Genomic DNA, 136999 nt, shown 5'->3' on the forward strand with positions numbered 1-136999 from the left:
TTTGCAGTAATCTGTCCTCTTGAATAACTTTACTTGGTCCCATTGAACACCATGCAGACTCTGTCTCCACCAATTAAACAATTACAACTGTGTGCTGAATGCAATAAATGGCTAATATAGGGGAGTTGGAACTTTTGTCTGGTTGTTTCAGATATTTTTTGTCCACTTGGGTGAACTCATAGGTTGTGTAAAGGTAATTGAACTTTCACCCCAGATGGTGAAGTAATTATTAATCATAGAAATAATAATGAAAAGAGGATTTCATGGCATAAAGGATAACTGGTTCAGTTAAATTCAATTCAGTTTTATTTGTATAGCACCATTTCACAACACATGAAGTTTTGACGAAAATTCAATCTGGAAAACTCCCTCCTACCTCAGGTGGTCCAATGGCCTCCATGCATCTCTGCCCATCCAATCAGCGTCAAGTCCTCACCTTCTCTCCAGGCAATCATCTCAAAGGCTTCGCTTTAAAGATGCTCATCGGAAAGATCCTCTCGCTCTTCTGCTGAGCTTTGACCCACCTCCTCCCCATCTCCTGTGAGTCTTCTGGACTCACAATAACGTGATCCTTCAGGCCTCCACTCCACCACCAGTCAGTCACCAGTACATGCATTCCAATTAATCCTAACTGTCGAGCAGTGCATCTATGTAGGGAAACCCAGCAGATTGCATCGAGTCAGTGACTTGTAGCATTCACTCCTCCTGGATGAGCATGTAGAGACAGTGGACAGTCACTGGCGTTGACTTTGCAGCAATCCCTCATACTGAGCATGCATGTAGCGACAGTGGAGAGTAAACTGGTGCGCATAACCAATGCATATACTTCATATAAATAACAAAACTTGATATGTCACTAAACAATGTTTCATTTTATTTTTTGGTACAGCAACATCGAGAGACATAAGATAAAAATCACTGTGACGGGATCTTCAGTAAAAGGGATTTTAAAATCAGATTTTCTGCATGTTTATTTTGTTGGTGTAATAGCTGATACCTGGTCCATAAAAGCCTCATTTTTATATTTTAAAGGTTAAATATATTCAAGAACAACCTGACTGGTATATGTTACTAATAATTAGTGGGTACCAGCCAGGTGTCAGCTTTGTTTGCTTGTACTTCTGTAATCACTTGGGATTTTGTGTACACCTTCTTATGTGTTGCCAATTATTTTATGGAGAAATGTCACTGACTTGCTGAATGTTAACAACTTTTCCTCCTGGTTTGACATTTAAGTCATGTTAGTGTCAGATGTTGCTGTTAAATACTGACAAGGTGTCATGTAGACTTTTGACAGCCTTAGACTGCCCTCAGAATACTGGCTGACCATGTACAAATCATTTTGTTATTATGGTGCAATGTCAGGAAATAGAGTCTTGTCTATGAAAGTCTAATATTTGTCCTTCATGCCTATGATAAATGTATTGTGTTGAATTTCTATCGAATACTATTGTTAATTGATTATTCAACCAACTGGATTTTTCTGTTGTCCTAGTAAGGTCAGAATCAAAAAGTCAATCAGCTTGTAGTTATAGATAAAGTAATTCTTCCACTGCAGTTTATATAATTTGTGTTTTAACCTAAAATGTTAACGTTAGTGATAAAATAAATGTGGCTCTAGTTATATAAATCCAGTGGGGTGAGGACTAAAAACTTCCACTGCATTCAGAAGGCATAATACATCAGCCTTCAATTGTATTTTACAAAATTATTTTGATAACTCCCCCTGCGATCTCATAGAGAAAAAACCCTTTAGCATTATCTCTCCACTGTGGATATGATTCCAGCTTTTAAACCGAACGCGAATGGTTTCCTGTAATCTCTCCGTTTGCTGTTAACAGATAAAAATACATGATACTCCACAGCAGCTCAAAGCCACTATATTCTTACTGTCAGTTCATGTACTGGCACGCAATCCCAGATTATGGCTCATGCAGCAGCTGGGATGCAGCAATGAGCCAATCCATCTATTTCTAAAAAAAGTATTTGGAATGTTGTTTTCCTGAAAAATAACGCTTTGTGTTTAGATGAGTAGTGCTTTGAAATGCACCAGACTCCCAGTCTTTATAACAGCAAAGGCACACCTAAACAAACTGATCAGACCAGGTAGTCAGCATTCATGCATTCAACCACATCTGGTGTTGTACAAAGTCGTTCGGTGTGTCATATTTGCCTATGCTGACTTATTGCCTGACTGTGACCTTTATTGCCGTTTTAGTTGATAATATGCTAATTGCATGATGGATTTAGCTCGAACCTGTGCAGAATTTTTCATTTTATAATTAGTGAAGCAAACACAAAAACTTCCCAGTAACCAGTAAGAAGGGATTCTGTTGGTAAATGTATACCCAGAAGGTGTTCCTAAAATCAAAGGCGTCTTGATTCTTAATTAAACCAATAGAACAGAGCAACAGTGACAGCTCTGCGGTGCTCTGCCCCAGTAAAACTCGCCAGACGCTAACATTTCTTTTGAGTAATGATTAATGTATCCAATTTCTGTGATCTGCACTGAGTGGTGTATCAGGGGTAATTAAACGATGATAGTCTACAGAGCACTGACGCCTCTCAAAAAATGACAAGGTCATAATTACATTGAAGCTTGGTTTCCCCTCTGACATAAATCCTAACTGTGTATCAATAACTGAGGAAAATGTATTTACTGGTGAAGCCTAAACTGTGAAAATAACTTATTGCTGTACAAAGGTTTGCTATAAAAAATACATCATGCTTTACTACTTTAGTACATACACTACCATGCTAAAGTATTCATACCCATTGGACTCCTCTACATTTTGTTAAAATTATAACAACAATACTCCATGTATTTTATTTTGATTTTATGGTTGTAAAGTGGAAAGAAAATGGCACAACAAATCTGAAAAGTATGGCGAAAATTTTTTTTCAGGCCTCTTTTCTCTAGTAGCCATAAATAAAATCTTAATCCAACTAATTGCCTTTACAGGATTTCTGCAAGATTGTAAAAACTCCTAAATTAATATACCTTAAGGTTTTAAAACGTTTTAAATACACACTTGCCAAGTCATGACTGCCCACCTAAATTTGACCAGTGGTAACTTGGGAGGAACTGCATAGATCCATGGGGCAGTTGGGAGAATTAGATGAAAGTACAGCTATATGTTGAAAATCTGGAAGTAGTTGCTTTGACCAGATCAGACCAAACATAAACTTTCTGGTCAACAAGCATTTTGCTTGTAGGCCAACACAAAAGTCCAGACCTAAGAGGAGAATTATTGTTCACAAACCCTCTATACCATGTATGCTTTTCCCTTCCACTCCACAATTATGTGACAGTTATAATAACGATAACAACCTATATTAAATCCCAATAAAATACATTAGAATGGGTAGTTGTGAAGTGAGAAAATGTGAAAACGTTCCAGGGATATGAATACCTTTTTAGGGCTTTCATATCCACACAGCGGTGTGCAGGTTGGTGCGTGTTTCCTCTCTGCAGGGTGTGACAAGCAGGCGTGGCCTGCAGCTGCCGCTTATTGAGACTAATCCAGAGGATTTTAAGAGAGAGGCCTACATGTTTTCATGTTTTTTATCTCTCTGGTTCCAGTTCTTACCTGAGTCTGTTGGATCCAGTCCATGTATGGGCTTGACAAACATGACGAAGGCAATCACTTTATTTTTTTGAGCACTTTTGGATCTCAACAAAATTATGCCAGAAAAACAAACGACCTACTTCAAAATATTTACTGTATGCCAGTGTAATTGATCAAAACCAAGAAGGAAAATGAAACCCTGTGTCAAAATAGGACAAATAAAACTACCAGGTTTGTATAAAAGAGATGTATTCACCAATACTAAATGTTCCACTTGTAACATCTCACTGAGAGAATATACAGTACAGACCAAAGGTTTGGACACACCTCATTCAAAGAGTTGTCTTTATTTTCATGACTATGAATATTGTAGCTTCACACTGAAGGCATCAAAACTATGAATTAACACATGTGGAATTATATACTGAACAAAAAAGTGTGAAACAACTGAAAATATGTCTTATATTCTAGGTTCTTCAAAGTAGCCACCTTTTGCTTTGATTACTGCTCCGCACACTCTTGGCATTCTGTTGATGAGCTTCAAGAGGTAGTCACCTGAAATGGTTTTCCAACAGTCTTGAAGGAGTTCCCAGAGATGCTTAGCACTTGTTGGCCCTTTTACCTTCACTCTGCGGTCCAGCTCACCCCAAACGATCTCGATTCGGTTCAGGTCCGGTGACTGTGGAGGGCAGGTCATCTGGGGCAGCACCCCATCACTCTCCTTCTTGGTCAAATAGCCCTTACACAGCCTGGAGGTGTGTTTGGGGTCATTGTCCTGTTGAAAAATAAAAGATGGTCCAACTAAACGCAAACCGGATGGAATAGCATGCCTCTGCAAGATGCTGTGGTTGTCATGCTGGTTCAGTATGCCTTCAATTTTGAATAAATCCCCAACAGTGTCACCAGCAAAGCACCCCCACAACATCACACCTCCTCCTCCATGCTTCATGGTGGGAACCAGGCATGTAGAGTCCATCCGTTCACCTCTTCTGCGCCGCACAAAGACACAGTGGTTGGAACCAAAGATCTCAAACTTGGACTCATCAGACCAAAGCACAGATTTCCTCTGGTCTAATATCCATTCCTTGTGTTCTTTAGCCCAAACAAGTCTCTTCTGCTTGTTGCCTGTCCTCAGCAGTGGTTTCCTAGCAGCTATTTTACCATGAAGGCCTGATTCACACAGTCTGCTCTTAACAGTTGTTCTAGAGATGTGTCTGCTGCTAGAACTCTGTGTGGCATTGACTTGTTCTCTAATCTGAGCTGCTGTTAACCTGCGATTTCTGAGGCTGGTGACTCGGAGGAACTTATCGTCCGCAGCAGAGGTGACTCTTGGTCTTTCTTTCCTGGGGCGGTCCTCTTGTGAGCCAATTTCTTTGTAGCGCTTGATGGTTTTTGCGACTGCACTCGGGGACACTTTCAAAGTTTTCCCAGTTGTTCGGACTGACTGACCTTCATTTCTTAAAGTAATGATGGCCACTCGTTTTTCTTTACTTAGCTGCTTTTTTCTTGCCATAATACAAATTCTAACAGTCTATTCAGTAGGACTATCAGCTGTGTACTGTATCCACCTCCTGCACAACACAACTGATGGTCCCAACCCCATTTATAAGGCTTGAAATCCCACTTATTAAACCTGACAGGGCACACCTGTGAAGTGAAAACCATTTCAGGTGACTACCTCTTGAAGCTCATCAACAGAATGCCAAGAGTGTGCGTAGCAGTAATCAAAGCAAAAGGTGGCTACTTTGAAGAACCTAGAATATAAGACATATTTTCAGTTGTTTCACACTTTTTTGTTCAGTATATAATTCCACATGTGTTAATTCATAGTTTTGATGCCTTCAGTGTGAAGCTACAATATTCATAGTCATGAAAATAAAGACAACTCTTTGAATGAGAAGGTGTGTCCAAACGTTTGGTCTGTACTGTAGGTCCTTCTCATGAGCACAAAAACAGAAGCCTTGCACTCCTTAAGGAATAGGGATGAGGGATGTGCTGCAAGGTTCATGCTTTCTAAATGACTCAGAAGCAAGACTTGTTTTAAAACTGGCGATACACCTTCAGACATAAAAATACAGCGCAGAGAGGCCTTCGATGGCAGTGCGGGGCTGGAAAGGAGTGGGAGAGAAAGAAAAGAAAAAACAATCCAAACATAGAATACTTCCATTGCTGCCATTTAAAACTAGTTTGTTGTTTTTATTATTGTCTTCCCCCTCAAAGATAAATGGAGTAATAAAGAAGGAGGCCCACCCTAGTGTTGTTGACATTTTAGGGAGTCCTTTTGGAGCAGTAAAGCTGCCCACTTGATGGATACCAGAGCTCTACAGATAGCAGAACAACAAAAATGAAGAATGCTGCTAGTTGTGGTGGTGGATAAAAAAAGAAATAGGAAACAGCAGCAGCACTTGGATGGGTCGAAGGTGTGTGAAAATAATAAAGCTCCATGCAGTGCATGTGCAAAAAAAAGGAAAAACTATAGGACATGGTAAAACAGGACATGCACAGAGGGAGAGATGGAGCAGATAGCTGCAGCAGTAGCCATCAAGCTGGAGAGAATGGTTGATGGCGACTGCTGCTAAAAAAAGAAGCTGACAACCTCTCCTTTCAGTCTCTGCTTCTGTGTTTTCAGTATATCGGTCTGTAGAGAAGCTCCCCAGAGAGAAGTCTACGTTTCAACTCCTTCCACAGCAGCTCTCTCTCTTTTTGGGCACCTTTCATGAAGCCTCGGTTCTCTTGTGCTCGTCGGGACAAGTAGGGCATCACCTCACTCACCGGCCCGTAGGGGACATACTTGTAGACGGAGAAACCTGCTAGGCCTGGCATAAGACACAGAATGCAAAGAATTCTTTACATAAAATATTTCTTGATTGCTTGTTTCTTCTTTTACAGACTCGTTATGAATTATTTTGGTATACCTTCTCTTATGAGACCATTACTAGTCCCAAGTTGCATCAAAGTTTGATAAAGTTGAGGCTTTGAAACCCCTATAATTTTTTACAAGGCTATGAAGTCCATGCCCCTTCTAAAATGCCAGAAATTTGTGATTTAAAAAAAACTGATCACGATAAACAATCTCAGAACGTGTAATACATTTAACATGATATTTATTCAGTACAAGTAAATAAAATTACCTGTTTGAAGTGACAGACTTATGGTAACCTTTCTGAGATTGTTTTGAGCCTTTGTAACCTCTAATTAACTAGGGCTTTAGCTAAATGATCCTAATGTGGAAATATCAAAAAAATCCATCTTGCACCGAACCAAGTTTACCATGAATCAACTATTGTTTACTCAATACATATTAAGTAAAAACTAAAGAGTTTAAACATAAGATACAGACCACTTAATGCAAGGATAATGACTGGTAAAAAAGGTACTCAAGCTATACTAATTAAAGTGGATTAGGAACACAAAGAACTATCAGTCTCTCAGAAGTGAAAAATGTATTTAATAAACATGGGTTTAAACCTCACTTTAATCTCAGAAATAGATGGCAAAAAGGGAAGATTTCTGAGCTACCGCAATAATCGGTCAGTTTACCATTCTAGAACAGCCACAATAGTGAAGCAAAACACACCTTAAATTGGTTTGACATGTGCTATTGTCGACCTTTCTTTTTGGAACCGGATTAGTTTCTCAGCAAATATAATACCACACCCGCCACTGACGGTCAAATCTCTTTCATAACAAACGGCGTCTTGGCTGGCCAGCATTTTCTTTTGGGATTAATAAAGTATTTTTGAATTGAACTGAATCAACTAGCTGTATGGGTTTCCTCTTGGTATTAACTTTGGATTATTGATACAAAGACGAGCACCCTGTTGCTGAAAACTGAAAAGCATTTGTCATGTGAAAAACGAAGGTGGATGAGACCTCGTCACTTGGTCCGGTCCGGTTTCTTTTTTGCACTAAAGTTTCATGAGTGTGCGGGGAACAAAATATTTTATTACCAAATATGGACTTTACGGCATCAGCAAAAAAAGAGTATCAATGATGGTTTTTCCATAAACAAAATTATACAACTGTTTTGAAGATCAGAAAAACATTCATTATTTTGACAATAGGGTTTATTATTTTTTGGAAAGCAGCTGTAATGGATGAACTAAGGGTTCATGTTGACTAAATAATAAAATCCAGCTGGCGAGTGGGCAGAAGAGCAACAGTTTTTTTTTTTTTTTTAGACGGACGTGTGTTTCCCTTTGATGATACATGTTTGTTAAAAATATTTGTACTAATATTTTCAAACCCAGGACATTTTTACTCAAGGTTAGTTTACCAAGAACATCTCATATTAGCCCATGGATATTTCCATAGTACACAAGTTTTACATGTTATTATAGATGAACACAAAAGGAAATCTTACAGATGGGCTTTTGGTGTTGCATCAGCTTTCTGCTGCATTGACTTTGAAGTTGTCAGGTTTGCTGGTGAGCATAACAACAGTGTTTTGCTTGTGGTTTACTTTTCAGTTCAATGTTTAATCCAGAATCATGGGCATAACATCAAACTAAACAAGTTGCAACAAAACAAAGTCTTTACAAAAGCCTCCTAGCTAACAGTATTCCTAAAAGACAATATCATAGAAAATACATACATTTTGGTTCTCTGAGTGGCTGACAAATAAAAATATCAGCTACAGTCTCTGCTATTAGGTTTCGAAGGCAGTGACTCCAGTTTTGCTACAATCTCTCTTTCTCTCTTCAGAAAGCAACAAAAGAACAGGTGTGTCTCTGTTTAGGCTATTTCATCCTGAGCCCCAAATTGACAGACAACTGCCTTCTGCCAGTGTGTCTGTCTTTGACTGACAAATAAAGAGGTGAGAAGCAACAGTGATGCTTCGTTAAGACAGCTGTCAATACTGAGGTGTCTCAGTCCATATGTCAAATCTCAGGCTGCAGGCTGACTTTGACATGTGAAATGTTTGTCCATGTCACCCGTAAGGTGGCTGAGTGTAGCTCGAAGGTATCATGGGATGCAGCTTAAAGCTACAGGCGGGAGGACAGATAATGGACATCCTGCAGAGGCTGGACTGAAACTCTCATCATTACGTAAGGCAGGAAGGATTGTTGCCTTGTCCCTGTGTGACTGTGGAGGAGAGTGGGCACAGTGTTTTGTGTGTTTTTCTCACCCAGTGGGAAGCTGATCTGATCACACATGCCCAGTAGTTGACCAAAGAACACCTTGTTCTCTGTTGGTAAGAGACCCAGCTCGTTCATTCTGAATGATTGAGACAAATACAATTAGCTCAGTTCCTAATATGTGATGTACAAGGAAATACATTTCAAATAATTTAAACAGTGCATTAAGTAAGAAATCTAATTTTACCTTATTAGGGTGTGTTTAATTGTATCCTCATTATGAGAAGCAACCATAACATTGGCCTTTCTGTTAAGAGCAATCTCGTCCAGCACGTAGCGCAAGCACCTTGCAAAAGGACAAATAAAAATAAGCAGGGACTGGCTGTACCATTTTCTTAAAACATTCCTATATGTTTTCTGTGAAAATACAATTTGCATACATTGGCCAGCGACATAGTCATACTTAGGGCTTCACAATATTATTAAAACATGACATTGCAATAATATAGTCAAATATCGGGAATCCAAAATCAATTGCAATTAAGCCACATTTTCCTCACTTTTCTATTTCTTTACCAATAACAGAATGGTCCCACCACTCCTTGAGCCTCTATGTTTTAGTCACTAACATCTATGCAAAATCTGGGCATGAAAGATGGTGAAAGTCTATCCAAATGGCCAAATACATTATTGGAAAGCAAACTTGCAAAGAACCAGAAATATATTTTCCTTTGCATTTCCTTTACATTAAAACTGACGCTTGTGATTCGATAAATGTTTCTGCTTTTGTGATAATAGTTTGGGGCTTTTAATTATGCTCTTTCTCCAGTGTGGATCGACTGACTGAAACAAAAACCTGTGTCCATGTCTGTGGAGTAGTGAAATGGATAGTGGATATACTGTATGTATCACTACAGCTCATACACAATGCAAGATTGGTATCAGCATAGGCACCTGAACAATGAAGCAAATGTTTTTGCTCCCCTATTTTCTGAACCAGTCTCTTTAAATTGTCATTGTCCTTTTTTTGTACTAGCGAGCCAACTTGCTAGTTTAAAATGGTGGGGTTGGGGGGCTTATACAACACAGATTAGTTTTTTTAGTACAATGTAAAATGTGAACTTTAAGAAATTCAGTTCCAAAGTAGCAGATGTAGTAAGTTGAAAGTTTGTTACAAACAAATGAACAAGCCATTGTTCAAACCTGTGGTACATCCTGCTGGTAGACTCATAGTCAGGGTTAATAGGGTCCTCGTACTGCAACTCCTTTGCTCGCTCTCGCTCCTGATACATGTATGCTCCACGCACAAGCTTAGCAGCAAAACACCAACCCTCCTTTTTAGACAGTTCTATATCCATAGTTACATTTTTATAGGCTTCCTGCAGAATGAAAACAGAAAGTTACATCGTTTCTGCATTTTTTTTAATGATCTATACATTTAATTATCCGCTTTTGTTCCCTTGTTGGTTCTGACCTTTAGGTAGCACTGGTAGGTGTTGAAAACAATAGGCTTCTCTCTGTTGTAGATCCTCTGTAAATCCAGTGTCAGTTTGCTGATAGCTGGCTGGAAATAGGTTTGCTCTGCATCCACCATCAAGCGAACACCATTTTCTAAGGCACACTGTAACATGATATTTGTCACTGAAATTACCTAATTCTACTCTCAGTATTTTACTAAAACAATAAAGATTTTTCTTTTAACTAGAATTACTAGAATCCCTAGAATCACTTTTTTGACTTTTGGATACATGGGGTAATACAAAATGCAATACCTTTCCAGACTCGGTCCATTTTTTGGTAATTTTTACATGAAACAAAAAAAATGTTGACTATAAATTTTCTGTAAATATCTCCTCAGAGGTGTTAGTTTAAATACAGAACTGGAAATACATGACTGTAAGGAGAAAGATGGATGGATGGATTGAAGTACAGAAGGACAGCTAGATGGAAAAATGAAGGGGTGGACAATTGGATGGATGGTTGGTGGATGAATTCATGGGTGGATGGGAGGATGGACAGGTGGATGCAATATTTAAACAATGGGACAAGGAATTAAGTCTGCACATAAAGTTTTCTTTCCCTATAAATTTCCAGTTCTGGATATATATGAAAACGGCTATGTATTTATAAATAAATTCCATACTTTTTCATACTGCATCGGAACCATGTATATAGCACTGCTTTAGCCTTTCTGACCACTCAAAGTTCTGTTACGTTACAAGTGACATTCTTAAACTTGCACAAAATAGCACACATACACTGCCTGGCCAAAAAAGAAGCTGCTACCAAAAAAAAAAAAAGGCCACACACTATTTAGTGTGTGACGCATTTAGCTTTGATTACGGCACACATTCGCTGTGGCATTGTTTCGATAAGCTTTTGCAATGTCACAAGATTTATTACCACCCAGTGTTGCATTCATTTTTCACCAAGATCTTGCATTGATGATGGTGGAGTCTGACCGCTGCGCAAAGCCTCCTCCAGCACATCCCAAAGATTCTCAATGAGGTTAAGGTCTGGACTCTGTGGTGGCCAATCCATGTGTGAGAATGATGTCTCATGCTCCCTGAACCACTCTTTCACAATTCGAACCCAATGAATCCTGGCATGGTTATCTTGGAATATGCCCATGCCATCAGAGAAGTAAAACTTCATTGATGAAACAACCTGGTCATTCAGTATATTCAGGTAGTCAGCTGACCTCATTCTTTGAACACATACTGTTGCTGAACCCAGACCTGACCAACTGCAGCAACCCCAGATCATAGCACCGCCCCCACAGGCTTGTACAGTAGGCACTAGGCATGATGGGTGCATCACTTCACCTGCCTCTCTTCTTACCCTGATGTGTCCATCACTCTGGAGCAGGGTAAATCTGGACTCATCAGACCATAAGACCTTCTTTCATTGCTCCAGAGTCCAATCTTTATGCTCCCTAGCAAATTGAAGCCTTTTTTTCAGGTTAGCCTCACCGATTAGTGGTTTTCTTAGGGCTACGCAGCTATTCAGTCAAAATCCCTTGAGTTCCCTTCGCACTGTGCGTGTGGAAATGCTCTTACTTTTACTATTAAACATAGCCCAGAGTTCTACTGTTTTCAATTTGATTTCACCAAATGTTTAAGTGATTGCTGATCACGATCATTCACGATTTTTTTCCGGCTACATTTCTTCCTCAAAGATGATGGGTTCCCACTATCCTTCCAGTTTTTAATAATGTGTTGGACCGTTCTAAACCCAATTTTGGTAGTTTCTGCAATCTCGTTAGATGTTTTGTCTGCTTGATGCATGCCAATGATTGGATCCTTCTGAAACAGACTGACATCTTTTCCACGACTACGGGATGTGTCTTTCGACATGGTTGTTTAAGAAATGAGAAGCAACTCATTGCACCAGTTGGGGTTAAATAACTTGTTGCCAGCTGAAACATAATCACCCATGGAGTAATTCTCCAATGAGAGGCTCATACCTATTTGCTTAGTTAAATCCAAGTGCCGACTTTTTTTTTGGCCAGGCAGTGTATTTGCAAAGTGACAGTATTAAGCGTCTCCATAAGTTGAATTACAGTGATAAAATGTGTTTTCATTTTTCCATGAAGTAACATTTACATGATATATAGGCATTAAAAATGGAAGTATTGTAAAGAAGTAGTACAAAAATGTTGGGGGTTATGATTTTTGATTGATTAATCTTGATCGATAATTATAATTAAAAATCATAAATTGACAAAATCAATTTCTTAACCAAAATCCTCATTTATGAATCGAGACCAGAGATGTTTCTGGTGTTGTAATTGTGGCTCAACGCCTTTGACAATTACAATCGTTAAATACCCCGTAATAATTAATAACTATTGCTGGAGAAGTCACTGTTTAATCGACGGTTTCTGCCGAAACGTGTGGATCTTTACCTTATCTTGACTGACAAATCACTTTCGCACACAATGAACACAAAACGCTCTCTCTTTATCTATGTGGATATTTATTAATCATCACCTACTCTACATGTAAAATTCTACATAACAAGGGTAACACATCTAACTAAGCAAAAATAAAGAAAACAGCAGTGGGTGTGTATTGAATCAACCGGCGGTTATGGCAAAATTGAGAATATGACGAAGAGGTGTGGTGGTGAGTGGAGAGTGGGGGGGCGCAACTCCAACTGTAACTCAGTTATTCTGAGTCATAAAACTTCCCCCAACTCCTCAGCACACAAAGGGTTATAAAGCTTTTGGCGGCAAGCTAGCAAGCAGTGATATTGGAGACAAAGAAAAATGGAGAATTTTACCATGAGGTTATTTTAACAGTCCAGTCTTACAACACACCAGCGTTGACTCTCATGTGGTAAAACATGCACAGAGCTAGCACATCGGCTTCAGACATCAACACAACACATCAAAGTTCCAATAAGCAAGGTTACATGCACATATCGTTCAGAACACATGAGATCCTAACTAGCGATTCTGATCGCTCTACAACCTCTGACCCTGCCCAGGCCTTCTAATAAAGAAATAAAAGATTAAAATAAAAGATGGGTTTTACTTGGTGAAGCTCCTTCTGGGGCAGCGAGTGAGAGGGAAAGAGGGGGGGTTTTGAAGCGTGGCTGCGCGTCCGCAGACTCCAAGAAAGCGTTCAGTCCCCGTCCTTTGGCCTTCTTGACGAAAAGGAAAAATATGATCTGACCATCAAAGTCGACTTGGGATGAAAACACGGTGGCAGTTCGTTTCCTCGAACTCCGTGTTTTTAGTTACGTGTTAAACTCACGTCTTCGATCGGCAAAGTGAAATTTCTGGCCTTCCTAGTCCAGAAACCTCAGTTATGAATTGTTCGTTGGTCAACGAGAGAGAATAAATGAAGACTCCACGTGGGACCTCTTCTTCTCCAGAGGATGCTTCAGTTGCATGGTAACCGTGTCAAGGTTTCCAGCTGAAGGCCGGGTTTTCAAAACGGAGCCCTTTCTATATAGCGTCTTGTGACGTCAGACTTGGGACGCTCGTCATTCACAGTGCTCGACGGGATATGTAGTAGCGGGCTGTCATGGATACAAAATGGCCGATGCCACTGGAGAGGCACAGTGACGTCCAACAACGTGCAGATAGTCCAATACTCAGCAACAAGTGGTCCAACAAAAATATTTTACTAAATTATGAATACATTGGTATTGATCAAAAATGCTACATTTTGCTAAAAGTGTGTTCTTAACTAATCTACAATAAACATTAGTGCTTGCATCTAAATTCTGATTACCTTTGCCAGTACATCAAGGCGCTGCAATGTCCTCTTTAACTGATTCTCATCCTCAGCTGTGAAATTTTTCAGCAAAGGCTCCAGTTCACCCAGCTATGGAAAAAATAAGCAGTGACTAAACTATGGACCATAAACCATCCAAACATCAGATTAGTTTTGCTATATCTACATGGGTATATTGTAACTATTTCCTTTGTTATATATATAGTGTCTGTATTGATCAAATGCTCTCTTAAAAGGGTCTTAAAAATAAATAAATAAAGAAAAGGTAGAATACAAGTCACTGTTCTTGCCTAGAAATAAAATGGTGTGTTGATGTATTTTTAAAAATTCAACTCTGAGCTGCACATTAGTGCTAAATAAAGGAACTAAAGTAAATTGTTTACAGAGCTAAAAAGTTAAGGTTTTTATTGTATATTAGTACCTGCTTTGAAAATGACTTTGTAATGAATGATAAATTCAAACGCTTACTGCAACAACACTACATTTATTTATTTAGGTGCTACTGACAACAAATATCTCACCTACTGTAACATTCGTACATGTCAAGTTTGCAATAAAGGAAAACTAATGAATTAGGCCTTGAATCTAATGCATAAAATGCATTTAGGCATTCTACTATTTTTTTTTACTAAAATGTATTTGAAGTGTTATGTTTCCAAACAGTCTTTGTCAAAGCATTATGCTCTTCTGACCTTTACGTTTGGAACAAAAAGCAGGTCTGGTATCCACACTCTGTCATCTATTAGACTAATCCAGTCAAGGATGTCAATGCATCTGTTAGGGATACAAATTGAAGATTTTTACATAATTGCATTAAGGTATGATAATGGTGATGGTTTCATTTTTAGTTTTTGAACTACTAGTGTAACAATATGCATAATACATGTGAATAATGAAACAAAACACAACTCAAGTAACACACGAAGTATATTCTCTGTGTAGAGATGGACATGTGGTATTCAGTGTTTGTGCTTACCCTGTTGATTCTCCTTTCTTTCCAGAAAGGCAGTCTTGGAAGTCAGCTTTTGTACCCAGTCTGATCATCAATTCCTGTAATCACAAAAACAGATAAATTACTAGGGCCTCGTTCACAAAACAGTGTGTAGGATACTTACTAAAATAGTGAGTGCACAAAATCCATAAATGTGCTGTGCATCAACCATATATAAAAATTTGATGTAATAAACATGCACATCCTCCCCTTATAAATCACAGTGCTTGTAGAAATTAGCACTCTTGGATTAGGCTTTATATCCAATTAATGATCAATGCGAAGTGCCTCAAGAATGCTAATGAGATGTAATGTGCCTGCAGATTTCTGACTGCACAGAGAAACTGTGTGGAGAACAAAGAAAATGTATTTCTCTGATAAATCTAGACATCTAGGTGCTAACAGGCAAGTATGCTGTATGCTTAAACCTGTTTATTCTTGATTCTTCTATTCATGTTGTTGTTTTAGTAGTGGCTCATAGCAGTATTTATTTGTGCAAAAGTATAAAACTAAATAAATTATACTTAAGCTTGCAAAACTGCAGAGTAATATCTTATTATAAGGTGAGTTTGACAACCAACACTTTATTTATCTCACGTTCATTTGCAAAGATGTTTGCATTATGAGTAGATCTCATAAGGATACTATAAGGCAGAATGTGTTTTTAAACTCTGATTTTAAAGGTTGATTTCATTTAGTATATGCTTTTTTCTTTTTATTTTATGCTTTGTCTATGTGTGCTTTTTGTTCACCACTATAGCATTAACATTTTTCCATGTAGGGATCAAATGCTTAACTTAGCCTCATTTATATGACCATAGCTTAGCATACCTTATCTTAACATACCCTAATTGGGTTTATTTCAGTGTAACTTAGCTAACATTATGTTAGCTTGACTTAGCTTACTTACAATTACTTAAAGTAGCGTGGGCATAATTAATTTTACAAAAGTTTAAACTTATCTCGTTATGTCGTCATTTAGCTTAACCTTAGCTTAGTTAAACGTAACCTATCGCACCTTAGCTCAGCTCAGTGTAACTTACATTATATTAGCTTTATTCCGCTGACCTTAGCTTTGCTAAGCCTAATTTATCTTTTGTTAAATTATCTTTATTTATTTTCTTTTTTCTATTGTTTTACCTTAGTTTGGAGTAATTTATCCTACCATAGCTTAGTTTACCTTAATTTAGTTTACTTTAGTTAAGCTCAGCATAATTTAATTAAGGTTAAATTATTTTAACTTGAATTTTCTCATTTCCATCGTTTTAACTTAGTTTGGCTAATTCAGTTTAGGTTAGTTAGCTTATTTTACCTTATCTTACCTTTACTGAACTTACTTGAACTTAGCTAAAATTAAGTTAGCTTAATTTACCTTAGCTTATCTTAGCTCAGAGAAACTTGGCTTATCTTAGTCAAACTGGTCTTAGCTTAGCTTAGCTTAGCTTAACTCAGTTTAGCTTAGATTACATTCATTTATCATGTTTTTATCTTATCTTATTTTTATGGTTTTAATTATCTTAGTTTAGCCAAATTTACCTTAGACTAACTTGATTTATCTTAAATTAATTTATCTTATCATTTATCTTGTTTATTTATATTTTTTTACTGTCTATCTTGCTCTGTCTTACTCTTCTACTTTCTAACTGAAAAATCCTTGTGTGAACAGCAGCTCACTAAGATAAGCGGGAATCTAATTTAAAGTGCATCATTATACAATTTGTAAGAAAAGCCAAGACCGACTTTAATATGCATTAAAGCTGCAATTTATCACATCCCCGTTAAAACCGCCAATTTTGTCAGTGTCCAAAATGTTCATACACATGAGCCAAAGTCTGCATACAGGTAGACTCCACCACTGAGCTCCTTTCAAGTCCCATTTTTGAGCATGTGCAATAGGGTTAAAAATTAAGGTCCTGCATTACATTCACCGTTGCAACATACTGTATGTAGCAATATGCTGTCTATGCATTGTTTGTGAGAAAATTAATACACCTAGATTGAATTAAAAATCTATGGAGAAGAAAAAAAACCGTACCTGCAGCTGCGTCAGCTCCAGCTTCTGCGCCAAGGCCTCCATGCCATCTCTACCCTGCTGTGATGCGAGGAATGTGAAAAATTGTTGCCATTTCACGAGGACCTCAGAAAACTGGAGCTTTGCAAAACAAAGAGAAGAAAAGATCTTAGTCTTCTTCTCTCCTACTGCTATTCCTTGAGCTATGATTTACAGCTTACCAGAAGCTGGGGTCGTCCTAGTGCAGTCATTTTGATTGCAGAAAAGCCATTCATGGAGCTCTCACCTATGTATAGGAAATTATTTGATTATGATGGAAAGAGATTTGCTGGATAACAATTTATAAGCAAGTAAATAAAGCATATTATACATATGGGATCCTGTTTAAATTCATAAAAAGGAACAAAACCAACTTATTTTCAGTTGTTTCAATGATTTAGGTTACCCACTGGATGATTTGATACACTTCATAAAGGTTTCCATATGCTGGTCACATTTGGCCTCATCAGCATGGAAATAGGTGCAGGCTCCGATCACTTCATCTTGACTGTCGCCTAACTGCTTGCCTGCTTCGTAGTTTTTCTCTCTGTAGTCCTTGCCTGGGGATGAAAACAAATTTGCATGCATATTTCTTCTAATTGCATCATGTGCTGTGTACATAAATGAGAACAAAACAAGGCAGCTTACCTATGCTCTCATTCCCTGCAGCGGAAATGAATGAGCTGAAATAGAAGTGTCGAGAAAATCCAGTTAATTTGCTCAGTACTGGGGCAACATTTGAAGAGTGAGTTGCATCAGAGTTTGGGAACTGGCACTTCTTCGTTAACATTTTGGCCTTGTGGCATGCCATAGACTGTCATTGTGTTTGATAACCTTAAACACTGTATGCTGAACATCCTTGCCGTTTGATGCTGACCCTTCAGGGAGCCTTGAAGCATCACTCTTCATTTGACCTTTTTCCCCTCCTCATCATAAGGCAGCAGAGAAGGTTGATATAAACAAACAGCTGACTTAACAGTCAGCAAGCCAGACATCAGAAATTCAGAAGAGCTGATGGGAGTTGTCTTCTTTTACCACTGCAAGCTCTTGACAAGAAACAGTTCAATCTTCAATCATGTGCAATACAATCCATTTAGAAATAAGGGAAATGTTTTTTTTTATGCATTTTAAGTGATTTTCTTTTTTAAATTTTGCATTATTTAGGATACATTTAGAGTAGATTTTGTTTTTAAACAGAAAAAAGTAGTTTTAAAACAGAAATCGGTTTCATGAAATAAAATAATATTGATTAGATACCTCGATAGTATCTTATTATGAGTGAGTACTGACTTCTATCTTAACAATAAATAGATGTGTTGCTTTATCGCTTACAGAACATAAGGCATTACGTGCCTGCTTTAATAGTCTAAATTAGGTTATAAAAAACAGGGATTATTTTTACACAAACAAAGCCTTTTGGGGATTATTGTAAATATCTCCCTCTTAAAATTAATCTAAGACTTGTTTCTCTTCCTCATGTCCCCTTTTTTGAGCTCAATATAGAGCTTATTAGATTGAGTCGGCTTAATACGTGTTGTCATCTGGCCAAAAATAAGTTCAAAAATAAAATTGAAAGACAAATGTATAAATAACGGCAAGTTGCTAAGCAATAATTCATTTAAAATAAAATCAAAAACTATGTTTTGAAAAACCATTTGCCAATTTACAGATTTGTTTTTGCATTTTTGTGGCCCTTAAATATTGCAGATCATCAAACTAATTTTAATATCAGAGAAAGATCACAAGAGTAAAGACAAAATGCAATTTTCAAATAGTGATTTCATTTGTTAAGGGAAAACATATATCCAAACCAAACCGGCGCTATGTGAAATATAACTCAGTTAAATGTGATTAACCACATTTATTTTGTTTAGTTTTACTAGCCACACCCAGGCCTGACTCTGTCAGACCTGTAAAATCAAGGTATTAACAACATGAAGTAAGGTAAAAGATCTCTAAAAGCAACACATTATGGTAGACCACACAAAAACTCCTCCAGGTCACAGATCTCAGAGCAATGTCTAAAGCACTACAGGTCCCAATTACCCCAGTTAAGGTCAGTGTGAAACAAATGAAAGATCTGGGCAGAAACAACCTCCATGGTAGACTTCAAAGACAAAAACTAATCAAAAAGCACATAAAATGCCCTATTAAACATCTGCCAAAAAAACATCTTGTGATCCTTAATATTCTGTGGACCAACGAGACAAAAGTGGAAGTCTGTGAAGTGTGAGCATCCCATTACATCTAGTATGAAAAATAACGTTTCAGAAAAGAACCATTACACCTTTGGTCAAACAGTGTGGTGGGTTAAACAGGCAGCTCATGCCTAGAAATCCTCCAGTGGAGCTGAATTAAAACAATTCTGCAAGTATGAGCCATAACTATCAGCAGCAATGTAGACTGATCACCAGTTTTCCCAAACACTTGATGGCAGTTGCTACCACCGACAATGGCAATTATTAGGTTTAGGGGGCAATTACTTTTTCCACCCAAAGCCTAAGGTAGCTTTTCTTACCTTAATAAACAAAATCAAAATTTGAATGTTGTATTTAGTTTTTAACTAGGTAACCTGTCGCTGTAAAATAAGACAAGTAGGTCATAATGAAGGTAATGGCATTTGAGAAAAAGTAAAATAATTGAGGATCTTCTTCGTGGCAGAAGTTGAGTCAGCTGTCACTCTACATCAACCTAAAAGTATACTGCCTGAAAACCTTACCCTTCATTCACCGTTTTTGACCTTATAACAATCTACGATATCATATGAGGTTTAAAAGGTCAGCTTTTCAGCTCAGTATAATATGCTAAATAAATCTGGCAAGTAGATTTTTCTATATAACTTCTAAGAAATGCTGATGAAAATGTTTCCTTTTATTAACTCAACTGACTCAAGTAACTGAAGCAGGCAGAACTGTATATATTTAATTATATGAAAATGTTCTAATTATTCTACATATGCATGAACACCCAGAGCTTAGCGTGAAGTAGCATTGCTGCTGTCTAGAGACAGTGGTTCCATTAGGATTTTTCTGTCATCCAAGTTTACATCAGGAAGCACATCAGATAGCTGCGGCATTGTGCTGCCCATATGATTGAATGCCAAACAACTGATCAAATACTGCCAGTCTAGATGGGGTTCCAACAAATGTGCAAAGCAATAACAGTTATCATTAAAATCTTAATTTTCCCAATTGAGGTGAATCATTTCAAAAGATCATATTTATGTAGTGTGTCTGGCATTGATAAAGAATTATTGAAAATACATGTAAAACACAAATTCAGAGAGATTATATCTCTCTTATGTTGTATCAGTTCTAATGTAAGAAAATACAAGAAATTTTATACTCCATCTCTTTCTGGTGTGCTTCGTTCTGACTGATGTCCTCCTCAACACTGTAGTCCAGGACAGAGCCAACACCAAAAGCCTGGTTCTTCTGGATCAGAGGTTTGATGGATATGTGATCTTCCCCAGCAACAAACTGGCCATAAAAGGTCATCTTCATGAACTGATCAAAAACCTTCTGGCCCAGAATTTTCTTACTAAGATCCATAATCTAGTCAAAACAAAAAAGAGAGACCATTACTTCAGTCTTGGAAGTATGAGAGACAGATAGTGACAGTATGCAGCTCCATTTGTGTCAGAATAGTATTAAATCTACATGACTCATAGCGACCAATGACAGACTATTACCTGAACTTACCTGACAATAGAAAAACAGAAAGCTTTTATGGAATAAGTAATAATTAGGAAAACAATAAAATTAAATTAAATAAGTTTTTTTTTTTATTTGCAGTAATGCAAATAACTTCAGGAATGCGCAAGTTGAACGCATGTAAAAATGTGTACAAAGAAAACTGCTGGCATGCAAGAGGTCTGCTTTTATCCCTAATGCTGAAATATTGTAAGACTTAGCGGAAAAACGTCTGGGAATTGAAAGCTTGGCCTGAAAAGGGTTCCCTTCACGTAAGAACAAAAAGAAGAATAACTTAAAACTACAGTTTGTTTCCATAACTTTGAACTGTATTACAGTAGAATGTGTCCTGCTAAAATTAGAATAACATTGGGGTTCTTTAAATCATCATACTTTAAAAGTTACAATAAATAGTGTTGTGGTGTCAGATGTATTATTTCAAATATATTTTTGTAATAAACAAATTTACTGACTGCTAATTTATAATTTCATTTTCATTGAGAAATATAGTAATAAGGAAACACATCTGTACACAGGTATTTGAAGGCAGAGATAAAAATTCCTTGCGATAAAGGCTAAAAAAAATGTTTGGCACAATATATTTTTATTATCATCGCAATACACAATATCAGTATTGCAAAGAACTCCTTCAACTGCGATAAATTTTAGCCAATTACCAAAGTACTATGCATTGCGGCTTTCTATTATGATAATCTTTGTTTTATGAAACAAAAAATGTTGTTAGGATGGTCTGGTAAGGTGATTAAAAAACTTCTGCTTAGTCAATTTGTTGCCAAAACAGCAGATATAACCAGATGCAACTTTTTTAAAAGCCAAGTTCATTGAAATGAAAATATAAAATTCAATTTTACATCAGTAGCTGGATAAACTACTCACTATCTGGGATTTATGTTTAAAATGAAAACATTGTTTAGTTAGATATTTGTTAAATCATCCCAAGTCATACTATGATCGGATATCATTTATAATGAGACGGCACAAGATGATATTCTTAGCAACCATCAGACTACACATAGTTCAAAAAGATGAGACAACGACTAAGAATGATTTGACATGTTAGAAATGTAGATATACACAGCTATTAGACAAGGTTTTGTCACAACAGTATTAAATGATTAGTGGTAATGAAAGGTGTGTTTATATGTGAACATATTCTGGCTCAAACATTACTCCACATTTGTTAAGATCTGCTACATGGATAACGTTGTGCGAGTAAGCAGAAATATTGGTTCACACAGAACCCCGTACCTAGTCAGCTATATAAATAGCATCAAGCTTACATTATGCAACACAGACTGCAAAGAGGGTTACATGCAAGGACAGGTTGTAATTTGAGATAGGGGTGTACTTCAGGATTTCTGGTTGGTTAGCAGCCTGGGACACTAAAATAGTCTGTCAACAATATATTGTGGTTTCCGTTATTGGTTTAAACTTGAAAATCTGCATAAGTGTTAATGTTTTGTTTGTTGGTAACAACAATAATTGGTTGTTGCAATTAGAAATATTTGAGTAAAGATAAAGGTTATCAGCACTGGCTGTTTAACAACTCATAATTACGCTGCTGTGACAGGGTAATGCCTGCAGACAGTACTTAACAATAGGCCAGGTGTGTCTGCCAATTGCTGAAGTTTAGAGCTATACTTCTAACCTGATGTTATAGGAGTATGAAAAATAGTTGTTACACTAATATCATAGTATTAATATAACTCGTTCTGAAGCCCAAGTAAGAACTGCATTCAGTAGAAATAGTTTCATTTATAATTGTTAGGGTGCCATTGCACCTGATTACCTCTTTGTTGTTATCAACCAGGAAGTCATAGGAACAAAGTTTTAAAACCACCAAACTTCTGAGTAGCTCTAATGAGTCTTTGCTCCTGTAAGCCTCCTGGCCTCGCTCAAAGTCTACGGAGAACTTGTTGGCGGCGGAGGAAGAGATGGTGCGGTCTCTCTCTGCTCTCCCACACTCCCCAGGAGACTGCAACCGAGCCGACGCACGCTGAACTCCGCTCCGGGTTCTGGCATGGTCCGCCTTCTCAGGCCGGTTCGTTGAGCTGGAGGTGACGATGGACCGAAGCCTTCGGTTGGATAATAATCGCCTGAAGTGATTCACTGCGTTTGCCCACGTCGAGGCTGGCACGGTCTTTACACAAAACATCTGGTAATCATAAGGTAGATGTGAACGTAGTGTCAAAGTTAGGGCACCATCTTTTTAGCTCCTGACACGCGACAAGGTAAATAAACTGGAGGTCGAACTGTCAGAAGAGAGTCATCTGATTGGTGGAGAGTGTGTGACGCACTGCGGTGCTCTTTGACACTCCCTAAACTCCGTACCTAATGCAGCTTCTCAGCAAAGGTTTAAATAAGCAGACTTCTCTGGGCTAATGCATTAAGTAAGTAAGTCCCAGTTCTTAACCAGAACTGGTTCTAGAGCTTTTGCAACACTTGTCATTGTCATTACACAGGTAATAGTTGATCCTCCCTGTTTTATTTGGGGTTATTGTGAAGGACGGTTAAGCATGAAGACACCATTAACTACACAAATCACATTATTTATCCCAGTATCTCTGGGATTTAAGTATCTTAATTTATAAACGGGTTTGAACTTAACGACCCGGTTTGATGAAGAAGGCACTTTGGCCTACTTTCTATTGAAATTAGAAGCTTTTTTGTAAAACCTCATCGAAAAACCAACACCCGTCATTCCTTTCAGTTTGGCTTTGGAGTTTGTGTGCCTTAGGAAGATATTTCGTGTATTTATTTAATTAATTTAATATGTATGTACTTTTTCTTAAATTAGGCCTAGTTTAAATGATTTTGAAGCTACAGTGCTGTCAAAAGTATTTGCTCCTATTTTGTTTTTGCTTCAGATACAAGATACATTACCTTGTGAAGGTACAGTCATATTAAATAAATTTGAATATATATACAGGGGTTGGACAATAAAACTGAAACACCTGTCATTTTAGAGTGGGAGGTTTCATGGCTAAATTGGACCAGCCTGGTAGCCAGTCTTCATTGATTGCACATTGCACCAGTAAGAGCAGAGTGTGAAGGTTCAATTAGCAGGGTAAGAGCACAGTTTTGCTCAAAATATTGAAATGCACACAACATTATCCGTGACATACCAGAGTTCAAAAGAGGACAAATTGTTGGTGCACGTCTTGCTGGCGCATCTGTGACCAAGACAGCAAGTGTTTGTGATGTATCAAGAGCCACGATATCCAGGGTAATGTCAGCATACCACCAAGAAGGACGAACCATATCCAACAGGATTAACTGTGGACGCAAGAGAAACTGTCTGAAAGGGATGTTCGGGTGCTAACCCGGATTGTATCCAAAAAACATAAAACCACGGCTGCCCAAATCACGGCAGAATTAAATGTGCACCTCAACTCTCCTGTTTCTACCAGAACTGTCCGTCGGGAGCTCCACAAGGTCAATATACACGGCCGGGCTGCTATAGCCAAGCCTTTGGTTACTCATGCCAATGCCAAACGTCGGTTTCAATGGTTTAAGGAGCGCAGATCTTGGGCTATGGACAACGTGAAACATGTATTGCTCTCTGATGAGTCCACCTTTACTGTTTTCCCCACATCCGGGAGAGTTACAGTGTGGAGAAGCCCCAAAGAAGCGTACCACCCAGACTGTTGCATGCCCAGAGTGAATCATGGGGGTGGATCAGTGATGGTTTGGGCTGCCATATCACTGCATTTCCTTGGCCCAATACTTGTGCTAGATGGGCGCGTCACTGCCAAGGACTCCCGAACCATTCTTGAGGACCATGTGCATCCAATGGTTCAAACATTGTATCCTGAAGGCGGTGATGTGTATCAGGATGACAATGCACCAATACACACAGCAAGACTGGTGAAAGATTGGTTTGATGAACATGAAAGTGAAGTTGAACATCTCCCATGGCCTGCACAGTCACCAGATCTAAATATTATTGAGCCACTTTGGGGTGTTTTGGAGGAGCGAGTCAGGAAACGTTTTCCTCCACCAGAATCACGTAGTGACCTGGCCACTATCCTGCAAGAAGAATGGCTTAAAATCCCTCTGACCACTGTGCAGGACTTGTATATGTCATTCCCAAGATGTATTGATGCTGTATTGACCGCAAAAGGAGGCCCTACACCATACTAATAAATTATTGTGGTCTAAAACCAGGTCTTTCAGTTTCATTGTCCAACCCCTGTATATATATATATATATATATTTATATATATAAAACTATATAGAAAATGGTAATTCTTTATACAATATGGTATAATAAAATAAAAAGTATAATATAAGTACGGTAGATTTTGAAAGTAACGTTTGAGCAGGTTTGAAACACACTTCTTATTATGCCCACATTTCTGTATTAAAATGTTTTTATTGATAATATCCTAAACTTAAATGCTGTGTATTCATTTGCTGTAAGTGGAATATCATAACAGAAGTAAAGGCTTGAAAACATCAGTCCACGTGTAACTGATCTATATAATGTCTTTCACTTTATGAATAGTGTTGCAATAAATTAACTTTTCATTCATATTAAAACGTTATAAAAGAGAAGTTTTACATTTTGTCACATCAACACATCAAACTTCAATTGGGTTTTTATGTGGAAGGCAAACAAAAATAGTGCATAAGAATAATCACACAAGGTTTTCTAAGTTTAGTGTGAATAAAAACATTTGCTATGCATTTGTATTAAACATCTTTACCCCAAACAAAATCTGGTGCAAACAACTGCATTCAGAAGACACCCTAGTTAGTAAATAGAGTCCACCTATGTGCAGTTTATCTCAGTTTAAACCCATCTCTTCTGTGAAGTACTCAAAAAGTTTATTAGAGAACATTGGCAAATAAATAGCATCATTAAGATCAATCAGACAGGTCAGAAATAACGTTGTGGAAATGTTTAAAGCAATGTTTTGTTATAAAACAATATCCCAAGCTTTGAAAACTTCACAGAGCACTCTTCAGCCCATCATCTGAAAATGGAAAGGATAAGGCACAACTTCAAATCTACCAATACATAGCTGCCCACCCAAAGCGTTAATCCAAGAAACAGCCAAGAGTGTGGAAGCACTTGAGGAACTGCAACGATCTGCAGCTGAAGTGCTGATAGGACAACTATTGGCCATGTTGAACAGTGGCAAAAAGAGGATATTGTAGAAAGACAAACTTAAATAGTGCTGTTCACAGTTTGGCACAAGCCATGTAGGGAACACAGAAAACATGGAAGAATGTGATCTGTTCCAATGAGATCAAAACCAGACTTTTTTTCTGCATACAAAACATAAAGATTACACAGCAGATTACCCTGAACACACCATAGCCATTGTGTGGTGGTGGGAGAATCATGTTATGGACATGCATTTGTTTAGGAGGGACAGAGAAGTTGCGGATTGATGAGAAGATGGATTGAGCAAAATACAGGGTGATGCTAAAAGGAAACCAATGTGTGCAGGGGAGCAGGTTCACCTCCCAGCAAGACAATAACCCTAACACTACAACCAGAGCTACAATGGTATGTTTTAAAGTATAATAAAGTATTAGAATAGCCCAGACATAAATCCATTTAAGAATATGCAGCAATACTGAAAATCACTGTTCAGAGATACTCTCCATCCAATCTGACTGTATTTGATCTATTTAGCAAAAAAGACTGATGAATAATTTGAGTCTCTAGATGTGCAAAACTGGTAAAGCCACAACCCCAAAAGCCTTAAAGCTGTAATTGCAGCAAAAGATGGTTCTGCAAAGTAATGAGTCAGGGCTCTAAAACCAAATATATGCCACACTTTTCAGATTTTCATTTCTAAAACTAAAAAATGTAAAGCCATGTCATTTTCCTTTCACTTCACAATTATGTACTGAGTTTCATCAAATAAACTGCTAATAAAATGTATTGTAACTTCTAAATGTAATGTGATAAAATGTAGAAATGTACTTCTACAAGACACTGTAACTGTGTTGGAATCAGAAGCCTAACATTCATTCACAGCTAGTTACTGAAGGTGCCATCTTCCAAAATCATTTGGTTCCTGAGGGGGGAGCTATTGTACCACTTGTAACACCTTTGTCTCTTTCAGGTCCACACAAAGGCACAGTTTCCTATGCTGGGAATAGTTTTTATACTTTTTCACTGGTCATCTGCTGTATGGTTTATTTGTTACTTAAGTCTGTTAAGACTTTATTGAATCTAAGGTAGTACCTAAAAGGCATATGTGAAACGTTTATAACACATTTATAACAATAGCAATGTAGAGTTTCTTTAAAGTCAGTTATTGTATTATGATATTCTTTTTTTAAAGGACTTATTTATTTGTGTATTTATTTTAACTTGGGCCACTAAAACAGACCACGTTGCGCCTCTGTTGCACTCAGGCCTATGTAAATTTTGGTGGCGGAGGCATGGCGCACAAAGCCAAAGATAGAGTAACAAATCAGGAATTTCCCTTCTGCCACTCCTGAGAGCGCAAGAGAAGGACCTAGGATTGGGTGCTTCTCCCCAGGAGGGTAAAGTCGAAACCATCTTTTGGACTTAGATTTTATTTTTATTTTTTTATTTAAGTTTAACAACAATCTAAGCGCTCTTCCAGACGAGTTCAGGGGAATTTTTCCTCATAGGGAATGTCTTTTGCTTCATGAGTCTGGAGTACGTTATGGCGTTTTGCAGAACCATTTTGGAATAAACTGCGCACAGAAGTGAGATCAACAGAACCAACTGATTTGAAAGTTTGGACTTTGTGTATTTTCTTCTATACTATTTAAACTATTCTTGGGATTGCTGAGTTTCTCGGCGGGTTCGATGCTGTATGGGACACCTAACGACCGAGGATTTAAAGGCTTTTTCATAAAGTATACCTCGTGACCACATCTGGATTATGAAAGAAATAGAAGTGAAAAAAGAAAGAGTGAAACATCGCCATTAAAAAAAAAAAAAAAACATTGGAGAAAAGGAAATGTGGAGCAAGAGTAGCGTCTACATTAGGATGCTGCTGCTCTTACAATGGAAGTGAAGAACTGTTTTACTGCCGCTGCGCTGCTTTGTCTTTTCGTTTTCTCCGTTTTCAGCCAAGACCTCAACGCTAAAGGCAGGAATGTGTGCAAAACACCCGGGTAAGAATTCATACTGGGGGACAAGACCGCCTTTATGGTTTATTTAAACGGTTTTTAGTTTGTGTGCAAGTTCTGCTTCTGCGGGTCTGCTTTAAATAATTCAGACATAGATGAACAAGGTTACGTAAACTCATTAATGAAGATGGGTTTTCTTATTTTGGTGGACGAAACATTTACTTTTTAAACTGTACAGGTGACATCCAAAACATTGTATAACTTAGTCTAAGTGTTTTACTCGTGCAATAACGGTCTTCACCACTGTAAAGCCGTGAAACGTTTAAATGCTTTATATTGTAATGTAATTATGAACATCATTTTAAAGATATCAACGTTGACCTATTTCTTTAGATGTTTAACGCGCTTTCCGGCCACTGTAGCAGCAACAGCAGGAGGAGTGCATTAAAGAAGGCAGCTGTGCAGATGTGCCTACATCTGGAGAAGTGTTTTTATCATAGGTGGCGCTCTAATCGAGCCGGATGGCATTCGTGGCACCCTTTTATAACACATTTTAGTTTTAAAAGTTACGTTTTACCATTTAGGAACCAGGGGAGCGTTTAAAAAAGTTCAATGTTAATGGTTTGGCCTGCCGAGCTCAATTTCTTGAAGATCCTTGGCTATCCTCTTGCATATCTGGCTTCTTGTCTAAAAGGAAAGCATCCAAGTCCAAAATTACTGACTCCAGCGTCCAAACAAGTTGAAGTGATGTCGATGAATTCTAAAACCAAATGTTGGTCAGAAACAGCTAAAGATATTTTTTTCTAGTTTTTCTCTCCAAACAATGTCATGTTGAAATTTTTTGTGTTTAAGTTTGTATTTGTTCTGTCTCAGAATGACCTCTTTTTTTGATTGTTGCGTGGATATAGGGCATTTTTAGTGTGCAGTAAAAATAGCTTACTGTAAGCACACTGAAAATAACCTGACAATAATATGAAAAGCTTCGCACTGCAAGTTCCATAGCCCTCAGAATGGAAGTAATAAGGAGCTGCTCCTCCATAAGTTAAAGTTGTGGTTACATTAAATTTTAATAAAATATCATGCACTGCTCAGAGTTTCACCCTTCTGGCCAGGGGGACCCAAAATGTTTTTCAATGGGTGGATGGCCAAATGAACAGATAACATAATTTCAGGAGTTAATTCATCATTTAGGTGTGTTGCTATTTATGATGGAACTTGGAACTTAAGCCCTGAAAAAAAGGGCTTAATTCTTCTAAGGATAAGCATCATGTTTTTAGCCACATATATACTAAAGATCAGCTGATTTGAAATGTAAGAACATGCTATTTTCAGTCACACAATGTGTATCTCAGTGTATCTCCTCATTTCTGACATAAATATGTGATTGTGGTATCATGTGTGGCACTATTAAGGACCAAAAATGAAACCATTGTAATTTTAATAAGTAAATTGATAAAGTTGCATCTCAATATAACTTGCTATGTTCTCTCTTCAATTTGTGCATAAAAATGATCTCTAAACAAGACTGGAGCAAGGAGTAGGGGTATGGTACCATGCACTTCGGTTTTGGTTAGGTCTAAAATAGTTTTATTACTTCTCCACTGAATCATGTTTTTTAGAGAAAGTGATGAAGAGTTATCTCCACGTGTAAGCATTTCCAGCATGTTCTTACATTACAAAATCAGTTGCTGAATTTAGCTGGAATTGCAAAAGTAGCCTAACATGGCCAAAACCCATTGTTTTCTAGCCTAGATGTTGCTTGAAATGCTTCAGAACTACAGGGGTTGGACAATGACCCTGAAACACCTGTCATTTTAGTGTGGGAGGTTTCATGGCTAAATTGGACCAGCCTGGTAGCCAGTCTTCATTGATTGCACATTGCACCAGTAAGAACAGAGTGTGAAGGTTCAATTAGCAGGGTAAGAGCACAGTTTTGCTCAAAATATTGAAATTCACACAACATTATGGGTGACATACCAGAGTTCAAAAGAGGACAAATTGTTGGTGCACGTCTTGCTGGCGCATCTGTGACCAAGACAGCAAGTGTTTGTGATGTATCAAGAGCCACGGTATCCAGGGTAATGTCAGCATACCACCAAGAAGGACGAACCATATCCAACAGGATTAACTGTGGACGCAAGAGGAAGCTGTCTGAAAGGGATGTTCTGGTGCTAACCCGGATTGTATCCAAAAAACATAAAACCACGGCTGCCCAAATCACGGCAGAATTAAATGTGCACCTCAACTCTCCTGTTTCTACCAGAACTGTCCGTCGGGAGCTCCACAGGGTCAATATACACGGCCGGGCTGCTATAGCCAAACCTTTGGTCACTAATGCCAATGCCAAACGTCGGTTTCAATGGTGCAAGGAGCGCAAATCTTGGGCTGTGGACAATGTGAAACATGTATTGTTCTCTGATGAGTCCACCTTTACTGTTTTCCCCACATCTGGGAGAGTTACGGTGTGGAGAAGCCCCAAAGAAGCGTAAAACCCAGACTGTTGCATGCCCAGAGTGATGCATGGGCGTGGATCAGTGATGGTTTGGGCTGCCATATCATTGCATTCCCTTGGCCCAATACTTGTGCTAGATGGGCGCGTCACTGCCAAGGACTACCGAACCATTCTTGAGGACCATGTGCATCCAATGGTTCAAACATTGTATCCTGAAGGCGGTGCCGTGTATCAGGATGACAATGCACCAGTACACACAGCAAGATTGGTTTGATGAACATGAAAGTGAAGTTGAACATCTCCCATGGCCTGCACAGTCACCAGATCTAAATATTATTGAGCCACTTTGGGGTGTTTTGGAGGAGCGAGTCAGGAAACGTTTTCCTCCACCAGTATCATGTAGTGACCTGGCCACTATCCTGCAAGAAGAATGGCTTAAAATCCCTCTGACCACTGTGCAGGACTTGTATATGTCATTCCCAAGACGAATTGACACTGTATTGGCCACAAAAGGAGGCCCTACACCATACTAATAAATTATTGTGGTCTAAAACCAGGTGTTTCAGTTTCATTGTCCAACCCCTGTAAGAAGATGTGAGATTCAACATGTTTCTGAATCAGAACAAAAACTGAGCTTTGTGGTGATGAACAGGCCCATGTGCAGAAATCCATCAAACAACAGATTAACTGCTAGAGGAAGAAAATCTTATTCTAGGTACTTCCAGAGCTTATAGGTGAAGTTCATTGGCTTAAAGCAGTTTCAAAAATAGTTAATATTCACATACATTAGTAAAATAAACTCACTTGCCTCTTTATTAGGCATACCTGTTCAATTGCTTGTCAACACAAATATTAAATAAGTCAAACAAACTGCAGCAACTAAATTCCTTTAGGCTTTTAGACATGATGAAAGTCACTTGCTGAATTTCAAACTGAGCATCAGAATGGGGAAGAAAGTGACTTTAAGACTGGCATGGTTGCTAGGGCCACACAGACTGGCCATAGTATTTTAGAAGTTGTTGATCTGCTGCAATTTTCGCACACATTTCCTAAAACAAATGGGCTGAAAAGTACAAAATATCCAGTGAGTTGCAGTTGTGTGGACCAACATGCCTTGTTGATGTCAGGGATACGAGCAGAACAAGCAGGCTGATTCGAGATGATACAAAGCAACGGTAGCTTAACTGCAGAAAGGCATCTCTGAATGCACAACATATTGAACCTTGAAGCAAATAGGCCACAGCAACAGAAGATCACACTGGGTTCCACTCAGTGTCAGCTAAGAAATCTATGGATCTACCCCATCTTGTATTAATGGTTCTGGCTGGTGGAGGTGGTGCAATGATAGTAGGGATATTTTCTTGGCTCCTTAGTACTAGCTGGGCAGTGTTTGAATATAACAGCCATCCTCAGAATTGTTGCTGACTGTGCAAATCCCTTTATGTGTACAAGTTATCTATCTTCCAAAGGCTGCTTCCAGCAGGATAATGCAGCATACCTTGGAGCTCAAATTATCTCAGACTGCTTTCCTAAGCATGTCAATGAAAGAATGAATAAGTGGGACGATAAAATAAGCTTTACTTCTTCTTAGAGATAACAACCAAATAAGATGGTTTATTTATGTATATATATGGATATATATTCTTACAGTTGTATATTATGGTACATTATTGGTAATTTTTGTTTATAATTTTAGTTAATTTGTATTTATGTTGCATTCAGATGTTAATATGTAACATACTGTTTGTATTTACACTGATAAATATGTCTGTATGTGTTAATTTTGATATTTTGGTCATTTTGGTGGAATGTCTGAAATAAATTATTCATTCATTCATTATTTCTTTCATTCACATAAATCTCTGATGAATGTTTCCTACACCTTGTTGAATTTATGCTATGTCTGCAGTGAATGGAAATGTTGAAATAATGTCAGTATGTAGTGTTATCTTACTCTTATGACAAGTGCTACAGAAGACAGAGCTATGACCTTAGGCACGTGCCTCTTTGGGCAGGATAAAGCACAGCCCTGCTCCCTTCATTCTGAGTAAGAGGCACCCCCATCTTCAAAGCATTAGAGGAAGCTGACGTGTTGCAGGGGCCCAACGAGGTCGCAAGCAAGGGAGGAAGAGGAGACACATCCGACCTTTCCTGTCAAGTCTAAAACTGTCTGCAAAATGTTTCCTTTGAATATTCATGCTCCTTCCCCACAGACCAGCAAGAGTCAGAAAACAGGATAAACAGTACAGATTCAGATGTTAGAGACATTGGAGTGCATTTATCTTGTTAGGACTGGAATTAAACATATTGGGGTAATTTTACAACAAATGTTCCACACATCTGTGTCTTTGCGCACTTTGGCAGAAGCAAAGAACTGTAGGAACTGAGAGGTCAAAGAAATGTGAGCTGTGTGTGGATGCTGCCTCTTTGATTTGTGTTTGTTGTACTTCATTTCAGTGCAGTACTTTATCTTTGTCCTCTCGTTCCATGTCTCATAGTTTTTAGTTTTTTTTTTTTTCCAGATCATCAAGATTGGTTTGCTGCAGTGGATGGGGGCAGCTAGGAGATGAATGCCTTACACGTATGTTGGAATAGGTCTTGGATTAATCAAAACATGTCAAACGGCTCATTGTGTGAGCTACTGTAATAATCTAGCCTATTCCTTTTTACTTCAGCCCTCTGTGAAGGCAACTTCACCTGTAAGGAAAACGAGGTGTGTGTCAGGCCAAATGAATGTCGCTGCCGACATGGATACTTTGGAGCCAGTTGTGATACAAGTAAGGGCTTATTTTTTCACCTTTCCAGGTAGAGCCTGTCTGTGTTTTCTGTTTTGTTTGGGATGATTAAAAGCTTATGAACTACTATTCACAAGAAAAGCCCTTTAGCAGTTTGTTGCCATTGCAAGTCCAAATTATTGAAAATAGTAATATTGGTTATTGAGAGCAACAGCATGAAATTATGCTCTGACATATATGCTGCTCAGAAACTTTTTATAATTTATAATTATTATTCATTTAAATAATCACAGTGTTCTGGTTTGATTGCAAAATGCTATAGAGAGAGGTTGCCAGAAGGCATGGGTTATCCTAGTATGATAACCTGGTAAAAATATGAAATGTTTGAATGTTATTTACACACAAAAAAGATAAATAACATAATCTGAAGGGCTCTATTTAGTCATTTTGTTCTTAAAAATTTATTTTTTATTTATACCTATAGCATGTATTTGTTGTTGTTGATTTTGATAAATGGACTTCAGCAAACACACATAATTTACACCATATAAATTTAGTATTAGTTCTCAAATAAGCATCTGTTTTGCCCAGAATGCTGTACTATTTCTGCTGCTCCTTCACTATAAAGTAACACATGACTAAACCCTCAGATAATAGTCTGCATGTTAATACATGAGACAAAAGTGTAATCAGAATAAGACTCACTAAATATCTAATCTGATCTCACAGAATAAAATACAATGTCACTTCTTCATACTGCATAAAAAATCTTCAGTGCATCATTGTCGCGTTTTCTTGCTTATTGGATGGATTGGGGCCTTATCACCAGTAATGTTCCTGCTGCCTAGTCTGTATTGTTAAGGAAAGCTTAAAAGGAAAAAAGTGAAGCTGTTGATTTAACAGTCTGTCTACCTTCCGACCTTGGCCAGGGAGGGAACCACTGGCTGGAGCCACCATTCACTGGATATGCAGTACTGTATTTCCCTTTCTGGTCTGGGAATGTATTGGATTACCCCAGAATGAGTTGCAGAGTGTTGTTGGGGAGAGGGATGTATGGGTTTTACTCATTGACCTGTTACCAGACAATGAATCAATGGATGGATGGAAATTACTTTGAGTGGCAACATAGTGTGTACATTTGCATATATATATATATGTATATATATATATATATATATATATATATATATATATATATATATATATATATATATATATATATATATATATATATATATATATATATATATATATATATATATATATATATATATATATATATGCAGCAAGAAGGTCCTGGGTTCAATTCCCGGCCTGGGGTCTTTCTGCATGGAGCTTGCATGTTCTCCCCATGCATGCGTGGGTTCTCACCGGGTACTCCAGCTTCCTCCCACAGTCCAAAGACTTGCCTGTTAGGTTAATTGGTCACTCTAAATTTCCCTTAGGTGTATGAATGAGTGTGTGCATGGTTGTTTGTGTGTTGCCCTGCGATGGACTGGCGACCTGTCCAGGGTGTACCCCGCCTCCCGCCCATTGACTGCTGGAGATAGGCACCAGCTCCCCGTGACCCACTATGGAATAAGCAGTAGAAAATGACTGACTGACTGACTATTTATATATATATATATATACACACATTTATTAAAGCCCTAAATAGAATAAAATAATAAACTGTAAGTAAACAATCTACAAGTTGCAAAAACTGTTAAGAACTAATACTGAAATAAAAGTACATACCATGAGAGATACTTAATAGCTAAAAACTTACCCTGTAGTCTTCAAGAATGATGTGCCAACAGCTGAGGGCCATAATAGCAGAAAAAATACCCCTCACTGTGTGTTTCAGTGGTCCCTTTTGGTACCAAAAGCCTTTCCAGAAGATCTGAAGGGCCTGTGGGACAAGAAGAAAATCTGATAAATAGGGTAGACTAAGACTGTTAAGAGTTTAAAATACCAGTTAGAGCACCTTTAATTCTGAAGCCAATGCAGAGACTTTAAAGTTGGTGTGACGTAAGCTCGGTTTCTGATCCCTGTTAGCATTGTTGGAACTGGGTTTTTTTTGGACTACCAGAAAGCACTGAACTAGACTCAGCATTGTACTGTGAGAGAAATTGTCACATTCTGGTAATGTTCCTTAGATAATAAAATGCATTTGTGACATCTTTAACATGGTGTTTGAAATTATTTGGGTGGAATCCTTGAGCAGAGTTGGTAAAAAATGTTTGCACTACTGTAAACTGGTCAACAAGATGCTGTGGGAGAGGTTTGATGCTTTTGTTTTACGTGCCTTCATTAGAAAAAGTAATCACAAAGATGTATGTTCATTAAACATGATTACTATAATCTAAGCTTTTAAACATCTGTGTGTTAGCATTACTCGTTTTAATGTGATTGTATTACGATGTAACTCCAATTGCTTAACATCCTTACAAAGTCAATGACTCTGTGTCATAACAGTTTTCACATTTCCTGTTTACACTTTGTTTTAACAGAGTGCCCTGCCCAGTTCTGGGGCCCAGATTGCAAGGGAAGATGCAATTGTTATCCTAATGGCCAGTGTGATGACTTGACCGGCAAGTGCACCTGCAACCACAATCGTTGGGGACACAACTGCGAGAATGCTTGTCAGTGCCAAAAGGGCAATTGTGACCAAGACACAGGAAAATGTACATGTCACCCTGGGGTGTGGGGTCCACTCTGCCACAACAACTGCTATTGCAGCATAAATTCTATCTGCGATGTGAGTACGGGGCGATGTTTGTGCAATCCTGGCTGGATGGGGAGAAACTGTGCGACCCAGTGCAACTGTAATGGCTCGCCGTGCGAGCAGTACACAGCACGCTGCCAGTGCAAGGACAGGATGTGGGGTCCGCGATGTGATCGATTATGTCAATGCATCCATGGCAAGTGCAACAAGGTGGATGGCTCATGCACCTGCACTCCAGGATACCGTGGGAAGTTTTGCAGGGAACCTTGCCCTGCTGGATTTTATGGCCAAAATTGCAGAAACAGGTGGGGGAAAAAGCCTGTCAGAGAGTAAATGTACCATTTTAAAACACAAGAAACAGTTTACAGATGTTCTATTTCTGATCCATGTAATTGTGTAGTTTAGTTTTTATAGTATGAAATGTGATTTGTATTAATCCATGATGGAGGACAATAATGGAAGATGTGAAAGCTGGTTCCAGTAGTAATTGCAAAACATACAAAAGCAATTCAAATAAAACGCTTTCCATTTGCCGAATGTATCTTATAAGTAACAAACTTCGGTGTTGTTTATGTTAATCAAATTTATTAGAGATTCAACTATTGCTCTGTGCATCTAAAAAAAAAAAAATAGAAGTGTTTTGGTTGTTAAAATATTTCATGTAGACGAGAATGATATTTGGATTAGATAAGTAATAATTCTGAATCTGTTTCCCTTGAATGCTGTCAGGTGTGGACACTGCAAAGGCCAGCAGCCCTGTAAGGTGACAGAGGGCCAGTGCAACACCTGCGACAGAGGCTGGAATGGAACACGGTGTGATCAGCTCTGCTCCAAGGGCTTCTTTGGGGAAAACTGCCAGGAAGTGTGCCCTGTCTGTAAAGATGGTCATCACTGTGACCCCATTCATGGCAAGTGTTCTCACTGTAACCCTGGCTGGATCGGGGACAGGTAAGACCAACCTTGCAAAATTTAATTTCAGATTAACTCTCTGAAACTCTTTGGAAATAACAGTCATTGTGACATTTTTCCTATATGTGATAGGTGTGAGGTGCGCTGCCCCAACGGCACATATGGCGAGAACTGCGAGAACAACTGTAGCCATTGTTTTAATGGCATCTGTCATGTTGTCACTGGAGAGTGCCTTTGTGACCCAGGCTTTTATGGCACCTAGTAGGTTTTAAAAAAGTATGAAAAAAAACATGTTTATGCCCTCAGCAGCTTTACAGGGAAAAGATTTGTTCACTTTCATTTTACTTTTGCGACACAGCTGTAAAACGTGGAAAAGGAAGAGTTTAGTTTACATTTAAAGAAACGTTTTTACTGTTTGAAAAACCTCTAAGGGTAGAGAAGCTGAATCATACAAACTTATAATAGAAAACATGGAACTGCTCATCTTTCTTCTGTCTTTCTTTCATTTTTACACATTTAAAGCTTTGCTTTGTCTCTCCTCTTCACTCAAGCTGCAATAAGACCTGCCAGGCTGGCCAATATGGAGTTAACTGTAACCAGTCCTGCTCTTGCCATGACAAGAACTGTGATCCTGTGTCTGGAGCCTGCTTTCTCCGTAAGGAACGCTTTTTTTGTTATTTTTGTTTTTTAAAGCATTTTTATTAGTTTATTGCTAAAATCAGGGATGTCGTAGTCAAGATTTTTTTGTCAATGACACCAATCCAAGTCTTTAATTCCAAGTTGTATCCACAATAACGAAGATGTTTTGAAAAAATAATGTTTTATGTTGCAGTTCTATCTCCTGTTCACGTGCAAAATAATTTTTGGTGACAATTTTACTCAGTTGGTGGTGTATACATGAGTGGTTCATATAGAACATCATTAAAGCAACAATGTAATTGGAGATATTCTTATGTCATGAAGTCTGCTTCATAACATAGAGTAAACATTGTCAGAAACAATTTATGCTACAGACATTTTGGGAGAACACAGAAGAACTGATCCAAGAGTACTTTCTATGTTAAAGAAAAGTAAAAAGGTTAATGGCAGTTGGAGCTATTTTACTTGTTTCATCCAGAAGAGAAACACAGCTAAGCAGATAAGCTCTGAGCCAATTTTCAGGTCTATAGATTGAAAGAGAACACATAAAAGCTCAGCCAATAGCTCAGAGGAAAGAGTCAGGGTTAAACACTGAAAGACAGGGCCAAGTATATCAGCTTTAAAGGAGAACGTTTTTGGCAGCAGTAGCCCAGCTGATGCCCCCCTCCAGGAAGGTATCACAGCTAAACAGAACAGCAAGCTAGATGCAGCTTCTATGAAGAGAAAAAATAGAGAGAGAACATAAAGATAAAAGATAAAATAACAGAAAATAATGCTAAATTGTGGAGTAGCAGGAGAATGTAACAGAGTGAGGAAAACTGGTCATTATGTCCTCCAGCAGCCTAAGCATTTAGCAGCATAACCACAGAGATAGCTCAGTATAACCTTAGCCAGTCTACCTACAATGGTTATCAAAAAGTAAATTTTAAGCCAACTCTTAAAGGTAGACAGGTTGTCTGCCTCACGGGCTTAAACTGTGAGCTGGTTTCTCAGGTAGGAGTCTGATAACTAAAAGATCTGCCTCCAATTCTACTTTTAGAGACTCTAGGAACAGCCAGTAAACCTGCAGTCTGAGAGTGAAGTACTCTGTTAGGAATATATGGAAGAATCAGATCTCTAATGTATTACTGAGCTTGATCACTAAATGCTTTATGTGTGAGAAGGTGACTTTAAATTTTATTCTGGATTTAACAGGGACTCAATGAAGGGAAGCTAAATTAAAAGAAATATGATCACTCTTTTAATTGTCAATCAAAACTCCTACTCCTTTTATCAGCTGAAAGCTTTTTAATGCATTTTGTATAAAGCAGTGCCTTGAAATAATGGTGTGGGGTACATTGTCTTGGTACACTGTGAGCCACTTTGTACAAATTGAGCATCACTTAAACACCACAGCCCTTCTGATTATTTTTGCTGATCATGTCCATCTCTTTATGACCCCAATGTACAAATATTTTGATGGCTACATCCAGGCTGATATTTCACCATTTCATAAACCTCAGATTTTCTTAGACTGGTTTGTTGAACATGACAGCAACCTCACTGTACTCCAATGGCCTCCACAATCACCAGATCTCGATTCAATACAGATATGGTGAAACAGGAGATCACTGTGTTCAGCTAACAAATCATGCCAACATGTCAATCTGAACCCAATTCTCTGACAGTCTTTGAATCTAAGCCACAAAGAATTAGGACAACTATTAAAGCAGCAATGAAGTAACTGAGTTTGTCAAGAATGACATGAGTTCAGTGTATTAACTGTCCATTGCGAACACATTGAGTAGCAACAAATACATCCATTCAGGTCAATTTGCCTGATGGGGGATTTAGGGTCCTTGATTGTTTTTCCAGACTGAAGCCAATGGCCATTTATAGCTGTATTTTTTGGCTCTGATCCTCCGTAGCCAGAGTAGAGGCACGGGAAGGAACGAAGACGAAATAAAAAAAATGGGGGATGGAAAGAAAAAATCAACAGAAATTGAGACAGAGTAAAGAAAGCAAAAAGTGTTGATTTGAAAAGAGATTTTTTTTTTCAGGCAGGCTTGAAGCATATCATGTTAGAGCACACAATGATAGCAATGATTTTAGACAGAGGAAAAGATCGATGGTGACAGGTTGGTCAGTGATATTATGACACCATGTCATTCTTGCATTACTCCTCTTTCAAAATAAGCAATTACAACCTGCCACACCCAGACTTTAGTATTATTTATGATAGTCAGCTCCTAACTGAAGCAACTTTTCCTCATCTAATTCTCATTTGTCTTTGCAAGTGTAACATACTGTCCACACTTGTGAAATACGGTGCTTATTATACTTAGGGTGTATCCTATTTGAGAGAGGGAGGGGTGTTAATAAATCATTTAACGATGGGCATTTAGTATGAGGGGAGGAAGGTTGTTGCAGGAAATCTACAATGAAGGGGTAAGCGGTTTCGTGTCTTTGGGGAGGAATTATGCAACACCAAGCCCTCACATTAATGCAGATCATACATTTATAAGTCCATGGATTTAGTTCTCATACTCAGGTTCCTTTGAATGTACTTTTAGAGTAAGTCATAAAAACTGACTAAATTTGACTTTTTTAGAGTTTGCAGAGTCCTTTTTCTGAAATTGGCATTTCCTGCACACATGTGGCACACCCTTTACTCACTGCATTTTATCTTTCAGAACCTAACCAGCGGATGGGTGTGATCGCAGCTGGGTCCCTGGTCTCCTTTTTACTGATTGCCCTTCTTTCTCTACTGTGCTGCTGCTGCCTCTGTCGAGACAAAGATGACCACAAGTCAGTGAAATTCTGATTCAAATAAAAAAAAAACAATGTCTTACAATTTTTTTTCTCACAAATAGATGGTTGTTAAAATAATAGCGGGGTTCAACTTGTATTGTTAAGGGTATTTTTTGATTGACATTGCCGTGTGGATAGAAACTGGTCCATGAGCCCTCAAAGCAGGCAAAGGGCCAGGTTTTAAATGCCAGTTTTCAATGATTCATTTAGATTTCCATGGCATCATCCCTTTTCAATGCTAACTGAGACAACTCTACCAACAGCAAAAAAGCCAAGCGGATTTTGTGCGGACGATTCAGCCGAATCAGCACTAAACTTCCACGTATTCCACTGAGGCGACAGAAACTGCCCAAAGTAGTCGGTAAGCCTCAAAGACGTTTTATTTCTCCTCATATCCAAGCACATCACTTCCAGAAGCTGTATGTCATGTTTTGTTTTTGTCCTTGACTTAATAGCAGAAAGGTATTATTCCTAAAAAAAAGTGTCTGACATTACAAATGTTTACTAACACATTAAATATGTCTAGCTTTACGCAGAGAAAGACAGTAGTAAATGACTGCCAAGTTGTATCCAGGATTGGATACAACTTTTTTGAGTGCTACCTTTGTCTGCTCCATAGATGATAGATAGAGTTGAAAAGTGTACAGTGGCTGACAAGCGAATATGGGGTTTCATTTAGAAGGAATGCACTGGTTTTAGATATCTTTATTATTATTGGCACGGTCAAATGCCATGTGTTCGTATTATTATGACCCTAATAGTGTATTGTGTTTTCTTCTGATTTTCTTTGCCCTTTATTCATCCCCCCAACCAAAAATGAAGCATTTTTTCTTCCACTGAGAAGGAGGTTGTGTTGTAAAATAATAGTAAGTGGTTGTTTGGGGGCCTGTCTGCTGGTGTGTGACACTGTCAAAGGCAGCACTGTTTGGGTAGATGATGCAGCTCCATGCGGAGGTCTCGTGGTGTGTGTGTGACAGATCTGTCTGTGACCGCAGTCTTTTTCATTGTATTCAAAGGAAATATGTTGATCTTTTAACCCCCACCTGCAACAGTTTGTCATGTTTATGGTTTGTCCTATTGCTTAATTCAAAATTCAAAGCCTGCTTTGAATACAAACTTCAAAAAGGTTTTAGCATCTTGTGTTTTCAAGGCAGTAAATTTCAAATTTTTCACATGGACATATTTCAGCACTCATTAAGGAATTGTTATGATTCATTAAGCAAAGTTAGGGATTGGTAGTGTAGTGGTTATCACAGAGTTCTTGTGTTCTGGAAAGGCTGAAAGTACCCTGGTTTGAATCCCACTGGCTACCACTCTGGGTCCCAAAGCAAGACTCTTACCCTTGAAATGCTTATTGGGCTCCCTAAGGGATGGGTTAAATGCAGAGGACAGATTTTGTCGGAATGTACAATTGCAATCACCATATGACAGAGTTTTAGGAAAGTAAAGACTAAAATTATTAACACAAGTTCTTTTACTTAAAAGAGAATTGTAACAGTTACTTTTATTTCAGCTAAAATAATACTTCTCAGTTAATTAGGGTTTCCTACTGAAGTAGCTGGCCTGCAGTCTATTTTTTAAGCCTAATTAATTATTTCTCCTAGTCCACTCTATTGTCCAATTAGCTGAAAAGCATGTGTGATGAAAATTTCGTCATCTGACACCTGTGGACATCCAAAAACAACAACACATGTTTTTATGAAGTATATTAAAGAAATATCTGCATTTTGTGTCCAGGAGGTCCAAGTGGCTCACCTACAAGGACACAGAGAGTTACAGAGGTTGGACAAGGAAACTGAAACACCTGTCATTTTATTGTGGGAGGTTTCATGGCTAAATTGGACCAGCTTGGTAGCCAGGCTTCATTGATTGCACATTGTACCAGTAAGAGCAGAGTGTGAAGGTTCAATTAGCAGGGTAAGAGCACAGTTTTGCTCAAAATATTGAAATGCAGACAACATTATGGGTGACATACCAGAGTTCAAAAGAGGACAAATTGTTGGTGCACGTCTTGCTGGCGCATCTGTGACCAAGACAGCAAGTCTTTGTGATGTATCAAGAGCCACGGTATCCAGGGTAATGTCAGCATACCACCAAGAAGGACGAACCACATCCAACAGGATTAACTGTGGACGCAAGAGGAAGCTGTCTGAAAGGGATGTTCGGGTGCTAACCCGGATTGTTTCCAAAAAACATAAATCCACGGCTGCCCAAATCACGGCAGAATTAAATGTACACCTCAACTCTCCTGTTTCCACCAGAACTGTCCGTTGGGAGCTCCACAGGGTCAATATACACAGCCGGGCTGCTATAGCCAAACTTTTGGTCACTCATGCCAGTGCTAAACGTTGGTTTCAATGGTGCAAGGCGCGCAAATCTTGGGCTGTGGACAATGTGAAACATGTATTGTTCTCTGATGAGTCCACCTTTACTGTTTTCCCACATCCGGGAGAGTTACAGTGTGGAGAAGCCCCAAAGAAGCGTACCACCCAGACTGTTGCATGCCCAGAGTGATGCATGGGGTGGATCAGTGATGGTTTGGGCTGCCATATCATGGCATTCCCTTGGCCCAATACTTGTGCTAGATGGGCGCGTCACTGCCAAGGACTACCGAACCATTCTTGAGGACCTTGTGCATCCAATGGTTCAAACATTGTATCCTGAAGGCGGTGCTGTGTATCAGGATGACAATGCACCAATACACACAGCAAGACTAGTGAAAGATTGGTTTGATGAACATGAAAGTGAAGTTGAACATCTCCCATGTCCTGCACAGTCACCAGATCTAGGCGAGTCAGGAAACGTTTTCTTCCACCAGTATCTCGTAGTGACCTGGCCACTATCCTGCAAGAAGAATGGCTTAAAATCCCTCTGACCACTGTGCAGGATTTGTATATATCATTCCCAAGATGTATTGATGCTGTATTGGCCGCAAAAGGAGGCCCTACACCATACTAATAAATTATTGTGGTCTAAAACCAGGTGTTTCAGTTTCATTGTCCAACCCCTGTATATATATATATATATTTATATATATAAAACTATATAGAAAATGGTAATTCTTTATACAATATGGTATAATAAAATAAAAAGTATAATATAAGTACGGTAGATTTTGAAAGTAACGTTTGAGCAGGTTTGAAACACACTTCTTATTATGCCCACATTTCTGTATTCAAATGTTTTTATTGATAATATCATGGGAATATCAAGGCAACTCTGTTATGAAGGAGGTATGTGAGGCACAAATTCATCCTATTTTCTAGTTAAGCACCAGTAACTATGATCACCACCTAAAAAACTTTGTAGTTTAACACATCGTTACTTAAAGATGAAGATTTTACCAAGTTCTTAGACAGAGATTGGACAGATTTTTTGAAAATATGTGATCAGCCTAATATCACTTCTGGTGTCCGCTGCAAAAGTTATTTGGGGGCCTAAAGCAAGCCAGTGGAAAAGGGGCATTAGCAACCCATGTTCAAGGACCCCCACATAGCTTCTTCTTTGTCATTCTCTGATGGTTGGTATACAACGATCCGGTGCATTACCACCAACAACTGGCTTGGAGTGTGGACCAAAATGGCGCTGACCCATATAGCTGCCTGTCGCAGCAGTTCAAAAGTCAGATGCAGCAGCCTGCAGGAATAAAACATTTTGCCATCTTACATAAATATTTGACATATTTACATTTTGTAAGTGGAAACATTTTCATACAACTGATTGTGTCTTTGTTATAAGTTAAACAAATTCTATTAGTCTTAATGCAGCGAAATGGTTGTGGGTAACACACCAACGTTCCTTTTTGGTGTGATGTCACTGTCTCATATTTTTTAATGCATTATCATCTGAAGATGAAACAATGATCTATACAGTTTATGAGAGCTGCCAAGTAGTCAAATAATTGTTGGCTGAATTTTTCAGAAACTGGGTTGAGTTGCTTTCAGATGGAGCCCCTATGAGCCTTATGCATGTTCTGTTGAGTGACTCTTCATCAGCGCAAACAGAGGGTCTGTATAGTGTTGTGACTATGAATCTGAAAATATTATTTAATATTAATAATTTAATATTTTATCAAACAATATTTCGGTCTGTTAAGGGTTTTCCTGTGAATACCAGCACAGTAAGGCAATGGTATCAGGACAAAATAGAAAAGGGTGAGACAAGCTCTGACATTGAACAGCAAAACACAACACACACACATGGAATGAATTCACACAATTTCTTAAAGTACAAGAATCTATTAACAAAAATAAGTCAACTCAAAGTCAAACATATTTCAATCAACAAACTCTTCACTATGCTGAAACAATCCAACTAAACTACCAAGCAGAATTAAAGAATAAGGAAGACTAATGGGCTATGTACAATATAAACAAGTTGATTAAAGATGATGCAATATTTATGTTTGAGAACCAAGGATTATCTTGAAGAATCTGGAAGTGAAGTTAAGTTAGTCTTGGAACCAACTTAGACAATAATCAGCATACCTTTAGACAACCATTCACAATGCAAAATCAGATAAAATATTATTTTAATAAAATAATGTTTTAAAGAATGATCTGCTGAATAAAACCAGCCTTCTGGATTACTAATTCTCAACGGTGTTTAATTAGCTGCCTTTATTTATTAAAATAATATTTAAAGAAATATTATTAAGGAAATGGTCAAATATTTAAGGAAATATTTTGGAAAAGTGCCAAATCTTTCTGGAGAAATGGGGCTTTTTGCTGTTTACTTAGTTATCAAATTTAGTAAAATAATGTTGAGGAAATATTATTTACTGGATTGAAAACTAACAACTTTCCTGGGTAAATATTCTTTAGCAACAAGCACGTGTCCTTACCTGTTAGCAGTTAAAGCTAACAAATTAAGCTGATAGCTTAGCACCAGAATCAAACACACACCTTTAAAAATACCGTCAGGTCATCTCGCTCAAATCTACTCTGCATACACAGAACCAGAACCAAACATGGAGAAGCAGCTTTTAGTTATTATGGTCCACTAATTTGGAATAGACTCCCAGAAAACTATAAAAGCGCCGAAACCCTAAGTTGCTTTAAATCAAGATTAAAAACTAATTTGTTTAGAGTGGCCTTTGACTGTGCCATCTAGGCATGGTTGGTTGCGTTTTCAGTCCAATTTTCCTTTCATTTTCTTGTCCATCATTCTATTCTCTTTATTTAATTTTTTTAAAATTACTTCTGCTGTTTGATTTTATCATTTGATTTGTTTTTCTGTGTCTGTATCTGTGTTTTTTTTTTTTTGTGATTGTATTGTAATTGTATGTACAGCGCTTTGAGTGTCTCGTTGCTGAAAAGCGCTATATAAATAAACTTACCTTACCTTACCTTACCCTACCTTATCAGCGAGGACGGCGCGTTATGATCAATCTTCTGTTTAAAATCACCCTTTAAATAAAGTTTGTCTTAACTTTAAAAACACAAAACTGAGCACGTGTTGAGCAGATAGCCTGCTAGCACCAGGATAGCTGAGTTCAACACAAACAAAACCAAACTTCATAAAATGAAAATGTTCAGATCATTTCACCCTAAATCTCTCTGCCCAAACCTTAACCTCGTTTGAAACGTGTTGAGGAGGAGTGGTCCGGGCAACGACGACATTTGAAGAAAGCTCTGTGAACAAAGGGCTAGCTTCAGCTAACCTCCGTAACAGTGGGTGAAAGACGGCTCCTCTGTCCGCCAACCAACTGCACAGTTACTGTAACCACGGTAATGCGGTCTCTGTTGTCCTCTTTCCAGACTGGGAAAACCACTCCACTCGGCTTCGTAGAGACAGCGTCTCTGCAGGGAATTCTCTGGAACACAGTTTGCTTCGGTAGGCCTCAGAGAGAAAGTCAAGCCAGGCTTGTACCTTAATTCCCGTTCATGAATGAATCTACCAGATACACAGACAGTGATTCATTTGTACTTATCTTAGTGCATATGATTGTATGACACTCTCGGATCCAGTTGAAGAGTTATGTCTTTTTGCCAGCAAAGAGACATTAGCATGCTGTGTCTCCCCTGTCCGGTCCCTCTGGTGGTATGGGAAGAGATCGGACCATTGGGAAGGTGGGGGTTTTATACGGGCAGTGGCATCATGGGAAGTCCGCTGTTACCCCCCTTCCTCTTCTGAAGTTGTGCTGGAAGTCAGTTAAATGCAATTTATTTTGAAAGTTTCAGAAAAGTCTGTACCGGAGTTTTCATGTTGAAATCCATGGCTGTGGGTCCCAACAATAGCATATCAGCTTTAATGTCATTATTAGGTCATCACTGCAATGTTTCAGTAGCACTTGGGTAAACTATGCAGCAGGTGCCTGTGTGCAGCATATATAAAATGTTTAGGTTATGAACACTCATTTGCCAAAGAAATCCATTGCAGCCTGGCTTACCTGGAGATAAATGCCACGTATGTTTGTATAGCGTTAAGATGTAAAGGTAATAGGCAATAGTGTAATGGGGAGTACCAAAAAGAATAACTGACCGATCAGTGTCACCGCAACACCTCATTTTGATTTGGCATGAACACTGTAAATAATTTCACATTGATTCTGTAAAGCTTTTTATCAGTTGCAGGTCTCTGCCTTCACTGTGTTACTGCAATTTTATTCTTTATTCAGATTCTGTCTACAATGTCAATTCAGCCACAGTGTGAGACAGTTTTCACCCTTATGTGAAATACCTTGTTTCTTTTAACTTCCTAAAAATATAATCAATATGAAATATGAAAGGAGGATGAAGGAATGTTTATTCAACAAACAATTTTAATCAGAATCAAAATCTGCTTTATTGGCCAAGATTGTATGCACAAACAAGGAATCTGACTTTGGTTTCAAGGTTACAGACATTAGGTATAAACATATAAACGTTAGAGGAAATAAAATTAGCAAGCTTTGTACTGAGGCGGCCATCTGCGTCACCATCTTGAATCTCAATTCAAGATGAAATTTATGGTCCAAATTTCAGCTTCCTACTATAATTAACCACTGGTACACCTTGAAAGAAAACATTCATATCAAGTATGACTTGGTGTGATTTTTCAATATTTCTTTTTCTTGGTGTGTTCCATGTTTTGTTTTTTCTCTGCTTTATGTTGAGCTGCCCACAGAAGCGTGATCTGGCAACATTTAGAAACGAACTCTGTCAGGAGCTAGACAGTCCTGAATGCATGCATTCCAGAAGGGGCCCAGAGGGGCTGGAAACAGGAAGTGGTCAAATTTACTTTAGTGTGTGCCAGAGCTGTGATTTATCCACACTGGGGTCAGTGTCAATAAATATGCCAGGACAAAACTGAAGAAGGAATAACGGGGTTAAGCAATAGGAAACAGAACATAAGATTTACTCCATGCATTGTTAGCTTCAGAGAAAGAGGTGAACAGTTTGCCATCTGTTTGACAAACTGAGGCTGTTTGCTGGAAGGTTAGCATTCCACTTTGAGCGTATTTACTCCACACCCTGTGTGATCGTGTGTTCTGTCTGACATTCCTTGCACCCTCTCCGTCCAAATTGTTTCTTGTAAATCGATGCAAAGAGCTGCACCATCTGTCGTTTCATCTTCTTTTGTTTAGAGAAAAGTGACTTGCAAATGTTTTTTTCAGCAACAATCATAGTGCAATTGTGAGCTATCAAATAAAGTGGGGTGAAACAAACATTCTCACCCAGTAAAGCTGAATAGTTTAAAATGGTGTGATCCAGGGTTTTTTTGGAAGGAAATGTTAGATCTCATAAAGTGTACTTCGTTTTAAACTGGATCCCCTTTATCTTGAAACTAAATGTAATCTTGAAACTTGTAAATCTTGAAACTAATCACATGTATTCCTGTAATGATGTATATTGTTTTCATTTTCTTTCTGTTCCCCACCTCTCTTGTTTCATGACAACCTCAGCCCCATAGAGCAGCTGTGGTGTTGGTGCTGTGCAGCTATGATTGGTCAATAATGCACTGTTGTGTATAGGCCTTCATGCAGGGAGGAATCATTGTGGCATCTGGTCTGCAATGCAATGTTCCTAACTAAACCTACAGCCTCAAGACAGCAGCTTTCAGAGGCAGTTGTCCAGCACTGCATACATCTAATGATGCATGTGTTCACTTGTTGATTAGCATGGCTGAGGTCTTTAAATAGGTTAGCTACTCTACATTCCTCTGTGAGTGTCTCTCTGTCTCCCTGCTGTTGATCTTAGAATGGAAACAGGACACTCGCTCTGTCTTGTCCCATAGGTTTCCGCTGTATTATTCAATCAGCAATCTCAATAATAAAGTTTTCAAACTTTATTGCTGAGATCATAAAGTTTATTTCAATAAACATGAGTTTATCTCAATAAAGATATGTTTATCTCAACCTATCTTATATGACTGGTTAATTTTGCTTGACGTTTTTCTACACTTTATAACATAATTTCAAAAAGTATTGCTCTGTCTGCTGATATGGGCAAGTAGTTATTTTTCTGTAGCCATTTATTTTGGAAATATAGTGTATGTTCATTTTAATGTTTTTGCATGTGTACAAATATGCACATGAGATTTAAGTCGGAGGTTTAAAAACACATCTTATTTTCACATTTTCAAAATCTAGAGAAACAGTGAAAACATTGATGTAAATCTGAAGGTTCTGAGACATGTTTGTTTGTCTAACTGCTAACCTTTACCGTTAATAAGATGAAAATTTTTCTATTGTTAGCAATAGCAACACTTCGAAAACACATAGTCTGGCAACAGTGGTGCACAATTTATTTTAAACAGTGTCTTGACTCTGTACCAGAAAATATTTAAGGTTTTCTTCCACCTATGTTTTAATCCTCATTTTAAGATTCCTTAAATTGATCTTAATATTGTCGCAATACCTTTTTTGACAAATATTCAGCAAATATGTCAAGCAATAATGAGGGAACAGGGTGATATAATAAAAGTCTTGTGAACTTCAGTGACACAAAAATGTAAATTATAACTGAGGCAGTCAGGGGAGGGAAAAGTTCCCTTTTGCATTTATAAAATTCTACAATACTCTGTAGGAACACTAAGATCCTTTTCTTTCCTAAAAACACTCAAAGCACAAATATTCATTCCTCTGAAAACTTGTAAATCTGTCCACAGTTGGTTTATCTGAAGTTTAAACAAACGGATGGAACCATGTGTTATTGGGTATGTAAACAGGAGAATCTGACGTGGTTGCTTATGTCAAGTTAACGGGAAATGCAGCTTTGGTCTGTCCTAAACTGTTCACACCAGATGGGAAGATTGACTCCAAGAAACCACAGCTGTCCTGAGAATGAGGGGTCAGCAGAGTGCTGTGGTGCCTGATGGGGGCTGGGTGGCATGGGAAGGGGAACATGATTTGACCGACATTGAGATTGAGAAAAGGATTCATCGATAGAACCAGATGAGACCAGAAAAGTTTTAAACAGAATGAAAAATCCAGCTCTTGAAAAGAGTAACATAGCAATACAAGCGTGTTAGGAGTTGTTATAGTTTGAAAATATTTTATAGGTAATGGATACCAGACGTTGAACCAAAGTTCAACCTCTGGTGCACTACTGAATTACCTTGTGCAGAAGAATTGACCACAGGAACACAGGTCAAAACTACATCAAACTACATCAAGAAAAAGAAGTATATTAAAAGGATAAAAGTAAAACTGTCAGCATGACATTTATGGAAATAAACTTTAAAATTCAAATTTCCAACATGAAATTGCTAAGACATTTTAAAAATACCTGCTAAACATAATGTTTGACCATTATGCAATAAACTGTAATATTTTCACATTGAATTGTGTGTTTTTATTGAGTTTAGAGCTGAGGAGCAAAGTAAATGCCTGTTTAGTTCTGGTTCTGATACCATCAAAAGTGTAAACAGGTCTTAGTTGACCTGAGTAGTCTAGATGACTCATTCTTGACAAGCAACTCTGAAATGTATTTAGGCCCAACATCATGTGATACCCATAGACCAATACAAAGGTTTTAAAATCTTTCCTTTTACAAAAAGACAGCTAGGACAGGTATTCTGGTGTGATATGATCCATATTCCTGGTGTTGGTCTGGACTCTGGTAGCAGCATTTTGGTTGAGATTCAGCTGCCTAATTGATTTTGTACAGAGGCGGGTAACACAACCGACTAACATTAAAAGCATGTATTCATTTTTCTGTGTCCTGTTTTGATAGTTAATAGGCAAACTAATGGACTGAATATAAATGTTAGAATTTTGGTCTAAATCCATTAGAGTGCCTTGGTTTCCTGCATGCTGTTCAGTCTTTAGCTTCAGTGAGTATACTATGGATATCTGACTGGAACAAAAAACAATGGATTTTGTCTTTTTTTAATTAATCTGAAGGAATTTGTGTCATACAGGTCCTTCTCAAAATATTAGCATATTGTGATAAAGTTCATTATTTTCCATAATGTCATGATGAAAATGTAACATTCATATATTTTAGATTCATTGCACACTAACTGAAATATTTCAGGTCTTTTATTGTCTTAATATGGATGATTTTGGCATACAGCTCATGAAAACCCAAAATTCCTATCTCACAAAATTAGCATATCATTAAAAGGGTCTCTAAACGAGCTATGAACCTAATCATCTGAATCAACGAGTTAACTCTAAACACCTGCAAAAGATTCCTGAGGCCTTTAAAACTCCCAGCCTGGTTCATCACTCAAAACCCCAATCATGGGTAAGACTGCCGACCTGACTGCTGTCCAGAAGGCCACTATTGACACCCTCAAGCAAGAGGGTAAGACACAGAAAGAAATTTCTGAACGAATAGGCTGTTCCCAGAGTGCTGTATCAAGGCACCTCAGTGGGAAGTCTGTGGGAAGGAAAAAGTGTGGCAGAAAACGCTGCACAACGAGAAGAGGTGACCGGACCCTGAAGAAGATTGTGGAGAAGGGCCAATTCCAGACCTTGGGGGACCTGAGGAAGCAGTGGAGTGAGTCTGGAGTAGAAACATCCAGAGCCACCGTGCACAGGCGTGTGCAGGAAATGGGCTACAGGTGCCGCATTCCCCAGGTCAAGCCACTTTTGAACCAGAAACAGCGGCAGAAGCGCCTGACCTGGGCTACAGAGAAGCAGCACTGGACTGTTGCTCAGTGGTCCAAAGTACTTTTTCCGGATGAAAGCAAATTCTGCATGTCATTCGGAAATCAAGGTGCCAGAGTTTGGAGGAAGACTGGGGAGAAGGAAATGCCAAAATGCCAGATGTCCAGTGTCAAGTACCCACAGTCAGTGATGGTCTGGGGTGCCGTGTCAGCTGCTGGTGTTGGTCCACTGTGTTTTATCAAGGGCAGGGTCAATGCAGCTAGCTATCAGAAGATTTTGGAGCACTTCATGCTTCCATCTGCTGAAAAGCTTTATGGAGATGAAGATTTCATTTTTCAGCACGACCTGGCACCTGCTCACAGTGCCAAAACCACTGGTAAATGGTTTACTGACCATGGTATCACTGTGTTCAATTGGCCTGCCAACTCTCCTGACCTGAACCCCATAGAGAATCTGTGGGATATTGTGAAGAGAACGTTGAGAGACTCAAGACCCAACACTCTGGATGAGCTAAAGGCTGCTATCGAAGCATCCTGGGCCTCCATAAGACCTCAGCAGTGCCACAGGCTGATTGCCTCCATGCCACGCCGCATTGAAGCAGTCATTTCTGCAAAAGGATTCCCGACCAAGTATTGAGTGCATAACTGTACATGATTATTTTAAGGTTGACGTTTTTTGTATTAAAAACACTTTTCTTTTATTGGTCAGATGAAATATGCTAATTTTGTGAGATAGGAATTTTGGGTTTTCATGAGCTGTATGCCAAAATCATCCGTATTAAGACAATAAAAGACCTGAAATATTTCAGTTAGTGTGCAACGAATCTAAAATATATGAATGTTAAATTTTCATCATGACATTATGGAAAATAATTAACTTTATCACAATATGCTAATATTTTGAGAAGGACCTGTTCATTCATGAGTGAAACAGACTGAGTGACTTCAGTGGTCTGTGGTCAGTGGTACTAAAATGTAAAGTTATGTTTCATTAGTTTTCATATGATGAGAAATGTTGTAGAGCTAGAGAGAGGATGAAAAATACCTATCAAGTAGTATTTACCCCTTTTTATGTTTCATCCTTTTAGTGCTTTTGTTAATGAAATACTTCTCAATATATTAGACATTTGTGACAATAATATTCAAAAAACAATGTTTAATAATGTTAGGACAAAATAAGGTTTTTACAAACTAATTTCAAATAAATAAAAGTACGGCAAGGTTTATAACTGCATAAGTTTGCATGAGTTTCAAGTGGATGTACGTCAAATGACTGTTGTAAGAACACCTCTGTCAGAAAGGTCTGTTTTCTGATTAGTTAGTGGTCTTGCTACAACTACAACAAAAAACAAAAGAACACTCCATGCTATTAAATGAATGAAAAGTATAAGTCAAAAAATAGCTATAAAAGATTTTCAACGCAATGGACATTTCATGAAATCAAGGGCATGGCTCTTGTCTTAATCTGCCTAGAGCTGGTTGATTGTGCAAGTTGAAGACTGGTGAATGATACCACCAAGAGACCTATGACCACTCTGAAGGAGTTAAATGCTTCCGTGGCTCAGATGGGAGAGACTGTACATACAAATGTTGTCCAGGTTCTTCACCAGCTGAAGCTGTAGGGAAGAGTGGAAAGCCCCATTTGAAATTTCACCTGGAATTTACCTAAAGACATGTGAGACACTTCAAGAATGATATTTGCTCTGATGAGAAAAAAGAGTTCTTTAGTCATCAGACAACACTTAAACACAAAACACTCCACATCATGCATGGTGGTGCAAGCAGCCAGTAAAGGAATGGATGCTTTTCAGCAGGCCCCTGGAGGCTTGTAATGGCAGAGGGTGGCATAAATGCAGAAACAAAATTGCCACATCCTGAAAGGTGACTAAGACTTGTGGGCAGATTTATTTCACAGCAAGACATCAACCACAAGTATACATCAAAACCTCCAAAGAGATGGTTCAAAGACAACAAGGTAAAGGTTCTGGAGTGGCAATATCAAAGCCCAGGTCTCAATCCTGTTGTGAATTTGTGCCTGATCCCCAAGTAACCTGACAGAGTTTAAGCTCTTTTGAAAGGAACAATGGAGAACATGTGTCCAAATTAGAGCTGCTTTAATATGGGGAAAAATCTGGATCATTTTGGTCAGTATTGAAAACAATTGCTCATTGAGCTTGGAAATACAATGCATTTATTGATCTTGAAGTAAACTGAAATGGGTGAAACATAACGTTTTCCAGGATATTTTCTTGTTTAATTTTGCTCTTAAAATCACTAACAGAATATTTATTGAAACTTAGGCTATGATAAAAAAATAAACAGAAATAAAACCAACAATATGGTACATTTCACCAACAAGTATCAAATCTTGTAAATAATGCATTTTGATCACATCTGTGTCTTTAAAACAAAAGTGTTCTCTATACTAATACTGACCTGAAACGGGTAAATATTTATGCAATTATTCACTTAATTTTTTATTTCATTATAATATTTTTAAATAACTTTACATTTTAAATATATATTAATATTTATATCTTATACTCACTATGAGGTTTTTTATCTTGTTCAAAACAGCAAATTATGTTGACCATGATTTTATTTATAAAAGCAAATAAAGAGTGAAACCTCCAAGGTGGGTGAATATTTTTGTAGGCATTTTAGATGTTGAATTAAATTGGCCTAAGAGTGGAGTCTTGAGGAACCTCACATAGAATCTTTGTTTATTTAGATTTATAATGATCAAATCACAAACTAGTCTTTGTCTACCCAAAACCTCTGAACCAACCTAGCACAGTACCAGTCAATCCACACCTTAAACCAAATTCATAAATCTTTAACAGCCAAATGTGAAAATGTTTTAAGCTACCAGAAATGTGCTCCTAAAAAATAATGTTAAAATAAAGTCAGTTTTTTCCACAGAGCTCACTAAAACCTATTTTCATCTTATCACGCTGAGTGAGAACAGACTGTTGCTCTTGTAACGGAGAACAAAACTCTTGAAATGACCTTTTGGCTCCTGCATTTGTTTTGTTTTCTCAGTAGCACACCACGACCCAGAGAACACCTTCAACTGCAGCTTCATTGAGCCCCCCTCTGTGGCCGACCAGCCATCCCCCTCCTCATGGTCTTCCCAGGAGTCCTTTTCTTCCTTTGAGAGTGGAGATGAAGGACCCGTTTACTGTGTTCCTCATGAAGGTTGGTCATCACATGAGCAAATAAACAGTTGGTTATCTGGAATGACCCTATTAAATTTACAGTTCATCTTTTGCATAGGAGGTCTAAGCACCCACATGCATGCACAAACGCAGAGCTGAACGCATTTGTAAAGAGGCCCAGCTCCCCTGTGTGACCATGCAGTGACTCACACACTTCTGTAATTCTCATTATGAAGATACTTTGCTTCTAATCATAGGCCATCTAGATCCAGGTTTTCTCTGGAGAAGAAATCAAGTATAAACAGGAAATGAAATGGTCTAGTTAGCAAATGGCACATAACCGTTGAGTGAGTTGAAGTTCGGTGGAAAGTTTCAGTTCAATCAGTTTCTATTTTCAAAGTATAAAAACTGCAACTAAGTCTTTATTTAAAGGGACTTTCTCATCTTTGACTGATAATGTCATTGTAATAGATTTTTGTTACATTTCTGCAGTTTGAAACAGTTATGAAACCATCATGTCAATAAATCAGTCCAACCTTTACAGTGTAAGAAAATTCAGTAGTTAGAATGGTGTTTAGATAAGATGTGTTACTGTGTTTTCCATTTACAAAAAGGCCTATTAGGAAGGAGGAACAAAGCAAACACTATCTTAAAGACACATAAATAATAAGGAGGAATTGATCTCTTCAGCTCACTAGACAAGGTGTATTAGTTTCACAAGGAGGCTTCAACAAAATTTGTGGGAAACTAAAAAAAAATACCACTTTTTTTTTTACAAATAATGGTTTTAAAAATCACAAACTTTGTTTTAAAGAATCGTTGAACATTATAGATTATTTCAGTCCATGCTTTACTTATCTATGTATTGCAGGTTTTATGTTTTTTCTGAATATAAGACAATCCTGAACTCCAAAAAGCATTGAAAATATTACTTTGCATTCTTAACGCTATAACACACAGATCAGCTACCAACTGTAACCAATTAAGACCCAATTCCTTAAAAATAACATATCTCATATTAAGCTAAAAATCAGAAGACAACAGTTTTAATAGCTCTTTGCCATTGTGTGTGGCAATATTTTCGTACACGGTTTAAATATTGTCTATTTAAGCATTCTTAGGAGATGTTGCAGCGATTCTTAATTTGAGCAATCAAACAGATATTGAATGAAAGTGACCTGAAAATTGAGCCAAGTAAGTACATTTTATTCACATAGCACTTTTCCCAGTGCTATCTAAGAAGTAAGTAGCTGTTCTGGTATTACATGGGCCCTTAAGAACCAGTTCTGGTTTTGCATAAAAAAAAATCTTCAGGGTAGAGGAAGGGTGGCATCCTTGAAACACACCATAGCTAAGGCTCATGACGATTGTTTAGACTGGATTACCCAGACAATGTCTTGCTATCCCAACAATTGTAAAGTGCTTAGCATGACAGAAATGACAGAGAAATGTTATGAGGTTTAAATATTGCCAGATAATGTGCCAGGTGATCTTGTTGAATCCCCCAAAAATAACACACTCATTAACGTTTTGAGTTCTGTACTGTGTCGGACATTTATTTTATTGTTTAGCCTTTTTTATAGTTATGATCTAGTGTTCATACTTGACTGAATGCAGCTGTGTTCATAAAATCTGAAAATAAGTTGGACTCACAGTATCCTTTACTATTCCTCTGCCAACGGTCAACAGAGTCCACAAGTGACAGCAAAGGGAAGCAGAGCCCCAACCCTGTGACAGAAAACCCAGAGGATGACCCTTACAAGGAGGATGCAGGGGAGTACACCTGGCTAAAAGACACAAGTGTCACCAAAACAGAGAGCAGTGAGCAGTCCCTGCTCAAGTGCTCTGACAGTGAAGTTTCAAATAGCGGGTCTGAGTCTGCCGCCCAATATGCCTGCATTGCCCGTCTCTCCAAGCAGTCTAAGGAGGATGATTGCAGTGTCAAGGATGGTGATGGTACCCCTACACCAGATGCCAAGGGCAACGGAAAACCTCCCCCTTCACCTGGCAAGCCCAAGCCACGGCCACCAGATCCATCTACTAAACCAAAAGTGTCATGGATACATGGAAATGCAACAGGGTCTCAACAACCAGAGCAGCAAGGAGGAAACAGAGCACTTGCAGTGTCAAAGGAGAAAAAGAGGAGCTCCAGTGATGGCTCATCAAAGAATGAAGAACGTCATAAAATAAAAGAAAATAGTCGAGGCCAACAGAAAAAACGGGATGGAAATGATACTGATGCAAATGGATCACCAAGCAAACATAAACTGCTACAGGGTAAAAAGTCTGGAGATGAGCACAGCCCTCCAAGTCACATGGAGCAAATTACTGGTGTTGTTCAAAATGCCCTAAAGATGATAAGCAGCTTCGGTAGCTCCTCGCCCGAGAAGAAGAGCATTGAAAATCCAAAGCAGGGCCCTAAAGAGCCACCAAAGAGCCCAAAGGTCATCCACCCTCATATGAATTCTGAAGCGGCCACTTTACTGGCTGCACAGCTCAAGGAGAAAACTCAGAGCATCAACAGAAATGAGGGGACTGGACTGACAAAGACCAATGGTCTCTCCCTACCAAAAAATAACCAGGAGAAACCCACACCTCCACAGAAAGCCAAGAGGACCAACTCCAGTGGACTTAGCCAGCAGGGCTCCACCAAACCTGTGCTGCCCACTACGAGCAACCTCCAGAAAATGGTGGCGCCTATTACCAACAGTTTTGGGACCCCCGAAGCCAAGAGCCCAGAGAAACAGGACTTGAATGGTTCCAGGACGGGGGACCTGCAGGACCCTACACCGAAGAAGACTCCCATAAAAAAGCCACCTAGGAAGAAAGGCAAGGGTGGTGCCCTTGATACACCTGAAAGTAAAATACCCCAGCAGAAAACAGCCATTATGCCACCACAGGTAGTGAAATAGGTTTTTGAAAAAATTCTGAACATTTGCCAGTCACTTTTTATAAGACTGAACTGTTTGTTTGATGCAAGCAGCAACATAGTTTTTTAATCAAGAAACAGCTTGAGGGCAGTGCCTCCAGGACCATTTAGAAGTAACAACCTCTTTGAGATAAAAGGCACAAAAGAATCACATTAGGAAAGTGTTTTATAATAACCTTGACACCATTGTTAATTTCAAGAATCATCTCTTTGTTTCTGTACAAATTCAAGTCAAAATACAACCTAGTCTACACCTGAACACAACTATCTGTTCACAGGGATATTATCTAAAAGTTCATTCATCTCAGCTGCTGGGCAGTGAGCCCACCATTATATTTATATAGTGCGTGGAAAATAAGTATTGACATTGAATTTTTTCTGTAGATTCATTTCTAATGAGGCTTGAGACATGAAATTCACACTGGGTATCTGTAACCACCTAAGTAATCCACACATATGAAAACAAATAAAACAAATACGTCAATGCATCAAGTGTAATAAAGTAGAATGGTACAGGGAATAATTATTACTGAAATTTATTCAAGACCTATTAAAGATTATTTCAAGATGTCTATTTTATGGAGAAACTACTCCAGTTTGATTTTGATCTATTCTTCCACACAAACTGCCATCAAATCTTGGAGGCTGTGGGGGGTGATCTTTTTAAATAGATTCATGTCAGGTGACTGATTCAATCAGTTTTACCTTCTTTCTCTGACACAAATTGATTGTTTCATTGACTGTGTGTTTAAAATTAATGTCTTGTTGAGAAACCAACAATTGTTTCATCTTTAGTTTAACCATGTTGTGATGGTACATTTTTTCATTCACCCTGCCTTTGGTTACAGTCTACCAGTATCATTGTTGTAATATAGCCCTACACCATGATGCTGTCACCTTCTAAACTGATAGCAGGTGTAGGGCTATATTAGGCTCACTGTTGGCATGACATTTTGGTTCTGATATATGCTGTGACCTTACTGCTCCAGATTTGCAGTGTGCAATGACATTAAACAATAATTAATCTTGGTCTCATCTGACCACTTCTCCTAATGTTCTGCAGGAAACTTTAAACAATCTTCAATATGATTTTCATTTTGCAGTGAAGTCTTGCAAAGTGAGTGTGCATTGAGGCCATGGGGGACGAGTGCATTTCTTCATAAAAAGAACCTACCTGCTAGTTTCATGTCTTTCTGAAGCATTATGCAAATAATCATTGGCTCTTGGAGAACATTGCTGATTATTCTTTTGACTCCTCTATCAGAAGTCTTGCATTTCTTTTCAGTTGGTTTATGGTGAAATGTTCTTTCGACTTTTAGATGGTTCTCACTGAAACACATTTTTAAAAAATTACAATTATGTCTGTAACAAATGCCATCAGTGTGTTTTGGAACAATGAGGATCTGTTGGCCTTGATTTAGCTTCATACTCATCATGACATGCTTCCTTTATGATACCTTGGTTATAAGAAACCCTTTTATAGGCCATCGATTAGGGCTAAGCCAATATGAACTGGCACGATAGGCGCAGGGTTGATTTGTAATTAGGTTTCAGCTATTTCTTAGTTTTCTTTGCCTTTGTGCAGCTTCTTTGGTTGTGTTCCAAGTTTTTGTCACACATACCTTTATTTATATACTTATTTGTTTGTTTATTTCTTTGTTCATATGTAGGCATAAATACTTAGGTTGTTGCCCACATATGATGTGAATTTCATGTCATTAGCCCCATTGCAAACACATTTACAGAGAAAAATGTTGACACGTTCAAAATGTATTTCGTTGCTTTATAAACTGTACACCTGGAATTTAAAAACAAGGAAAATAGCTATTGACACGTAATACACAGATACTGAGAGTAAGTAGTTGGTGCTCTGATGACTAGAAGCTAGCATTTTTCTGTGTTCTTTTCTTATTTCCTTGGAACAACATCTCTACACCAAAGCTTTTCAAGATAATCCCAGCCTCAAAGGTTTTCATAACTGAAGATTGTCTACTTTAGGTCTGATATTTAAGATTTTAAATGAATCTAACACAGCTGACAATTTTATGAGATTCTGTGGCCATCTTTATTAAAGAAATACATTTCAATATCCATCACTCTCAAAATAAATAGGAAAGTAAACTAGTTGCCTTAAGGTTCACAAAAATATATGAGAAAATAATAATTATAATTCCCTGTTAAGAATTTTAACTTCATTAAGCTTCCCTCAATTTGAAGCTTTACTGTTAAATGTATTTTACATCCCACCAATCGGCCAAGTTTGTCAGATAACATTTGTTGGATCACAGGGCTCCCGTTTATGCTTTTGCTAAGATGAGAATGTGCTCTCACTGTATTTTTCCCTAGTCAGCTGAACCCCTAAGCTAAGGAATTATACTCCAAACTATGTAATTTCCTTAGTTTCTGCTTATTCAGCATTCTGTCATCAGTCTCTTTGCTCCGTCATGAAACTAACCCTTTGTCAAATTTTCATTTTGCCTAGATGTCAGTAAGATAAATGTGTGACAAAAATAGCTGAATCCATGGCTTATTTCCCCAAGAATTATTTAATACCAGCAGATTTATGCTAAATTTAGGAGGATGTTTGCATATTCTTTCTTTTGGCTAAAACTGAGACCTAAATGGTACTTTTTCTTGTGTGTAAAACCAAAGCTATGTTTGCCAAATGATTTTACCAGTGTTTACTTTAAGTGCTGATCCCAAAATGAGTACATTAATATCCATGAAAGTATTGTTGTGGAATACAAATAACAGAGTAATTAAGTTTGAAGTCAAGTAGGAAAGAAAGCTAATCTAAAAGCAGATTTTACAACTTGAACTATGAACAACTAGTGAAGTAGGAAGTGATAATACTCTCCCTTTGGTATGTTTTTTGAGATGGAATATATCACATTAACAAAATCTTTTTTCATCAAGGTACACGTCATTTCTTTATTTTTACTTTACATTTTTCTTGTATACGTTGTGTACTTACTTATGATCTTTGTAAGCTGTGCTTATATGACTGTGTGGTTCCTGTTTTGTTTTGATTTTTTTGTCAGTGAACTGGCTTTCATATAGTATTTGCTTTGTTTTGTTTTGGTGTGTTGCTTATTTTTGGCTCTCAACCAAATCTGCAGTAAGAGTACTTTCCTTCTGTAAAGTTTACATTGGCTTTGTAATTGTTCTCTGTTGATGTTATTGTTTGTGTAACACTTAACTGCATGATGCAGAGTGTAATTATATGGCATTATAGCTGCAGAGGAAATCTGTAACCTTCCTGCTCCCCTCCATTTGTTGTTACAGTCTCCCATAAGCAAATCTCATACAAAAAGAGAATTGTACAATACTACCATAATACCACTGTTGTAACAAGTGCATATGCTTTAAACCATAATACTGTATAATTATTTAGTTGCAATATTTTGCCTGACTGGCCCTTGCCTGTTTTCATTGCCTTACAATGCTTTTTTTGTAAAGAAGGGCCTAAAAAAACTGCAAAACTGTCACCAGCTGTAAGGTATATTTTGTTGTTTTGTTTTACTTCAACTTTGATTGCCTTTATTGTATGGCTGTTAAACTCTGTGTGTCATTTAGTTCTTTTGAATAAAAAAGCTATACATGTAGCCAAAGTGAAACCATAACTGAAAAAAACTGTCTTCCTTTAACTTCGGTTTAATTTCTTTTACAGAGACAAAATAGACAAAATACTCATTTGTGTCACATATTTTCTCTGATGGTGTTACATACTCTCTTTGAATTCAGGGAAGAGCTAATAGGACAATACAGGGCATGTAGCAGCTGAACATATAAAATAAATTAACCAACATGCTGACTGATATATAACCCTGTCCTGCCTCTCTGGACTTGCACTGCTGAATTGCAGGAACAGGGTAGAGGCCCGGAGGCATTCAGTCAGACCAGCTCTTCAAAGCGCCTGAAGGAACCAGGAGACTGTTGATTGGCTCCTTCAGGAAGGGGACAAGAGCTCCTTTCATGGGTTTTAAACAGTGGAAACTCTGTGCTAAGAATGTAATCATGCACTGTACATTTGATTTAATTTGGAGGGGCAAAACCTGACCCAATGGATGGATGGATGGATTCAATTCAATTCAGTTCAGTTTTATTTATATAGCACCAACTCACAACACATGTTGTCTCAAGGCACTTCACAAAGTCAGGTACATACATTCCAATTAGTCCTAACCATTGAACAGTGCAGTCAGAGTTAGTTATTTATTCAAATTGGATAAAAAGTTTTTCTGTCTAAGGAAACCCAGCAGATTGCATCCAGTCAGTGACTTGCAGCATTCACTCCTCCTGGATAAGCATGTAGAGACAGTGGACAGTCACTGGCGTTGAGTTTGTAGCAATCCCTCCTACTGAGCATGCATGAAGCGACAGTGGAGAGGAAAAACTCCCTTTTGGATGGATGTATGGATGGATGGATGGATGGATGGATGGATGGATGGATGGATGGATGGATGGATGGATGAATGGATGGATGGATGGATGGATGGATGGATGGATGGATGGATGGATGGATGGATGGATGGATGGATGGATGGAGAGCAAGAAAAAGTGGGATTGTTTTTATTGTGGTGGCATCATGCAATGCATACAAAGATGCATTATATGATTTACCCACAGTGCAGCAAACATGTATTGGATCCCCTAGACATAAATTAGTTTTCCATTGCAGTTGTATAATAATAAACAAAAACAAATTAAAAATATCTTAATTGGACCTCTCTGTTCTCTTTTTCTCCTTGCTACCCAAGGACCCAGGCTCACCATGTGTCAGGACAGGAAATGTTAAACTGTTAAAAAAATATAAAAGATAAAAATAAACAATTTAAAAGAAAGCACTGTAACTAGTATGTAAGTGCTAGTGTTCTGTTATTAGCTTACAGTCCTAATGCATACAGCTTCACAGAGATAATCAGTTGGCTGTTAGGCATAATAAACTGTTTTAGACCCATTCTTTTTAGGACCACTTTGTACCAGGTCCTGACTTACATGAAGTTTGGTTTTAAATTCGTGTAAGCCTTATGAACCAGATCTTTTACTGGATCTATCCTCCCGCCTTTTCCTTAAATAGTACAATTTTTCATGTGACAACATCTTGAAGTCAGATTTACTGCCAGAATGGAGAGGAATGTTGACACAACTGCCTCCATCTGCTCATCCTGAGCTCACAGATGGTGAAGATTCTCAGCTGAGGGTACCGACACATATTCTCTAGCTTTTCATCCCTGACATGTTGTGGAAAAGCTGCAAACTGGAGATATTTTTTTGCATGTCACCATACTTTTATAGCTTTTAGAATAAACTGTGTTGCTAAAGTATTTGTCTAAGTTATGATTGATTTTTTATTGTTTTGGTTCCTGCTTTTTTTGAAATGATTAGAATAAGACAGTTGCATGAAATGATTTTGAAAGCGGTCCACGGAGAGAAACATTTTCACTCATGTAATTGAACTTAAGCCAGAGAAAAGAGCACAAAGGAGCAAATGTACAGCACCAAGTAAAGTTTGTCCAAAACTGTCAGAGTTGGAGCCATGTGAGAAAGAGGTTCAGTGACATCTCAGCTGGCAGGTTGAACATGAGTTGGACCTGGGGCGCGCTCCGTGTGCCATGTCTGTAGCAATAGTGAAGCTTGCAAACTCAGGCCGTATGAGTCAGCCAAAAGCCTCGGACTTCAGAAACAACAACAAAAAAAAAAAAACTATTCCAGTCCCTGTGTTTCCATAGTAACAAGAATAGACTGAAGCCACATCTGGTAGCCATTTAAGTCCTTGCAAGGAGAGGAAGAAAGACATTTATGAGTGAGGGAGAAAAACACAAATATTTTCTGCAATGCAAAGCATAAAGGAAGGGGAGTCAAATTACACTTGATAGTCACTAAAAGTAATAACTTAACAATAGAATTACTGAAGAGAGGGGAATCATTTCCCAAGACTGATGATTAAGTAAGTTTAAAAGCAAAGAGAAGTTTATAAATGCCTTTTCCCCAACTCAAAACTCTCTAACTTTGGTTAAAATGGGTCTTGAAACATTAATCCAGTTTTGATGTTTCTTTGTTACAAGCTGTGGCACAGTTTTCTGAGATGCTGTCATTTCCTTGCATCAGACGTGGCCAGAGGAGATTTTAAAAATACCATTCTTCACTTTTTCTCCCTGTCGACGCTCTGTCTGCGAGAAACATTGTCTAATTGCAGCCCTTCCTACAAAACACTGTTCCTTGGCCGTGTGGAAATTTAGAAACTATGAAATGACATATCCTGGAAATGGAGCTGGTGCTTTTCTTAAGCCAAAACCACTAAGAACTGAAACCGACGTGCAACCAGAATGATGGTGGCTGAGAGCGGGGGCAGTACTAGCATTGTATGTGTTTATAGATTTCTAGTGGCATCTACACACTGTGATATACGACTGTCTTAATAATAAGACATGAAACTGTTTTGTGTTGGCACGGAGCTAAATTAGGGTGCTCTTACTGCACAAATTAAAGCCAACCACACAGCAAGCCGACCACCCAAACAGCTGCTCAGACAAGCTGGAGAAGTGCAGAAACTGGGTCAGAAGCAGTTATTGCTTTGTGTGCAGAAATGCATCAGTATTGTTCTTGGTGTCATTTATATGGCTAAAAGCTGATATTCTTTTAAGTTCAGCCACCTTTATGAATTCTAGGATTCTCATATTGCTTTAAGCCTCATTGCTGCATTATTATTTTACCTGAGCTATTTGTGACTTTTATAAAAAAAAAAAAACACACAGTTTTTATTATTGCGAATACTTTTCTAAACTTTTAAATGTACAGGTCATTAAAAAAGCTCTTTTGAATTTTATCATGTGGAATGTATTTTATTGTTTGTTTTTGTTTTTTGATAGTCCAACAGCACACGACGAAGTGAAAGAAAAGTGATAGATGGTGTTCCAAGTTATTTTATTCTTACAAGTCATACCTCCTCCGGATTTAAGAGGGTGTTTTGTATTTATCTCCATTCATCTTCCCATCGAGTCTGACCAGTTTTTCTACCCATGCTGTAAAAAAGCGTCTCCACAGAATGATGCTGCCACCGTAATGTTTCACATGAGAATGGTGTTTTGAGAGTGCTCAGGGACTCTCAATTGACCTCTTTGGTGTTTCTGTGATTAATGGTAGGTTTGCAGTTGGGCCATACTCTTCCCATTTTTTGATATTATTATATGACTTAATCCTGCATTAACTCATTGTATATTGTTGCAAATTTACCACAAACCACCACACAGCCATGGTTTATTTTTGAGACCACCACAGAAACATACCAGCAATGCCTGTTGATGCGTATTCAACACCAAGGATTAAATTGATAGCACTTTGGTGCCATCTAGAGATTGGAGTCATGCCAAATCATTTCTAATTTACTATGTATTTTATTAAATAAACAAAATCAAGTGTTGCATGAGCTATTTTTAATTCCACAATTCCACGCTATACCAATAATTCATTTTTTATGATAAAGTCAGGCAGTAAGGGGTTAGACTTTACCACATATGTGTTTCTGGTGTGTTGCTTGGACTTCATGATGCTGTTTTTTAATACTCCTCTCTGACAAACCTCTAAGGCCTTCATAGAACACCTAGAATTATATTGAAATTGAATTAAACACAAATGTACTCATTATATGATCTCTGGTGCTACTTGTCATACTGGATCTTATTTAGAGATATCGGAAAAACTGAATACATACAATATTTTTCATACATACAATATTTTTCCTATCTCTTCACAATTATGCAATACAGTGGAATAGGTTTAAGGCTTTGATTGCTTTTGCAAGGCACTGCAAAATGATTCAAAATATCAGATATATAATTAAGCTTCAGACCTTTTCCATCCAGACGTTTCTGTTCTCCTTTTCCCCTTGCAGGGATGTGTGTGCAAAAAGTTGTTTAGAACTTCAAATTGCCCTGGATTTTCCCCCTTTGTCAGCAATATTCCAGGGAGTGCATTAGGGGAGAAGATTTGGATGACTAATAAAAAGCAGATCAGTCAAATGCTTTTTCTCAGTCATACTCTTCTTTTGTTATTTTTAACGCTCTCTCTTCTTTTCATGTCTTTTAGTCTTAATTGTATTGTCCTCTGTTCTCTCATGTTCTCTCTCATCCGTCTTCTCCCCATTGCTAGTTATTTGTCTATGCATCCAATATCTGTGCACGAAAGTGGGACTTCAGACTTCAGAATGTGGCTTGAGGTTTCAGCTTTCACATAATTCCACACACTCACCCCAGAGGTTTTTTTTCTTCTTTTCTTTCCTCCTTGCTTCTCACTCACTCCATCCTAAAGCAGCCAAAGGGGAGATATTGGATGGAAAATGATCACAAGACCCAACGTGTCTGCCCAAAACCAAGGAAAAATGCAGATGGCTTATGTTTTTTATGCAGTGAACCCCAGCTGTCCCAGCACTCAGTTCAGTCTGTGGCCAACGGCCTGCATTGTACTGACTTTGTTTTCAAGATGCTACATTTTGCTTCAGTTTTTCTTTTCCCAAAACAAGTCACTGGAACATGTTGAGGCTGTTTAACCTGTAGAAAAAAATCTCCAATTGATGATGTGCTGTTTCTACCCATTCTTCCAATAAGGGAGGAAGATTTTTCACCAGGTCATGTAGGTTTTGTGTTATTGCGATTAGTGAAAAATTTTCTTTTTCTAAATAAAAAAGAAACAACAGATCTCAACACAGTGTTTTAACTGAAAGCATTGTTGTTGTTTTTTTGTCTTCTGTTTGTAATCTCTGCTCTGGTCAGATGAGCCCAAAGTTGAATTTGTTTTTGGCCTACATGCAAAGTGCTTCTTGTGGAGTAAAACTAACACTGTACATAACCCTGGACACTTAATCACTATTGTGAAACATAGTGGCAGCAGCATTATGCTGTAGGTATGATTTTTTTACCAGCAATACAGAAGCTGGTCATAGTTTCTGGGAAGATGGCTGGAGCTAAATACAATGAAATCCTGAAAACTCCACAACTTTATCACTGACCTGTCAGGTGTATTCCTTGATCTTTACCTCTCTAATTTTTCAGGTGTACTTTAAAAAATATTTGCTGTAATTCTTTTGAGAGCTGTATTGCTCTCAGGTGAAAATATTTAGATGACTCCTGAAGGCCATTAGTTACACTGAATTGTTTAGGTGTATCAAAATAAAAAGGACTGAAAACAAACGCACACTTTTCTTATTTTTATTTGCAAAAATGTTTTAAAACCATGTTTTATTTTCCTTTGACTACACAATTATGCATATAATCCCAATGCACACTAAAGTTTTTGGTTCTTATTTTAATGTCTATGGCTTATTGCAGTATGTTCAGCAAAGATATCACAATATATGCATCCTTCACAGCTCATTCTACTGGAGCCATTATAGGAAGCCATGTGTTTCTGATTAGCCAGACATAGATTACAGGCTGGGGAGCAGTGCTTGGTGTCTGTTTGCTCCCTGGCTTTTCTTATGTGGCAAGAAACTGGACATTTCTAAGTGCAAACTCTCACTCCACCCTCACCCCAATTCAGCTTCCCTGATAAACTCTGTCTCACATTCTGTCATTCCTGTCCATCACTTCATCTCATTCTTCGCAGAAGTATTAGAATACTGGGGTTACTGTCAGAGAGGTTATTCCTTATTGGCCTGCATACCGAGCCAAGCCCTGTCATTGCAGTATTTTTAAAAAGGTGCTATAGCTGGAAAGACAGCTGCGGCTATGCCACGTGAGGACAGACGACAAAAGCATGGTGTTTGTTGTTGCTTTGGCAATCTGATACGTTCGTGACATTAAAGGGGGGAAATTGTTTTTTGATTCATCTCCTTCAAGGGAAGTCAAAAGTCAGGGTCAGACATGGAGCAGTGCCAGGATAGATCATGACAATTTGCTCAAAAACAGCAGAATGACTATCACAAGACCCAAAGCACCCAGAGCCACCGGCCAACAGCATTTTGCACCAGCAACTTGTTTACATCCTTTATCACTTTAAAAACTTACCAAAAGCTGTGCTTTTGAAATACATTATTTTCAGTTTTAAATATAATTTTGTTTCTAATATTTCTTACAACTAGAAAACAAAGTTTTAAGTAATGCTGCTGTTGGCAGATAATTTGGCTGAGCACAGTTGGGTTATGCAGCAGGACAATGAGCCAAAACATAACAGCAAGTCCACCTCTAAAAACCTCATAAGAGCAAAATTAAGATTTTGGATGGCCTAGTCAAACTCTAGACTCATATCTGGCCTAGTCAAACTCTAGACTAATATAATAATAATTTATATGCTATGATTTGACCTTAAACAGACAATTCATGCTGGACACCTCTCCAATTTGGCTGAATTTGAAAAAAAAAAAGACAATTATCGCAAATACTTGATAACTACTGTTTCATCCAATAAGGGTGGGACATCAAATTATTTGGTTTAGGGGGGCATTACTTTTTCAAATTACGCTACATTTGTTTGGATAGCTTTTTTTTCACTTTTTAAATGAAATTATAATTGAAAAACTGCACATTGAAATTAACTCAGGTTATCAATGCATTATACTATTTTTTAATTATCTTTTAAGTTAACCTTTTTAACATCTCCTTTATAATTTGAAGTATAATTGAGAAAATGCACTCACCCGCAGACCATACAAAAGTGTATAACTGTCAGCTTTAACTTTCTCACTATCTTAACAAAACCAGAGCCAAACAACTTGCAGCCAACTCCTCTCATCATCCATGCCTTTACGTGACAGTTTTCCCAAAACTGGCAAGATTGGACACGTGGTTGGAAAAAATTAGAGCCATTATGTTATAAGTTCAGGTTAACTAAAAGTTAAATCAACCTTGGTGACCTTTTTGCGTTCGGGAGCCTCAAATTGCAGATCTGTTTGCACTGCCTCAGACACACTTACTAACTCAACTTACACAGAGATACACAGAGCCATGGCATTGTAAATATAGTGAGAGATCTTCATGTGATCAACTCTGACTTTTAAGGTAACTCCTTTTGAAAGTGCTTACTGGAGCACAGCAGGCAGACATAAAACACAATTTCTAGCCAATTGCCCTAAGGATTCAGACAGATAAATACACACAGACAAAGGTCAGCAAATACCTGAAAGTATATTTCTGTCGATATCCTCCACATATGTTTGAACACACTAATAAAAACCAACAGTAGTAAACATGGAAGCCAATTAATGTGCAATATTTCTCTCATCTCACATCATAGGAAAACAACCACACAAACTAATGCCCTGCTGGCTTTAGTAGACAGGATACGGTGCTTTGGAGAAACAGGAAGTGTGTGTCTCTTTATAACAAGCTCTCAAAAGTAATTAAGATCTGAGCTTGGTGTTTAGGCTTTTGATCTTTTTTCCAGCTGCAAGTGTTGCAATTCACCCAATAGGGCTGCTGGAAAAAGTTGCTCAGTCTGATCTTCGTAAACGTTTTCATCATCTACGTCTGAGCTCCATAACTGCCTGGTTATAAATGGCTGCAGTTTCCCTTTGTCAGCACATTAATAACAACAAACCACTCCTGGCAGAAATCATGTGATGTAAGCTAAAACATGCTCAATGTGAACACATATGGGACACATACATATGTATAGACCTGGACTCAGCAGAATCACCCCACCCCCACAGGGTATTGTATGTTCTTCCCCCTCCTGTGCTCTTTCTTTTACATCAACTATATAAATTCTCCAAGGATAAGCCTCCATTGTGAGAAAAGTATTGGAGGTTTTGGGCACAGTGATGCAGATGTAAAACAGGAACAGTACAAGTCTACAGAGTTATGACAAATGCCAAAAGGTGGAAACCTTGTTAAAAAGTTTTATGGCCTTTGGAAATATAATCCCAAAGAGTTGAATGCAAGGTGTAGAACTTTAAACTTCACAGCTCTGTCTGGAAAAGATGGAGATAACAAGATGGTTGTGCTTTAGGATTCCAGGCACGATTGTTTACTTTTGTTGGAAACATAACTGTCTGTGGTCTGAAACTGGAAGAACATTTTACCCGCCAGACTGTGAGTCAGCTTACAGGCGGCTGTTACCACCCTCTTGTGGTGACCTAATGAATTTGCTTTTTTCACAACATGCAGTGACTGAATAAACTTGGTGGGGAGAAAAGTTTTACTCCCATACAGAATGTTCATACACTGCAAATATGCTGCACTGTCACAAGGTTCGACTTTATACAGAAAACACAATGGATTCAAACATTAGTTATCATGCAACGTCAGCAGTGTGGTAAAGACAGTAGAGGAGAAAAGGTCAGAAGGAGAGAGGGTATATCTTGTGACCTGAACAAAGCAAATGACAGAAAGATTTGTACTAGATAATCTATCTATCTATCTATCTATCTATCTATCTATCTATCTATCTATCTATCTATCTATCTATCTATCTATCTATCTATCTATCTATCTATCTATCTATCTATCTATCTATCTATCTATCTATCTATCTATCTATCTATCTATCTATCTATCTATCTATCTATCTATCTATCTATCTATCTATCTATCTATCTATCTATCTATCTATCTATCTATCTATCTATCTATCTATCTATCTATCTCTCTTTCTCTCTCTCTCTCTCTCTCTCTCTCTATACTATTTTTGGCAATATAGTGTAGATGTATAGATAGGTCACACCACCAAATCAGTGAATTCTGGTGTTACAATAACTTCAATGGCTGCAGATATATAAAGTTTGGTGTGGAGAAACTTGACTGACTTGCACAGAGTCTTGACCTCAACCTTCTTGAACACCTTTGGGATGAATTACAGTGGAGGATGCAACTCTGGTTGTTTTATCTAACTATGAACACACTCCTAAACCTTGTGGAAGATGTCAGAGTAGTTAAAGTTGCTATTGCTGGCAACAGTGGCTCTATCAACAAGTTGGACCTTACAGATTAAGAATAGGATGTCATCAAGGTTTATGTACATATAAAAGTAGACAGATATTTTTGGCAATATAGTGTATGAGTAAGCTTTCCTGTCAGCATCTCACCATTCTATTATGTGCTTGTCTGTTTTATGAGCATCTTTGTAGAGCCTACATCTTGGGTCTTGTCTGATGTAGCAGACCTCGGTCTCTATTCCCCCATTGCTAAAAGACTGTTTCTGTGCTGCCATGATTCATGCTTTTATTCTGTCCTTTAGTCCAGCCCTGTTTGTAGGCAAGTTAGGAAAGTTAATCCAACACAAATGACTCCCGGCTGAACTCACCTTCTCAGGCTGCATGCCATTCCACAACAGAGCTATGTATCATAATACCAAACAGTGGATATAAACCCTACAGCTAAACTAGGACACTGTTGCAATTTTAAACTTAAAAAGATTCTAAATATATATTGTGACTCATTTCCACTGCTTTCAGTGACTAAAATTTGGTCTAATGTTGTGGTAATGAATATGAATATATTATTTAATATTTAATATTAATACTTTAATATTTTATAAAATAATATTTTGGTCTGTTAAGGGTTGTCTTGTGAATACCAGCACAGTAAGGCGAGGGTATCAGGACAAAATAGAAAAGGGTGAGACAAGCTCTGACATTATTGAACAGCAAAACTCTGCACACACACGGAATGAATTCACACAATTTCTTAAAATACAAGAATTTATTTATAAAAATAAGTCAACTCAAAGTCAAACACATTTCAGTCAACAAACTCTTTGCTATGCCAAAACAACCCAACTAAACTACCAAGCAAAATGAAAGAACAAGGAAGACTAATGGGCTATGTACAATATAAAGAAGTGAAACAAAGATGGTTGAAAACCATGACCGAAAGAGTGAGGCAACATTACCATGCCAAATTTATGTCTGGGCACCAAGGATTATCTTGAAGAATCTGGAAATGAAGTGAAGTTAGTCTTGGAACTAACTTAGGCAATAATTGGTATACCTTCAAACAACCATTCACAATGCAAGATCAGATCAAACATTATTTTAATTAAATAGCATTTTAAAGAATGATTTGCTGAATAAAACCAACCTTCTGGATGACTAATTCTAAACAGTGTTTAATGAACTGCCTTTGTATATTAAAATAATATTTAAAAAAATGTTATTAAGGAAATAGTAAAATAATATTTAGGGAAATATTATTTTGAATAAGAACCAAATCTTTCTGCATAAATGGGTCTTAATGGTTAGTTACTAAATTATCAAGGTTAGTAAAATTATATTTAGACAAATAATATTTCCTACATTGAAACTAACAACCTTTTTGGGTAAATGATCTTCAGCTGACTCAGAAAAGGTAAGCATGTGTTCTTAGCTGTTAGTGGTTGGGGCTAACAAAAGAAACATGTTGCTTATCATCAGAATCAAACACATACCTTTAAAATACCACTAATAAAAGGGTTAAAATGCATAAGCATTCTGTTTAAAATCACCCTTTAAAAAAAGTTTGTCTTAACTTTAAAAACACACAGAACACATAAACTGAGGACATGAGCTGAGCAGCTAATCTGCTAGCCTTAAGATAGCTAGGTTCTCAACACAAACAAAACCAAACATCATAAAACGAACCTTGTTTAGATTATTTCATTCTAAACTAAACTGCCCAAACACTACCTCTTACGTGAACCGTGCTGAGGAGAAGTTGAGGAAAGCATTCACTTCTGCAACAAGAAAAACACAGAAGTTATGATTGGTACCAGTAACGTGGTGTCCGATATCTCAGAGAATATTCTTGCAATGACAGAAAAAAGACCGTCTCTAGAAAACCTTATTATACACTGTGGAGCCATGGATGATGTGGCTAGCAAAAAATCAGAAGGACTGAAGGAGGATTTCACTCGTCTTCTGAATATTATTGGAGGTCTCAATATCAAGATGTTTCTCAGTTGACCCTTTGCACCGATTTTCTGTGGAGATGAGATTTTTTCGAGACTTCTGATGATTAATAACTGGTTGAAAAAAAAGAAGTGCTACCATACCTGTGAACTTCATCGACAACTTTAATATTTTTTGGGAAAAAAGACAACTCTTCAAGCAAGATGGTTTCTGTTTGAACAAGCTAGGAGCCAGACATCTCACATCTAATCTCTTCTATTTAGTAAATAATCCACCAGCAGCTTCGACCTTCAGCAGGGAACATGGAGTATCAACAACAATGATAATGCTGCCTCCAACAGCTCCAGCAGAGACAACCGGCCAGTTGGCTGAGAAAGAGAGGTCATCACAAAAGGTCTCCCTGTGGCAATCCACAGGAGAAGTGGACCCCCCCGTTATACCCCCCTCCCCCAAAACCCAGACTGCACAGAACTCTCCCATCTCCCCACTGAGCCTGCTTTTTGCTTTACTGAATTCTGATAACATGAAAGGAGCTCTTAAAATCGGGACCCAAATGGCTCTGACCTCTTCTCCATTCAACACCCCCCATGGCCGAGGCCCTGCTACTAAACCAACATCTTCCAAATGCCGCAGAGCTCCACCACCTCCTAAACTATCTCCTCCTAATCAGGACCTTCAAATCACTTCTCTGTGATACAGTCTGGGCCCCAGTGGTAACTCTATCAGAAGTGAGCATGTCCAGGAAAAACTTGGGCCTCTAATAGGAGATAGTTGTAAAATCTCTGTGCTTATACGTGACAGAAAGAACAAAGCCAAAAGGATAAGAGACAGTAATAAACAATCAACGAAAGCCATAAACTGTCAGGTACATCCAGACACAGAGTTAATATCAGCAACTAAGTCATATAAAATGGCATTATTGAACATTAGATCTGTCAAGAAAATCATTTTTAATCAATGACTTCATTACTGACCACTGATGTTATGTTTTTAACAGAAACATGGTTACATGAATTTAACGAAGCTCCCATTGTGATGGAGTCGACGCCTCCAAACTACAATTTTCTTTGTGAGAGCAGGCAGCAAAGAAAAGGTGGAGGGGTGGCCACTTTGTTTAAAGATTTACTAAAGTGTAAAAAAGGATTTCTGGGCAAATTTGACTCTTGAATATTTGGCTCTCCAGGTAAAGAGCCCGGTCCGAACCATCTTGAATATTTACAGGCCTCCTAAGTCCAAAACAAACTTTTTCAGTGATTTTGATGAGCTTTTATCTGTGATATGTGTTGATTATGACTGTTCAATTATTGTGGGAGACTTCAACATTCACATAGACAAACCTGAAGACAGAAGTGCAATAGATCTATGTGACACTCTTAGAAATTGTTTGCTCTTTGTTAAAGAGCAAACGCACAAACAGGGACATATTTTGGACTTGATCACCACTAAGGTTCTAAACATTTGCAAAGTCATTTCTGGGAAGAAAATGTCTCCATGGAGAAGTGCTCCACCAGTCAGAAGTTAAAAAAAGGAGTGTCGAAAAGCTGAACGCAGGTGGCGAAAGACGGGACTCCAGGTTCACTATATTATCTATAAAGAGAGACTATACAGATATAACCTACAACTGAAAAATGCAAGGGAATCTTTCTTTTCTGAGATCATCAGCAAAAACATTAACAATGCTCGTGCATTATTTGCCACGGTCGACAGGTTAACAAACCCTCCTGTAACTGCAGCATCTGAACTCCACTCTACCAGGGCCTGCAATGAATTTGCTAACTTCTTTACTGAAAAAACCCAAAAGATCAGAGGGGCAGCCAGCACATCCACATCAACTCCAGTACCAATGTTGTCTCCAACTGATTTTGACAAAATTCCCCAATTTCACCAAATAAACTACAAAAACTTAGAAGAAATCATACAGCAACTAACCTCTTCTTCTTACTGTCTCGATGTTTTATTCACAGCTTTCCTTAAGAAAGCTTTGCCTGTAATAACATCTGATTTAACACAAATAATAAACACGTCCCTTTTGTCAGGTGTTTTCCCCCAAGCCCTAAAAACAGCAATTATCAAACCTCTATTTAAAAAGAGCAACTTGGACAAGCTGCTACTACAGAACTAAAGGCCTATATCAAACCTCTCCTTCATCAGTAATATTATTGAAAAAGCTGTGTTTCAACAGTTAAACAACTTCCTAACAATGACCAACCGCTTCGATGTCTTCCAGTCAGGCTTCCTGCTCACCACAGTACAGAGACTGCCCTTGTCAAGGTGTTCAGTGACATCCATATAAATGCACACTGTGGAAGAACCACAGTGCTGGTATTATTGGACCTTAGTGCAGCATTTGACACTGTTGATCACTCCATTTTATTAGAGTGCCTGGAAAACTGGGTCGGCCTTTCTGGGATAGCACTCAATTGGTTTAAATCCTACTTGAAGGACAGGGACGTTTTTGTGTCAGTGAGTAACTTTACATCAGAGAGCACAAAAATCACATGTGGCGTTCCCCAAAGATCCATCTTAGGGCCCCTTCTATTCAATATCTACATGCTCCCCCTAACTCAGATTTTAATAAAAAACAACGTAAGTTATCATAACTATGCAGACGACACACAGCTATACATTACGGTGTGACCAGGTGACTATGAACCCATTCAAGCGCCGGGTAAATGCTTAGAAGAAATCAATGCATGGATGGGCCAACATTTTCTTCAGCTGAATCAAAACAAAACTGAAGTAATACAGGTCCTTCTCAAAAAATTAGCATATTGTGATAAAGTTCATTATTTTCCATAATGTAATGATGAAAATTTAACATTCATATATTTTAGATTCATTGCACACTAACAGAAATATTTCAGGTCTTTCATTGTCTTAATATGGATGATTGTGGCATACAGCTCATGAAAACCCAAAATTCCTATCTCACAAAATTAGCATATTTCATCCGACCAATAAAAGAAACGTGTTTTTAATACAAAAAACGTCAACCTTCAAATAATCATGTACAGTTATGCACTCAATACTTGGTCGGGAATCCTTTTGCAGAAATGACTGCTTCAATGCGGCGTGGCACAGAGGCAATCAGCCTGTGGCACTGCTGAGGTCTTATGGAGGCCCAGGATGCTTCGATAGCGGCCTTTAGCTCATCCAGAGGGTTGGGTCTTGAGTCTCTCAACGTTCTCTTCACAATATCCCACAGATTCTCTATGGGGTTCAAGTCAGGAGAGTTGGCAGGCCAATTGAGCACAGTGATACCATGGTCAGTAAACCATTTACCAGTGGTTTTGGCACTGTGAGTAGGTGCCAGGTCATGCTGAAAAATGAAATCTTCATCTCCATAAAGCTTTTCAGCAGATGGAAGCATGAAGTGCTCCAAAATCTCCTGATAGCTAGCTGCATTGACCCTGCCCTTGATAAAACACAGTGGACCAACACCAGCAGCTGACACGGCACCCCAGACCATCACTGATTGTGGGTACTTGACACTGGACTTCTGGCATTTTGGCATTTCCTTCTCCCCAGTCTTCCTCCAGACTCTGGCACCTTGATTTCCGAATGACATGCAGAATTTGCTTTCATCCGAAAAAAGTACTTTGGACCACTGAGCAACAGTCCAGTGCTGCTTCTCTGTAGCCCAGGTCTGGGGAATGCGGCACCTGTAGCCCATTTCCTGCACACACCTGTGCACGGTGGCTCTGGATGTTTCTACTCCAGACTCAGTCCACTGCTTCCGCAGGTCCCCCAAGGTCTGAAATCGGCCCCTCTCCACAATCTTCCTCAGGGTCCGGTCACCTCTTCTCGTTGTGCAGCGTTTTCTGCCACACTTTTTCCTTCCCACAGACTTCCCACTGAGGTGCCTTGATACAGCACTCTGGGAACAGCCTATTCGTTCAGAAATGTCTTTCTGTGTCTTACCCTCTTGCTTGAGGGTGTCAATAGTGGCCTTCTGGACAGCAGTCAGGTCGGCAGTCTTACCCATGATTGGGGTTTTGAGTGATGAACCAGGCTGGGAGTTTTAAAGGCCTCAGGAATCTTTTGCAGGTGTTTAGAGTTAACTCGTTGATTCAGATGATTAGGTTCATAGCTCGTTTAGAGACCCTTTTAATGATATGCTAATTTTGTGAGATAGGAATTTTGGGTTTTCATGAGCTGTATGCCAAAATCATCCGTATTAAGACAATAAAAGACCTGGAATATTTCAGTTAGTGTGCAATGAATCTAAAATATATGAATGTTAAATTTTCATCATGACATTATGGAAAATAATGAGCTTTATCACAATATGCTAATTTTTTGAGAAGGACCTGTAATAAGGACCTGTAAAAAGTCGATCAGACAGCTGCAGTTGATCCAGAACGCTGCTGCCCGCGTCCTCACTAGAACTAAGAAAGTGGAGCACATCACCCCGGTTCTAAAGTCCCTACTCTGGCTCCCTGTAGCTCAGAGAATAGACTTTAAAATACTTCTGTTAGCCTATAAATCACTGAATGGCTTAGCACCAAAATACATTACAGACTTTTTGTCAGTGTATCAACCACCCAGACCTCTCAGGTCTTCTGGCTCAAATCTACTCTGCATACCCAAAACCAGAACCAAACATGGAGAAGCAGCTTTTAGTTCTTATGCTCCGCTAATCTGGAATAAACTCCCAGAAAACTGTAAAAGCACCGAAACCCTAAGTTGCTTTAAATCAAGATTAAAAACCTACTTGTTTAGAGTGGCCTTTGACTGTGCCATCTAAACATTATTAGTTACTTTTTCAGTTCAATTTTCCTTTCATTTTCTTATCCATCATTCTATTCTCTTTATTTTATTTTATTTTTATAAAAAAAAATTCTTAAATTACCTCTGTTGTTTGATTTTCTGTATCACTGTAATGTTTTTCCGTATGTACAGCACCTTGAGTGCCTTGTTGCTGAAAAGCGCTATATAAATAAACTTGACTTGAATTGACTTGACGGTGAACAAAGGGTTAACTTGCAGCTACCTGGATGTGCACGCAGAAAAGTGTGTGATGCGGTCCCGGCCTCCTTTTACAGACCGTGGGGGAAATCCCCTTCGATTAGAGCTGCTTCTGGAGGCCTCAGAAGAAAAGTCAAGTCACGCTTGTCTCTTTACACTCTTTATATGAATGAATGCTGGATACTGAAACAGCAAATCATTACTTAACTTTCTTGCATGTGATCGTAGTCACTCTGGATTCAGTTAGAAGAGTTATGTCTGTTTGCCAGCAAAGAGACATTAGTGTGCTGTGTTTCTCCTTCCAGTTCCGCTGGGGACCTGCGTGGAAGAGGTCTGTTTGTTGACGTGCTGAGTTTTTATTCAGACAGTGACGTCACGGGAAGTCTGCTGTTATTCCCTTCTAGTCCCTGTTCCTGGCTGTGGTAGAAGTAGGTTAATGCAATTTACTTTAAAAGTTCCAGAAAAGTTCTTAAGGGCTTTTAATGTTGTAACCCATGGCTGGGGTCCCAACACTACTGTTCAGAAAACAGGCAGTGTTTTAGTTGTTTGACTATTAAAGGCCTAGCTATACACACTGCTCAAAAAATAAAGAGAACACTTAAACAACACAATATAACTCCAAGTAGATCAAACTTCTGTGAAATCAAACTGTCCACTTAGGAAACAACACTGATTGACAATCAATTTCACATGATGTTGTTCAAATGGAATAGACAACAGGGGGAAATCTTTGGCGATTAACAAGACACACTCGATAAAGGAGTGGTTCTGCAGGGGGGGACCACAGACCACTTCTCAGTACCTATGCTTTCTGGCTGATGTTCTGGTCACTTTTGAATGTTGGTGGTGCTTTCACACTCGGTAGCATGAGACGGACTCTACAACCCACACAAGTGGCTCAGGTAGTGCAGCTAGTCCAGGATGGCACATCAATGCGAGCTGTGGCAAGAAGGTTTGCTGTGTCTGTCAGCGTAGTGTCCAGAGCCTGCAGGCACTACCAGGAGACAGGCCAATACACCAGGAGACGCGGAGGAGGCCGTAGGAGGGCAACAAGCCCAGCAGGACCGCTACCTCTGCCTTTGTGCAAGGAGGAACAGGAGGAGCATTGCCAGAGGCCTGCAAAATGACCTCCAGCAGGCCCCAAATGTGCATGTGTCTGCACAAACGGTTAGAAACCGACTCCATGAGGATGGTATGAGGGCCCGACATCCACAAATGGGGGTTGCGCTCACAGCCCAACACCGTGCAGGATGCTTGGCATTTGCCAGAGAACACCAGGATTGGCAAATTCGCCTCTGGCGCCCTGTGCTCTTCACAGATGAAAGCAGGTTCAAACTGAGCACATGTGACAGACGTGACAGTCTGGAGACACCGTGGAGAACGATCTGCTGCCTGCAACATCCTTCAGCATGACCGGTTTGGAAATGGGTCAGTAATGGTGTGGGGTGGCATTTCTTTGGAGAGCCGCGCAGCCCTCCATGTGCTCGCCAGAGGTAGCCTGACTGCCATTAGGTACCGAGATGAGATCTTCAGACCCCTTGTGAGACCATATTCTGGTGCGGTTGGCACTGGGTTCCTCCTAATGCAGGACAATGCTAGACCTCATGTTGCTGGAGTGTGTCAGCAGTTCCTGCAAGATGAAGACATTGAAGCTATGGACTGGCCCGCCCGTTCCCCAAACCTGAATCCAATTGAGCACATCTGGGACATCATGTCTCGCTCCATCCACCAACGTCACGTTGCACCACAGACTGTCCAGGAATTGGCGGATGCTTTAGTCCAGGTCTGGGAGGAGATCCCTCAGGAGACCATCCGCCGTCTCATCAGGAGCATGCCCAGGTGTTGTAGGGAGGTCATACAGGCACGTGGAGAACACACACAATACTGAGCCTCATTTTGACTTGTTTTAAGGACATTACATCAAAGTTGGATCAGCCTGTAGTGTGTTTTTCCACTTTAATTTTGTGTGTGACTCCAAATCCAGGCCTCCATTGGTTAATATATTTGATTTCCATTGATGATTTTTGTGTGATTCTGTTGTCAGCACATTCAACTTTTTACAGAACAAAGTATTCAATGAGGATATTTCATTCATTCAGACCTAGGATGTGTTATTTGAGTGTTCTCTTTATTTTTTTGAGCAGTGTATTTAACTAATGGTACTTACTTATGTCCACAGCTTAACTACTGCAAATGTCTATCATCTTGAGCTGCATGAATGGGAGACTATTTGGAAAAATGTGAAATGGAGCAACTGTCTTTATCCTTTGCAATAGACTAAAGAAAAATCTGATACATTTCAATAGAAACTAAAAACAATTATTTTATGCAAAATGTAAGAAGTAAATAAATAAGAGCCACTAACAAGCTCCACGCTATAATAAATTTACATATCTTAATTTATAAATGAAAGTTCAAAAGCTGCCTTAAAATTAAAGCCAGTTTTCTGTCAATTCTGACAAGTTTAAGAGCACTCAGGACAATTTACAATTATAAGTTAAACATATGAAAACACATACACTTGCGTTTTGGCCTTTTGTGTAAAACAAACCCAGTATAACCAGTTGAGTTTAAGCAATAAAATAAGTGTAATCAACCTAAGGGAGGGAGGGGTTAAGTGTACAGTTTGTTGTGGTGGGCACATGGCTTGGTATTGTGTGTGTGTGTGTGTATGTGTTTTGTTTTTAGTAGATGCTGGAGTGCTGGTGGGGGGGACAGGTGTTCCCTATCTTTGCCAATGAGCTTCAGTGTATTTAAGTAGCAGGCAACCAGCATCTTACCGCTCGAGTGTTAGCCTTCAGTGGTAGTGCTTTAGCCATCTCAAATATTGTTAAGTATTTTCTCATTTGACATTTGCTAATCTGTCTTTGTCTTCTTGTACTCCAGATCGAGACTACCTGGATATTACCCAGGCTGGATCGTCGTACTGCTTTGTTAAGCTCACTTTGTCTTGGACCTTTGGAGTACCTGAGCTTCACAGACGCCACGTTGTTATCGTTCTACCAGACTAACTTTACTGGCTGCCGCCAAGTGCCTCCTGCCTCACACCGATTCCACAGAACCTGTCCACCCTCCACCGCTCAAAAGCGACCCAGCTCTGGCACCGTACTACCACTCGCTGTTGCACACTCCTGGTTTGAAGCCTTCGTACTCACCGCACTGTGTGCTCATTCCGGTCAGTCTGAATCCCTCTCCTCCTGGCGGAGAACTCACCCAGCCTAGTAAGAAAATACTTATTCATTATTTGGTTCTTAGTTCCACTCCTACTTACTGTTCGCTTCTTCTTTACAGCCCCACCATGTACCAGTTCAACCAGTATTCCTGTATTCAACAAACATATTATAAACTCTCCTGTTTCTCCTGAGCATTTCCTGCATGTGGGTCAAGTCGCTTTACAAAACTATGACACAGTTGTTAAACAAATTCATATTAGGTGGTCCCTTCAAATAAAAAACACATGCTGAGAATTCCATGACAACTAGATCATGTGAGGGCCTCCAGGGTAAATCAATATGCCAACTGTTGCAAAAATGTTGGAAAAATGTCATTGTAAAATTGTGAAAATATATGAGAAACCTACTAGCGTGTTGATATGAACATTTCCTCAGTTTTCTTCAAAGTTATTTATATGTAGCTAGGGCTGATATAAATATAGTAACAAATGTTTGAGTTTAAGAAGAAAAAAATGCACAAAATCTAAAGCTCACCGAGGTTTAAATGACATTCTGATGTTTCAAGTTGAGTGTGTTTTTTTCCTTTAGACAGATTACAATATTCTTCAATCTGAATCACCTAAAACACCAAAGACTGAACTCTGGTTGTGGATGTGAGCATCTGACTGGCTCTCAGGGGCCACATCCTCTGGAACGTGCACTGTATGGGAAAAAGTGATAACAGTACAGATGTTCTGTGGATTTTCTGGAATCCTCCTGAAGTGGAGCAGACTATATATTTAAAACCAGGGGTCCTCTATAAATTAAAAAGATATTGACAACCACGTTTTTGGCAACATAAATGTATTTATGTCAATCAGGTGACAACAAATCTTCTTGTTGTCAGTTTATAAAACATTTATAACAGTAACACTTGAAGAACAACCACAATTCAACTCAGGTAGGTTGACCCTCCCACATGAATTTCTGATGGACTCATCCATCCTCAAAACCTGACCATCTGGATTAAAAGGTTAAATGCTGATGGTTAGAACCTTCGCATACGGATTCAAAGACACAAAGTGATCTTTAAAATGTGGGCCTTGTTGGTGCTCACATTTGCACTCGCTACTGGAGCATCAGAAAGGAGCAACAACACAGCATCTGAAGAAAGGCTTGTTATAGCCCGAGGTAAACTGATGGTGAGTTGGACTAAAGGAAATCCAATACATGCCATGTCAACATGATTTTTGTGAAATCCTTGCAGGGGCTGTATTAAATTAATCAAATGGTCAGAGGACATAGAAATAACATTGCGAAGGTATAATCAGTACAAAATAAGAACACGGATGAATGAGTAAGATAATGAATTATTTGACGAAGACAAAGAAAAGTTGTCGGCTGGTTGGTCAGTTTGTTTTCTGCTGAGATATGAAACCCATTGATCAAACAATGAATCACAAACAAGCAAACACCAGTTTCAACAACTGTCTGTTGTCCTTTCTGCAGGCTCCCAGTGTGGTTGGATGAGCCATAAAGAAAATGCCTGAGCTCTATCACTTCCTCATGGACCGATGGGCTTTATAGTATCCTTCTGCTCCTGTAATCTTCCTAGGTTCTCTTGCTGAGACATGGCTCCAAGCAGTTCGCTAAGTCCTGTCCCAGCTATGTGAGCTTTCCAAAACTATTGTCCTCCAAGTCTTATAAGCTTTAGTCAAGCAAAAAAGGTGGATGTGTGTTATTCTTGCCTACCTGTTGTTTTCCCTGATCTGCTTTTTTTTGCTGTACAGCCATAACTTAGAGTATGACTCTTCTGAGGAGAAGAATCCCCATCTGATATTTTACAATGTAAAGGATGAGGTTGTAAAGGTAAGAGGCAAGTTTTTCAGGCATATCTACATTAGAAATATTTTTATATTGATTTTTAATTAACTAAAATTTTATAATATAATATAATATCAAGATTTCCTGCTTTGATTTATTTGTAAACAGCATTTATATCTGGTTTCCTGTAAATGTCTTTTACCTGCTCAGTTTCTGTGTAAACATTAAATGTAAGTTTTTATTTTGTAATATTACGAGCACAAACATAAACAAAGGAATATGATTTCCAGTATTTAACTGACAGTGAATTTCAACTTTAAATTCTTAACTGTACATGTGGTGATGCTGATGTGTCCACGTCTCTGTGTGTTTCCTGAAACATCAGACTGTCCCTGTGAAGAACATGAAGGTGGACGAGATCAGCAGCCTGTTAGAGTCTCTGGGTTTCTATAAGAGGTCCCAGAAAGGGGAAGAGGTGCCAGAGGAGTTCCAGAACTTCCCCCTGCACGCCCCAAGGGACGAGCTGTGATGACCCCTTGTGGCCAAATTTTGCATTTGCAACCCAGCCGCATTAATGACGATTGGGGCTTAAAGGCCAGACTGTTAAAGCCAGGCCCCATTCTGAGAACTTGCTGGCTGGGTGCAGTGCGGAAGGTGTTGGGCATACTTGAGGCATAATGTTTGTTCACAAACTTCAATAAAAATTACAACAACACAAATATCTACAGTCTATTTTTATATTCAACATATCAAATTATCTGGAATGGAACAGCCTAAATTGTGAGTGTAAAAATTGTTGAATTTCAAAGCATATGAACAGATTTACTTATCAAAAATGCCCACTAACAGACAAGGCACAGTGTCACTGTTTCAGACTAATCCTCAACCCGCCTCCCTCACGATAATCTGATTAGCAGCAACATAAGACTATATCTGTCTTTGCGTAGCGTTTAGAATCTATGTGGGCCTGCAACTGTGCACCTACATGATTAAGGACAACAGAATTTGCAGCATACCCGAACACAGGCCCTTACAGTTAAAGTGTTTGGATTTTTTGCAACTTGGCTCTGTCATGACAACTGACTTTAGCTACCATGCCTGTATTTTATTCGCCTGTTCCGGAGAACCTGCAGACAGGCCTTGCCTACATGGGAGGCTCCGCTTTCACAAACAACAGGACAGCGGACAGTGACTTCACCAGGGAGCAGGATGATGGATCTGGTTCGTTCAACACACAGTACCTGAACTCTTTATCCCAGAGTCTGGCAGATGAATACTGTTTATAACTCCTGTACATCAACCTCAAAAATCATTAAATATCCTACTCTACAACTTGTTCAAGAGTTTCAGTTTGAAAATGAGCAGCATCACTAGTGCATTTCATAGAAGAATCTTAAATGTGTATAAAACAACCCAAGAAAAGCTCATGTTTAGGGAAATTTACAATTTCTGCTGGTGAAGGTTTACACAATGGCTCATAATTTTTTCTAACATTTAAACTGTATAAGAAATTTGATATTTTTAAATGAAATTTAAAAACGATCAGTGTATCAAAACATGTTAATGTGTGAAATGTACTGGAGAGGTACTATATTTAGGGCTTTCAGCAGTATATCTAGCCAAAGCATATCAGATTAATTATCAGCCAGTAAATATACTGTTTCTTTGCTTAAATCATCACATGGTGGAGTATACTGCAGCAACTTGTATGGTTTCAGCTCATGTACTTTATGTCACACTTCTTTATGTACTCATGGATAGTATAGGATTTCCCTATATTAACCACCATGGTGGTTATAACAATATATGAAAGTATAAAAAAATATAACAGTGTGTTGTTCAACACAAATTGCCATTTTGTGGCATTTGTCACAAAGAGTTCAATTAGATTTGTTTTAATCTCATAAAAAATTTCAAAAATGTAGATTCATATGGCTTGTGTCTTACCAAGAAATATGTAACTGTATTAACTAGCTTTCCTGGCTCTACCTTCTTTACGTTTTGACATTTGTTGTAGTTTCATGGAATTTAGATATTTTTATGTTGCAATCCTTAGATATTGCTTCTCTTTGAGTTAGGATTTCAAAGAGATTACTCTGCATGTAGCGCCCTCTACTCTTATTTAGCCCAATAATATTGAAAAATGTCTATAATCTTTCAAATTCTCTCATAATTTTCTTTCAGTGGTCAATGAGCTGGTTTCTCACCTTCCCCTTCAAATGCTCTTGTACTTCAACCTGTTTTACTTTCCTTGTTGGTGGTTTTCTGCTGTGTTCATGCTGGAAGTGAAAGTAAGTCATTGGAAAATTACTATAACATTTATTTGGTACTCAGAGACTATTTTAGACACACAAACAAAATCATTAATCATTGGAAAGACATTTACCAGCTAAATACTTTGCTTGTAATTGATCTTTCACTCTGTCAATAGGTTCTATTGTTGGACAAATATGATGTAGGAATAGATAGTATACTCTGAGTTGTTGACTTAACTGGTGGCACTATTAAACTCATATCAAACCTGTCTAACTAAGTAAATAAAAGACAAAAATTAAAAAAATTAAGAAAAAGGTAAAAGCAAAAACTTCCAAATGTAGAAAAAAAAATAAAAAGCTTTTTGCTTGGCGCCATCTAGTGGTTTCTCTCAAAAATCTTCCTATTAGGGAACTCTTGCCCTCACTTTTATTGAATACAAATTTCCTCAGTCTGCAAAACCTACATGATCTTATTTTAATGTTGTTTTAAACAATAAAAAATGAACCAATCACTGAGCACTGAGAGGTTTTTTATGTTTTATTTTCTTGTACACTAAAATATTTTCATTAAACTTATTCTCTGTTTACAGTACTACTATCTTCCTGGGTACTACCAGGCTTTGCTCATAACCGGGTTGGTCCTTGTCACGGTGGTTGAAGTGATCCGGCTGTACCTGGGCTACATTGGCAACCTTAAAGAAAAGGTAATTCAGACCTACGTCTGCTCTGAACCACAACAACAAGATCTGTTGATACAGCATGTCTCGACATGTATCGTCCCTTGCAACAGCTTTCTAATCCCTAAAAAGAGTCTCTTTTTTTGTCAAGTCATAATCTCAAACTTCAATGTATTTTTATTGGAATTCAATGTGATAGGCCAACACAGAGTAGCATACAGTTTTTAAGTGCAAGAAAAACAAAACGTGTTCCAAGATCTTTTACACTAAAAAATAAAAAATAATGCAGTAAATGAATATTCATCATTCCTACGTCTGGACTTTTTAGATCCACCTTTGAGTGTCTTTCGTGGGGTTACTTGTCATTCATGGGGTGTCCACAACCCATCACATTTTGAGACTGAACTCTTTTGCCTCTTCTTCTTTGCAAAACAGCTTCAGTCGGATTTAATGGACAACTAACATGAACATGTATGTTTCCCCTATTATCACAGTTCCTTAAATTTACTTAGGTCTGGACTTCAACTGGGCCATTTAAAGACACGTAAATGCATCGATCGAAACAATTTCATTGACACTCTGGCTGTACTGATATGTTTAGGGTTGTTACCCTGCTGGAAGGTGAAACAATCTCAGGTCTTTTGCAAGCTCTTGCAGGTTTTCTTCCAGTGGTGCCCTGTATTTAGCTCATTTGATCTTCCAAGCAACTCTTACTATCTCTCTCATCCCTGCTGAAAAAAAAAATCCCCATAACATGATGTGGGGATGTTTGAGCAACTTTGAGCTGAACACTTTCTTGAACACATTTGCTGTGTTTTTTACATGGTTTGTAGCAAAATCCAAACTGGATTTCTTAAGGCATTGTTTCTTCAACAATGGCTTTCCTCAGGGCAATATTCAATGAAGGTCAGATTTGTGGAGGGCAGGACAAATAGCTGTCTTGTCAACTTCTCCCAACTAAACTATGAATCTCTACAGCTGTTCCAGAGGTACCACCACCTTCTTTTTTTTTATGTTCTCCTCGCCCAAACGGTCAGTTCTTTCCATTTTAGATGACCAATTGAAAAGTGTTCTGGGAGATGTTCAAAGCTTAGGATATTGTTCTATAACCTAATGCTTTTTTACATATCAGATAATTACTGAAGGCAACTGGTGCACAGGATTTTATTTAGGGTTATCACAAATGGACATCCCACTTTTCTGAATTTTATTTGTGGAGCATTTTAAAAACCATTTATTATTTTCCATCTACAGTTTTCACTTCTTTGTGTTGGTCTATCACAAAGTTTAGGGCGTGTTAATACAACGCCCTTTACTTTATATGCTTCTATATGCATGTATCAGAAGCAATTATTATTGGATTGCTAAATCTTGAAATCACCCTCATGCATCAGACTCACCTCTTTTCCTCCTTGTCATTAGGTTCCTGCACTGGCAGCTTTCTGGCTCCTTTCTTTTACATTCCAGCTGCCAGTGCTGCTGTTCTTCGTCACAGATGAAGGCATTATCATCCTGCCTCTTGAGAGAGCTGTCCACTCCATTTACCTTATTTTCTTGCTCGCCCAAATCCTGGCTTCCTTCTTGGCCCTTCGGACGATGACCCAAAAACTCACCCTTCTCTTCCACCTGCGCCAGTTTGGCAAGGTGGAGAGCTTGCATCACTCAGAGATGAGCCCCATTTATGGGCTTCCTTATAACCGCAGTGTGCTGCCAATTTCACCCACCCATGAGATCTACCATTAAAGGAAGATAACATCACTTCTGTGTTCATCTCAACAGTTTTCAGTTAAAGGATACTGCTTTTAATAAACATTCAAAGGGCTTTTACAATTGCAGTATGCCTTGAAATGAGTTTCAGCATTATAATTTCAATGTAGGAATACTTGGCAATTATTTGACTGACTTGTTTTTAAGGGTTGTGTCCCACAGATTAATATTGTACATTGTGTTCCAGTCATTTTGCCACTATATTGTACAACATTGTGTTCCATAGGATGTCTTACTATAGGATGTAAAATGCCAGGTGAGTTTAAATAGATGGAAAACATAGTTTCAGCCCCAGTGAAATTGTCAAAGCCTGATACTGTGTCAAACTGTCACAACATGACTTGCCTTTTAAGGTGAAGGGAAAAAAGCATGATCAAATAACATTGTGAAAATGAGTGAGGCTTTCATCAGACAGAGGGATTTTTTTCCCTTTAATCTTGATGGATGACACAGGATGAAAATTTGCTACAGCCTAATTTTTCACCAAGGCAGATCTAATTTTTGTTTTGCTCTTGAGAGAAGAGCAACCTGCTCTGGTTTTCTGACTGTGCCATATTTATTCGCACATCCTTTATTGCAGAAGCATAACTGCACATTGAATGTTTGAAAAAAGCAACCTTTAATTTGAGTAACTGGGGCACTTTTTCATTTATACTCTTACTTTTGATCTTTTGGAACTTTTGATCAAATTGATCTAACCATCTTGGGAATTTTTTCAGGAAATCCTGTTTGCCTGGATTATTATATGATTTCTCTAAGCAACGCTTCAAAAGAGAAAAGACAACATAAAATTATATTTGGGTAAAGCAGATGTGATATCTACATGAAAAACCCAATTGCTCAACTTGCCCATATCTGAAGGTAGAGCAATTAATGGAAAGCTTTAAAAAACATTTGAAAGTGTAACAAACAAGCCAGGATCAGAAGCCAGATTTTTCTTGCCCCCTTGCACAGCGAGGATGGTGATAAAGGTAAGAAAAAAATAAGATCCTCCAAAGCTCACTGTAGCAAAGATTGGCATTTGGGGTCACAAAGTCTCCATAACAACAATAATGAATTAGAGGAGTCTAGACTACATTTGTAGGATTGTTTACACAAAGATTTGATTTATTGCAGGAACTCTGTTGGAAGATTTGTACATGAATTATCATTGCTTAGTTTAAAAAGGTTCTTTATCCTTATGATTTACCATTAAAAGACATTTTCATTTATTTAGTCTGGTGAACTTTGATAGAAGTGGTTTGAATACTTTTTACATTTATCTTTGAAGTACTTTTATGAACTATTAACAGAATTGTCATCATGTTTTAGAGTTGCATTTGGGTGGTTGCTATGCAGACTGAGCAGGAATTTGTGTGTGTGCGGAGGAGTTTGGGAAGCAGGCTGTTCGCACCCCAGCCAATCTTCGTGTCCTTGAATGCCAGATGTGGACGTGTGCTGTATCAGTATCTGGACAGAAGCAGTTTTATTCAGTAGGACTTGTGAAACTGTGTGTAGCCACACCAACGATGCTGTAAGATGAGTGTTTTTTTTTTCTTTCTTTAATAAAAGGCTGTGACACAGGGCAGCTTCTCTGAGAGAATGGACTGACTCTCCCTGGCCAGCCAAAGATAACTTTGACTCGCTTGTGTCTTCATTGCATACCTTCTCTGAGTTTATTAGTGTGTCTAACTCTGACAGACTCTCATTCAGATAAAAGAGCATACCCTTGGTGTAACAAGACACAGACCAGTCACCCGTGTATTGATTACTGGCTTATCTCTAAAGACTTGAAAGAAGCAATAATGAATATTTATCCTATGCCACTTTCAGATCCTAAAGCAATTCATTTAACTGTCCCTTTGTCATCTGACTCTGGTGCTAATGCATCATACTGGGAACTTAACAGTACTATCCTTATACAGAAATGATTACTGAAGTTCATCCTTTGTCGAAGCTTTACTGGAACAAAGTTCTTGCTGAAAATATGTTCTGTAACAACTGGGAACGTTTGAAATACGAATTAGGGAAGTTATTTTTATAGAAAATACAGCATTAACCTAACAAAGAAACGAAGAGCTGATGAGACAGAAGTAATAGCAAAAGATTGCATTTTTTATTTCTAAACCAATAGAGGCCCTCAATGAATCTGATAAGCTCAAATGAATTGACTTGCAACACAGGTTAGATAAGATTTATAAGCGCAAAGCTGAAGGAGCAATTGTTTGGTCTCATAAAAAGTAGCTTGAAAAATGCAAACAGAACTCTGCATATTTTTTCAGACTCGAAAAACTCCAATCCAACACCAGTTCTATTCTATTGTGCTGATTTCTATGGAAAACTGTATTCTTCCAAATATTGCCCTCAAGCTGCCTTTACTTTAAGTCCATAAATAATATCACTATGAATGAAGCTGATAGTGATTTCTGTGACAGAGTGATTTCTTTGACAGAAGTCTCAGATGCTATAAAGTGCCCAAAGGTGAACAAGTCTCCCGGGACAGATGACCTTACTGCCGAGCTTTATAAGCAGTTCTCTGAAAGCTTAGGCCCATTTCTTTAAAGATAGCATTGATAGGGGTATACTCCCTCCCACTTTATGTCAGGGGCTAATCACCCTGATTCCTAAACCAAGAAAGGACCTTTTGTTCTTAGATAACTGGCGACCAGTGTCCTTACTGTATAAAGATTATAAGATTCTAGCAGTGATTATTGCAAATAGAGTAAAACCTGTTTTAGATATAATTATTGATAAAAGTCTATCTGGATTTTTGCAGAATCGTCATATTTCAAATAACATAAGATTAATTTTAAATATAATAGATTACTCAGAATTTGTGCATAACGGTTGTATTTTTTTTTCTGGATTTCTATAAAGCCTTTAACTCTTTGGAACATCATTTAAATAGATCAATCCTTTTGCAACGAAGTTAAGACACTGTATTCCACTAATAATAGCTCTGTAAAACTTGCTAGCAGTACCACCCAAAGGTTCTCCTTCAAATGTGGAGTGAGGCAGGTGGACCCCTATCTATTACTTCTTTCTGTAAAGCTCCTTAATTCTCATTTTAAACTCAGTTCATTAAAGGGCTTGGCTGTGGCTGACAGAGAAATAAGTCAACAGGCAGACAACACTCCTCTCTTTCTCAGGGATGCTTCGCAAGTATCAGTAGCAATTGACAGCATCCAGTCCTTTTCGGTCTCTCCCTTAACCTAAACAAGTGCGAACCTTTGCCTGTTAAGGACTGTCTGGCAGCCTCAATTAATGGAATCCCTGTACGAAACTCTGTAACATACCTTGGTATTTAAATCACTAAAAACGAGCAACCCAGATGTCCTACAAACTTTACTACCATTGTAGATAAAACCCAAAAAAAATCCTTAATCTTTGGCTGCTGAGAAACCTGTCTTTGAAGGGAAGAGTTCTACTTTCAAAGGCAGAGGGAATTCCATGCCTAACCTATGCTACTCAGTCTTTACAATCCTTCTGATGTGTCACAGTCGTCTCTTAGTAGCGTTTGCTTTTCATCTGTTGAGCTTTTGAATCCCAAAATAAGAGCTGTGTTTCAGGATGCCCGGTCCATGCAGCTACGTTTTACTGGAGCAATTTTGTGACTAGTATTGAGTGGGAAAAAGCATGAATGTTACCACAAAGATTCTTTTTAACAAATAAAGTCAAAGAGATCTAATGTAAATTTATGTACAGATTCTACCCTGCGAGACAATATTTATCAAAATGTAATAATGAAATAGATATTTGTTGTTCTTTCTGCCAAATACAACCTAAAACATTAACTCACTTATTTTGGTCATGTAAATTTACTTACAAATTCTGTAGGGATTTTAATAAATTTATTGCAGATTCTGTTTTTTCCGGTTTTTACCTTTAGTATAAAAATGTTAATTTTGGTTTTCATAATTTTAATAACAACAATTCTTAATAATTATGTTTTTATTTTTGGCTAAATTTCATAAACACAAAAGAAAATTCAGCAACAGGAAGAGAGTCTACACGCAAAATGCTACAGGAAGCACATATGCTTTTTCCCCACACCATCTTTCTTGGTACCTGTCTCTGGACCAGTGGAAACTAGAGAAGCCCACCTTTGCTGGGACGTATCGCACAACTTCGAATTATGTTTTTCGGTCACCTAATTCCCGTGTGTAACCAAGGTTATGAAAGCGATTGTAACTTTTGCTATACACACAGCTTGTTTTACGCACTGCTTCGTACACAGCTTCCTTGTTGTTTTGTGTTTTTCTCCGTGAATTGCGAACATTATAATGTGCAGAAGAGTAAAATGAACAATTTGGAAGTCTTGGAAACAATTTTGCAGGTCAGTGACCTCGAAGTAGAAGATTCTTTGAACAGCAGTGAGGATTTTGAAGTGGATAGATAAGAAACTTCCTCTTGGGACCCGGTTCACTAGTAAGTTATAGTGTTACTTTTTATTTCCTGCAACTTTACATTACACGTCAGCTATTTCAAAAAAGCTTTACAGTTTTTTACGTTTGTAATTACTGTTGTGTGGAGCGTCGGTATTTTTATTTGTGATGGATTTGACTGGTTGTAAGCTTTTTCTCTCCTACTACCACTGATATAAATGTATGAAACTAGCAAAACACTTCTAACTTAATTGGAACAGAATGGTGCCTCAGGTGGTAGGGGTTCATCTTGTAACCAGTGGGTTGCCAGGTCGAACCCCTGCTCCGTCCATCTCAGTTGTTGTGTAGTTGGGGAAGTCAATTTACCCACCTTGCCTTCTGATGATGGTGAGAGGGCCTGGTGGGCCGATTGTACGGCAGCCCCGCTTCTCAGTCAGCCCCAGGGCAGCTGTGGCTACAATATAGTCTACCACTATCATTGTGTGAATGTAAGTGTGTGAATGGGTGGATAACTGATTGTAGTGTAAAGCGTTTTAGGATCTCTGGGGACTTGATAAAGCACTATACAAGTGCTGGTCATTAACCATTCTTTGATCAGATGACTATAAAGCTGCTGTCATACTGTTTCCTTTCTTGCTATGTATGATTGCGTCTTGAAAACATGTTTCATGGGGTGTAAATACGAGAAGATTTTCAGAAAACATCAAGTCTGGTGATTTCTTTGAAGTATGTATGTTGCTTTTGATGTGCTCTGGTTTTAAAAAGATTATGTACACCGAGATCAGTGTTAGGGGAATTTACAGTATCCCTCTGCATTATGAAACGGTACCTTATTTTTACAAGACTTTTACTTTTTCATAACAAAGAATCTACAAACCATTTAGGAATGTGTTTTTTTTTTTTTTTTTGCTGTACTAGTGGCCTTTATTTTTCCCTGAATTTTTTCACAGTAGATAGACAGGAAACAAGGGCAGAGAGTGAGAGGGTAAGCCATGCGGCAAATGTCACTACCGCGTCAAGGACTAAAGCCTCTTGTACATGGGTTGCGAGCTCTAACCCCTGCATCTTCAGCCCCGCCCCCTAGGAATGTGATTTTAATACCACATGAGAGCTTCCAAGAGCCCAAATGTTAGCCAAATTAATCAGACAGCAAGTGATGACTGAAGTTTTACTTTCAGTTTCAACCAAAAGTAAAACTTCTTAAATAAGTAAAACATCTGAATAGCGTGGTTTGAGAATGGTGATATTACTGAGCCACTGCAGTTACATTTGAGTTGCAGTTGTGTTGATTCTGCAGCAGTGGTATACATGTAGGGTTTACAGTGTGTTAGACAAGCACTTGTAGGGCAGAAACATGTCCAAAACAAATCTGTGACAGCCTGTTTTGGTGTCCAAATTGTGTAATCTACAGTGTTAAATGTGTAAGAAGGCAACATGTCCTTATGGCACAGTGTCTTCCAACCCCGCTAAAGCGAAAGGCGGGGTGTGTATAATAAGCCCTACAAGTGCTTTATTGTGTCAATTTTATACCCCTGACACTATTGTGTCAGGGGTATAAAATTGAGCTTTTCAGCACCAAACAATTGGTTTGGTGTGAAAAAAAGTTCATAAGTGGACAGTGTTAAGTATGGTGGACGTTTTGTTATGCTGTGAAATTCGAAAAGCTCTACGAATGTTCATACTTTGCACCCTGAACTCCTGTAAATACCAAGAGATTTAAAAAAATATCTGGTGGCCTCCGGAACAAAACTGAAAATAGGTTGTTATTATGTTTTCCACCCGGATAATAATTGAAAACATATCGTTAGTCACATAGGTAATTATGCTAAGTCATATAAGCCAAAAACATGACTTAGGTAAATATATAAGGCTAACGATATGGTCAAGTCAACATGGACATAATAAAATATATCGTCCTCCACAGTCAGCACAGTCCATAGACCTAAATCCCACAGAAAAGTAGTGGAGGAGTTTAAAGAAGCTGGAATCTAGAGTGATTAGGAAAAGAGGAATGGTCAAGATGCCTTTCTCTGTAGGTTCTGGCCTTGTAAATTGTTTGTCCATCTAATTAAATATTGTCAAATAAAAGGTTGAATTAAAGCAATTTTATGGGTTTCTGCTTCTAATAACAAAAGATGCATTAGTTTTAAGACTTTTTACACATAGTTACCAGGAGTGCAATAAATGTGACATGTACTGTAGATATGCCTAAAGATATAATCTTAAACATAAATTTTGATACATGAGATGCGCTGGTCAAATTCAATGAGGCTAGTGTGGGAAACCATGAAAACTGTGTTAAATATTTATGACCACAGAGTGGCAGTCAGAGATCAAAAGAGGATGGTGAAGCATCCGACAGTGCTGCAAAGTCCGGTGAGGACAGATTATCATGCAGCACATGTCCAGATCAGGAAAGCCTCTGGCAGAGGAAGAAAGGTTAGCCCTGTCTACAGCTGAACATAATGTAGCATTTGAAGATTTATAACTCCAGGTTGTGCAAACATGAAAACCAATTGCATATTTTGTCATTGTTATTATCAATGTTATTCCTCTCACTTGAAGACAAAAGGTTTTGCTGGTTTCAAACAAGCTGACCAGCAGTAACTGGTGCCTTATTATTTCAGTGCAGGGAAAAAATAAAATAATGAACGGTGCACTAAAAGTCATCAAGCCAGTTAAAGGCACAGGTTCATTGAAACATGCTTTTTTTTGTTTCTTTCTGTTTACATTCAGGAAACAACAAGCTGCAGTGATTGCTTGCTGTTTTTTTAAACAAAGGTGATATGTATGTATACTTCATACATAAATGCTTTAAATGTAATCTAAAGTTTTTTTCACACAATGAAGCCAGCTGGGCAACCTTTGTTTTCCTTTGTATTCTAATTACCTAAACCATAATATCTAAAAGGTTCAAGCATTTTTCTTACCTGGAATAAAAAGAAAAACAAAGCCAAAATACCCAAAAGCTATACCCTTTCAGCACCTTTAAATCTAATTTGAATTTCATTTGTGTGACCTTTAGAAAGTAAGAAACAGAGACGATTTCTGGTAATGAACCAGCTAGCTGCTTCATGTGGAGGGACAAAACTAAATAAAGCAACCCTGAGAAAAGAGTAAATAATAACCTATTATGTGTTTTTTCTTGTAACGTACAGATAGATTTACTTTGTACTCGAGGAAAATACAGTGGCAACAATTCTTGTTACATTCAAAAGGAAAAAAATATTTTTAAGTCTGCATTAACCACTAAGAAAGATTCAATAGATTCATAGACATCGATATGTTAACCTAAAAATGGCATAAATAGTGTTCAAAGAGGGAATTCATTGATGAGTTCTGGATTGACAGTCTTCTCTTAAGAATAGATATCCAAGAAACATCGACACATTTCCCTTGTCAGTATTTGTTTCCAGAAGTTGCAGAATTATTGGAATTGTTCATCTTCTTTGCCATATGTCAGTGACATTAACTGAATGTGTACTAATCAGATTTTCTGCAAATTATACCAAAAAATAAAATGTTTGCCTGTTCAACTTGCTGTGAATCAAATGTTAAACCATTAATCCTTCTAGTGCAATTATGCAAGCTCTGCAGCTTCCTGCACCCTTGTTTGTACACGTATGGATACCTCTGATCCCTTCAGCAATTAAATTAAATTCCTATGATTTTGTTTGAAGCTGGATAGATTTTTTTTTCCAAAAATGATTCTTTCCAGCTTCTTTAGCGCAAGTGTTGAGCTGCAGCTTTCTCACAAATTTGAGATTAATTTAGAAATAGACCAGTGACAGGTTATACCTATAGCAGTTTGAAATGTTTTGAGAAGACAGAAGACATTAGTGATTTAACAATCAGGCCCACGGCAAGAGGAAAGAGTCTGATTAAATGATAAAGACTGTAGAAGGGAGAATAAAACTGGCAGCTGCTCAAAGAAATTTCATCAGAAATTTGCTAGCAGGCCAGGTAGAAGGATAAAGCTGGGCAACAGCTGCCAATCTTGTAATGAGATAAGGTCAAACAGGATTCGCAAATCATTTGGGTTGAGCTTTTTCATGTATTCAGAACAACATTGTTGATCTAAAATCATTTTGAAAAAAAAAAATATGTCAGCTTTGATCATAGCCAGCTAGAAATAGAAAAACAATACTGAAGTCTGAGGTTGGACTAGAAATCCTTAAATAGTTTAGGGAAATATGGTGGTACTGTCAATTCAGTAGTTCTTCCAGTCCATGAACAACCAAAACTGTGCCCACTGGTAGGAGATGGAAAGATGAAGGAACTAATAGATTTTAATAAACAAGAGATGCTGATTTAGCAAACTTTCACAGCTGACATAGCAAAAACAAAGCAAGGAGGTAAAGCTGAAAAGACAGATACAATAAGTATGAACCCTAATACAGGTAAACTAAAGAGGAAAACGGGGGCACGTGAGAGGGGAGCACAAAAAGCAAACCAACTGAAACAAATTGACATATTATGGTTCTACATTACAAAACCAAGCTGACATATGTTAATTCAATTCAATTCAGTTTTATTAATATAGTGCCAATTCACAACACATGTTGTCTCAAGGCACTTCACAACAGTCAGGTACATACATTCCAATTAATTCTAACCATTGAACAGTGCAGTCGGAGTTAGCTTTTTATTCAAATTGGATAAAAGGTTTTTCTGTCTAAGGAAACCCAGCAGATTGCATCCAGTCAGTGACTTGCAGCATTCCCTCCTCCTTAAAACAAAAACAAAACAAAAAGTAATCTTAGTCATTTAGAGAGTCCAAACAATTAAACCCTTCACAGAAATCCACTGATTGCAACAAAACAATTGATAGACCACAACCCTTACTTTCAAATGTAGAAGGTACCTTTTCTTTTCTTTTATTGTACAACTTAGACACTAATTTATAACATTTTCATGTCATTCACATGTAAGACCTTGGGTGTGAGCGCGGTCAATGGCATCAAGAGGGAGGGTATTTTATTACCCTAACCTCTGGTGGTGCCTGCGCTCACCTGAAAGGGTTAAGTTGCATGTAGACATCTTTTTAAATGCACAATACAACAACACGCATCAATACCACATTTGAGCTGGCGAAGGCAGGCTTGGAGTCTTTTCACACTCCCGTTTGCTGTTTGCCGTCTGGGGTCAGAGGCCGGGAGAGGGAGCGGGCCTTCTGGAGGGGTGGAGCATGTCTTGTGCCTGCACTGGGGCTGCTGGTAGGATGTGCTTGGCCTGGAGCGGTTGGCCTACCCGGCCTGGTTACCCGGCTGGTGCATGTTTCCCTCTCACGAACAGATGGGCTGGGGCTGCTGGCGATGGCCGAATGTTTGGGCGGGCTTGGCGGTGTGGTGCTCTGCTGGCTGTTTGGGGGATCGAGGCGACGGGCTACAGGGTGGGGTGGGCGGCTGCCTGTGGGGTGGGGGGGTTGTGTCCTCTTCTTGGATATGGGGTCACCGGCATCTGGATTGGCTGAGCGGCGATGGTAGAGCTGAGCTGGATAATGTTTCCACCTGGGCTATTGTTGCAGTGGCAGTGATGTGGTGTGTCTGTGTGGTTGCAAGGTCGTGGTGGGGGATGCAGGCCCTGAGTGCTTGCCGCTAGCCTGGGACCTCTTGCCAGGTGAGTTTGTCCCACCTTGGTGTGGGGTCGGGGGCTCCGTTGTGAGCTCGGTGCCCGACGGTGTCTGCCCTGTCGCGCCTGTGGGCGGGGGCTGGGGTGGCGTTGCGCAAGGCCCTTGCCTTGCTGTCCCGGTGCGCTGTGTGGTGGGGACAGGACATGGCGGGGGTGCTTGGAGCAGGGCTGTGTGTGGAGCTTGCGCTGTGTGGGTGTTGCTTTGTCGGTTTTTCGGGGATGAAGGTCACCTGTGGGGTTGTGCCCATGTGCTGTGGGGAGGGGATTCGTGGCGTTTGGGTTCAGGGGCATGTATTTGATATCTGTGTCTTGGTTGGGGGGTGGCCCTGTGGGGAAATTCAGGTCGAGGTTCATTGGGGGTGGAGGGCTCATGGGGTTTGGATTCATTGGGGGTTTGAGACTATTTTATTCTGTGGCGGCTCTGGTTGGCTGGCTGGTTTGTACCATGTAGACCCCTTTTTTGTACATGGCCCCCACTCCGGATGAGGATGGGGGTCGCTGAGGACTAGGGTCCAGGCTAGCCCGGACCAGGTTCAGGTGCTGCGGCGGTGTGCCTGTCTCCACCCCGGAGGGAAAGGGACCCCCTCCTGGGTCCGGGGACTGGTTGTCCTTATGGGGTATTGGCACCTGGACCTGGGAGTATAGAGTATGTATGGGGAGTGTGAGTGAGTGTGCGGTGTCCATTGTTGTTTGTCTTTACGTTGGGTGGGTGGGTGTGAGTGTTTTTATGTGTACGCATGAGGATGGGAATCTGTGATTGTGACTGTGTGTGCCTGTTTTTTGTGTCAGGTTGGGTCTTCGGCTGCTCCCTCTCCTGGATCAGTTTAGGCCCCCCATCAAATGTGGGACCTATTCCCTCTCTGCCACCCTACCTGCCGGTGGTTGGTGTCTCTGCCCTCCGGTGTACTTGTGGTTCTCGGTATCCAGAGGTGGGTGCTTTGGTGTGTGCTGGCTCACTCCCGGAGGCTGCTTGCCGGGGCCTGAACCCATGGGCTCTGTCAGGCCTCTGCTTGGGGAGTGATATGTCCCAAGGTCTCGGGTCTCTGGGTCCATGGCTGGATCTGCTCCCCCATAGACGGCTGCCGGTGGGGCCTGTGGGCTCGTCGCTGCAGCTCCCTGGGGCTTCTGCACTGCGGCTGCTAGGTGGTTCCCCTGGGACTCTCCCCTGCTCTTCTCTGGGGGTTTGCTGTAGTCCAGGTGGTGGTTCTCCTGGGGTTCCTGTGCTCTGGGGGACCTTTGGATGTCTGTGGCTCGGATCTCCTCCGTATCTGTCCCGGGTCCAGGGGGGCAGGTCTGTGGCTCCTCACACTCACTATTGCATAGTTTTATGGAGACACCTCGTATACACAAGCTTGCTCACACTCAGAACCACAGGTGTTTAGATTCACAAATGCACAAATGTTCTATATTGAGCCGCATTTACCACTAAATACATCTTGCATTCGGTAAAAAGTTGGTAATATGAACATTTCTGCAGGTGTAGAAGCAAGCAGGGTGTTATCTTGTATTCTCTTCATCCTTCTTTCTTTCCTCCATTCTATTCTCTTTTTCTCCCCTTTTCCTTTTTGCCCACCCTTTCTCTCTTCCGTGCTTCTTATTTTTTCCTTTTCATTTCTGTCTCCGTGTCCGTAACAACTGAAAAAAATTCCAAAGCAGTTCTTAATAAAGTTTCTTTTTATAAATATCAAGCAGAGCTTTAAAGTGTTACCTTTAATGCTCCACTTGTGAAAGTAAATCTGTCAGGCTTTTTCTTGGCACTCAGACAACAATTCTGAGCGCTACTCTGCCGGACAGGACACGTTTAAAAAAGAAGAAAGAAGGTACCTTTTCTATCTATGATTTACAGTGGTCTATCAATACAATGCAATAATTACAATTGTTCAAAAGATTATTGATTTCTGATTCAGCAGATAATATTTACCTAAATGTTAGAGTTAAACAATATTAGGAATCAATTATCCAAAAACATTAGTGGTTTCTAAAATATTATTTTACTAAAATAAGGATGGCAAATTAAACAACATTAAGAATCCATCTGATGTTGCATTGAGACTGATGTTTGAAAATATACCAATTGCTATGCTTAATTAGTTTTAAAACAAAATTTACTTCATTTTCAAATTCCTCAAGATAAACCTTGGTTCTTAAACATAAAAATATCCTTTTTCCCTTATTTGTACATAGTTTAGTTTTCTGTATTCCTTCATTTTTGCCTGATAGTTTAGTTGAATTGTTCTAGCAAAGTGTAGAGTTTTTATTGAATCATGTTTATCTTGGAGGTTAATTGTTTCTGTTAATCAATTCTGACATTTTAAGGAGAACTTGTAATTTTATTCCACACTCTATTATAGTAGAGTTTGCTATTTTAAGATTGCCAATGCTAAAATCACTCTTTCATCTATTGTTCTAATACCTCCGCCATATTGGGCTAGTATTCCCAGGACAATACTTGACAGACCAAATAAGTATTTAATTAAGTATTAAATAATGTAAGAACCCTAACTGCACAACATCAAAAATTAGGCAGTTTTCCACAACTGATAAAGGATGAGGCAGAAACTGTTAACAGAGGTTGCTGAAATGTTAGCAGAAACAGTAAAGCAGCAGCAGAAAGTTTTAACAAGCACTTATTTTGTTCTGCATGTGACATCGATCTGCAATGTTTTCCATACATAAGAAGTAGGTTTGCAGGACAGAATTATTTTATTCATTCTGACTAACCAATGTGTTATGATGTGATGAAACACAAGTTAAGTGTTAGTGCCACAGTTCCATTGTCACAAAATAGCCAAAAGAAAATCATACTAACAGTGAAAGAGGGTGGTGGCCGCATCATGCTCTGCAGGTTTTGTTATTCATATGGAACTGATGTTATAGTCAATGTGAATGAAGTTATGCACAGTTCCAAATATTAGTCGTAACTGAGCTAAAACAGGAAAAGTTAGATTGGATTTCCTGTCGATAGAGAAAAGGTTGTGTCTTTTCATACATTATACGTAAATATATGGTTTCAACTCCAAACATACTTTTTTTAATTAACCTGCTGAGGGATTTTTCGGGGGGATTTTCACAAATACTGTCTTGTTGATACTGTTGATATGCTTAATGTCTGCCATTAATATTTACTGACCCTGTTTTAATTAATCTGAAATCTATAAAGTATTCATAATTTAAAGTTGATTTTAAAAAAACAGACTGATTGGTCTGTAACATTGAGGTCATATATGTACATGATAGTTGCTACACAGCGCCTGGTTTGAATGCAGTTTTACGGAAGGAAAGTAAATTTTGAGAAGCACTAAAGTCATTCAGAATAGTGTAAGGTCTTCAACACAAATTGTGTATTGACAAAGTCAAAAGTAACATACTCTTGGGTCTGAGCTTTACAGGGGACATACATGTATTAACTTCTTAGGCCTGGAAATGGAGGAAGCTTAGAAAAACCTTTGCTTCCATTATCCACAGGGATTTAAAGAGTAGGGATGGAAATAAGGAAAAAAAATTATTCTGAGGAAAATTGGTAAAGATATGACAATGAGTGGTCTGGTTAAAGTGTGGAATCCCCTCTGCTGAGGTAAAAATTGAGAGGACCTTATCTGGAGTGGCTAGATGTATTATAGTAGAGTTAGTTAGAAAACAGAAAGAGAAGAGGCAAGTCTGGTGGAACTGGCAAAAATAAAACTTGTTCACCTAATATTTGACTCATTTGAAATATTCAATAGACCAGAAGTAAATTTTGGTCAACTTCTCATTCAAAACCAACATTAAGTGGGCATAAATAAGGGATGGTGTGAAGAAACATAACAGTCTTTTTGTCATGATGTAGGGTTGTTTGGTTATTGGTTTCGGGGTTTTTCCTTATGTTTTTCACTGTTCAAGTTTTGAATCATGTTTCTGTTTATTTTCCTGGTCATGCTTTTGTTTTGTCGTCTTGTTCATGTTTTGTCAAGTTTGGTTTTCGGATCTGGTTATGCTTTTGCTTCGTGTTTTTCTAGTTTGTGTTCAAGAGTCTCTGTTTTGCTCCAGTCACGTTTTGTTCTGTTAATTAAGTTTATTCAATTCACCTGCTTCAAGTTAATCTGTCTCCTTACTCCACCTGGTTTTCACTCCATATATTCACACCTGTTCTGTTAGTCTTCGCGGAAACATCTTTCACTCTCATGCTCATGTCTAGCTCTCTAACCAAGTCTTGTTTTTTTTTTTTATCATGCCATGCCTGTCTTGCCTGCCCGTTTGTTTTGTTCCTGCCTCCTGCTGAGTGTGAGTTTTTGTTATTAAACCTTTTTTTTTTTCACTTACCATCACGCTGCCTGCTCGTCTGCATTCTGGGGTCCAATTCCAAGTAAACCGTGACAGAACCGTGACACTTTTTGTGGTTTTCAATCAGAAAGTGATGTTTTCTGTATTCCCCTATCATCACGCACTCCAGAGAGGACTTCCTGTGCACCCATTCAGGTTTCTCTGTATCCAGTATTGTGTCTTTGTGCAGCAGGCGAGGATAATTACCCATCTTAAGATGGAAGAGAAAAAAAATAGAAACCAGAGACACTGCAGTTATCTTTAGCATTACTGTCACCTCTACCCAAATCATATTGGTTCCTTTGAGAAATTATGAATCTTTAATGGACTCACATTCTTCAAACTTATTAATAAATATTCATTTTTAATTCTTTGTAAGCTTTTACAGTTTTTTGTAAAAGTGCTGTTATTACTTTCCATCTCTTTCCCAATATACAAGCACAGCTCACAATCAGCTGAGCTTTACTGAGCCTCTCATCAGGTTAATTATGCCTGGTTACAGCTCAGAGGTAATAAAAAAATGTGACCGTCGAGGCTGTGCTAAGCACCGTTGAGAAGCAATATCCAAGACATGACAGGGACATCCTCATGACTTGTTTCAGTAATCCTTCATGGTCGCTGGCCGCCGCTGCCAAGATGGCTGGAAATGCTCATGTCCTCTCAATCCCAGATGGCTACATAACAAGTCTTAACCCTACTGTCACTTGGATCCATTCATAAAATGTGATGGCAAATGCACACTGCAACCACTGAAGGATGCAGAAATGCAGAAATAAAGCAATGTTTTTATAGTTATGTTGAAATATGTTGAAGCTTAAATGTGCATTCGGGCTGACTCATTCATTCATAAACATAAAGTCAAATTTACATTCATCATTCAACTTCATTGATTACTAAGAATATATAAAAGATTAAAGAAGTACCCTGGGGACTACTGGAAGGATTCTTTAAAGTAACAAGCGCAATATTATTAATGGTTATTATTTGCTAAGATGTATTTGTAAACATACATAGCTTAACTCCAAAGAAAAGATTAAGCTTGTAGCATCAAACTGTAACTACGTTATCATACATTGTTATCGAACAATGGAGATTATTCATTAAACTTGTAAAAAGTAAACTTGCCAATTCCTTTAAAATTGAAAAAGAACTGTAGACAATTTAAAATATTTTAGTTTATATGCACTGAAACCATCAAATCAAATTTAATAGTGTTCTCATTCTCAATAAACATTTCTCAATAAACAGATCTTTGGTCTGTGTTAAAATTCAAGAATTTATGGGAGGCTTTTGATGGATTGGGGGCCACAAGCAGCATCTTGTCTGCTTTTGCCTGTGCACACCCTTATTGAAAAACATTCTTGAAGCAACCTTTTCCCTCAATTCCAGCATTCAGTCACATTAGCTTCAAATGTGACACCAATTATAGTATATTTTACTAACCTGAAAAAAGTTTAGGAAATTCCTGAAATTTCTTCACTTGTGTGTTTTCCTTTGAATTTGTTTTTCTGCTTCAAGTTAGGCTCACTTTGCAATTTTCATTTTATAGGAAGGAAAGTTGGGAGTAATTTACTTGATAACTTGATTTTCATTTATTGGGAATGGTTGATATCAGTTATAACTGTCTTTATTTCTGTTGTGATCAACCAGCTTCATAATGGAAAAATATATACAGTACAGACCAAAAGTTTGGACACACCTTCTCATTCAAAGAGTTGTCTTTATTTTCATGACTATGAATATTGTCGCTTCACACTGAAGGCACCAAAACTATGAATTAACACATGTGGAATTATATACTGAACAAAAAAGTGTGAAACAACTGAAAATATGTCTTATATTCTAGGTTCTTCAAAGTAGCCACCTTTTGCTTTGATTACTGCTCCACACACTCTTGGCATTCTGTTGATGAGCTTCAAGAGGTAGTCACCTGAAATGGTTTCTCTTCATAGGTTTGTCCTGTCAGGTTTAATAAGTGGGATTTCAAGCCTTATAAATGGGGTTGGGACCATCAGTTGTGTTGTGCAGGAGGTGGATGCAGTACACAGCTGATAGTACTACTGAATAGACTGTTAGAATTTGTATTATGGCAAGAAAAAAGCAGCTAAGTAAAGAAAAACGAGTGGCCATCATTACTTTAAGAAATGAAGGTCAGTCAGTCCGAACAATTGGGAAAACTTTGAAAGTGTCCACAAGTGCAGTCGCAAAAACCATCAAGCGCTACAAAGACACTGGCTCACATGAGGACTGCCCCAGGAAAGGAAGGCCAAGAGTCACCTCTGCTGCGGACGATAAGTTCATCCGAGTCACCAGCCTCAGAAAATCACAGGTTAACAGCAGCTCAGATTAGAGAACAAGTCAATGCTGCACAGAGTTCTAGCAGCAGACACATCTCTAGAACAACTGTTAAGAGGAGACTGTGTGAATCAGGCCTTCATGGTAAAATAGCTGCTAGGAAACCACTGCTGAGGACAGACAACAAGCAGAAGAGACTTGTTTGGGCTAAAGAAAACAAGGAATGGACATTAGACCAGTGGAAATCTGTGCTTTGGTCTGATGGTCCAAGTTTGAGATCTTTGGTTCCAATCACCGTGTCCTTGTGCGGCGCAGAAGGGGTGAACGGATGGACTCTACATGCCTGGTTCCTAATTGTGAAGCATGGAGAAGGAGGTGTGATGGTCTGGGGTGCTTTGCTGGTGACACTGTTGGGGATTTATTCAAAATTGAAGGCATACTGAACCAGCATGGCTACCACAGCATCTTGCAGCGGCATGCTATTCCATCCGGTTTGCGTTTAGTTGGACCATCATTTATTTTTCAACAGGACAATGACCCCAAATACACCTCCAGGTTGTGTAAGGGCTATTTGACCAAGAAGGAGAGTGATGGGGTGCTGTGCCAGATGGCCTGGCCTCCACAGTCACCGGACCTGAACCCAATCGAGATGGTTTGTGGTGAGCTGGACCACAGAGTGAAGGCAAAAGGGCCAACAAGTGCTAAGCATCTCTGGGAACTCCTTCAAGACTGAAAAACCATTTCAGGTGACTACCTCTTGAATCTCATCAACAGAATGCCAAGAGTGTGCGGAGCAGTAATCAAAGCAAAAGGTCGTTACATTGAAGAAACAAGAATATAAGAGATATTTTCAATTGTTTCACACTTTTTTTTCAGTATATAATTCAAAAAGGGGTTAATTCATAGTTTTGATGCCTTCAGTGTGAAGCTACAATATTCATAGTCATGAAAATAAAGAAAACTCTTTGAATGAGAAGGTGTGTCCAAACCTTTGGTCTGTACTGTATGAATAACAATAAGGTTAAAAACTGACCAATCTCTGCAGCCTCTTAGCAAATCTCTACAGTTTGTTTCCATCAACAACTAAATGAAAACATGTTCTGGGACATTACTCAGTCTTTCTTGCTTATTCTCTCAGGTACTGTCTGTAATATTCACATAAATTGATAAATGACAGGGTTATGTGGTTGAACCATTACTTGAGGCAATTTCTACAACCCAGCTGCTCATACCATTCAAACCAGAATAAGCAAAAGTGCCTTTTAGAGATACAGAATACATATTGCCCAGTTACAAATGCAAAGAAATATTGGGCCATGAAATTCAAATCTCATTCTTGAGGGACTTGTGTTGTCTCCACCTTTACAGCCAGCAGAGAATGCAAGATTTCACTGGTAAGCAGGGGAAAATTGAAGCTGGCACTGATATTGACAGCAGGATTTTTTCAATTTGCATCTGATTATGTTGGTGAGGGGGAAATTCTCTTCTGCCAGAGGTTTAAATGTGCATTAACTGTATAGTACAGGGGTTGGACAATGAAACTGAAACACCTGGTTTTAGACCGCAATAATTTATTAGTATGGTGTAGGGCCTCCTTTTGCGGCCAATACACCATCAATTCATCTTGGGAATGACATATACAAGTCCTGCACAGTGGTCAGAGGGATTTTAAGCCATTCTTTTTGCAGGATAGTGGCTAGGTCACTACGTGATACTGGTGGAGGAAAACGTTTCCTGACTCGCTCCTCCAAAACACCCCAAAGTGGCTGAATAATATTTAGATCAGGTGACTGTGCAGGCCATGGGAGATGTTCAACTTCACTTTCATGTTCATCAAACCAATCTTTCACCCGTCTTGCTGTGTGAATTGGTGCATTGTCATCCTGATACACGGCACCGCCTTCAAGATACAATGTTTGAACCATTGGATGCACATGGTCCTCAAGAATGGTTCGGTAGTCCTTGGCCCATCTAGCACAAGTATTGGGCCAAGGGAATGCCATGATATGGCAGCCCAAACCATCACCGATCCACCCCCATGCTTCACTCTGGGCATGCAACAGTCTGGGTGGTACTCTTCTTTGAGGCTTCTCCACACCGTAACTCTCCCGGATGTGGGGAAAACAGTAAAGGTGGACTCATCAGAGAACAATACATGTTTCACATTGTCCACAGCCCAAGATTTGTGCTCCTTGCACCATTGAAACCGACGTTTGGCATTGGCATGAGTGACCAAAGGTTTGGCTATAGCAGCCCGGCAGTGTATATTGACCCTGTGGAGCTCCCGACGGACAGTTCTGGTGGAAACAGGAGTTGAGGTGCACATTTAATTCTGCCATGATTTGGGCAGCCGTGGTTTTATGCTTTTTGGATACAATCCGGATTAGCACCCGAACATCCCTTTCAGACAGCTTCCTCTTGCGTCCACAGTTAATCCTGTTGGATGTGATTCGTCCTTCTTGGTGGTATGCTGACATTACCCTGGATACCGTGGCTCTTGATACATCACAAAGACTTGCTGTCTTGGTCACAGATGCGCCAGCAAGACGTGCACCAACAATTTGTCCTCTTTTGAACTCTGGTATGTCACCCATAATGTTGTGTGCATTTCAATATTTTGAGCAAAACTGTGCTCTTACCCTGTTAATTTAACCTTCACACTCTGCTCTTACTGGTGCAATGTGCAATCAATGAAGACTGGCTATCAGGCTGGTCCAATTTAGCCATGAAACCTCCCACACTAAAATAACAGGTGTTTCAGTTTTATTGCCCAACCCCTGTACATGTTAATATTTTACCAGTACAAAATATGCTATGCTTAATAGAACAGAAGAATATTCTGCCTTGAGGAACAAAAATCAAATCAAGATTTATGGCTTCATCTGCTGTGATTTAGGGGGTAGAAAAACATGATTTGTCTAGGCCTGCTATAATCCTTGAGTGTTTTAAGTTTTGGTTTTCATTTGTGCTTGTGTTTTGATCATTTACATGTTGTTTATGGATGTTTGACCACTCTTGTCATTTCCAGTTTATTTGTTATTGTTCGTTATTGTCAGAAAGGTGTTGCCATATTCGTTCATTAGTAGAGGTTTTATTCTTCGGCCAGAACACAAGAAACACATAATTTTTATGTTCTGCTCTGTGTATTTTAGTTTTTCCTCTTAGATCAGTGTTCAATTTTCCTCAGTCTCTCTGTGTTGCTCTCTACCATAGCTGTTCCAAATCCCCCTGCATCCAATATTATTTGCCACCCTTTTCTCTGTATATTAGCTCACTGGTTGTCATTGTTCATTGCTAGTTCCTCCTGTTACTCTGCCATGCTCCATATCCTGCTCTTCCTGCAGGTTTCCCAGTAAGTCTCCTGGTTTTTTATTTTTAAACTCTGCTCTTGCCGCAGTCAGTCTCTGCACTTGGGTCTGTTACTAACCCACAAATATGTCAAGAACCCCTTTTCATCTAGGTTTTTTCCAGCTTGAACTGATATAGATATACAGTGCCATAAAAAAGTACTTGCCCCCATACAGATTTATTGTGTTTTTTGCTTTTTTTGTTGAATTCTAATGTTTTAGATGACCAAACCCTTACCAGGCAAAGACAACTTTAGTAAAAAGAATGAGCAGCTTTTAAATCGTGAACTAAAACTAAGCCTATCAGTCAGGAAAGGGTTTCAAAGCTATCTCTAAGGTTTTTGTGTTGTTGTTGTTTTTTTACAAACTTTTTCAAATAATTTTTGGGCATTTTAAAATTTAAAATATGAATTGTAAGTTTTCATTTTTCTTCACCAGAACTCTCAGTTGGCTAAATACATGCAGCCTGTGAAACCGAGTCCTTACTAACCCACAATCGCTGATTTCCTGATGGAAATCATCTTTGGTCATGTTTATTTCACCTACCTTGCATGTATTTTTGTATCTTGTCACTTTTATCTAGTTAAAGTCTAAAGAACAAAGCTCTGTGCTTGCAATAATTTTTGGTGTTCGTAATCATCTTAAATGTAATTTTTTTTTGTGCTGCATTTGTTCGTTTTACTGGTTTAATAATAATGTCTAGCTTTTGTTTTAATTTCAGAATGTTGATTTTTGAGAAACAAAGGATTGTTACTTACAGGTCCTTCTCAAAATATTAGCATATTGTGATAAAGTTCATTATTTTTTCCTCTGTAATCATAGCTGGGTTATTCAGGGTTTTTACAGGTGAATGAAAACCTTGAACATCCTTACATTTTATTGTGGGGTTTTAAGGTCTTAACAGTACTTGGATATCGGATTAAAGTGCTTAATAAGCCTTTTTTTTGTAAGTCGCTTTGAAGCAAAGCATTTGAAAATTGCATAATTATGTCGCACTTTGTGGCCACACTATAAAGAGTGAAAAAGTAAATGGGTTATGTATGGTATACTTTGCAAGGTACTGTATTGACTAGCTTATCAAGGTTGGGGACTACAGAAGAATATTATTATGCATTAATAAATCTGGCACATTTATATGGTGTACACAGGTTTGTTATGTGCATTGTCTTTGTTGAGAATTAAATCATTTATGTGTTCAGTTTGCATGTGTACAGGTCCTTCTCAAAATATTAGCATATTGTGATAAAGTTCATTATTTTCCATAATGTCATGATGAAAATATAACATTCATATATTTTAGATTCATTGCACACTAACTGAAATATTTCAGGTCTTTTATTGTCTTAATACGGATGATTTTGGCATACAGCTCATGAAAACCCAAAATTCCTATCTCACAAAATTAGCATATTTCATCCGACCAATAAAAGAAAAGTGTTTTTAATACAAAAAACGTCAACCTTCAAATAATCATGTACAGTTATGCACTCAATACTTGGTCAGGAATCCTTTTGCAGAAATGACTGCTTCAGTGCGGCGTGGCATGGAGGCAATCAGCCTGTGGCACTGCTGAGGTCTTATGGAGGCCCAGGATGCTTCGATAGCGGCCTTTAGCTCATCCAGAGTGTTGGGTCTTGAGTCTCTCAACGTTCTCTTCACAATATCCCACAGATTCTCTATGGGGTTCAGGTCAGGAGAGTTGGCAGGCCAATTGAGCACAGTGATACCATGGTCAGTAAACCATTTACCAGTGGTTTTGACACTGTGAGCAGGTGCCAGGTCGTGCTGAAAAATGAAATCTTCATCTCCATAAAGCTTTTCAGCAGATGGAAGCATGAAGTGCTCCAAAATCTCCTGATAGCTAGCTGCATTGACCCTGCCCTTGATAAAACACAGTGGACCAACACCAGCAGCTGACACGGCACCCCAGACCATCACTGACTGTGGGTACTTGACACTGGACTTCTGGCATTTTGGCATTTCCTTCTCCCCAGTCTTCCTCCAGACTCTGGCACCTTGATTTCTGAATGACATGCAGAATTTGCTTTCATCCGAAAAAAGTACTTTGGACCACTGAGCAACAGTCCAGTGCTGCTTCTCTGTAGCCCAGGTCAGGCGCTTCTGCCGCTGTTTCTGCTTCAAAAGTGGCTTGACCTGGGGAATGCGGCACCTGTAGCCCATTTCCTGCACACACCTGTGCACGGTGGCTCTGGATGTTTCTACTCCAGACTCAGTCCACTGCTTCCGCAGGTCCCCCAAGGTCTGGAATCGGCCCTTCTCCACAATCTTCCTCAGGGTCCGGTCACCTCTTCTTGTTGTGCAGCGTTTTCTGCCACACTATTTCCTTCCCACAGACTTCCCACTGAGGTGCCTTGATACAGCACTCTGGGAACAGCCTATTCGTTCAGAAATTTCTTTCTGTGTCTTACCCTCTTGCTTGAGGGTGTCAATAGTGGCCAGCAGTCAGGTCAGCAGTCTTACCCATGATTGGGGTTTTGAGTGATGAACCAGGCTGGGAGTTTTAAAGGCCTCAGGAATCTTTTGCAGGTGTTTAGAGTTAACTCGTTGATTCAGATGATTAGGTTCATAGCTCGTTTAGAGACCCTTTTAATGATATGCTAATTTTGTGAGATAGGAATTTTGGGTTTTCATGAGCTGTATGCCAAAATCATCCGTATTAAGACAATAAAAGACCTGAAATATTTCAGTTAGTGTGCAATGAATCTAAAATATATGAATGTTAAATTTTCATCATGACATTATGGAAAATAATGAACTTTATCACAATATGCTAATATTTTGAGAAGGACCTGTATAGAAGTATCCTAAATTTTTAGAAAACCTTTTTCTAATAAATGCATCATCACTACATAGTGGGTTACCTTGAAATTCCTTGCACAGGGATTAAGGATCACAAAAGGACTTTAAGTTCAAGTTTTTGTTTTAGTGGCTTTATGTCTTTAACATATTATATTACAACTAAGAATTTAAATGAGGAAGCTCATTAAAAATGTCCACACGTATTGTGCTAAATGTGATGCAATCATATTGCATTTTCTTCCTAAGACCCTGGTCTATTCATTAAAAAAGGTTGGAAACTGTCTTAAAATAATATCCTTATAATAAATCCAAAAATAAAAATGACAACTTACAAACTTAAGCCATGTTTCTGCCTCTCAAATATTTTGTCCTTGGAAAATTACCACACCAGATGGTTGTTGCTAACACAGAAATTGTGGGAACTGTACTAAACACAAACAAATCAAGCACAAGATACACAATACAAAAAGTGTTGCATAAGAATGAAACTATTTATTGTTTTTTGCATAGAGACGAGATATGGAAGGTAAAATTGTTTCCGTTTCAAAGGGTAACACACGGTAACACAAAGGGTGAAGCAACATACCCATATGAGCCGCTACAGACAGGTATTAAATAATTTATTCTTACTGGTGGAACTGAAGAATTTTCATTTAAAGAATGTTCACTTAAACTTTATTCTTAGATTTTTGGTGTTATTTTCTTTTAGATTAATTTATTATCAAACACTGTAGGGCAGTAACACATTGTGCACTACAGATACAGTGCCTTGAAAAAATATTCATCCCCCTTGAACTCCTAGACATTTTGTCACATAACAGCCACAATGTATTTCATTTAGATTGTATATAACAAACCAACACAAGGCAGTGTATAACGGTGAAGTACAAGGAAATGATATCATAACCTTCCATTCAGTTACCAGTTTTTGATATGTTGACATTGTTTGGTATGCCAATTAATTGGACTTTATTTGTGGATGTATCAGTAATTCGAGAGTTTGTTAGATGGAGCTATTCTACACCACAGTGAGTGTAATACAAACTATCAATAAGCACATAAAATGTATTTCATGTTATTAAAAGGCCTACCGTTAAGTGAGCAGGTGCGAAGTAATTTATTTTCACTCTCAAGTTTGACCCTAAATAACCTTGGCTGCTTCACAATGTCATCAGCACAGAAACATCTCTACTTCTGATAAACATCTGCGAAAACAGAAGCTTTCTTCCAGCTGTTTCACCACTCCCATATGTGAAATTGCAGGACCTTGCATTACACAGAAATTCTGTTTAAGACTTCATAGCTCTGAATGCTTTACAAAATGTTGCTTATGCCTATCAGAGCAGGTAAGTTGTTTTGCAGTATGACATATGTAATATCTTCACTGACATTTAACATACAAATAAACTGGAAAAATCAAACATCCAGAAGTCAGTTTTTTCAATCATTATGAAATACATTTTCTTGAACCATTTGCATTCCATATTAAATGTGAATCTCCTGCTGTTTTTGGTGGTATGTGATTATTTTTTTCTTAATTGCCAATGTTATGACTATGAACAGGAATATAAAGACCTTTCATTTTCACAACAACAGACATCCACTTTTAAGCTGGGATGAAACTGTTGCATCCCAGCCAGTATTTGATATAGTGATTCCTTTGAGGTGTGTTCTGACAAAAAGATTTACTCTTTAGTCTCTGAGACTCCTGAAGGATAGGCTGTTAAAATAATTGACCAATAGCATGTAAGTCTGTTTTGGATGACAGATTGTGTGTTTTTATTTTTTTGGTCTAATAACTGAACTCAAAACTTCAAAGGGACCAAAGAGTACCATGTCTTGATAACTTTTTATAACATTTAAAGTAGAAATATTTTTTAATATAGCGTATAATATAAAGTTAATATTAGAGAAGTGTTATATCCACAGGGCTGTGTGCAGATTGTGTGTGCTTGATCACCTCTTCCTCTGCAGGGTGACCGGCAATTGATTAAGCACACAACGTTCCATTGAGTGGTAATCAGTAGACATGGAGGGCGGTTCTTCTAGGACCAGGATCATGACCCAGACCGCACACTTCAAGGCCAACACCAAGACCAAGGCCGAACATGAATCTTTATAATTAGACTAATATTTTGGGATAATTCTTTTTTTTGGGGAGAAAGATTCTGCACTATGGAGAGCCATTTTATTCAAAATTAAATAAATAAATAAATACTGCTATTGATAAATTATTAATAAATATTCCATGAAATAAATAAATATCCCCATGAAGTAAAACAAAGTGATTATGTTAAAATAAATTTGTATCATTTTATTTCATTTCAAGATTTATTTAATTTACTTAAAGATTTATTTATTGATTGATTTTGTGATGCAGTTTTATTTTGTGACACTTTTATTTTGTAAAGCTAATTTACGTATTTCAGCGACTTTTACTTTTTAACCCTGTTTTTCATTTTAAGCTCTTTTTATTTCATGTTTTTATATTCAAATGAGGGGGCGGAGTTTTATCTGTGGGGCGGCGCTGGGACAGCAGGGCCGAGCTCTATTCGTGGCTGTGGCGGCAGAAGCATGCCGCGGCCTGCCTGAAGACAGCATGCCGGAGGGAGCCAGGGGATTCCGCGGGGATGCCAGAAGGCGCCAGACCGGCCGTAAAAGCCTGCCACGGCAGTTGCCGCTGTTTTGGTGGAAGCTGTTTGTGCAATAAGTCTTCGTCATCCTTTCAGCACGTCATAAACACACATAGTGCTATTTATTTTCCATCTCAAGTAAATACAGCCGCCTTATGTTATGGGTCTAATGTTGCTTATTAAATAATAACCAATAATAACTTAATCAGTCAGTCATTTTCTACCGCTTATTCCATAGTGGGTCACGGGGGAGCTGGTGCCTATCTCCAGCAGTCTATGGGCAAGAGGCAGGGTACACCCTGGACAGGTCGCCAGTCCATCGCAGGGCAACACACATACAACTATGCACACACTCATTCATACACCTAAGGGAAATTTTAGAGTTACCAATTAACCTAACAGGCATGTCTTTGGACTGTGGGAGGAAGCCGGAGTACCCGGTGAGAACCCACGCATGCACGGGGAGAACATGCAAACTCCATGCAGAAAGACCCCAGGCCAGGAATTGAACCCAGGACCTTCTTGCTGCAAGGCAACAGTGCTACCAACTGCGCCACTGTGCAGCCCAATAACTTAATCATTTGAAAGTAATTACTGACTAACAGGCAAAAGTAACAATAACGACATCCCGTTTACCGATAATCAGCACTGGCTTTCATAAAAACAGCGGCAGCCGCCGTGGTAGGCTTTTACGGTCGGTCTGACACCAGGGGAGCCAGTTGCACTGGCGGCGCTGGTGGAAGCACCTCCGGAATGTTGTCTTCTGGCAGGCAGCTGCATGCTTCTGCTGGCCACTGCCATGAATTGAGCTCGGCTCGGCTGTCCCAGCGCCACCCAGCAGATAAAACACCGCCCCCTCATTTCATCTTAAATAAAACAAGATGAAAATTTCACATAATTATTTTGTTTTATTTCATGGGGATATATATTTATTTTATGGAATATTTATTAATATTTTATCAATAGCAGCATTTATTTATTTAAGTTAATTTTGAATGAAATGGCTCTCCATACTGCACCACAAAATGCAGAAATGAATGAAAAATGCTCAACTAAAGAACTTCTTGGTATTAAACCAATAATTGTCATAATAAACTGATGTATATGATGAATTTAAAAAACCTCAGGATAAAGTCATAGATATTAAAATAATATTACCGGTAAGTGCTTTTTGTGTAAGAGTAAGATAAATTGGCTGCATTTAGACTCATTGTGATGAGAATGAGGTTGCAAGGATGATCACTCAAAATGCAGGAGACTTCAAGCCAGCTGTACAAGTGGTAACTTGTTTAACCCCCGCAGACCCAATTTTCTTTCTGCCATGCAAAAGAAATTGATTTTTAGTATCCTTCATAATAAAAATAAAGGGACAAAAAGAGATTCTTCCCAACAAGTCACGATATATGCCCTTCAAAAATATTCTATTAGTTTGTGTTTTGATGTTTGATGATATTCAGTAAACTATTGAGCTTTATAGAGGTTTATTATTTTCCTTAACAACTTCTCTGCCATTTGAACAAGAATATTTTTTATAGGATAAAAAATAATTCCTTTAGCTGAATTAAAATAATTTTGCATTGACAGTTTTCTTCAAGTGGACCTCAAGAACCTTTGAGGAACAACACACTGCTCTGAACTTTTAACTTCACCTTAATTCTTAATACTGTGCCATAAAAAAACATCTAAAAGATAAACTTATCAACAACCATTATTTTCATGATTTAGTGAAATCATGTCAGTGTAACTATTCCAAAGGTAAGATTTAGGTTTCCTTTATTCTGCAGATTTTACTTTATCTGCTAAACCCTGGTAATCCTATGATGAGCCAATATAATCATGCTGCATTATTAAGAAAACACACTGCCAGGGCTTTCTTAGGGTGTGATAATGTCATTAAAGGTACAGCTGTGAATTTTTTTTTTTCTCACTGACACTTCTGCTCAATTCTTAAGTAACCTTGGCTGTTTTATTCTACAAAACAGAAATCCATACAAAACATTTTTGTCTTTGATAAGCAACAACAAACACAAAGGCAGCACTTTTTCAACTACTATCGTAGGATGCATTTGCTACCTGCATGCATGCAGGTAGCAAAGCATGGACACTGCAAGAAAAAAAAATGCTTTGGACTTACTGCATCTAGATCTTATCTATTAAAGGCTCCAATATGTTGAGAAGATGACAAAATCCAATATCTTCGATCACTGAAAATGGCTGATCATCAAGGGCGATGAATTTGGTAAGAGCTTCTGTTATACTTTCCGCACGTGGATTGTCTGTTGCCATTTTTTCACGTTTCTGTAGTACTTGCTGTAGTGTTGGTTGTGCTGTGCTGTTGCTAGCAGCAGCAAACTTTTGGAACTCGGTGTTGTGTTTAGTCCTCAAATGCTTAATCAAATTACATGTGTTAAAAGACAAAGTTTTTGTCCCTCCTCTTGAAAGCTTAGCAGAGCACAGCAGACATTCTGCTTTTACAAGTACGAGTATGACTACTTGACGCTGGTATTGGGCCCGATACAGAAGCCAGTATTGGTATCGGGCCAACCCTAGTTAAATCATTTAGTGTTTGGAGGGCCTTGCAGGCAAAAAGAGGTATTTCCTCACTGCAAACAATTTCTGATGAAACTCTAAATCAGGAAAGCAGAGTCTCACCTATTTTATGTAATTTTATACAAAGCTACTCTGCATCAAAGGCAGCAGTTAAAGGACTTAGAAACAGATGACAAATGGGAAGAAATTGTGTTGAAGTATTGAGACAAATGGAGTTTAAACAAAAATTCAACATGGAAGACTCACCACCCCGTCTCGTCCAATCACTCTTCTCTGGCTGCTCCAATCAACGGCGGGTCCGCACCCCTCCTCGGCCAACCATTCCCCTGGGCATCACTTTTAAAGACATTCTGCATGGAAGACACTGCTCTTCTGCTGAGCTTCGACCCTCCTCCACCCCTTCTCCACCATAGGCTCCCAACTCCTTCCATACCAAGGCCTACGCCACCACCAGGATCGGATCCCAGGAGGGAAGACGTACCTAATCATAATCATAAGATGTTTATTCAAACTCATTTCATCCTCAGCATTCATGTCTTCCTCAGGGGTCCGACCGCCAAAGAAAGAATCTTTAATTAATAAAATCTTTAACCGTAATCTTGTTGTTTCTCCATTATGTGAGTCTTTCCAGGTTGAATTATTGGTCTTCTTGTAAATTAGTGCTTGTCAGTACCCTCTCACTTGCAAATTGTTCGTTTTACATCTAAAACACTTTGATAATTGATAAATAAAATATAAATAAATAAATATAAAATAATAAACAAAACAGAATTTGGCACGTCATTGTTGTCATAGACTACTTTATGATAACTGTTTATTTACAAAAATCACACAATATAACTACTGATGGTTGACAATCTCTTTTTCATGACACCAGTTAGTGGGTGGGATACATTAAGCAGCACATTTACATTTTGTAAAGCTTATGTTTTTGAAGCAATAAACTGCAAGTACTTTAGTGACTTTGACAGCTAGACAACAGGCATCATGATCAGAGCATCTCTAAAGTTACAGCTTTTGTTTGTCCTGATCTGAAGTTGGCTGTATTTATTAAAAGTAATCAAAGAAAGGAACGGTAGAGAACCAACAACAGGTTCATAGTAGCCACAGCTCACTGATTGATGTAGGAAGTACACACAAACAAGAGACTGTGGGTCAGATTGCCCGGAGAAGTTAATGTGTTATGTCTTTAACACTGTGCATTCCAGTATCTTGTGCATGGGAGTGTAAAGCTGCAGTCAGTGTGCCCATGCAGACCTCCAGTTAACACCAGAGAATTTAAGTACACCCTTTCATCAAACTTTTTGACAGGTGGGTGGGACTTCCGGTGAGGGCGGGATTTCCGGTGGGGGGCATATGGGCGCCATGTGGTTGCCACGTGGGCAGGAGGTCACGTGGTCAAGCAGGTGGTGTGTCCAAGGGGGGCGTAACAGTGGATGCTGATTGGTTGTCGTCATTAGGGGCAATACCTTAAATGAGTCAATTAAAACACAGGGGTGTGTTTGTTATAAATAGAACAAGACAAATATGGTATTATCGGAAACTGTTTGGCATCAGCACCAATTAAAAATAGAGGGGGTGTGTTTGTAAGCATCGTTAAACCTTGAATAACCCAATGAAAACAATAGGGCGTGCCTTAGTGTTTACTTTAAATACAGAGATAAAACTCTGCACTTTACATGCAGCATTCGTTGGAAAAAAAAAAGGACACCCGTTCAACAATGGCTAGAGTTAAGAGAGTTTATCGTCAAGCGGAGGAGAAACGCAACGCGTGCCAAGATGATGATGATGAACAAGCAACTGCATCATATACTTCCTCAACGGAGATACCTATCGGAATTCCCGTCGTGACATACTCTACCGATGATGATGAGGATCCAAAATCAACTTCAACAACCATGGTTGAAAATCAGACCTCGGTTCGGCCAAGAGGTATGTCAGTTCTGTGCGAAACCCCAGTGACCGTCTACCAGTATTCATCCCGTGAATTGAATGCTCCTAAGAAATCAACATACTACATCTGCAGGGTACAAAGACCCCCGTTCAAGACTCTGCAGGAAGAATGGTCTTTGGAGCCATATGGCCTGGTTGGCAGCTGGGGTTATATTTTCATGTATGAAATAGGAGAGCTTTGCCTGTATCAATTGGATCAAGACGAGGTATTTAATGGATCACTGGCTCTGTGTACACTCACCCACAGCGACTGGGCTGTGTTAAAGCTTGCAATCCCGCACCTTAATGATAGCCCTGAAACAGTCTCAAGGCAGGAGAGGGAGAAAGAAGAAGAAGAAGAAGAAGAAAATGAACTGTCTCCTCGACCTGTAAAACGGGCGAGAATGTTTCATATACCATCCGATGTTGAAATAGCTGAGAGAGAACCTCTCTTTAGCGCAGTGTGGGGGTCAAAACCCACAGCAAATGGCCGCTGGTCTTTTCGGGCAAGCAGACGCAGGAACAACCGGACGAGTCCCTCAGATCTGTTTGTGTTGGAGGCTTTCAATCAGGACTGCGGCGTATTCAAGACAATGCTGGCTCTGCCGTTTGAAGCTTGGGCAGAGAAGATGAGTGAAATTGGACATCGTCTTTCCGACCTTTTCCAAAAGTCACGAAGTTGGATCGATGTCATGTCAGTGAAAAAAACGCTGACGTTTCCTGTTTTACGTTTAGAACGAACCCTCTTCTGAGGACACGCCCCTTCCTATGATATATATACGGGGGGATAACTGCAAGCTCACAGACACTGAGAATCGTATCATGAGAATGAGTGGACCGACACCATACAGGGATCTCTACAACCACCGAGCAGAGATCCACTTCTCTCCTGAGCACGATGAAAGCTTCAACATTGGACCATATCATCCGCCTTCCCCTGACCTCTTCTCACCATCCACCTCAACATCCTCATTCTCAGAAAACCACTACAGTCCTGCATCACCTACAGGATACAACATGAAATATCCACCGCTTTCTCCAGACCTCTGCTCACCATCACCGCTATTCATGGCTGAGTCTGTAGACGCGAATGTCCTGCCTGAAGACATGAAGGTGGTCGTGGAGGAGGAGGTAGCCACCGGCTACTCACCCTCTACCGAAGCCCCTACACAAACCCTGGAACTGATGGAGGACCCTCAGCCTTCAGCAGAGGATGAGAGTAACCAGGAGGACGAAATTGACGGTTGGTTCTCAACCACCCTCATCAATACGGTGAAAACAGCGATACTTCATTTATTCAACATAACCTCTTTGAACTATCTCAGAGAAACCTGCTATGGATGTATAACGAACCACCCAAGCCAGCGTCAACACCATTGCCTGGAGGTACTGGGGGAGGATTATTACCAAGTCAACTTTCAACGCATCGTACGACGACTCGTAACCCCCAAACTCATTCCTGCTATTCAGAATCTTCTGGTACTTCGAAGCATACAAGCGGATGACTTCAGAGTTAAGACGATTGCCAAGACGGTTTTATATGAACTGAAATCGGTACAAGGCATCCACAGTGCAATAGCGCACGTTTATGATCGCATGGTCGATGAGAAACATCTCAAACAACTTAACTCTGTTTCAGAGTGCTATGGACTGACAAACTGATCTCACATGTTTGATGACTTGTTGTTGTATCATTTTTTTTTTTTTTAGTATTCCAGTACTTTAGTTAATCTGCATTATATGATTTTTCTTCTTTTTTCTTTTTTACTATTAAATACAATTAAAGTAGGAACATAGTAACCTTTCCCAAAAAGTGTTGTTTAAAAAAAGCTAGTAGTGTTTGAATTCATCTGCATTTTATCTGATTTTGTTTTCTGGTTGTTTTTTGTTTATATTAAATAAAAAAAAAAAAAAAAATAAGGATAAATCTACCCTCCTGTGTGTTTTTTTCTCATTATTTAACAAGTAATCGGCAGAGATGGCAGGAAGACGGCTGATGAAGAAAGTATATTATAGCCCTTCAAATCCGGGAAGTTTTGGGGGTGTAGATAGGCTGAGGAGGGTTATGCAAGATGAAACGGGAAAGAAGGTTGCGGTTGAAAAAGTTAAAGATTTTTTATCAGGAGAAGATACCTATACTCTACATAAACCTGCAAGAATAAAGTTCCCGAGAAACAGAGTTTTTGTCACCAGACCATTGAGGCAGTTCCAGGCTGATCTCTGTGACATGCAAGCTCTGGCCATGGAAAATGATGGTTATAATTATTTATTAACAGTCATTGACATCTTTTCAAAAAGGGCGTATGTACGAGTTTTGAAGAGGAAAACAGCCGCTGAGGTGGTAAAGGCATTTGAATCAGTTTTTACAGAAAGCCAGATTCCCAAAAAACTTCAGACTGATGCCGGTAAAGAATTTTTTAACAAGAAATTTAAAGTTTTAATGGAGAAACACGGTATTGAACATTTTGCCACAGCGAGTGAAGCAAAAGCTTCAGTGGTCGAGAGATTTAACCGCACATTAAAAACAAGGATGTGGAGATATTTTACAGCTAACAATACCCGGCGGTACGTCGATGTACTGCAAAACCTAGCTAGAAGCTACAACCATTCCTACCACTCCAGCATTAAAATGAGCCCTATGGAAGTGACCCCAGAAAATGCCTTTCAAGTGTTTCAGAATCTGTATGATGTCAAGTCCAACAGATATTGCAAGGACTCAGTGACAACGTTTAAACAAGGGGATCTTGTCAGAATATCCAAGGTCCGTGGAGTGTTTGACAAAAAATACGAACAGAGTTTTACGGATGAAGTGTTTACAGTCTATGACCGGATACCCCGTTCTCCTCCTGTATACAAACTCAAAGATTTGGATGGAGAACCTATCGAGGGTTCCTTTTACGCTGAGGAACTTCAAAAAGTAAAAATATTTAACGACAAGATGTATCAAGTGGAAAAAATATTAAAACGACGTACGGTCAAGGGAGTCAAACAGGTTTTTGTAAGCTGGAAAAACTGGCCTGAGAAATTTAACAGTTGGATCAAGTTTGATGAACTTCGAAACGTATAAAAAAGGTTTGCACTAAACCTCACAGTTGACACAGCATCATGAACCGTCAGGTAGAGGATGATGGCTTTTACGTTACTCTTCCATCTAATGCTAGCATGGAAGTGTTTAAAAATAATACCAGTTCAAGTTTCCGTGTAAATTTAGCTCAACATATTGATTTAGAAGGCCAATGGATGGTTGCATTAGCCGAGATTTCATACCCTCATACATGGCATAATTTACCGGATTATGATGCCTACTTTGAATGGAGGAAGGTTGGTGATGTGGAGATCAATACGCAAAGGATCAGAAGTGGCTACTATAACAGCGTTGTTCAACTCGAGACAGAGATGGAAATGTTTTTCGAAAAATTGAAATCGGGTTTACGCATTAAATTCAGCAAAGTTCAAAAGAGATTTGCATTTCAAGCAAATAGTCCGTATGAAATACGCTTCTTCAGCACTCTAGCTTATATGATTGGCGTGAAACCAGGGGAATGGATTCATGTTTCTGAACCAAAACTGGCTCCTTTTCCGGCGGATATAAAGGCTGGTTTCTATCACCTATACTGTTACAGCGACGTGGTCAGCCCACAAATAGTAGGCGACACTTTTGCACCTTTACTGCGGACCGTCAAAGTACAAGGCACATTCAGTGATATGATTACTCAGACGTTTAACCCCGCCCACTACCTTCCAGTCTCCAGAAGACATATTGAAAATATCAATATAGAAATTAAATCGGACCAAAACGTTCCTGTAAATTTCGTCTATGGAAAGACCGTCATAAGACTACACTTCAGACCGGTGATATCACAACATAGCCTGAGATAAATTTTATTTGTATAAACTATTCCAGAGATATGTATATAACCTCTAAGATTGATTGGTTATCATTCATATTACGCTGGTCATTCAACACTGCATCAAGCAGGCAAGAGAGAACATGGCACATCTAAGTCTGAGACGTGATCCAAATCGCTTTGTAAATTACTATGTAAGTCAATCAGGCGGTAATCTGCCAGGGTTTTATGGGGCCCCGGTCATGTACGGACGCGGAATTGGATCATTATTTTCAAAATTATTCAGTGCACCCTTCCATCAAACATTTTGACAGGTGGGCGGGACTTCCGGTGAGGGCGGGACTTCCGGTGGGGGGCATATGGGCGCCATGTGGTTGCCATGTGGGCAGGGGGGTGTGTCCAAGGGGCGTAACAGTGGATGTTGATTGGTTGTCGTCATTAGGGGCGATACCTTAAATGAGTCAATTAAAACACAGGGGTGTGTTTAAGGGTGTTACGGGGAAGGCCTTAAATGAGCCAATTAAAACACACAGGGGTGTGTTTAAGGGTGTTATTAATAATCTGTATGTTTTTTTCAGGCGTTAATACATCTAAAAAACAAAACAACAAAAAAAAGACATGCATCCTTTTATATATTTAAAGGTATAATCAACTTAATGTTGACCTATCACATGAAATCCTAATAAAGGAACTGTGTAACCTGACAGAATTGTAAGTTAATTTTTTGCTTTACAGCAGGACCTATTTGTTGAATATATGAGCCAGTCTAAATCCGTTCAAAATAGAAAAGACCTAAAAAAGTAAATAAAAATAAAAAATTGTGCTTCACTACATCGATGGAACGAGAAAAACCTTCAGCTTCTGCGTCAACATACTGGAAAAGCAGCTGAAAATAGGTAAGACGAATATCAGATTAACAGAAAAAAAAAAGAACATCAGTATACTGTTTCCAAGTTACAAATTGACTAGCAATGATGTGTTTGTTTTTGAATCATGAGAGACTCCATTTTAGGAAAAAAGGAATGATAATTTAAGTTACCTGTAGCTTTTCTAAAAAACATTTTTACTTTTTCATCTTAGAGTTACAGGGGGTTACAACTGTTAGGGGCGATGTCAGGAAAGGGGGAGTTACGTCTGTTTCTTAGATAACATATCACCTTTGAACTCAAGAAGGGTTTTGGTCTTAAAAACATAGGCAGCTGAAATAGGTAAGACGAATATCAGATTAACAGAAAAAAAAAAGAACATCAGTATACTGTTTCCAAGTTACAAATTGACTAGCAATGATGTGTTTGTTTTTTGAATCATGAGAGACTCCATTTTAGGAAAAAGGAATGATAATTTTAGTTACCTGTAGCTTTTTCTAAAAACATTTTACTTTTTCATCTTAGAGTTACAGGGTTACAGTTATTCTATATCCCAACTGTTAGGGGCGATGTCAGGAAGGGGCAGTTACGTCTGTTTCTTAGATAACATATCACCTTTGAACTCAAGAAGGGTTTTGGTCTTAAAAACATAGTCTTTGCAGTTGAGATAACACTGTCATGTTCTGGTATAAAATACTGTGTGTAAATGTTGGGGGCTCTGTTTCACTGGCTAACCTCAGTGTCAGGGTCTTCAAATGCTGAATGTCTTTGAACCATAACACTTGTTACATTGAAAAATACCAGTACTGACAAGAAAAAATGTCGGTAAATATTTCAGGAAACCCGGAAATTGTGGCTTCTTCTTCTGATAATTCACAAAAGCACAATGACATCTTAAAACGTAAGTAAGTAAGTAAGTATCATTAAATGCATGTGAATGTTCTCAATTTTTGTTTATATATATTGTTTATATATATATATATATATATATATATATTTTTTTTTTGTTTCTTTGTCATAGAACCCACCGCTGATGACCTTGATGATTTCATCTTGACACAATCAGATTATGGTAAGTAAATGTTAAATGCAATAATATATATATATATATATATATATTATAGTTAACCCTTGACAATGTTTCAATTTATAGATTTGATGAGAGAGGTAAACCCGAATGATCAAGTTGGAGGATTTAGCAGCTGGAATCGACACTCTAAATTGAGAAGGCGAATTATCTCCAAACAAGAAAAACTCGCAACTACATCTGAACTTTCTTCTAACACAGAAATTACGACAGATTCTTTGAATACTCCTCCGCCAATTATCATCATTTCCCCTGAAGACACACCGGATAAGTTACCGGCACCTCCAGAAAGTAAGTCCTAAGAACTAACTGTTTTTCTTTGAGAGTGAATGTATTTTATTTATGTGTTATTAGAGACTTTTGTTTTAAACCTCAGATAAAACTGTTTACAGATTCGACTGAGAGCTCTGTGGAAGACATAGTTGTCGAGCAGGAGCAAGGTAAGGAAATAAAAATTAAATAAAAACAATATATATATATATATATATATATATATATGTATTTTAAGCATAGTTCAATAAAAATGTCATATAAACCTGTTTACAGATACATCCAAAGATGCCACATTAAATCCGCCCACCAGAAGGTCGCTTTTCAAAGATCAAGACAGCTTTCAGCAGAACGGCACAGTTTCAGTCCAACAAGAAGTGAAATCTGCAGGTTTTACCGCAAAGAATCGGAGTAAGATAAAAAAAAAAACTTGTGTATTTTAAAAACTATTTTTTCGTTTTATTTATGAACGCTGTGCTGCGCAGCGTAAGATAACTTTTATTGTCTTCTGTTTTTACAGAATATTTAACCCCGGCCAAAAGACAGCGACTCTTTGCGCTACAAAGCAGAGCAACGCTAGTGAGTGGTTTAATGAACGGTACGTTTTAATTCATACATACATACTGAATTAATTTTAATTCCCCTTTTTTTTTTTTTTTTTTTTTTTTTTTTTTTCAGCTTTAATGTGATTATTTCAATATATATATATATATATATATATATATATATATATATATATATATATATATATATATATTTATTATCTTTTTATTTATTTTTTTTCTTTATCTTTTCCAGAGGCGACGTTGATGGTGGAACAGATTTCATCGAGACCTGGACAGCGCAGGAAGACAGTCTCTACAGTCTCACGGGATCTTCGTAATAAGACCTCATCGTTAACGCTTCTGGCTGCATGTCAGATTCTGTTAAAGAAGCATTTTGGTGACATCAAGGTGATTTTAAACTGAACTGATCACTGTGTTTTTTTATTTTTTTATTTTTTTCTGTAGGTTAGTTTTTTTTATTTTCGTTTCTTATGTTCATAGAAAATGGATAACCGAATCAGACTTGCCCTGGATGAAATAAGAAATTTAGTTAATGAACTTAACGAAATTCCCGTTAATGCAGAAGAAAATAGCACACCGTCTCCACACAGCATTGAGCAAAATGATCATAACCCCTCTACGACACACTCCGCAGATCGGCACGGGGGTCATTTTAATACGGACGTAGCAGTTATTTCTGATCAAGTAATCAGACTTGCCCTGGATGAAATAAGAAATTTAGTTAATGAACTTAACGAAATTCCCGTTAATGCATCTCCTGCTAACAGTGAAAATTTAATAAATGAACATCAGCACGGTGACGTTTTAAACGTAATCAATCAGGCTCTTTCCGATTTGAACAGCGAACCGTCTCCACACAGCAGCATTGAGGAAAATGATTCACCTGCACACGCCTCTTTGAATCAATCTCTAAAATAGAATCATAACAAGCGTAGATGATCAGCGTGGTGGTATATGGCAACGGGTTTCTGAAGCGCATTTCCAATCTTAAATTCCCACTGGAAACTGGAGATAGAGCATCTGTGTCCTCACCCGGGTTAAGATTAAATGTGAATAGAGAGTATCCTTGATTAAATTCCTGACGTGATATACTCAGTGGAAGATCTTTTAGATGTCGTCCTGTAGCCGTAAACAAGTTGTAATACTCTCTCACTGAATGACCTTGGTTAAAATTTGGCTGGAAGGCTTTAGCAGGAATTTGTCTGCCATCCTTACACAAAGCTAAATATTCCATATCAAAATGATTAAAGTCAAACGGATTGAGATTGCGTGTTCCTGTAAAAGCGTCATGATCCAGTAACGCAATCACCACATACTTGGGAAAGATGCCTAAGAAAAGATTCTCTTGGTTGCATACCCTTGAATTTTCAGGGATGGAATATGTTTTTACATTCACACGTGAAAGTGGATACAGAGCATTTGCTTTCATTAAAGCTGAAGCGTGCCCCAGTCGTACAGCTGGAGAGACAGTAACTTTTTTGATAAAAAGAGATGCTCCTAATATCCTGAGTTTGTAAGTGGAGTCTCTTGCGGCCATGAGACAAAAGGCATCGTTGGCTCTTGTAAGTTTAATTTTAAGGTCAACAGAGTTTAAAAGAAGTCTCTCGCAGAAAAATATGTCGGCATGCAGGGGGCCTAGGAGATGTACCTCCCTGGAATTTGCCGTAAAGCCTGCTCTGCTGTTAAGACCTTGGTTAGGGCCGTTAGTTGTAACAATAGAGTTCAGAGCACCTGCAGTGTCTTTATAAAAAAGACCGGAGCTAAACTGGGTTTTTAAAGAATCCTCAGAAAAGTTTAACAATGTCTCAATCATGGCTCTATATGGATGTGTAGCGCTGGATTGTGAAATCATTCGATCTCCGAGAGTGACGTCACACTGACTGAAGATGGTGTTTAACGGGTAGTTGATGAGCCCTACAGGTGCATCATCTGGCAGGTTTGTTCCATTCTCGTTAGTAATTTTCACTCTGAGATGCAACAGCGTATCGTTGAGATCCAGATACTTTTCTCCGTCTCCCGGAATGAAAAACTCGATCGGGCCTCCATCAGTGATTGCTGATAAAGGCTGGATCTCGGTGTAAATTTTATCTTCGATCGATAGCTGCGTCATCGGGGCAGAAAATAAGTCCAACTCTGCCAGCGTGCACTCTGATGATTTGTTATGTAAAAGAGCCATTATTTAAATATATCAAAACTTGCGGATGACTTCCTTCCTCTTCGTTTGTCAGCTGCGACTGATCTCCTTTTTCGCGTTTGTCGTTGTTTTTTAACCGTCCTTAAACGATCACCAGGGGGTCTTGTTCTGGGTCTTTTGGATAAAACCATAATTCCTGAACCTTCTTGACCGTCGATGTGTGCAGAACCACTCATTTTACTCACGGCTCTACCGATGACATCCGAAGCGATATTTGATGCAGCCGTTTTAAGATGGGGTTTTGCAATTGCAAATTCTTTTTTAACCAGAGGGGATACGAAGCGGAATAATTTTGAAAATAATGATCCAATTCCGCGTCCGTACATGACCGGGGCCCCATAAAACCCTGGCAGATTACCGCCTGATTGACTTACATAGTAATTTACAAAGCGATTTGGATCACGTCTCAGACTTAGATGTGCCATGTTCTCTCTTGCCTGCTTGATGCAGTGTTGAATGACCAGCGTAATATGAATGATAACCAATCAATCTTAGAGGTTATATACATATCTCTGGAATAGTTTATACAAATAAAATTTATCTCAGGCTATGTTGTGATATCACCGGTCTGAAGTGTAGTCTTATGACGGTCTTTCCATAGACGAAATTTACAGGAACGTTTTGGTCCGATTTAATTTCTATATTGATATTTTCAATATGTCTTCTGGAGACTGGAAGGTAGTGGGCGGGGTTAAACGTCTGAGTAATCATATCACTGAATGTGCCTTGTACTTTGACGGTCCGCAGTAAAGGTGCAAAAGTGTCGCCTACTATTTGTGGGCTGACCACGTCGCTGTAACAGTATAGGTGATAGAAACCAGCCTTTATATCCGCCGGAAAAGGAGCCAGTTTTGGTTCAGAAACATGAATCCATTCCCCTGGTTTCACGCCAATCATATAAGCTAGAGTGCTGAAGAAGCGTATTTCATACGGACTATTTGCTTGAAATGCAAATCTCTTTTGAACTTTGCTGAATTTAATGCGTAAACCCGATTTCAATTTTTCGAAAAACATTTCCATCTCTGTCTCGAGTTGAACAACGCTGTTATAGTAGCCACTTCTGATCCTTTGCGTATTGATCTCCACATCACCAACCTTCCTCCATTCAAAGTAGGCATCATAATCCGGTAAATTATGCCATGTATGAGGGTATGAAATCTCGGCTAATGCAACCATCCATTGGCCTTCTAAATCAATATGTTGAGCTAAATTTACACGGAAACTTGAACTGGTATTATTTTTAAACACTTCCATGCTAGCATTAGATGGAAGAGTAACGTAAAAGCCATCATCCTCTACCTGACGGTTCATGATGCTGTGTCAACTGTGAGGTTTAGTGCAAACCTTTTTTATACGTTTCGAAGTTCATCAAACTTGATCCAACTGTTAAATTTCTCAGGCCAGTTTTTCCAGCTTACAAAAACCTGTTTGACTCCCTTGACCGTACGTCGTTTTAATATTTTTTCCACTTGATACATCTTGTCGTTAAATATTTTTACTTTTTGAAGTTCCTCAGCGTAAAAGGAACCCTCGATAGGTTCTCCATCCAAATCTTTGAGTTTGTATACAGGAGGAGAACGGGGTATCCGGTCATAGACTGTAAACACTTCATCCGTAAAACTCTGTTCGTATTTTTTGTCAAACACTCCACGGACCTTGGATATTCTGACAAGATCCCCTTGTTTAAACGTTGTCACTGAGTCCTTGCAATATCTGTTGGACTTGACATCATACAGATTCTGAAACACTTGAAAGGCATTTCTGGGGTCACTTCCATAGGGCTCATTTTAATGCTGGAGTGGTAGGAATGGTTGTAGCTTCTAGCTAGGTTTTGCAGTACATCGACGTACCGCCGGGTATTGTTAGCTGTAAAATATCTCCACATCCTTGTTTTTAATGTGCGGTTAAATCTCTCGACCACTGAAGCTTTTGCTTCACTCGCTGTGGCAAAATGTTCAATACCGTGTTTCTCCATTAAAACTTTAAATTTCTTGTTAAAAAATTCTTTACCGGCATCAGTCTGAAGTTTTTTGGGAATCTGGCTTTCTGTAAAAACTGATTCAAATGCCTTTACCACCTCAGCGGCTGTTTTCCTCTTCAAAACTCGTACATACGCCCTTTTTGAAAAGATGTCAATGACTGTTAATAAATAATTATAACCATCATTTTCCATGGCCAGAGCTTGCATGTCACAGAGATCAGCCTGGAACTGCCTCAATGGTCTGGTGACAAAAACTCTGTTTCTCGGGAACTTTATTCTTGCAGGTTTATGTAGAGTATAGGTATCTTCTCCTGATAAAAAATCTTTAACTTTTTCAACCACAACCTTCTTTCCCGTTTCATCTTGCATAACCCTCCTCAGCCTATCTACACCCCCAAAACTTCCCGGATTTGAAGGGCTATAATATACTTTCTTCATCAGCCGTCTTCCTGCCATCTCTGCCGATTACTTGTTAAATAATGAGAAAAAAACACACAGGAGGGTAGATTTATCCTTATTTTTATTTTTATTTTTTATTTAATATAAACAAAAAACAACCAGAAAACAAAATCAGATAAAATGCAGATGAATTCAAACACTACTAGCTTTTTTTAAACAACACTTTTTGGGAAAGGTTACTATGTTCCTACTTTAATTGTATTTAATAGTAAAAAAGAAAAAAGAAGAAAAATCATATAATGCAGATTAACTAAAGTACTGGAATACTAAAAAAAAAAAAAAATGATACAACAACAAGTCATCAAACATGTGAGATCAGTTTGTCAGTCCATAGCACTCTGAAACAGAGTTAAGTTGTTTGAGATGTTTCTCATCGACCATGCGATCATAAACGTGCGCTATTGCACTGTGGATGCCTTGTACCGATTTCAGTTCATATAAAACCGTCTTGGCAATCGTCTTAACTCTGAAGTCATCCGCTTGTATGCTTCGAAGTACCAGAAGATTCTGAATAGCAGGAATGAGTTTGGGGGTTACGAGTCGTCGTACGATGCGTTGAAAGTTGACTTGGTAATAATCCTCCCCCAGTACCTCCAGGCAATGGTGTTGACGCTGGCTTGGGTGGTTCGTTATACATCCATAGCAGGTTTCTCTGAGATAGTTCAAAGAGGTTATGTTGAATAAATGAAGTATCGCTGTTTTCACCGTATTGATGAGGGTGGTTGAGAACCAACCGTCAATTTCGTCCTCCTGGTTACTCTCATCCTCTGCTGAAGGCTGAGGGTCCTCCATCGGTTCCAGGGTTTGTGTAGGGGCTTCGGTAGAGGGTGAGTAGCCGGTGGCTACCTCCTCCTCCACGACCACCTTCATGTCTTCAGGCAGGACATTCGCGTCTACAGACTCAGCCATGAATAGCGGTGATGGTGAGCAGAGGTCTGGAGAAAGCGGTGGATATTTCATGTTGTATCCTGTAGGTGATGCAGGACTGTAGTGGTTTTCTGAGAATGAGGATGTTGAGGTGGATGGTGAGAAGAGGTCAGGGGAAGGCGGATGATATGGTCCAATGTTGAAGCTTTCATCGTGCTCAGGAGAGAAGTGGATCTCTGCTCGGTGGTTGTAGAGATCCCTGTATGGTGTCGGTCCACTCATTCTCATGATACGATTCTCAGTGTCTGTGAGCTTGCAGTTATCCCCCCGTATATATATCATAGGAAGGGGCGTGTCCTCAGAAGAGGGTTCGTTCTAAACGTAAAACAGGAAACGTCAGCGTTTTTTTCACTGACATGACATCGATCCAACTTCGTGACTTTTGGAAAAGGTCGGAAAGACGATGTCCAATTTCACTCATCTTCTCTGCCCAAGCTTCAAACGGCAGAGCCAGCATTGTCTTGAATACGCCGCAGTCCTGATTGAAAGCCTCCAACACAAACAGATCTGAGGGACTCGTCCGGTTGTTCCTGCGTCTGCTTGCCCGAAAAGACCAGCGGCCATTTGCTGTGGTTTTTGACCCCCACACTGCGCTAAAGAGAGGTTCTCTCTCAGCTATTTCAACATCGGATGGTATATGAAACATTCTCGCCCGTTTTACAGGTCGAGGAGACAGTTCATTTTCTTCTTCTTCTTCTTCTTCTTTCTCCCTCTCCTGCCTTGAGACTGTTTCAGGGCTATCATTAAGGTGCGGGATTGCAAGCTTTAACACAGCCCAGTCGCTGTGGGTGAGTGTACACAGAGCCAGTGATCCATTAAATACCTCGTCTTGATCCAATTGATACAGGCAAAGCTCTCCTATTTCATACATGAAAATATAACCCCAGCTGCCAACCAGGCCATATGGCTCCAAAGACCATTCTTCCTGCAGAGTCTTGAACGGGGGTCTTTGTACCCTGCAGATGTAGTATGTTGATTTCTTAGGAGCATTCAATTCACGGGATGAATACTGGTAGACGGTCACTGGGGTTTCGCACAGAACTGACATACCTCTTGGCCGAACCGAGGTCTGATTTTCAACCATGGTTGTTGAAGTTGATTTTGGATCCTCATCATCGGTAGAGTATGTCACGACGGGAATTCCGATAGGTATCTCCGTTGAGGAAGTATATGATGCAGTTGCTTGTTCATCATCATCATCTTGGCACGCGTTGCGTTTCTCCTCCGCTTGACGATAAACTCTCTTAACTCTAGCCATTGTTGAACGGGTGTCCTTTTTTTTTCCAACGAATGCTGCATGTAAAGTGCAGAGTTTTATCTCTGTATTTAAAGTAAACACTAAGGCACGCCCTATTGTTTTCATTGGGTTATTCAAGGTTTAACGATGCTTACAAACACACCCCCTCTATTTTTAATTGGTGCTGATGCCAAACAGTTTCCGATAATACCATATTTGTCTTGTTCTATTTATAACAAACACACCCCTGTGTTTTAATTGACTCATTTAAGGTATTGCCCCTAATGACGACAACCAATCAGCATCCACTGTTACGCCCCCCTTGGACACACCACCTGCTTGACCACGTGACCTCCTGCCCACGTGGCAACCACATGGCGCCCATATGCCCCCCACCGGAAATCCCGCCCTCACCGGAAGTCCCACCCACCTGTTAAAAAGTTTGATGAAAGGGTGTACTTAAATTCTCTAACACCAAAAGCCCCAACAATGGGCACACCAGAACTGTACCAGGGACCAACAGAAGAAAGTGGCCTGATCCGATGACTCATGTTCTCATTTCATCATCTAGATGGTTCGTGTGTGTGTGTGTGTGTGTGTGTGTGTGTGTGTGTGCGTGCGTGTTGCTTACCCAAGGTTACACATGACATTAGGATATAGTGTAGGAAGAAGGCAAGCTGACAGAGGCATTGTGAGGTTTTTGACAATATCCTCCCAGCAAACCTTGGATCTTGCCATCCACGTGGATGTTGCTTTCCCATCAATCACCTATCCTTGTAATATTACAGTCCAAATTCACCGCATCTCAATCCAATTGCACAAGTGTAGAATTTGGTGAACAAACAAGTCCGATCCATTAAGAATTTGCTGCTGTCATCTTCAGGGGTCAACTTAAGTCCATGCCTTGATAAGTAATTTCTGTTTTTGTAGCAAACGATGTACCATGTCATAATCCAATCAGACATTTTATGTCTGATTGGATTATGCTGGATCTCTAGAACCTGAACACAATTCTTCCTAATCAGACCCCCCTATTGTACAAAGAACTTCTCTTCACACATTTCTAGTTTGAATGTAATATCCACCCAATAATTTATTTTCATTCGCATCACCAGTGAGGCTCCATTCTGCCACTTTAATCTCATCTGAAATGTGTGTGCATGCCTGTGCATGTGCAAAATTAATACATTTTTGACTAATAATAATTTATTCATTAAACATGATTCATTATTCCAGGTCCCCTAAAAGCACTTGTTTGTGAACTCTGTGTTGTGCAGTTTGTGGTTGTTTATTTTCAGACTCAGTTTGTGGCCGTGTATTTTCAGAAGCGGGGCAGCAACAGCTGAAGCGGGAGACCACTGAGCTTCTGAGAACTCTCCACAGGAACTTTGGGGAATACACGCTTTAACTGTGATATTTAGCCAGATGATCATGGTGCCTCCGAGCTGACAAACAGTTGTAAGAAACAGCAGCAAAGAATGATGAATAAACTAATAACTCCTCTTCGACCTGAGAGTTTTTCAAAGGGAAACGAAGCAAATCAAAGAGATGAAAAGCCATGCGTTTGAGAGAACACAGTTATAAAAATGTATTTGCTGATTATGGCATAGCTCATATCTCATATGACCCTATTTTTCTTCACCCACTTCAAAAACTGTTTAAGCAGGCACACCATGTAGTGAGAAATAGTGTTTATTTTTTATTTTTGCATTTTCTGAATTCCGACCATTTGCATTCTGATCACAGTGTCAAAGAAGAAGAATTACATTTTGATATTCGCAAACTATTAACCTCCTTCAAACCTCCAGTTAATACATCCTTAACCATCTCATGCATATTCTTAATGCCCTGCTTAGTACTTTCTACCCACGGGCCACTGGTAGACTCCTGGGGAGACACCGGATTCAATTCAATTAAAACTCCAAGTTCTGTGACTCCTGATCCAATCAAACTCTTGGCTTGAGTCCATAACCATGACAAGAATGATAATGCCACAGAAGAAAATTGCAGAGACAGACAGAAACATGACACAATGAAATCTGTCAGGTGAAACAGCAAAGGGAAGTTATAGCAGTGAGAAATGAAATGATTAAAAAAAGGATAAAGAATGCTCAAAGGTTTTCTAGGATGATAAGGCATCAAAAAGTTGTTTTAGCTTAAATGTTAGAGGGAATAACTGAGCAGGAAAAAAAGTGCACATATTTTAGGTCATTTTCTACTTGTAAGGCCAATTTGTGCCCAAACTTAAACTTCTTGGCTTCTTTCCATATCTTGAGTTGATGTTACAGTATTTTCACAGTATGTTCATACTTCATGATACCATTTATTTTGTGAAGTGAACCAGTCCCTGCTGCAGGAAACAACCCCATAACATGATGCTGCCACATCTGTACATCAAAGTTGGAAAGGTTTTCTCAGGCATCTAAGATTCCCACATTTTCCTCTGCGTGTAACAAACACTATTATGCCCAATACATTCCAAAATAGCTTAGTGGTGACTACAAACTGGTGTTTTGTGGTAGTTCATGCACTGTGAAATACTGTAATGGATATCATTCACCTGCCACAATATGTCAAGCAACACCGTCCACAATTAGTTTTAACAGAAGCTATTATTAATCAAAAGTACATGCCTCTATATCAGTTTGTTTTCACATACACAAAAGGTGATACTACCCCAACAACCCAAACCCCACCCTGCAGTGATGGCATAATTTGCACTCTGGCACACTACTCCTTCATAAAGAGAGAGAAAAATGCCATATAACTGGAGACATCAAACTATCACCTAAGATAAACTGGAAAATATTAGTTTTTAAATCAGTTCATTGAAAAAAAAAAATTATAAAAAAAAATACTAATAAGGCTGCATGGTGGTAGCACTGTTGCAGCGAGAAGGTCCTGGGTTCGATTCCCGGCCTGGGGTCTTTCTGCATGGAGTTTGCATGTTCTCCCTGTGCATGCGTGGGTTCTCACCGGGTACTCCGGCTTCCTCCCACAGTCCAAAGACATGCCTGTTAGGTTAATTGGTAACTCTAAATTGCCCTTAGGTGTATGAATGAGTGTGTGCATGGTTGTTTCTGTGATGCCCTGCGATGGACTGGTGACCTGTCCAGGGCATACCCCGCCTCTCGCCCATAGACTGCTGGAGATAGGCACCAGCTCCCCCATGACCCACTATGGAATAAGCGGTAGAAAATGACTGACTGAAAAAATATTTACGGAATTTTTTTTTTTCTCTATAACAGTAGACATTTGGATTTTGACGTTCTAAACTCTACCATTAGGAAACTTTATACGCAAGCTTCATTCAGAGGTGATGTTGGTGCTTCGAATGGTGACAGTGATGGGATAATGATTAGTGTCAGCAGTTTAATACCCAACCAGATGGGAAATATGATTACCGTCTTCACCTCTGTTTCTGAGTTACAGCATCAAATAATGACCAGATGATTTAGGTCTGTGAAACATTCTGCCATAGTGACACAAAGTTGGTTATTAGCCTTCTGTCTCAGCTTTGAGGGTTCTAAATCTCCACTAAAATTGGCATTCAATGTATTTAGGGAAGATTAATTTCAGAGAGCACTGTGTCAGTTATAGACGTTTAGATGCAAAGAAGAAGCAGAGCTGGATTTGAATGTTTATGGGCCCTTTTATCTGGCCTGGAAAGTGGAGCAGCTTTGAAAAATACTCAAACATATCATATGTCATATGTATGGCGTACATATAATATGGTTTTCAAGTGTTTGTTATTCAACACTGCTGAGGAAAAACACACAAGAGATTTATTCACTGTACTTATATTTTTAGAAGAAGCTGACAGGATAAAAAGTATATTTCCTGCTGTTCCCCTGCAGCATAAATCTTCTGAACATTTGGCATTGCATGGTTATTATCCACCCTTTAATTCCCTGCAGGGCCATCTGACCAAAGCTGATGGCCTAAGACCGACAGAGGGCCATGTTCTTAAATGTTAACATCCTGGTTTTCAACACTTTCAGGTATTAAACGTTCATGAAAAAGACTTGAAGTGGCCTTTTTCCTTGCTGTGACCTTAAACCCTCAGTTAACAGCTTTGTAAAGTTGATAGGATCAGATGTTTTCTAATTCAGCAGAAGTGAACCTTTCAGTATTTTGTGAGAATAGAAGCTCATAGTACTTTAACACTCAAGTAGGTTTAGATTGATTTTAGAATACAAAAAACGTCAACCTTCAAATAATCATGTACAGTTATGCACTCAATACTTGGTCGGGAATCCTTTTGCAGAAATGACTGCTTCAATGCGGCGTGGCATGGAGGCAATCAGCCTGTGGCACTGCTGAGGTCTTATGGAGGCCCAGGATGCTTCGATAGCGGCCTTTAGCTCATCCAGAGTGTTGGGTCTTGAGTCTCTCAACGTTCTCTTCACAATATCCCACAGATTCTCTATGGGGTTCAGGTCAGGAGAGTTGGCAGGCCAATTGAGCACAGTGATACCATGGTCAGTAAACCATTTACCAGTGGTTTTGGCACTGTGAGCAGGTGCCAGGTCATTTCCTTCTCCCCAGTCTTCCTCCAGACTCTGGCACCTTGATTTCCGAATGACCTGCAGAATTTGCTTTCATCCGAAAAAAGTACTTTGGACCACTGAGCAACAGTCCAGTGCTGCTTCTCTGTAGCCCAGGTCAGGCGCTTCTGCCGCTGTTTCTGGTTCAAAAGTGGCTTGACCTGGGGAATGCGGCACCTGTAGCCCATTTCCTGCACACGCCTGTGCACAGTGGCTCTGGATGTTTCTACTCCAGATTCAGTCCACTGCTTCCGCAGGTCCCCAAAGGTCTGGAATCGACCCTTCTCCCCAATCTTCCTCAGGGTCCGGTCACCTCTTCTCGTTGTGCAGCGTTTTCTGCCACACTTTTTCCTTCCCACAGACCTCCCACTGAGGTGCCTTGATACAGCACTCTGGGAACAGCCTATTCGTTCAGAAATTTCTTTCTGTGTCTTACGCTCTTGCTTGATGGTGTCAATAGTGGCCTTCTGGACAGCAGTCAGGTCGGCAGTCTTACCCATGATTGGGGTTTTGAGTGATGAACCAGGCTGGGAGTTTTAAAGGCCTCAGGAATCTTTTGCAGGTGTTTAGAGTTAACTCGTTGATTCAGATGATTAGGTTCATAGCTCGTTTAGAGACCCTTCTAATGATATGCTAATTTTGTGAGATAGGAATTTTGGGTTTTCATGAGCTGTATTCCAAAATCATCCGTATTAAGACAATAAAAGACCTGAAATATTTCAGTTAGTGTGCAATGAATCTAAAATATATGAATATAAAATTTTCATCAAGACATTATGGAAAATAATTAACTTTATCACAATATGCTAATATTTTGAGAAGGACCTGTATACATAAAACTGAGATATAACATGTATTGTGAGCCTGAGAGGGAGAAGTCACACAGAGTCACAGCAGGCTTCAGGTTGGAGAAAGGGTTAATCCCAGGTCAGGATGTTCCCAGCAGCTGTGGGCAGTAAATGCCGGTACCCTTTAGTCATGATTATAGGTAATAAAGTACTCCCATAGGAGTAACTAATTTATAGTGGGGACACGGGAACGTAGAAAACTCCATTAGTGACCTGTGGCTTCGTAAACAAACTGTCAGCTTTGAAGTAAGGGTATAAAATGCTTTAACACTGATTGTAAGACAGACCACTCAGTGGAAACAGCCTGGCTTTGCTGATCTCTGAGTCTCTCCCAAAGGCCTTTGTTAAATCTTTCTTTCTTTGTATCATTCTTTTTGTATTCAATATGCATTGGAAATTATTGGACTTATTATTTACCAAATTAAACTTGTGTTAATCTGAATTTCCTGCTCTTCATCTGTTCTTTATCATGACATCCGGACTGGGGTTAGGTTGAGGCCGCGAGGATGATAGAATTATTTTACCTTAACATCCTATTTCAGTACATAAAGATTTAAATCAAATCAAATGTTCTAAGAATGTATCTTACCCTAGATATTATCTTGCAGTTGTGATCCAGTTGCAAACATTCATAGCAAACATAAAGACTGAACACAGCAAAAAAAATGTGATCCATGCAAAATAAACTAAATTCACAAATGATTTAACCAGTTGAAAAATAAAAAGTAAGGCGGTTTCACCTGGCAAGGCACAATAATATGAATTACATCTGCTACCTTAAAATTACTGTAAGCACTGATTGTATTGAACATCCTCGCAGATAAAATCTAAGTGGTCTTGACTTCAAATTTGACTTGAATGGGAATCTGTTTTGACAGGAAACATGTCAAGTGTTAAAGACAAAAAACAACAATATATTTCTGCTTCAATGGGTAATAATACAGTACACACCAAAAGTTTGGACACACCTTCTCATTCAAAGAGTTGTCTTTATTTTCATGACTATGAATATTGTAGCTTCACACTGAAGGCATCGAAACTATGAATCAACACATGTGGAATTATATACTGAACAAAAAAGTGTGAAACAACTGAAAATATGTCTTATAATCTAGGTTCTTCCAAGTAGCCACCTTTTGCTTTGATTACTGCTCCACACACTCTTGGCATTCTGTTCATGAGATTCAAGAGGTAGTCACCTGAAATGGTTTTCCAACAGTCTTGAAGGAGTTCCCAGAGATGCTTAGCACTTGTTGGCCCTTTTTCCTTCACTCTGTGGTCCAGCTCACCCCAAACCATCTCGATTGGGTTCAGGTCCAGTGACTGTGGAGGCCAGGTCATCTGGCGCAGCACCCCATCACTCTCCTTCTTGGTCAAATAGCCGTTACACAACCTGGAGGTGTGTTTGGGGTCATTGTCCTGTTGAAATATAAATGATGGTCCAACTAAACGCTAACCGGATGGAATAGCATGCCGCTGCAAGATGCTGTGGTAGCCATGCTGGTTCAGTATGCCTTCAATTTTGAATAAATCCCCAACAGTGTCACAAGCAAAGCACCCTCACACCATCACACCTCCTCCTCTATGCTTCATGGTGGGAACCAGGCATGTAGAGTCCATCCGTTCACCTCTTCTGCGCCGCACAAAGATCTCAAACTTGGACCATCAGACCAAAGCACAGATTTCCACTGGTCTAATGTCCATTCCTTGTGTTCTTTAGCCCAAACAAGTCTCTTCTGCTTGTTGCCTGTCCTCAGCAGTGGTTT

At 38.9% G+C, this 136999-nt stretch overlaps 4 protein-coding genes across 4 annotated transcripts; 3 read left to right on the forward strand and 1 right to left on the reverse strand.

Annotated features, from left to right (window-relative positions):
• Positions 1 to 5739: 5739 nt before the first annotated feature.
• prodhb (proline dehydrogenase (oxidase) 1b) lies at positions 5740 to 22860 on the reverse strand. Its single transcript, XM_047380682.1, has 14 exons — positions 22437 to 22860; positions 20280 to 20488; positions 17583 to 17617; positions 17345 to 17494; positions 17117 to 17181; positions 16920 to 17036; positions 14870 to 14943; positions 14586 to 14667; positions 13891 to 13983; positions 10122 to 10268; positions 9851 to 10026; positions 8895 to 8993; positions 8698 to 8786; positions 5740 to 6385 (listed from the first exon to the last, which is right to left on the reverse strand). Exons 1-14 carry the CDS (start codon positions 22800 to 22802, stop codon positions 6195 to 6197), a joined length of 1893 nt encoding a protein of 630 aa, XP_047236638.1. The 5' UTR covers positions 22803 to 22860; the 3' UTR covers positions 5740 to 6194.
• A 4233-nt stretch (positions 22861 to 27093) lies between these two features.
• Positions 27094 to 60691, forward strand: scarf2 (scavenger receptor class F, member 2). Its single transcript, XM_047381094.1, has 11 exons — positions 27094 to 27760; positions 32690 to 32748; positions 32843 to 32944; positions 35395 to 35914; positions 36339 to 36557; positions 36651 to 36779; positions 37070 to 37173; positions 39830 to 39944; positions 40211 to 40308; positions 54027 to 54182; positions 55832 to 60691. Exons 1-11 carry the CDS (start codon positions 27651 to 27653, stop codon positions 57052 to 57054), a joined length of 2835 nt encoding a protein of 944 aa, XP_047237050.1. The 5' UTR covers positions 27094 to 27650; the 3' UTR covers positions 57055 to 60691.
• A 19209-nt stretch (positions 60692 to 79900) lies between these two features.
• selenoe (selenoprotein e) lies at positions 79901 to 82552 on the forward strand. Its single transcript, XM_047381096.1, has 5 exons — positions 79901 to 80078; positions 80149 to 81211; positions 81519 to 81595; positions 81800 to 81878; positions 82219 to 82552. Exons 2-5 carry the CDS (start codon positions 81104 to 81106, stop codon positions 82360 to 82362), a joined length of 408 nt encoding a protein of 135 aa, XP_047237052.1. The 5' UTR covers positions 79901 to 80078; positions 80149 to 81103; the 3' UTR covers positions 82363 to 82552.
• A 110-nt stretch (positions 82553 to 82662) lies between these two features.
• Positions 82663 to 88067, forward strand: zgc:112294 (transmembrane protein 17A). The gene is made up of 4 exons (XM_047381095.1): positions 82663 to 83054; positions 84018 to 84124; positions 84679 to 84792; positions 86188 to 88067. Exons 1-4 carry the CDS (start codon positions 82928 to 82930, stop codon positions 86506 to 86508), a joined length of 669 nt encoding a protein of 222 aa, XP_047237051.1. The 5' UTR covers positions 82663 to 82927; the 3' UTR covers positions 86509 to 88067.
• The last annotated feature ends 48932 nt before the right edge of the window (positions 88068 to 136999 follow it).

The sequence above is a fragment of the Girardinichthys multiradiatus genome, chromosome 12 (genome assembly GCF_021462225.1).
Source record: "Girardinichthys multiradiatus isolate DD_20200921_A chromosome 12, DD_fGirMul_XY1, whole genome shotgun sequence".
NCBI classification, from domain to species: domain Eukaryota; kingdom Metazoa; phylum Chordata; class Actinopteri; order Cyprinodontiformes; family Goodeidae; genus Girardinichthys; species Girardinichthys multiradiatus.

Excerpts from the sequence above, each read along its gene's own strand:
- prodhb (XM_047380682.1), bottom strand. The coding sequence starts at position 22,802 with ATGTTTTGTGTAAAGACCGTGCCAGCCTCGACGTGGGCAAACGCAGTG. Across the intron at positions 13,984-14,585 it reads TTTTTGTTCCAAACGTAAAG|CTGGGTGAACTGGAGCCTTT; the intron begins GTCAGAAGAGCA and ends TTTTTTCCATAG. Across the intron at positions 10,027-10,121 it reads CCTACCAGTGCTACCTAAAG|GAAGCCTATAAAAATGTAAC; the intron begins GTCAGAACCAAC and ends TTCATTCTGCAG.
- scarf2 (XM_047381094.1), top strand. The coding sequence starts at position 27,651 with ATGGAAGTGAAGAACTGTTTTACTGCCGCTGCGCTGCTTTGTCTTTTC. Across the intron at positions 32,749-32,842 it reads AGGAGATGAATGCCTTACAC|CCCTCTGTGAAGGCAACTTC; the intron begins GTATGTTGGAAT and ends TTTTTACTTCAG. Across the intron at positions 32,945-35,394 it reads TGGAGCCAGTTGTGATACAA|AGTGCCCTGCCCAGTTCTGG; the intron begins GTAAGGGCTTAT and ends TTGTTTTAACAG.
- zgc:112294 (XM_047381095.1), top strand. The coding sequence starts at position 82,928 with ATGCCTGTATTTTATTCGCCTGTTCCGGAGAACCTGCAGACAGGCCTT. Across the intron at positions 83,055-84,017 it reads GGAGCAGGATGATGGATCTG|TGGTCAATGAGCTGGTTTCT; the intron begins GTTCGTTCAACA and ends ATTTTCTTTCAG. Across the intron at positions 84,793-86,187 it reads TTGGCAACCTTAAAGAAAAG|GTTCCTGCACTGGCAGCTTT; the intron begins GTAATTCAGACC and ends CCTTGTCATTAG.